The following is a 143180-nucleotide window of genomic DNA, read 5'->3' on the forward strand; positions in this document are numbered from 1 at the left end:
TGGTTTGAGGAGAGTCTACGGGAAGGGTTCATGGGGCAGGCTCATCTTCCCTAGGTGGACGCACTGAGGCAGGGCCCAACTATGGTTGGAGTAACAGGCAGTCCTGATACTGGTTTGGAAGAACTGGTTGGTGTGGTCTTCTTCCTTCAAGATCTCTCTTAAGGAGGTCGGAACTTTTTGGGAGGCGAGGCAGGACATCCCATTGCTTCATTGGGAAGCCCGCCCAGCCCTAGCAGTAAAGAGGACAGGACACAACCCTGGGGTACATGTTTATGTGAGTAATAAAATATTTACTATAACATAAATATAAAGGGAACTTCCCAGTCTACATTATTTTTTGCAATAAAGATACAAAGAGAATGCACCAAACATTGTTCCAAAAAATAATAAAAATAAAAATAATAAAATTTAAATTCAAACCATAACAGAAAGAAATGGAGAAAGGGGAAGCTCCAAACACATCCGGAAAATAAATAGAGATGGGTCAGAAATCAGGAAATCATATTAAAATATCTTTTTCGGATTAGTCGGGTGTACAAAATCCTTTAGATGGGGAGGGAGGACAACCCAGAAAACCAAAAATAAAAACCAAGCACAAAATGTTTCTTTTCCCCACCAGTGTGTACATATCTCACATATTTACATGGTTCCCACCTCACCCCAAACTTGGGGAAATTCTCTCCCGACCTCCCACAGTTTCCCACATCCCCGGGGAGGTGAGGGGGGTTCTAGAGAGGAGCAGGGGAAAGCTGCAGGGAATCAGACAGAAGGTTCTCAGGGAACGGCTTATTTCTAAAGCTGGTTAAAAAATATCTCCAACTTTTCCAAGTTTCGTTCATTACGGCCAGCAGGGCAGGGCCCCGTGGCACGGTGGTGAGCCTGCAACTGGGCAGAAGCCCTTTCCCATCGGGGTGTGAGTGGGAGCGCAGAACCCTCCTGTGAGGCCAGGAACCGGCTCGGATAAAACGAAACGAAAAATGAACACTCGAATTTTTTTTGTTAGTTTTTTTTGTTTTGTTTTCTTTTTTTTTTTTTTGTTTTGCTTTTTTGTTGGTGGGGGGAAGGCAGGGGAGGATAAAGGGAAAATAAATTAGGCTAGATTAAAGCTTTGGCTATTTCCTGCTTTTATACACAGACGCGGCTCTCGCGGCCTCCCCTCGGGGCCCCGATAAATACAGTATACAGCGATTTAAATTAAGGGCGCGGGCAGAGTTAGAAGGACCTCAGGAGCCGAGAGGCTCCACGAATAAATAAAAACTGTAAAAAAACCAAGCCCGGAGAAAGGGAAAGGGGGATGGGGCGCATCCTAATGGGAAAGAAGAGGCGCGGAGCGGATAAAGTGACAGCCCCCACCCTTGACCTGCAGGCTCGGGAGTCCGCGCGCTGGGGAGACGGGATGGGGAACTCTCCTCTCTTCGTCCTCTCCCCCGGGGAATCCCTAACCCCGCACCGCGTTACCTGTCGCTGAGGGAGACCGCTGCCGGGATCCGGCCCCGAACAGCTCGGGGGGCAGGGGCGGGGGTCGTCGTGGGGATAGGGGGAGGGAGCAGGCGGCGGGCAGGACGCCCAGGGTGAGTTGGCGCGTTCCGGATCTTCGCTTCTCTCCCAGGCCTCAGGCAACACAGCCCGTAGGGCGTCTTTGCCGCACGCCGGAGAAGATCGTCCGGGTGTTTGGTTTTGTTCGAAAGTTTCTGGGCTTTTTGTAAAATCCAAAGCAACCGAACAAAAAGAGTCCAGGCCGCGCGGGCGGACCGTGCGCCCGCGCCTCGCCGTGCGGCGGCGGGGGCCCAGCCCGCTGGGTCACTGCACCGAGCCGGGCAGTGTGTGGTGGTGATGGTGGTGGAGCGCGGCCGGCGGGGGCGGCGGGGGCGCAGAGGGCGGCGAGGCGCCGCCCCCGCCTGGCCCCAGCTCCCCCGGAGCATATACGTCGTCCATGGGTGGGTGGCCCGCGCCGGCCGCCGGGGTCATGCGCTTCTCCTTCTGCCGCCGGTTGCAGAACCAGACGCGCACCACCTCCTTCTCCAGTTGCAGGCTGTCGGCCAGGCCCGTGATCTCGTGCGCCGAGGGCTTTGGGCACTTGAGGAAGTGGCTCTCGAGCGCGCCTTTGACCCCCACCTCAATGGACGTGCGCTTCTTGCGCTTGCGGCCCTGCGCCGCAATCTTGTCCAGGTTGGTGGGGCTGCCGCTGGACGAGTCGGTCTCCTCCAGCCACTTGTTGAGCAGTGGCTTGAGCTTGCACATGTTCTTGAAGCTCAGCTGCAGAGCCTCGAAGCGGCAGATGGTGGTCTGCGAGAACACGTTACCATACAGCGTGCCCAGCGCCAGTCCCACGTCGGCTTGCGTGAAACCCAGCTTGATGCGCCGCTGTTTGAACTGCTTGGCGAACTGCTCCAGGTCATCCGAGCTGGGAGCATCCTCGTCCGAGTGCTCGCCCACCGACGAGCCGCCGCCGCCGGCGCCCGGGTGCAGGTGCGCCGCCGCCGCGTGCAGGCCGCCCGCGTGAGCATGTCCGTGTGCGTGTCCGTGGGCGCCCAGGTGCGGCGGTGGCGACGGCTCCAGCTGTGCCTCGTGGCCGTCCTCGTGCAGCGCGTGGTGCAGGCCCGGCCCCGCGCCGCCGCCGCCGGCCGCCAGCATCCCGGCCAGGCCGCCGCCGCCGCCCCCTGGGTAGGCCGCCTGCGCGTACAGCCCAAGAGGCTGGGGCTGGTGGCCCCCGCCGGCCCCAGGTGACGGTGACATAGCTGGGCCCAAGTGGTGCGCCGTGCTGCCCTGTGCCCAAGCCGCACCCGCGTGGGCCGCCCCCTGGTGCACCAGGCGCGCGTGGAAACCGCCGCCGCCGCCGCTGCCGTCGTCGGCTCGGCCGGTACCGCCGCCGCCTGCCTTGCCGTGTTCCAGGTGCGGGCCGCCGGCCCAGTCGCCGCCGCCTCCACCTCCCGTAGGGAGCCACTGGGGGTGCGCTAGGCCCACGGGGTGGCCCGCGCCCGCGCCCAGCCACTCGTGGTGCATCAGCTTCTGCACTTCGCGGTACGCGGCCCCTGCATGCAGCCTTTCGGCAGCCGCTGCTGCTGCCGCTGCCGCGGCGGCGTCCGGATGCATGAGCGGCCCCGTGCCCCCGGCTCCACCGCCTGGGCCCCGCGGCAGGTACTGCGCGGTGGTGGCCATGCCGCCCGCGCCCCGCACCCTGCGCCGCGCCGCCGCCGCCGCTCCGCTCCGTCTGCGGGCCCCACCGCCGAGCTCCGCCGGCTTAAAGCCCCGACCCGCTCGGTGCTCCGGAGCCCCACCCCACCCGCCGCCCATTGGCTGCCTGCGGAGCCGCCTCCCGCCCCCCGGGCCTGGCCCCCGCCCCCCGCGCCCGCCTGCCGCCCGGCCCGGCCGCCCGGAGCTCGCCATTGGGCCTCGCTATCGGGGTCCCGCGCGCCGGCCGTGCTGATTGGCCGCTGGGGCTTCATTCACGGCCCCCCTACCATCCGCATACACATTCACGCCCCGGGGGCGCGGCCGCCACGTGGGGAGTGGCGCGGGGGTGGCACTGGGACCGCACCCCCTCTAGTCCTGGCTGCGTGGGCCCAGCTTTCCCCCTGCGCTGGAGACTCCGAGCCCGGCCGGTCCCACCTTCCACGAGAGCTGCATTCCTTGCCGCATTCCACCGGGGCGATGGGGACTGCGGGCTCCGGGAGGCGCTCGGGCTCCGAGCAGCGACTCAGCCCCCCACTCTTCCCACTGCATTGCCGCGGCCGCCGGGCCAGGATTCCCGCGAGCGCCAGGCTGCGCGGGTTCCAGGCGCGGTACCGGCGCTGCTGCTCACTTCTCCCGCCTCGTCTCCCGCGGCTTCCAGCTCGCACCGAGCGGTCTTCTGTGCGCCTGTTGGCCCCATCTCGGTTTCCCCTTTTTTCCTTCTAGACCCCGCGTCACAACTGCGCAGACCGCTTCGGTCCTGAAAGCGCTTTGGGCGTGGGGCAGAGTTGGACCCTCTCTGGCTTCCCGCTTCGCGTGGACATCTCTTCCATCTCCCGGGAGCTGAGGCCAGGAGTACTGCGTGATCGGCTCCACGCTGGTATAGCGGGCAGGCACCGCTTCGATGCCGAGACGCCGGATCCTTAACCCGGCAGAGTTCCAGGATTCCGGAATGAGATGACCTCGAGGCGGAGACTGTGGCTCAGGGGATTGCACCACTAGTTGAGGTGATGGACACCGGACTGCAGTAGTCTGCTTGCTCCTTCTCCCAGCTCGAATGGATTATTGGCGTTGGTCATGGCAGGGGTCAGCCTGGGAGAAACTTCCTATAGCAGAGAATCTGATGAACTCAGGGAAGGGCACTTCAGGGTGTGCAGACCAGGAGCTGTCCAGCCTGGCGTGGAGCTCTGGGGCTGGCATTTCCCTGGGCTTGCCTGGGGTTATTGAAAAGGGAACTGAGACCTAAGTCCTTGTTGGAAATGCGGTCAGTGGAATTCGGCCACCGCCTCATTCTGCAGCTCTGGAGGGCTCCCTGAAGGATGCTAGTTGCAGTAGAGCTCTACTCTAAGCTTACCCTCTCACCCCACACCCAGCCCCATGCTGTATGGCCACAGCCGTGGCCTCCACCTCTCATGAAGATTTCGGTCCCAGGAAGTCTTCCATTCTTCCTGTTCTGTATTTGCTCTCGCCTCAGATGAATTCACAGATTCCAAAGCCGACAGGTTCCTGATCTCAGGACCGAGGTGGGGGTGAGGTGAGTCACTTCTGTGCAGGGAAGCCTCAGATTGGGAACAGAGGTGATGGGGGGTCAGGTGGCAGCTGCTGCAAGCATGGATCCAAAGGGGGCTGGGACAGAGTTGATAGTTACATTGGTTATCCTGGGCACAGACTGTGCTCATCTGGCCCCGAAATGTCCCAAGTATAGCTTTTGGCTAGCAGCCAAGGAAAGGGTGGGATCAGGGAGGGTCCTTGGCCATTGACCAGGGCCTGGGAAGGCTCTTTTGAGTCCATCCTAACTTCAGGAGCTTCTTTGGATCCCTGTGTCTCAACCCAGCCAGGGATGCTGGGCCTTCCTGGACTGTAGCCCAAGAAGAGGTCACCTTGAAGCAGCCTAGATCCTTCTTGTCCATTTGTCTCCTTGGACCTGTCCCAGACCTAGGAGGTCAGACCAAGGCTGAAAGTCCTGCAGTGAAGTCTTCTTTCATTACAGTCCTAACCAGGCCTGTGTCACGCTGAACCTTAGGCTTCCAGCCTGGTGTAGCCACTGTCTTCATGGGTAAGAGTAGTTCTGGTCCATTCTTTCTGGTCTTGAGTTTCCTTCTTGTAAACTGGGAATAACAGTACCACAAACAGCCCACCTGTCTTATTAAGATAAGCAGATAGAGGTAGACAATGAGAGTAAAAATCTTTCAGAAAGGGCTTTTACTGTGGTCATTCCTATTGTTGTTGGGTCCAGTGAATGGGCAAGTAACTCATATCTCTAAATCTCAGTTTTCTCATCTGTAGAGTGGGGTTATTGAGGTTTGGATCAATTGACCTCTCATGCCCTTCCAGTTTTTGATGGCCTCATATAAATATGTCTATTGGAGAATAGAAAATGTTCAGTGTTGTGTGATAGCTCAATTTTGGAGTTGCCTCTAAAACTTGCAGAATGATTACTAATGCTTTCCAAAGTGCTTTTACATTCATCCTTTTACCTGTACCTCTTAGCTCTATAACAGAATGCTGAGATTATTGTCCTCAGTGCATAGATTAGGGAAATGAGACTTTCCCAGGATTCAGAACATGTGTGTTCCCCCTCATTCTCCCTGTTGTGTGGCATGGGGGAGGGTTCATTTTGGCCATCAAGGCAAAGAGAGGCCATAGTTCTATCTCTGGCAGCTCTTGAGGGCAGACCAGCTCTGGTTGGTATACAGGGAGCTATATTAGTAGGTATGTGCTGGATAGAGGGATATCTGCAGTAACCAAAATCAAAACCAAACCAAAATAAGCCAGAGCAGTAACCAGACTCATGATTATCAACTTGTCCCCCAGAAATCCTATTTCCTCATAGAAGCCTGTGACATTTTGTGGGTTACTTTGCATCTTAGAGCCTTCATTTCTCCACCTTAAAATGGGCACATTAATGCCCATGTCTCAGGATTGCTCTCAGGTCCTGAGGGTGTAATAAAGCATGTAATTTAGGTGTCTTTGACATGTTAGACACTGGCCTGGGGTGAGTAGCACTGAGAAGCAGGAAAAGGTTATCCATTTGGGAAATTTATATTCTCTATAATGTTATGGGCTCTTCAGTCATAATTTTCTTGGGAGTTAAATTCCTCCCAGAAAGTCTTAGCATCCTTCTCACTCTTCTTGTTGGCACAATGGGTGACATGAATACTGGCAGATATCTGCACCGGAACAGCCCCTCTCTGCAGGAGCACTGCCTTCACAGATCCTGGGGAGACTCTCCTCAGCCACAGGTGTGTACACAGAGGTTGGATACCCATCTGACCCATGCAGACACAGGCCTGCCAACAACTGTACATTTACACACACACACACACACACACACACATTTGCATGCAAACACATGCAAATGTGTGCTCTCACACAGGGACAGACATACTGATTCACAATAGGAACACATGGGCTTGCATCATTAGGCTGAATATTCAGTTATACAAAGCAACACCTAATGACAAATATAGTCATATGTCTAAAAAGGGTAAACACAACTTTCATATAGGTTGAAAGAGGCCTAACTAGGCCTTCCTTCACTAACACTGAGCTACACGAGACCTGGAGGTCCATTGGGTCACAAGCGTGAGACACTCGACTGGAATAGCACATTATTTACACAAATAGGTACACTTTTGTATTCACACGTTAGTGCACAGATCTGGCCATGCACACTCTCCCATCTAGATGCACAGATATGAAGAGGTGCACCCCCGCACATCCTGGAGAAACACAGATTCGCACATCTGAACCCTGAAGAAACCAACAAATCTGCAAAAGGGATTAGAATGGAAGGGGCCGTGTTCACCCGAGTTTGCACCCCATGCACTTGGTAGCAATGCTGGTCCTGAGGAGACAGGGAAGCCCTTTCTTTTATTTTTTTCCCCACTTTCCTTCTTGTCTGTGGAAGGCAGTTCCCAGCCAGGCCTCTGCTGATCTCAGGCTCCTAGGCCCCACTTCCCAGCAGGGACTCCTCCTGCCCAACCCGCCCCCAGGCAGGAGCTCTGCAGCCTTCCCAGAGCCAGGCAGCTTCCTCCAGGCTCTGGAGTGTGACCGAGCGCCTGCTCATTTGACACAGGTCACCGAGCCTCCAGCAGATGGGGCCCTCACTGTGGGGGGTCTCTGAGCCTGAGAGTGGTGGGGGGTAGAGATGGGGGAAGCTCTGCAGGAAACAGCAACAGCTACACAAGCTTCAGCCGGGTGCACACTGTCTGCAAAGCCCAAGGTTACAGACACAGACCTCCTTCTGGGAGACACAGACCGCCCCTCTAGAATGCAAGCACAATCACAAGGCATCTACCTTTGGCACTCTGGAGGCCACGTGTGCACTGTAATATTTGTCCCAGACCGAGGTAGGCAGTCTCCACAATGGCACGGCAGGCACAGGTTTGGTGAGAAGAGGAAACAGCTGTATCTAGTTGCTTTCACCCTTGATCTGTGATCTCCTCTGTCCTCTAATATCTTTTCCATCAGTCTGTCAGTTGGTCAGGAGTCCAGGAAGTACAGAGAGCAGCTGTAGCCACGGACCCAGGGCCTTCACAGTGCTGGGGAAGCTAGGCTCTAGGACACTACCTGGAGGAGTTTTTTTTTTTTTTTTTTGGTACCGGGTATGGAATTCACACTTGCAAGGCAGGCGCTTATGCTGCTGAGCTAAATCCCCAGCCCCCTGGAGGAGTTTTTTGTAAGCAAGGAATGGTGGGGAGAGGTAAAGAGAGGAGACAGGGCTCATGGGCTGTAGGTGATTTGAGGATGTCCATCTGCGTGCATGATGGGCTTTGAGCTTTTGTCTGAGGCTGGCTGGACTCGGGCAGCGTTCACAGCCCACTTCCTTTCCCTCTGCTAGCCTTCTGCTCTAGATCCTACATTTTCAGAAGGCTTGGATTGGGAGACAAGGGTCCCTGGTTTCATCTGGGCTGTAATTGAGTGAAGCCCGTGGATAATCGTGGGCCAGTATTAGTCTCCTAATCTCTGTGACCCACAGCCTCTTCATCTCTAAACTGGACATGCTGGTCTGTATTGGGGTGCTTGAGAAGGCTGGACAAAATCTCTGCCCAGATGGAAGCTTGGGGAGAAAGTGTGATTTGGTTTTCTCTCTGGCTGGATGAGTAAGCAGAACCTGTCTGCCTCCCTGGCAGTTCTTGTTGAAGGGTGTCAGGAATGACCACACCCACTGGGGCTTGCGGCTGTGCTTGTTCTGGGCTGGAATGTGGTTTTGACTAGAAGAGTCTGGCAGGGTCTGGCTGCCACAGATTTCTCATCTTGGGAGTGGGAGCACGGAGGTCATCCTGTTCATCTTCTGCCTTGGTGCAGGTGGGTCTGGTAGACAGAGGTTAGTGCGGGTCACTCTCCAGAAGCTGTCCCTATATGGGCTGACCATTGTTTAAAGTTCTACCCTAGCTCTTTCCTCCAAACTCAGTTTCCCCGAATATCTGGTACCTCTTTTATCCTTCCTGTGTCCTCTAGAGCCCAGGACTGAGGACATTGATGGCATGGGGGAATTGCCACCTTTGGCAGGAAAAAGAAGCAGCCTCACCTATTTGACACCAGGTTTCCTGTCTCAGTCTTTGAAGGGGAGGGGAAATGGAAGGTGAAGTATTTCTTTGGGGTGAATTATTCTTTGCACCCGGTCTCCCCAGCCCCTGGTCTATGGGTGGAAGTGGGAGGTCCTCCCTTTGTATCAGTAGACTATACAAATTAGGAATGGTCAATTGCTCTTGAAATTTACTTTCATTTTTAGCAGAATGGAAACCTCTGAGCGCGTGTTAATGCCTACAATCCAGTTATACAGAACACGCCGTCTGCAGATCAGTAAATCATTAGTAGGGATTAATCACCCTGAAAGGCTGGGGCTGGGTTTTGGTTTCTTTCTTTCTTTTTTTAAAAACACACTTTTATCTGGATGGCTGTAAAATTCACCACAGACTGGGGTGGGAGGAGAGAGAGATAAGTCCTCATTGCCGTACCCTTGTTAAAAGAGTAAGGGGCCTTTTGGGGGTCTGGGGTTGACTGTGGCCCAGTTGAGAGTTGGAAGTAGGAGCAGCTTGGGTGGTGTGGAAGAGAGGGAGGCTGTTGCTTTTCGTTTGTGTGCATTACAGTGTTTACGACAATGTGTAGGTGGCTTGGTGTGCTTGTATGTATAGTGACTATTTATTAGTGTACTAGCAGGAATTTGTGTGTTTATATTTTAGATGCCCATAAGTGTTTCTGTGCTTGGTTTATATTAGTGTGTGCGCATGAGGATTTGTAATTATGTCAGGCAGTGCTTCTGTCCATGGGTTGGTTAGAAGGCTCTCCTGTTTGGGGGATGCTGTTTTATTTTGCATGAGAGAGCACCTCATCTTTTTCAGCCTCAGGCTGGCTCTTCTTAAGGGCAAGAAGGTAGACCTGGTGGGAAGTCCTAGCGAGCACAGGGGTGGAGGTGGGGGGGTGCAGTCGTGGGGGTGGGGGTGGCTCAAGGTTTGCTTATATATGCAGGAACTGTCAGGCTCTCACTGTTAACTTCTCTGGCTACCTTTTCCTACCTAAGCCCAGAAACACCTTTTGCCTAACTATTCTAGAAGTTCCTCTTTTGCATAGTTCCGGTACACACAGCTCTAGCTTCCTGATGGGAGATATGTGGCCAGGAAGGGGAGGTTCTTTTTCCTTTTGGGCCGCTGATGCTACTATGAGGACTCTTAGGGAAGGAAGCCTTTCCTCTAGCCGGGCTGACCCAAACTGACGAATGAGACCGTTTCCCCACTCTGTGTTAACTCAGGGCCAGCCTTTGGGTCCCCCCTCTCCCTAGCTTAATGCAGCCAGCTTTGGAATAGTAACAACCTTCAATTGGGCAGAGTGCATGAGTGTATGGGGATGGGGTTTTAGGACTTCCTTTTCCCCGCTAGTCCCAGAGTGTGGCATTTGAGCTGGGATTTAGTGGGCCTTGTCCTTAAATCAACCGACTCTTTCTCTAATGTCCCTCTGCCTGTACTTAGCACAAGTCACCTGGGCATCACCTGCCCACCATCCCACAGATGGCCTTGTACATGTGCTTCATTTGTGGCTACATCATACGTCCCTCTCTCTTCCTTGAAGCAGCTGCCTGGAGTCAGGGGAGGAACAGAAGACTGCAGTTTCTTGGCTTTCAAGAGTTGGGAGGGTTGTGGGGAGACTTGATTTGGCTCAGTGCTGGCCCTCTGTGACTTTCTCAGGGATAGCAAGTGGAAGTGGCAAAAGAAGATTTAGGAATTCTATTTTCCCAGGGACCTCTCAGAATCTTTGTATATCTCTGGTGGCAGACATCTGTTTGAGCTTAGGGTAGCATCTGCTTGGGCTGGAGACAACATCTGTTTGAAGCTGGGACACCTGGCCAAGCCCAGCATATTATTTGGCCCCCGGACAGTTTCTGTCTGGGCCCAGGGCACATGTTTGAGCCTGGCACAACATCTGTCTAGGCCTGGTGCAACAGCTTCCTGGCCTAGGGGCAATGTCTGCTTGAGCTCTGGACATGTGTCTGACTTGGGATATCTGCTGGGTCTGGAACAATACCTCTCTGAGCCTGGGGATGGACTTGTCATTACAGATAAAATCACCCTCAAGTCTCAACTTTGGCTTGTGGCTAAGAACTGAGTGTCTGCAGGACTTGTGCTCTTGCTTTCCTGTATGCCAGGGAAGGGCCCTTAGGTGGAGTTCCCCAGTTTACCTTTAACTGTAGGCCCGTGATCCTATTTGCTATGGAGACCTCAGAGAATGGCCAAAGCCTATGGCCTAGTGGCTCCAGGAAACCAAAGTTATAGGAAGTGATCGGTGACTATAAATGACTGGTCTGGGTGATTCTCTGTTCCTCCTGCCCTTCATCCAGATTGCCAACCCAGGTTGGACTGTTGCTGTAAAGATACAACTTCAGCATGTCCCTCAGCTCCTGAGAAGCCTTCTGTTGCTCCCCGGTGTGTACATCATCAAGTCCAAGGCCCCTGGTGATCTTGACTCTGCCTCCTTTTGAAGTGGGCAGCATCAGGCTGTGTTCCCCAAAGCACACCAGGCCCCTTCTCCTGCCTTTGTACACACAGTCCCCTCTGCTTGGGTGCTCTGTCTCTCCTGCTTCCCATCCTTCCATGCAAGCTCGAGGATCAGGGGTGCTGAGAGGATTCAGTGGCTAGACCAAGCCACAGCCTGTGACTCTGCTGCCATTGTCTCCGTTAGCATTGAGAGGCCCATGTGATTAACTCTTTGTGTGTCTGTCTTGCCTGTGGGAGTCAGGAATGAGCTTTGTTTCATTGCTGTCCTCTAGCATTCCTCACAGTTCTGGGTCTGCATTAGGCATCTATAAAGAGTGCCCATTGAATAACCATGTAGCTGTGCCCTGGGATCTTAATTCCTTCTTCTTTTTTTTTTAAAGGGGGCCAATGCAAAATCCTGTACATACTTGCTTTCAGTCCCAGAGAAGAGGCTGTATCTTATTCATACCTGAATGGTTGGCTGTAACCAAACTGGGCTGGGTAAAGGGCCCAGCAAGAACAACGGTCCATTTGGGCTCAGTTCTGCCCAACATGCTTTTTAAATTTTGATATCTGGGATCAAACTCACAACCTTGAGTTTGCCACGCAGGCACTTATGCCCCTGAGCTAAATCCTCAGCCCATTGTGTCTTGTTTTTGAGACAGGTTCTTACTATATAGTTTAGGCTGGCTTTGACCTTGTGGTGATCCTCCCACCTCAGCCTCCAGTGTGCTGAGGTCACAGATGCACACCACCATGCCCAACTGCCCCACATTCTTAATCCTCAACCATGATGAAGATGAATAGGATGGTAAGATCCCATACCTTTGCTGTGGACAAGAGCAAGGAAGAACAGTGAAGGTCAGGGGTCAACCAGGTAGCTTCTTTGTGGGCTGTGGGAACGGAAGACAATGTCCAGTAAAATGTCAGGACCTTTACCCGAAGATAGGGCAGAATAAAGGCCAGGCTTCAATGGGTCTGGAGTTGCTCAACCTGGAAGAGGGGGAAAAGCATACACTGTCATCAATATAAACACAGTGTCCAGCGTAAACTACTCTCACTGGTTGGGTCTGGCACCTGGCCAGAGTCAGACGAATACTGGTCCCCCGGAGAGGGGCCGATAGGAAGTGGCACAGAGCCTTGAGGAGGCAGCTGAGAAGTGTGTGGCCTACACCCACCTCTCGGCCTTACCCTTCCTAACTACTGTTTGCTATATCTTTACAGAATTTTCTTTCACAGACACACATTAGGAAGAGCTATGTACAGTGTTTATTATGTGCAGGTGCTGGGTTTACACGTTGTACCCACATGCAAACATCAGGTTAGGTTAAACTAATATACCAGCTTTACAGCTGACAAAATTAAGGGTCAGAGAGTTGAATAAATTAGACAAAATTACACAGGTTGTGATATGCATCCATCTCTATGGATGTATTAGGTGTAGATATAAAGACAGATACAACATTTTTGTTTTGTTTTGTTTTGTTTTTTTCAGGGCAGAGTCTCACTATGTAGTTCAGGCTGGTCTTGAACTTATTAAATAGCCCAGGCTGGCCCTGAACTCATAGTGGTTTTCCTGCCTCAGCCTCTGGAGTGCTGGGATCCCAAATGTATGTCACCGTGTGTGGCTAGAGATAAAACTTTTTTGATGGAAGATGTAAGCACAAAATATATGATATTTTTAAACTTGTCTTTTAAAATTAATAATGTGTTTTGGATGTCTATCCATCTGCTTTAAAAAATACATCTTGTCTGTCTGCCTCATCCTGTCAGTTGCGGTATGGTATAGCAGTCTGTCGTGTCCATGTACTGTAATTGATGTAGCGAGCCCATCACTAGTGGACACTTAGATTACAGCTTCTGTCTCGGAGTGTCTGTTGGGTTGGTCTGGGGCCCAGGGAGGGAATAAGCACTGGTTTAGGGAGCAGAGTTCAGACTAAGCCATGGATGTTTTAGCACTTGTCACAGAGTGAGCTTCCTGACCTAGGAGCAGTGTAAGTTAAAGGGAGAACAGCTGATTTTTAGTTTGGGATCATCCTCTCAGGAATGCACAGGAGAATTTTTGTATTGGACAGTGGTTTGGGGGAGGGTCAAAGGTAGATGTAAGGTTTAGTGAAAGGAGCACAGGTCTCACAGTCAGGAAGCTTGTGCTAAGCCCCTGCTGTAGTTCTTAGCTAACTTCCCAGAGCCTCAGTTTCTCCATCTGTGCAATGGAAATTGAGTACTACAATAGTTCAGATCATGGCCTTGGAGCTGGGCAGCCCTGATTTTGTGAATATACTTGGCTTCTTGCCAACTTTATGACCACAGGCCATTTGTTTAAGCTTGTCTAAGCTTTAGCCAGGAGTGCAAATACTTGGTTCTTGATCACCTAATATTTTTTTTTTTTTTTTTTTGTCTTTTTCATTTTTATATTTTTGATCACCTGTTTTGGGCCAGGCGTTGGGAGTATAACAATGAAAAAAACAGCCATGGCTCCTGGGGACATACTTTCTAGAGGAAAATCAGACAAATAAACACATTCACAAGCAAGAGTTATAGGGTGGTACAGTAGAGTTGCTGGTGGCTGAGAAAGGCCCCTCTAATGATGTGACCTTCCAGGGGAGACTTGCAGGACAGGAAGGGACAGTCATGCAGTGAGTGTTTCTGGCTGAGAAGTCAGCAGGGGTGTTAAAAGGTCCTGATACGCCCAAGGATTAGGAGGAAGCCGGTGTCGCTGAGTGGAGTCCTGAAAGAGAGAGGATGAGGATCCTTGAGGAGGTGAGATCAGATCTAGCAGCCCGTCACAGAATGTGGCCAGGAGCCTGATATCCTGATAAAGGTAAATTCCTTCTGAAGATTGTCCTGTGGATCACAGCAGATGCTGAGATAAGGTTTGAATGTAGGGTGTGGATAGGTGAGACAGGGAAGGGAGGAAGCCAGTAGAGGGAGCTTCTCTGAGCAAGTTGCTAGTGACCACTGAGGATCCCTGAGCACCGTGTGGAGCACACACTTGAAAGTTGTCCCACTGGATAGAGGAGTCATTTACATGAGCTGGGTCATTTATTTACCCATGTATTTTGGGGACGAGGGTTAGTGCTCCAGCACTTTGGACCTGCCTTGGGAGGGGAGAGCAGCCTCCTGGAGACCAGAGGAAGCCCTCAGGCCAAGCCTCAGCTGCAGGCAATTGTAAGTCAGGCTGAAGTGCACTGGAATGGTAGGGCCTGGAGGGATGGGGGTGCAACACCAGCCCTAACTGAAAACTTTCCGTATTAAAGATACCCAGGGGGCTGGGGATTTAGCTCAGCGGCATAAGCGCCTGCCTTGCAAGCAGACAGTCATGAGTTCTATCCCTGGTACCGATAAAAAGGAAAAAGACAAAAACACACACACACACACACACACACACACAACAAGATACCCAGTAAATGATGGCAATGAGTACTATTATTATTATCAATGTTAGTTATGCTAATGTTGTTGTTGTGAGAGTTCATTAAATCAGATGATAGTAACAATAATGCCTACAGATTGGATGCTTTACACCAGGACCATTCGGAGCCCTTTACATGCTAAGGGTGTAGTAGCTAGTATGTAAGAGAGTGCTTGGCATATAGTAGGTAATCAATAAATGGTGGTTGATGCTTCCAACTTGAAAGTGCTAGGGTCTCAGATGGTGAATCTGAGATTGTTCCATGGATTTCCAGGTGCCCAGGGCCCTTGTCCCAAACCTGAGCTACTGGCAGCCTCCCTGGTGCTGGAGATGCTGACTCAGCAGCAAGAGATGCAAATTTCTACCTGGTTTGCATACGATTTACACATATTTATTTATGAGTATCTTTGATGAATGGCAAAGTGGCTCTGTGATTTTACTGCCAGGCCAAGGGCCCTACAGAGGTCATGGCTGGTAGGGACATGGCTGAACGGTGGGCATGTGTTTGAGGTGTCCAGAGGGGTGACAGTGCCTGCTTGGGTAGGTGGTTGGTACACTGGACACTGGGCTTCTGGGGTGGGATTTGAGCAGCTGGTATGAGTGGGACTTTCTGGGTGCAGATGGCAGGGTCAGGACTAGAAGCACTGGGGTGAATGGCCTGTAGGTACCCACAGCCCTAGAAAAGCCAAGGTGACAGCCAGGCTTTCTAGGGAGTAGTTCCAACCCAGGGAACCAGGCCAGTCTCTGGGCTCCATGGTGGGGCATCGTGCTGAGAAGGGCTTCCAGTGTCAGGGAGGGCTTTTCCTAGGAGTGCCCTCCTGTGGCACTGCCCAGGATCAGAATACTCTGCTGAGATGCTCGGAGGAGGGGAGTGCTGTGTGCAGTCAGGGCCCGGGACTGGAACTGGGAAAATCTGCCAGTCAGGAGGAATTCTCTGTGTGCACTGGCAGTGCCCAACCCTGTGCCTGGCAGTGTGGGGAAGATTAGTCTCAGCGTGCAAGCTGGCAAGGGAGCTGGTGAGATAAGGAGGGAAGGGCAGGCCCAACCTTGATCAAGGACTGCTAGCCTGGCACAGTGTGATACTTAGATCCATTATCTGCTTAGATCCTCACAGGAGACCATGGAGATAGTGGCTGTCCTATCTCCTCACTGTAGAGGAGGAAGCAGAGACTCAGAGAGCCACAGGAGCTTGTCCAGGGTCACACAGCAGCCCAGATGGGCACCCAGCTCTATCTCCTTTAGGAGCTCAAGTGTATAGGCAGTGAGTTGTGTTTCAGCTAGAGGTTACATGAGGATAATACCCCTTCTTTTGGCTGTTTAGGTGAAATGAGCTCAACTGTGTGGAGAATTTAGCATAGTGGCTGGCACACAAGTGCTCAGCAAAAGCATTCTTTTTTGGTAATGGTGAGGCAAGGATTGTTAAATCCTGGTCCACTGAACTCAGGAGTTTGCACTGAGCTACGATTCTTTGCAAAGCTGGGTGGGATGATAGGAGGTTGTGGACAGGGCACGACCTCCTGCATGGGCTGAGTGAATCTTGTCATGCATGGACACTGTTGGCCATTAGCATCCTAGGGTAGGGCCACTTGCTAGATCAGAGCTGTTGTAGCTCAAGACCTATCTCTGGGTGGGAGGGAGACTCTGAGGTCCTGGGTAGGAAGGGAATCCTGAGGTTGTGTAACCAGGATTGTCTGAGTGTGTGTGTGTGTGTGTGTGTGTGTGTGTGTGTGTCTGTGTATGCATGTGTACACGTGTATATGTATATGTGTGTGTAGACTTCCTTTATGGAGAAGAAGAAATAACTTTGGGACAGGGAAGCCTAGCAGCAGGCAGTGGTTGTGAACCTAATTATTAGTTCAAGCTGCAGAGATCTGAATCAAGTGAGGTCGTGAACAATGTGAAGATGTATGGGAGAGTCACTCTTGGCAGAGGGAACAGCCAGTGCAAAGTCCCTGGAGTGGAAATGAGTTTAATATGTTTGTCTTCCACAGTAGCTATGGAGGCAATATCGATGCCTATCCTCTGGTGTTTGAACTAGAAAAAGCTAAGAGCAGGACTACTCACTCATTCAGTAGATATTTAGTGCTTACTCTGGGCCGGGCGCCATCTTCGTATTGGTAGCTAACACTTGGTTCAACTGTTTCTAAGTGCTTCCCATACATTACTTCATTTAGTCCCATGATGAGTTGAAGTCTGGGAGACAGTCTCCCTGATCCCTGCAGACTCTTCCCATCTGCCAGCTATGCTAGGCATGTGATTTCTGTCACCCAAAATGCCCAGAATCTTCACAAAGGGTCAGGTGGGATAGTTTCACTCCAGGGTTTTCTTGCTCTGGAAACCTGCAGAGGACTAGGGAGGGTGGGTGCCTCAGATTTGCCTCTCACTGGGGACCTCCATCCTTCCTGTGCCTCTCTGCAACTCTGCTCATGACCAGGGCCCTCCAGCCCTTCTACATAGCTCAAGTCTTGCCCTTTGGCTGTGCTCCAGGAGCCAGGTTCTTGGCAGGGAGAAAGAAGGCCTCATACCTGCTTTCTGATGAGATATCCTGACATACTCTCCTGGCTTCACTAACTGTGTTCAAGTCAGTGGAGTTGATATGTCCTGCACTCCGCTCACTGTCTTTCTGTAAGATTGACAGCTCACAGAGCTCTGGCCAGGGTGGGCTTCGCAATTCCTGCCTGCCCCAGTCTGGGTCTTTCCCCATCTCCTGGAGGAAAAGGGGCAGAGAATAGTGAACAGAAATTTGCTAACAATGCAGAGACCAAGGAAAGAGCCTAACACTTCCGTCTGTCTTTAGTAAATAAAAAAACCTGGCAAAGGGGGTTTTTGTGTGAGACGAAGGAAAAACAAAATGTTGCATGGTGGGCTATGCTAATGTGGAAATCATGACTCCATATGTCTTCCTATCCATCGATCTATCTATCCATCTGCCTGCCCACTCACCTACCCACCTACCCATCCATGTATCCTTCTCTCCCTCCTTCCCTCCACCTACTGACTGATGTCAAGAGCCACCACTAGCTCAGATACGCTTACTGAGTTAGTGTGTTGGAGAGATGGTCTGTGTTTATACTTTTGTGACCTCTCTGTATTTCTTCTCCCTACCTGGTTTGTAGGGAAAGTCTTTGGAGGGAAGCTCTCTGGAGCCAAGAGGAGGGGGTCTGTTTAGGCTGCGGTTGCAGCAGAGTCTGGAGGGCCAGGGTAGTGGAAAGTGTGTATGATGCTCCTACCCATGCAGGACAGCTCTGGAGGATGCTAGTGTCATCATCTGGTGATGCCCTGTGCTGCTCCACAGTTGGGATCTTGCTTCCAGGTAGTCTGCTGTGCTAGTCTGGGGTTACCGGCCTCCTGCCAGTGCCCAGCCTTGAAGCAATGAAGTTGTGTTCTGCAGAGCCTCTCTGTGGTATATAAATAGGCTGGGGTTCAGGCTGCGAACTGGAAATGGTTGGGGTTGCTGCTATCTTGGCAAAACAGTGGTGCTCAAGGTGTAGATGGGTGAACTTGGAAGCAAGCTGCTACTGTGGGCCAGACAGTTCAGGTCCGTCTCCTTGACCTTTCACCTTACCCCGCCTCCTGCCCAGACTGGACTTAATGTGGATGGCAGTTACAGGCAGCAAATAGAGCCTGGGCATGCGGCTGCCTGGTGGAGGTGGAGTTGCAGAGTGACCACAGGCAAGGATCTAAACTGAGATAGATACAGAGAGTACTAGTGACATTCTGCCCCCACCAGAGCAGCAGGAGTGTGGTGGCTGAGGATCTAGGACCAGACTGGCTGGTTACTTGCCAGCCCCTAGTTGGGTGAAGTGAGTTAACTTGTATCCATATACTTAGAACAGAAAGTAGCATAGTTGTGTTTTAGTCATGTGTCATAGTTGGTTTTCTGTTGCTGTAACAGAATCCCTGAGAATGGTAATTTACAAAGAAAAGAAGTTTATTTGTCTCATGAATCTAGGAGCTGAAAGTCTGAGGCCAGGACTTTTTGCCACATCATTACTTGGAAAGGCAGAAAGACAAGCAGAGTGAAAGAAAGAGGCAAAACACAAGGTGTTGGGTTTGCTTTATAACACCCCATTCTCACGAACTACCCTCGTCTCATGAGAACTTCATTAATCTTAGTAGCTTAATCACCTCTCAGTACTGTTGCTCTGGGAATAAAATTTTACTATGAGTTAGAGGGGATAAACCAGGTCCAAACAATAGGATCATAAAATTAATCCTCCAGGTTGGTGTGATTGTGTATCCCGTGCCTAGGGGAGACATGAATGCAGGGCCAAGCATTGTTTCCTTAGTTGAACCAGCAGCCTCCTGTTTCATGCTGTGTCCTTGTAACCTCATGCAGTGTCAGCCTTTGCTTTGCACACAAGACAGAGAGGGAGCATCAGCTGCACAGTGCTTCTGGGCTCAGGAAGATTCTGGCTCTGTTGTCCATTCCTAGACTGGGTTCAGGGCTCAGTTCTCAAACTCCCAGAGTAGACATCTTCCCCTGCCTCTTGTTGGGGTATTGGCCACAGGATGAGACATGTCTGGTAGTCCTGGTGTCATCTGCAGGCCTGGGCTTCTCAGGGTGGAGTCCTGAAAATCCTGTTGTTACTTGGAGGCTCCTGGAGATCCCCTAGTTCAATTTTCTCATTTTATAATGGAAAATTTGAGGCCCTGGAAAGGAAAAAATTTGTTCAAATTCAGAGTTATAGAACTAATACCCAACTACCATTTTTTGAGCACCTACCATATGGAAGAGATTCATGTCTATTCTTTTGTTTCTTTCTACCCTTTCCTCAGTAGTTTCTGATTTTCTGAAGAATCTGAGGTTCAGAGAGGTAAAGTGATTTATCCAGTGTCACACAGTAGGTGAGCTTGAGCTGAGATTCAGATCTGTCTGACACAAGATTTGGATCATTGTTTCCCAAATTTCAGGACCTAGAGCTCCTGCATGCCAGGTTGGCAGATTTTCTATATTGGTTGAAGCTTCTTCAGGGTGCAGTGACTCTGAGGAGGGAGATGTCAATCAGCAAGCTGGAGGTGTCTGTCTTTAGTGTTGCATGTGTATAAAACAAGTCGGAGAAACAGAGGGCTCTGCCCCTGCCCCGAGACCCAGCCAGGCAGGCACCCAGCAGCTGGGCTGTCTCTCCCAGGGACTGGAGCTGCCTCTCCGCCTCTGCCTGCCTGATCGGGGCAGAGCTCGACTTCATGTATTATTAATAGCTCTGCCAGCCTTCCTGTTTTCATGCTGATAACCTGCTGGGGAGGGTGGTGGGAGGGAGGGGGAAGGAGCAAGGTGGCAAACCCTGAGCTTCCAGGGCCCCTCCCCCTTGGTGGAGCAGCTCGGCTGGGGCTGGCGAAGTCCCAGTCTCTGAAGTTCCATCTGAGACTGAGGGAGAGACCAGGGCCCCCTAAAGGGAGTCCCAGAGATGAGGCTGGAATGTAGGATCTGGGGAGGGCCCCATTTAGGACACCAAGGGCTCAGAACACCTTGATCTTCCCTGGGACCTTTGCCCATATGCATGTGACCGTGGAGCTCAGGGCTGAGGATGTAGGGGTGTGTGTGTGTGTGTGTGTGTGTGTGAGAGAGAGAGAGAGAGAGAGAGAGAGAGAGAGAGAGAGAGAGAGTTTGGCTCCCAGATTCTCTGGATGAGAGCTCTGTGGTCCAGCCACACACAGACTTTGTGCAGTAAGTGAGTGGCCTCTCCCTGCTGTACTGTGTTGCTCATCTTTTTTCTTTAGAGCCCACTGTGGGGACTCAGTGAGGTCCTCTCAGGGGCTGGGATGGGGAGAGCTGTGGGCCTGCCAGTGCCCAGGACATATCAGTGATTTTTACAGTGGTAGTTTGAAATTTGCTACGGTGAGAGGATTTATACCTCCAACCCAGCAAATGCTGCAGATCAGGATGCCCCGCCTGGGTGCCGGTTGTCAGAGGTTTACTAGCTTGGCCCTGGGACCAGCAGGGAGGACTCTGTGCCCTCTTATCTTGATCAGTTTCTCTGCTTTTGGTCTCTGCACGGACTGCTCCCATGAATCTTTTTCTCTTCCCCCTTGCCCATTTTCAATAATGATAATAAAAGCAGTACTAAAAATGACTCACATTTATGGTACATTTGTTATGTTCTGGGTCTGTTCAAAGAGTTAGAAGGCTCATCTCATCTTCACCGTCAGCCAGCGAGTGGGCAGTACATAGTTTTCATTTGACTGAGGAGGTACCTGGGGCACAGAGAGGGTGAGGAACATATTAGATCACACAGCTGATGGTGGCTGGGAGTATACGTGGTCCCACACTCTGCAATGCCCACACCAGGCTCCCTACTTCTGCAAGGCACTTGCCAGTGCTTCCCGCTGTCCTGAGGGTCCTGGTCCGGTGGCTCCCTTGCAGACTTCCGGTCATCTCAGAGGGACATTGCTCTGGGTACATTGAGCCACTTGAGCCTGGGGGCTACTCAAGTACAGTGCTTATGTGCAAGCACAGGAGCAAGCCCTGGGGCATTCGCTGAATGAACCACTACCGGATCTCAACAGGAGCCTTTGGCAGGGGACCTGGCACCTGGCATCTTGCACAGACAGGGTCCGTGGTGCTTATTAATGACCTGGCTCAATTGTCGGTGCTTTTTTAGTTTTTATTTTTATTATTACCTTCCATGTGCCAGACCCTGTTCTTGGAGTTGAGAATTATAGAGGCAAACAAAATTATTAAAAATCTTTGTCCTCTTGGACAAAGCTTGTTCTAGTGGGGGAAGACATCTAATAAATGAGATCAAGAAGTAAAATATAAGGAATTTAATAGTATGTGCCAAAGAGAAAAAATAAAGTAGGAGAAGGGATAATTAGTGTCCAGGAGAGTTTGAAATTGTGATAGGTTGGTCTTTTGACTTCACTGAGAAGGTAATGGTTTAAGCAAACAAGAGAGTGAGTTGTAGTGTTTACTGGGTGAGGAACATTTTGTAATGCAAAGGTCCTGGGGCAGGAATTTGCTGGGCATATTTGAGAACTAACAAAGAGTTCAGTGTCCTTAGGATAGTGTGAACAAAGAGAAAATAGGTCAAGGAGTCATTGAAGTCAAGAGAAGCAGATAGGGAAGGAAGAAGCTAGTGGGAATGAGGAGAAAGAAGGCTTAGAGAGAGTCTAAGAGACAGCAGTTATTCCCTTACCCTAGGGAGGGAAGGCCACGGGAAGAGGGAGCAGGAGAGGTATATCACTCCTATCTCAAAAAGTTTCTGGTGTCTTGTAGACCCTGATACAGCACAAAATTGCCTCAGTTTCCTCTCTAGTCTCCTACCCACTGCTGCCTTATCCTGACCACAAGAAGGTGCTGCACTCAGGGTACTGCTGGTCTTAAATGATGCCTGGTTTGTCCCTGGGTGTGTGTGGCCTCTGCCTGCCACCCACACCTTGAAGAACACTGACTCCGTGGTCCAGTTGTTAGGGCTGACTGTGAACAGGCCACTCCCCTCCTGGTCCCTGGGTTCAGCTTTTGATGCAGCCTGGCCAAAATGATGCAAGAGAGAACCAGGACACAGAGCGGCTGGCAGTGGAAGAGGGAAGAGCCCAGCAGGGAGACTCTGAGCCCAGTGGGCCCAGAGGAACCGCAGAGGTCTCTGGCCTGGCAGGAGTGCAAGACTGCTGGGTGCAGGCAGAGCCAGGCAGGGGACGGCTGAATCAAGAGTATGCGGACTGGATTTATCTATCTAATGCCATACCCCAACCCAGAGCCCTAAGTGCTCAGTATCATAAATAAAACTCACCTAATAAATCTTCTCCTATAAATTTTCTTTGTAGAATTTCGTTACTTATCTCATTTCCAGTCATTAGATTTTTGTCCAGTTTGGAGTTATCCTGATGGCTGTGTAAATCATGCTTGCACTCTGGGGAGCATGAACTCCAGGGAGAAATCAGCCCAGGCAGCAAGAGGTGACAGCTCACCCTGAATGGTGGGACTCTGAGTAGTTGCTTGTGAGGTGTGAACTTCTTGTACTAAGCTAATTCTAATCCCTGATCCTGGAACAGGGAGGGGAACTCTCTTTAGCTGGACTCCCGGCATGTTTGGGAACTTTTACAAATCATTTCAAATCTTTACAAGCCGCACAAAGTAGGAATTCCTATTGCTACCTTAAACAATGGGATCAAGGCACAGAGAAGGGAAGTCACTTGCCTAAAGTTACACTGCTCATCTGGTTTATACCTGGCATAGCCTAGCATTGAGCTTAAGTTTATCTGACTCCAAATCTGCTGCCTTCTAATGTCCTGGTTATAGGAGCTGCAGAGAGCCTAGCACAGTCCACCCCTTCTGTGAAGCACTTCTTGATTCCTAGCTGGAGTTGACCCCTTGTCACCTGGCCCCTCTGGGCTAACTTTGAATCACTTGGGAGGCTTTCATCACACTCAGTAGCCTTCCATGATTCATCACCAGCTGTGTCTGTGTCTCCCTGTGGTTTTCATTCATAACCCTTATCATAATTGTAAACTGTGCTTGCTGTGTTGCAATTATTGGGTTTTTGTCTGTCTTCTCTTCTAAAACTAAGCAGGAGGATAGTGGCCACTTCTGCTTGGCTCACAGGATGTTACACAGTGTTCAGCACATAATATACAATTAATACATTTTTGTTGAGTAGATGGATGAGATAATGAATGAATGAGTGAGTGAATGAAGTAGTTGTCTCAGAGAGGAGAAGGAGGAGATGTCATATGCCAGCACCTCCACTCTGCAGGTCAGTTAGATCCTTGGAGCCCTGGAGAGGCAGGAGGGTCATGAAACCTCATGCTCAGGCTCTTGCTCAGTATTTAATGGAGCTTTCAACCCAATGTTGATGTAGTTTCAGACTCAACTCAGACTCCAACCTCAGCCTTGACCCCTAACTGATCTCTGACTCTGATCTAACCTACTCTTGACTCTAATCACAACCCTGAATCTATTCTACAGCTTTATCCATAAACCTATCATCACATCTAATTCAACTTCAGCCCTTGACCCAACTCAATATCCAACTGCAGCCTCAATGCCTAACCCGTCTCCCCACTCCCAAATCCAGCCCTCAGCCCTAACTGCAGCCCACCCCCAGCTCTCACGTCAGCTTCACCTCCAAGCTCGGTGCCTGCAGCCCAGTCCAACCCAGGCTTAATCTCAGTCTTAGTCCTGACTCACCCACCCATCCAACCCTCTGACCTAGGCCTTATACCAGCCCTCAGTCCAGCCTTATAACCACCCCTGCCGCAGTGCCAGCCTTAACCCTACCATTACCAGTCTGCACTGTGGAAAGTGTGCCTCCTTCCCTCCCCTGGGGCAGGAAGCAGGCATGGTGCCAGATGCTTGCTGTCCCATTAGCATATCATCCTTCCCCCACTTGCCTGCTAGTTTGGAGAGGGCATGAGCCCGCTGGCTCCCTGTGAAAGCATAGTAATCATTCCTGGTACTTGTGTCCTGGTTACACCTACAGACTACATCCCTGTCCATCAAACTGAAGAGCTCTTACTGTCCAAGAAGAGGCACATGACGTGTTGGGAGTGAGGTTCTGAAATGTGCTGGCTGGTTTGTGTCAAAGGGATTCTATAACCCAGCTCTTCTACTTGTGGTCCCTTAAGTCCCTAGTTCTCTCTGGCCTGTGGGAAGAAGAGAGGGACTCTTGGCTTTGTGTGTAGGGTATGTATCAGCAGCAAACTCCCTCCCTTCACCCCTCAGCACTCTTCCTCATTAAGCAGTTGGGTGTCAGCTGTTTTAATGCTTCCTATCCTGAGTCCATGAGGACTTGGAAGGAACGGGTATGGAGCACACTGAAGAGCATGCATGGGGCTGAGTAGTGTCTGGTGGGATCCTGCCTCCTCCTCCTCCAGTGGTCTTCTGTAACAAAAGGCCACCCTTACAGAGATACAGTGGAGCGAAGGAAGCAACAACCAGAGATGGTGAGGCCCTAGGGACCAGCAAGGATTGGGAGCCCTCGTCACCTCAAGGGCTGACAGGCAGTGGTATTATCGGAGTCCAGTAAGGGCTGGGGTTGTATAGGAGGGGTGCTAGTTGTAGTCATGGAGAAACACAGCATCTGCTAAAAATGTCACCCTGGAGGGCAGGCGTGGGAGGGAATCCTCAGCCTCCTTTCTCCCTCCTGCCAAGCTCTGCTAGTGTCTCTACTTCCTGGTCCTGACCACAGACACCCAGGGCCTGCAGGTCTCTGGGGTCAGTCTCCTGGGGCACAGGGCAGCACTGGGAAGGCAGGGGCTGCATCTAGGCCAAGGGATCCCATGGAGAATAAACAGCACAAAGAAAAAGATCGAGGGAGGAGTGGGCCATCAAAGGGAGACAGACAAAGAGATCAAGGGAGGTGGCCAGCGTGGGGGGCAGGCGTGAGAAAGGGCTCAGGCCATTTGTCTGAGCAGGTCTGCCCAACCCAAATCCGGCTCATCTCTCTCCTCAGATAAGCTGAGAAGTGAATGCTGCATGCTGGCAGAGTGTAAACACATGAGCAGTGGATTCTAAGCCTTCTTCTCCCAGCTCCTGGGAGAAGCAGGAGGGCCTGGGGGTGCCCTTCCCCTCTCCACCTGGTCCACTGCCTGGCTGCTCTCACCTACCGTGGCCTCTGTCATGGGCTTTATGAAAACAGAAGTACTCTGGCCCAGAGGGCTGAGGTCCAGTGGAGCATGATCAATGCTGAAGAGAGAGGCCAGTCAGTCCCTGAGACTTACATGGCTAGCTCATGCAGGATTTGGTGGCACCCTGCCATATGTCTGGGAGGCAGCTGGATGAGGAGCACTGTTCCCATTTTATTTAGAAGAGAAAACTGAGGCTCATTGGGAAGGCAGTGTTCCAAAGCTGTGTCATGAGTTAGTGGCAAAACTTTGAACTTGAGTGCAGAAGGAGCTCAAACTTAGACTTCACACAGAGCTCTACCCAGCCCTCAGATTAGGGCCACTTCTGGAATACCCTTGAGTTTCTTTTCCTCCAAAAGAAAGCTCACTACATTAATGAAATACTTACTGTTGTTGGGCACCATGCTGAGCACTTTATGTGAATTATCTCACTTAATGCCCTTAGCAGTTTTTGAAGTTTGGTGCTTTCATTATCTTCAGTGAAGAAGCTGGGCTCCGAGAGGTTAATAACCTTTTCAGTATCCACAGCTGGTCTGTGATGGAGCTAGGATTTAAACCCAGGCCTGTTATGCTTCATTGCCTGACAAGGACCAGGATTTGTAGTTTTTACCTCTCTCTCTCTCTTTCTATCTGGCATTTTCTCACTATGTAGTCTAGAGTGACTTTGAACTGACTATAAAGTGCAGGCTGACCTTCAATGCATAACCCTTCTGCCTCAGCATTCCAAAATTCTGGGATTATAGGCATGCACCACTACACCTAGTTTAGTTCTTTTGTCTTCTGAAACAAATGCCCCACGGATACCTAAATGGAAGGGAACACAGGTAGGCTTAATGGGCACAACTCCTGGTTCTTCTGCGTCCCTCGAAGTCCTAGACCCAGGGACAGCCTGTGGCACAGGAGGCTGGAGAGCATTCTTCCCTCACCATGCATGGCAGGCGAGAAGGAGAGAGCATGGCAGGCCCTGTGGGTCATGCAAGGAATAGAACGTTCTCAGTCTTGCACAAGACAATATATCTGTCCTCATTGTGTAATGAGGCCACAACCCATAAGATATGAGCATGCTACGTACTCCGAGAAAGATGTATCTGCATGCTAAGGGGGTTCTGGGTGTGTGAGAGCCCCTCCTAATCTCCTAGGGTTGTGCACAGTGCTAGAATGTGGAACACTGATGAAAGCCCCAGCTCAGAAATGTGGGGAGGAGAGATTGGCAAAGGGAGTCCAGGGGGTCTGCACTAGGGCTGCCCTCTGTCCTTCTGGGCAGCTGTTTCCCGGGTCCCCTTGTATATTACTAACTCTCCTTTCATATCCCCCACCCCCTAAGGTCCTAGGAGTGGGAGGGGGGAAGAATCTTAACTTTTCCATTTGTGAGTCAATATAAGATATGGAGCTGTGGGGCTGGGGGTTTAGCTCAGCAGCATAAGCGCCTGCCTTGCAAGCAGGCAGTTGTGAGTTCGATCCCTGGTACCCATAAAAACGAAAAAAAGACAAAAAAAAAAAAAAATGGAGCTGTGCCTAGGAGCCAGCCCTGGCACCTTCTTTGTGATTTGGAGCAAGTCTCTAACCCTCTCTGGACCTGTTTTTTCTGATGCAAAGGGAGGTCTCATTCTCAGCGACCTCTTCGTACTGATTTTCTCACTGGCTGTGCAGCTCCTAGTCTCACAGCATCTCTTCACCCTCCTTCCCCAACACCTCCAACTTCGGGGCAGAAGCTCTGCCCATGGTGCTGAAGTTCCCAAGGCCTCTGCAGGGGCCTGAGCCATGGAGGTGAGCAACTGGGCCGTGGTCGGATGTGTCAGGCTGGAGGAAAACTACCCAAATGGAACACTTGCTAAGCAGAAAGTTCTTTTGTGTTCATTTTACATACGTTGTCACCTTGATTGATCTCAGCGTCTCTCAAAGGAGGAGATAATCATGGGGAAACTGAGATTTAGGAACTGTGGATCCTTCGTCTTCAGGGAGCAAAAGGTTGCTTTCCAGAGTTTGGGTTTCAAGTATCCCTGATTCCTAGAGATGGTTCTGGGACAATTAAGGACAGCTGAGAAAACAGTAGCATGCAGAAATGGTTGATAAAACTGTGAGGGAACGTCTGTTGACATTGATTCTGAGCCTGCGGCCAGAGATGAATGATTGAAACACCAGGCTTGTTAAAGCGAGAGCACGTTTGATTTCTCTCCCCTGCACTGCATGCGATTTCGCTGGAGGGAAGTTAGCAATCAGCTAATTGACATTGAATTAACCATGAAACTCAGCCCGTGCCTTCTCTCTGAAGCGCTCTCCAGCAAGACTTTATCAAGGCTTTGAATTATTGATTATTACTTATAGCTCTGATGGGGTGATTTCCTTTTATTTGTTTTCACGTTGGGTGTCCTTCATAAGTGTCACCGAGGGTGGGAAGTATAGCTGCCTACAGAAAAGCTATGGAGAGATAGCCACGTCCAGGGAGGCCAAGACTGGACAGTCCATCCTGCTCCAGAGAAATGAATTGTATTTGCTAAACTGTAGAGGTTCTGCTCTTTGCTTTTGCTATTGTTACTGTAGCAAAGCTTAGCCTAATCTAACTAACAGGGTCAGGACATGTCCTGAAGGTCAGGACATTTTAGGTGCCTCCTGACAGCAGCAGGCTTAGAGCCTGGATATGGCTGTGCCACGTAGACTTGTTCATAAGGACAGATGTGACGTGTAGATTCATCTGTAAGGACTCTTACTCCTTGTCTGTTCCAACTTCTTCTGATACTGAATTCTGCCACATCCAGAGCACATGATCTTCTGCTTGCATATTCTTGTGGCAGGGAGCGTATGATCTCCTAAGACAGTCTTCTGAAGTGCTCAGATATCCCTTTTGTGGTTACTCATGTAACCTCCACTCATCTGTGGGCTCTAGCCCATGGGACCCTGATTTCTTCCCTTTGTTCTAGGATAACCCTGTAAAGATCTTCCAGTCCAGAAATCTTCAGCTCTTCCTCCTTTACATCACAAACCTCCTTTTCAACTTGATCTCTTTTCATGGGTGTGTGTCTAGGAGTGTCTAGGAGCCTCCGAAAACACAATACCAATGACTGAATACAGCACTTGCATATGTGACCTGAGACTGATAGGCTGAACAGAACCAGTTGTATATGAAACCTTGACTGGTACAGCTGACCTGGATGAATAGCTTCTTTCTATGGTGAAGATACTTCCCATTGTATTTGTATTGTCCCAGTATTTCCTATGTTCCTTCTGGGCTATGTGACAATCTGGCTGGTAGCCTGTGAACTGTAGTGATATATGGCCTTGTGGAATGAAACATTTAAAAGCCAGGTGCCCTAGTGACCTGATAGCTCTGTGTTCCAGTTCACAAGCAGCCTGGATCTTGAGTCACCACTGGAAAGGGAGTGATGGACCCCTTTGCTGTTGACTGCTGTTTTTGTTTAGTGGTTGTTGTCACTATGGCACAGCCTAGCTGAGCCTGCCTGACAGGCCCAGCATGCCGCACACTGTGTTGGGCCTGAAGTCTCTTTCATCACCCCCGCAGCTACTCATGTTAAGTCCTCCTCAGCAAGACCTTGCAGTGCTTGGAGCTTCCTCAGCTTGGTAACAATGTTTTATTCCTTTTGTCTCTGCCCTGGAGTACTCTGCTGCTCAGAGGACATTAACTTGTGCAGAAGGAAGGGAATCAGAAAAGAAACTTCTGGATGCATCCAATGGAGGCAGAAAACTTGCCCTAGGATATTTCTCTGGAATGAGGCAACAGTGACTCCTACCTTCAATACCGTTCCTGATAAGTTTCTGTCTAATAGAGATAATAGTCCCAGTCTCTCAGGAGTTGAGAATATAATAGTAAGTTTATTAAAAATGCCTGGCAGTTGTTTGTAAATTAATGTCAGATGTCACTTTTAGCATCACAAATGTCTGCACTGTCATAGTGAGCAGGATCAGGGAATATTGTGCCCCAAACCTTCAGGTGGGGAGCAGAAGTGGGCCCATTCAGGCAGGGCTTCAAGCCCTAGGCAGACATAGGAGGAGGATTTAGGAGACACAGAGTTAAATGGATCTCTCTAGTTCAGGATCTTGTTCTGTAACCTATAGCAGTGTCTCTCAGAGAATGCCCATGAACCCAGGCCTTCTTCCCTTTCCTGGTTGGATTTTCATGCACTGTGTATGTCTGGTTTGAGGTACAGCCTGTTATATCTGTCTGGTTGCTTTCTCCAGTACAGCTGTGCTCGGTTCTGGCAGAAACCTGGGCAAGGGGAGGGACAGTGGAGGCTCATGTCTCCGCTGGCAGGCAGTCAGTGTGCAGGGAGGGTTGTCACATTAGAAATGAACAGTACACATGGGCAGATACCATTTAAGCTTTTTAAAAAAGTTTGTATACCCTACAATGGCCACCCCAGATAAATGTCACTGTGCCTGTGTATACCATATTAGATGCCATAGTATCGAAGAGACAGCTTGCATTTGATTTCTAATTTAATGCTTATAATTCTATGAGATGAGGCTTCTTAGATTTTTTTTTGAGACAGGATTTTGCTGTGTAGCCCAGGCTGGCCTCAAACTTTGTAGTCATTCTCCTGCCTTGGTTTCCCCAATGCTGGGATTACAGGATGTGCACCACAATGCTGGCCTTTCTTATTCTCATTTGAGAGATGAGGGAGCTGATATCCAGGCAGCATTTGAGATGGAAACTTGCATCCAGGTTTGCTAATTGCAGAGCCTGCCTTCTTTTCAGTGCATCAGCTTCCTTGAAAGACATGCTCTGGTCTGGTCTTTCATTGCTCTCTGTCTTGGTAAATATACATTTTATTTTTCCTTTTCATAGTCACCTGGTACTATGTTATGTTACAAACCCAGTTTCCTCTCCTATAAGTTGTAAAAGTGAACAATAACATCATCTACGTCTTAGGACTTTGATGAACATTAATGGAGTTAATATCCGTAAGGCATTTAGCATGCTGCCTTGGGAAGAGTTAGTGTTATATAGCCAAAGGAGAGCTATGAGCAAAATACATGCATTGAGTCTCCTCCAAAATATGAGACCAGCAGGAAGGGCAGGATAAAGAGGACAATGTGTGTGGAGTGAAATGATCAAAGTATGTTATGTGCATGTAAGAATCTGCCAGAATTAAACCCATCATTCCATATAACCAATAAAAATAACATCCATCCTTCAATCCATCCACCCATCCACCCATTTGGTAATACCCAAGATATATTGAGTACTGTGTTTACCGTATTTTCAGCATGGTGCTGGTTGCTTTATGCAGTGCATCTTATTAGCATAGTAAGTCCCCGACTTACGAATATTTGAGGTGCCAGCTTTCATAGGTGTACTGTATAAGACTGTCAGAGAAGAACAATTCAACTTATGAATGTTCTCCCAGAACAGAACTTGTTTGTAGGTCGGGAACTTACTGTATTCAAAATGACCCTTGAGGCAGGTAGCAGAAGCTTCCTTTTCAGGTGGGAAATACTTCAGAGAAGTTATGGGAAGTTCTCAAATGAGGAGGTAGCAGGAGGTGTCTAAATGTAGGTCTTCATGGCTAACAGAAACTCGACACCAGAAGCCATGCTGTGTGTGGTCAGAGGCACAGGCTAATAATAATAATCAGAATACAATAGTAGGAAATTAACACTAATTAATAATTCTGCATCATTTCTATCCTTTTTTGTTTTACTTTTTAAAAATAAAAATATAATAACTTCCATATATTGAGTGGTTACTGTGTACCAGGCATACTCTCCTTTACCTACATCTGTATTTCAAGTTTCAAAACTGTCCTATATGAGGTAGGCCCTATAATAAGCTGTATATTTTACCATAAGACTGAAGACTGAAAAGGATTAGGTAATTTACTTGAGATCTTATAGCTAAAAAATCACAGTGTGGGGGCCTGAACCTGGATCTTGCATAGCACAGTGTGTATTCGCTGTGCCACAGAAACAGAGAGGACATATATGGTCTTTGAATGTTATGTGGTGCTGGATTAACAATTCTTTGTTTTTTGAGACAGGGTCTTGCTTTGTAGTTCAGGTGGCCTTGAATTCACTATGTAGCCTAGACTAGCCTTGAACTTGCAGTGATCCTCCTGACTCAGCTTCTCGAGTGTTGGGATTAGTGTAGTGTGCTACCGTGTTCAATTATTATTCTACAAAATTAACATTAAAAAACAAAAGGATTCAGGAAGTTTTAAGAGAAAGGGAAACTACAGATGTACCAGGCAAAGACTAATGCAAAAGTGGGTAAATTGCTGACCTTCCAATGCTCCAGATAATTGGAGCAGATTGATTCAGTCTTGGCCAGCCTGGCACATTTTGAGCTGGCCCTAACAAGTTTAGTTTGATTTGAATCAGTTTAAATCAGTTAGATCTGGTTACTGCTGGTTGGGACTAGCCTGAACCAGATTGACCCAGTTTAAAGCTTTGTGTATCCTTGGGTTGATTTGCCTTTCAGTCTTACAGTTTTGGGATTGGCAGGAATATTCCTTTTGGGCTCTCTGGTTGGATGAGTTTGGTTGTGACACTAGTGATGGAGGGAGCATTAAGCACATGATTCCCCTTTCGGGGTATAACCTTGGGGTCCTTGGGGATCTGTGGCTGGGCCGTCAGCTCACCTCAGGGGACCTCCTCCTCCGTTTCCTTTCTGACTGTGCAATTTCCCTGCTGTGTGCTCTTTTCCTTCTGTCCTGGAAGTAGGTTTTCTCTTCATTTTCTTCTTGAAGGGGTAAACATAGGGATCCAGATGGACAGAGCTGACCCTGCACAGCTGTCAGGGGTGGGCAGACTGATGTATGGAGGGAATCCCGTGCAATGGGGGACCAGTGCCTGTTGTTCATTTCATTTCCAGATCCTGAAACAGATGTGACTTGTACCACTGCACTGGTGATTCAGTTCAGCATTGAGGTGTGGGGTGGCAAGGATTGCAAGGTGGTGCATGTGCCTGTCAGTGGGGTGGCACGGTTCATTAATGTCCTGCAGAAACCACGTCCCCTTCAGGGAGTAATGAGGAACAGAGGGACGAGGACCAAGCGGGCATGGGCAACAGGGCCTCTGTATGGGGGCTGGGCCCTGTCCCTGGGGTTTGCTGCTGTATTCCCAGCTGGACTGGGTGTCAGAATATTGCTGTCAGCTGATCAGGTCAGGAGATGTCAGAAAGCCAGCGCTGATCAGGTCAGGAGATGTCAGAAAGCCAGCGCTGATCAGGTCAGGAGATGTCAGAAAGCCAGCACTGGTGTCTCAGGACTGGCCACCTCCTCTTCCTGGTAGTGCCATGTTTTAGGTTATGAGGATGTTGGAGGACAAGATCACCCTGTTGGGAATTTATATCCCTACAACTAACACATAGCACTTTCCAGGTCATGGGGAGACTGAGCAGCCGGCAGCCCATGCCCTTCTGCACACTGCTGGCTCCATTCTGCTGGGCGGGGAACAAGGAAGGGAGACATCCTTTCTCTTGAGTTTTCGAACCCTCCTCCCTGCGTTGAAGGCAGACTGCTCCCGAGGACCCTCTGGGGGTCAGGTTTAGTTCTCTGTCGCACAGTTTTCTTGCCCTGACACCTCTACATGCTGTGAAGCAGGCCAGACAATGCTCAGGGTACCCCAGAGGCTACTTCCTATCCTCTCTAGTGGGTCCTGCTCGAAGTCCTCTATGGGGAGCTTGGCTCACAAAGGAGCAGAGCAGTCAACCTGCAGGGGCAGGCAGGGGTGGATCTCAGTGGCCTGGTCTCCTTTGTCCTCAGGTCAAGAATTGACTTTTCTCCAGGGACTGATTGCCTGTGCTCAGGCAAATGGCTGACCAACAACTACTGATGGTTCCCCGGCTCTGTTCCAGGACTAATTGTGCCAGTGGGGTGACTATGCCCATGAGCAACTGTTCACAGAGATCTCTTGAGGACTGTCTGTGTTGGGGCCCATCTGTACCTTCCTGGGACTGTGCCCAAGCATGCGCCCACTGGACTGAGTCTACCCATGCCCGTGAAGTGATGATGCCCAGATAATATCTGTGCTTAGACTAACTGTCCTGCGGGACCAACTGCATCCAAGGACTAGCATTTTCCAGCTATCAATTATGTCCAAGGACAGATGTACCTGGCAAGCCAGCTGAGCCCAGAGACTGGCCCCCTGTAGGGCTGGATTGGGATTTAGGACAGATTATATTCAGAAATCCAAGACTCACAGTGCCCAGGAACCAGCTGTGTGCACAGGGATGGTGGTGATGTTGGTGGGGAGGCTGACGTGAGGGTGGAGATTCTTCTTCCTAGCCATGGAATTATGTGCCTGGTGTACAAGATCCCTGGCTGCGTGTCACCTTACCTGGTCTAAAGGCCTCCAACCGCAACTCTTTTTTCTAGAATAGGAGGAGGAGGATATCCTGGCCCTTAACACCAGTTCATTCAGACCCTTTGCCCATCTGGATCCTGGTGAATCAGTCAGAGGACAGCACGTAGAGCTGTTGAGTGTGTTATATCATTTTATCACAGTGCAGCCCCATGGGGCAGGAGTTCTCATTCCCTTTTCCAAGTGGCAAAAGTTGAGGTCCCCAGAAATGAAAATTCTTTTGTGGTCTTTCTGACTCCAGAACCCTTAGTCACGATGTCTATGTGGTTATGGGCCATATGGCTGGGGCTTTTCCTCATTTTCCAAGAAGAGGTGACTAAGACATTTAACTTATACTTGGCAAGTTCAACCTGTTCATGACAGTGACCCTGACTTCTCAGGGAGGAGGGCGCTTGGCAGGCTGGTAGGAAAGGGCTTCCTGTGGGCTGCATTCCTGATTGCTGTCCTGGAGGCAGGCAGGCCCGGGAGTGGAGGCCACCAGGCTCATCACAAGCCCTCTTTCATGGTGCTCAACAAGGCTCCTTCATAGCATGGTCTCGGCTGCGCAAACACACACATCTGGGCTGCTGGCTGGACTGGAGCAGCGGAACTCCCCCACAGCTGGCCGGCTGCTCCTAACCTTCTGGACAAAGGGAGCTTTGGCTGTGTGGGGGCTCCCAGGAACTTGGGCGCTGGAGGGTACAGCCTCTCCCCGGCCCTCCACGGAGAACAGCCCTCTTGCCTGCTACCCGCTGTTTTCATCAGGCCTGGAGCTCTGCCTCTGATAGCATTTCCTGCTGAGGGCTTGCCCGTCCCCTCTCCAGGGCCAGCGTGAGCCAGGATGGGTTGGGGGGCAGGGGGATGGACAGAACAAAGACTGCAGGCAGCAAGCAGGCCAAAGGAACATCTGAGCAGCCAGCCTGGTCTAGTCCCGTCCTCATCCTGCCTATAATTTCATGGAGGAGAAAGACACAAATCAAGCATAAGAAACAGTGGTAAATATCAGCAGACTCCTACACAGTGTTCTCTTCAGGTTCCAGGCTCTGTTCTTGATAACTTTACATATTTTAACTCATCTCATTTCATGATAACCCTACGATGGGGATACTGTTGTTCTCATTTTCCATCTGAGACTGTTGAGGGACAGACAGGTTAGGTGACTGGCTTCAGGAGCAGAGCCAGGATTTGGACTCAGGTAATACACATTTTTATCAATGGTGCACCTTCATAGTCACCATCAGGACAGTAACAGGATGCATTGGATGGGGTGTGGGGAGCTGCTGGGTGTGGGGAGGTGGGACTTGAGCTTTGGGTGGAGGCTGTCACAAAAATACAGGTGGGATCTGGTGGCCGTGTGACCTGGACCAGGGAGGGCAGTGGGACCAGCAGAGGTGTGTGCATTTGGGGAGATACAGGCATTGAATGGCAGAAACTGGTGACTGGATGGGTAAGGGGGCAAGGGTGAGCGTGGACCTAGGGGCCCTGCCCGTGCTTGGGGAATAGCCCGCTAGCTTTGCCACAGTCAGTCTCTTCCCGTGCCTCTCTGCCTCCCCAGGAGGAGGGCTGTCTGTGAGATGTGTTTAAGCCTTTTTCATTGCTGTGTCTTACCTTCCAGGAGCATCCCCAAGGGCTCAGGGGAGAGGTCAGTAGTGAGTGGAGGAGTCCCTGAACCAGGCACCTGTCCCAGATTGAAACACTGACTCTCCAATGTGGTGTGGACTTTGCACCTTAATATCTTCAGAGACCGTGCCTTGGGAAGTGATGCCTCCCTCCCAGGGCCTGTGGAAGCAATAGCAGTGACCCAGAACTGCAAAGGCAGAAGGCTGAGCGGGTGACTGGTGCTACTGTTTGGTAGCATCATTTGGCATGACAGGGGAGTGGTCCAGTTGGAAGGCTGGATGCTGGTCTCTGAGATGTGGTGTGATGCTGGACATGCTGACCTGCCGTTCCTACTTAGTATCTGATGTCCACCTGATCAGAAAGAATATCTCTGGTCATTCCAAGTTCATTCACTCATTCAACAAACATCTAATGGAAAGCTGACAGAGTGCCAGACCTTGACCTTGAGGCTGAGGTGAAACAAGCCTGGAGTTTTTCAAAGAGCCGGCGGGAGAAGCCTTTAGAGGTTTGCACCCTGGCAGAATGTGGTTTGATATGTGGCTTCCACAAAGAGAAAGGTTGGGAGTGCAGGAGGGACCTGATGCCGGGCCATTTCTGGTTCTCATTCCCGCCCAGCTCTGCCTAGAAGACCGCTGCTCCGTCTGCTTAGACCTGATCTGCCTCCACTTTCTCTCAGGGACTTCAGCTTGTGCCATGTTCCCCCAAATCGTCAAGAGTCCGGAGGCAGAGAACTGGCTTACTGGTCCCAGGAAGGCTGGTATGGAAGCCCACAGGCAGGGACCCATGTGCAGGGACAGTGGGCACGGGCATGGCTGCCCCTTTGCTTCCACCCCCACATAGGGCAGACCCCCTCCCCTGCATGGGGCCTTTGAATTTAAAAGTCTTAACTTTTTCTTTTAAATGGCAGCTCTGTGTACTGTACATGGTAATTAATACATTAGCATTTATGCAAAATACCATCACAGCCGGGCTGGTATGTCAGCTGCCTTCCTGAGCTGCAAAAATGTGAGCGCCCCGAGGTACCTCAGACAGGCCCCCGCCCCTAGCAGACAGCTCCATTTGACCTGTGTCATTCACTAGCGTGTCTCAGGGAACCTGTCTGCGTGCACGCATCTGTGTACATTGATCCGTGTGCATGCTGCTTCCTGGGAGGATGTGTGGCATTGCGTATATGTCCTTGGGTGTGTGCACAAGCACTGCATAGGTTTGTGTGTGCACACATGTGTAGTATATGAGGTGTCCTTGTATCTCTGTGTACCTGTGTTTTGGTCTGGGCATGAGGGCAGTTGTCTCTGGTTTTATATGTGTATATCTCTGATGTGTGTGTGTGTGTATCTCTGTGTGCCTATGTGTGTGTCTGTGCATTTATCACTGGGCATGTGGCTGTGAATGCATGTGTCTGTGTGTATCTGAGCACCCATGGGTATGTGTGCATACCCATCTGAGCATACCATGGGTATGTGTACATACATTTGTGAGCATGGCCATGTGTGTCCATGGTGAAACACTTATGTTGGAGGGGACATGAGCCATGTTTATGGGGACTGCTGTTTGTCAGTCTGTTGGTCAGTGTGACTGTGTATATTTGGATAGACCCATGCACATTCCTGCATGGTCTAAATTTGTATATTTGCGTGTGCACAAAATGGTTGCTAGAGTGGATATGAAGTACAGTTGTGGTGCAGGGGAAAGAACAGCTCGTTGGGAGCAGTGACATACATGTGTAAGTGTTGGCTCTACCTCTTGCTAGCTCTGTGACCTTCAGAAAAATCATTCCTCCTTTCTGAACTTGCTTCCTCATCTGTAAAATGGGATTGAGGAGACCTCCTCTGCTTATAGCAATGATCATGCATATTCACTGGACACTGAGCCCTGCAATAGAGGGGTGCACTGTGCCATGGGAGATGAGTGACAACCCTGGCCATGAGGGCGCTGGTCCTGGAGCATCATTTAGCCCTAAGTGGGAGATGGGGGTACAGCCACGGAGTGGCATCTAGGAGAATGATGAGGAGCTCCTCTACACTGGATGAAGATGCTGAGAATGAGAGCCACCGTGATGAGATGTTGACACGGCATTGTGACACTTGTGGGGCCATTCAGAGTAGCTGGAAACCAGGGAACCATTGGCAGGACTAGGGGGAACTGGACAGCATCACCCAGGAGTGCAAGGCCTACGGGCAGCGGGGAGCCACTGAGGGTCCTTACGGGAAACCTCCCTGCACATGTATAGGAGGAAGGACCAGAGAAAGAGGTGATGGCTGCAGGGGAGACATCTGTGCCTGGCTGGCCAGGGTGTGGTGGGTAGATTGAGGACTGAGCCTTGCAGCAGGAGTTGGGGTGGGACCAGAGTTTTCCTGAGATAAAATCTAGAGAACCAGAGATTGATTAGACACCAAAGCAGGGGGAAGGAGATGAGAGCTGGTGGTGATACCTAGTCTGTGGCTCCAGGGGTTGGATAGTTGGTAAGGATGTTCACTGAGACAGTAGACACAAAAAGAGGAGGGAAGGTGTTGCGTTTTAGACATTTGGAGTTCGTTTACATGCTGGGCACCGTGCATTTGAGAGACCAAAGTGAAGGAGACAGAAGGTGGAGGTAAAATCAGGTGCAAAGGCCCTGAGGCAGGAGAGACCGTGAAGTCTGTAAAGAGTGCTGAAAGGCTCAGGCAGGTGGGAGCATTGCAGAAGGGAGAGAGCAGAGGCCTTGCCACACAGGGCCTGTAGGTTGTTACAGGAGGTAAACAGAAAACACATCTGGGAAGATAGGAGGCAGCATGTTTCTCGGGACACCTTCTCTTCCTCTTCTTGCCCATGCTCCCAATTAAGGGATCGTGGATTCCTGATCTTTAAAATGGACCTGACGTCCCTGCCATCGCCACAGTGGTGAGGTGGCTGAATGTGAGGTCCTTGCAGTGTGGCCCCTGATCTTTGGGAACTTGCTGTCCAGCAAGCGAGCAGGCACAGAGACAGACCTTGCTGTGTACCACGTGCTGTGATGGGCCGTAGTACCAGGTAGTCCATGTTTGCTGAGTGAAGCTCTCAGGCTTGTAGGAGGGGTTTGACTAGCCTGGGGGTAGGGAGTATGGGAAGTCTCAAAAATGAGCCTGACTCCCAAGCCGGGTCCTAAAGGATAATTAGGAATCTGGGTGGGGACGGAGCCCTGCAGACGAGGACATGGGCGGAGGGGTGGCAGCCTGGAGGAAGGGCTGGGCTGGGAGCACTGAAGTTGTCCTGCGGCCGCAGGGCCAGTGTGCAGCTGTGAGGCGCGCAGGGCACATGGTGGTGGTGGGGTCAGATACCACAGAAGACTGTTCCCCTTGTAGGGGATGTGGAGTCACAGAAGGAGAAGTGCCTGATTAGTGGAGGACTGGATCCACGTAGAGGGAGGGCAGGGCCAGCCAGGGAGGCCGGATGGAGTCATTGAGGTTTAGTCTGGGGTAATGACCATGCTGTCACATCTGTGGGATTTATTTACACTTTTTTTTGGTCTGTTTTCTTTTTATCAGTACTGGGAATCAAACTCACGACCGCCTGCTTGTAAGACAGGTGCTTATGCCACTGAGCTAAATCCCCAGCCCCATCTGTGGGATTTATCACAAGGGATGGGACTTCAAACAAGAGTTTTTTTCTCCTTTTTAAAGATGTTTTTTAAAACCCAGAATTGTGGGGCTGGGGATTTAGCTCAGCGGCATAAACACCTGCCTTGCAAGCAGGTGGTCGTGAGTTCGATCCCCGGTACCGATAAAAATGAAAAAGACAAAAAAAAAAAAAACCCAGAATTGTGAGCACGCACACACCAGGCAGCAGGAACCCTGGCCTCCACCCACCCCCTGCCCTGCCATTGGCTCGTTCTGTGACCTTGAATTAGTTAATCACTTAACTTCTCAGGGCTTTAGGTGGCTCTTGGGTAAGGTGCAAAAGGAGGGGCACTGGGAAAGACTTTGTCTCACCTCCTGGGGTGTAGGGTCCCCTCAGGGCGCAGGAGAGATGCAGGGGTGGGGGGCAGCTGCCTTCCTTCTTTCTGCCAGGGGGGAGGGGAGAGAAGGAGGGGAAGGACAAGGACAAGGATGAGCTCATGTATTTTCATGCCGTGGCCTCTACACGCAGCCCCACAGTCCCAGCTCACAGAGCCTGGGAGGCCACTCTGGGGTGGGCTGACCCCTCCCACAAGCAGCCACTCTGCTATTGTTCAAGATGGAATTGGTCCCAGGAAGCTTGGAGCCTCCGAAAATCACTATGAATTTTGCAAAACAGCTCTGAGGCGATAAAGCATGTCAGAAGAATCAAATGTAGAGATCCCTATTTAGAAACCCCACTCTGGACAGACAGAGCCTGGAGGATGGATGGGGCAGCTCGCAGGCCCTAAGTGCCCCTCCTCTAGCCAGGGGTGGGTGCCTGCCGGCTCCTGGAGAGGAGACAAGTCCCTGGCCTCAGCTTCTCTCCAGTTCCACTGGTCTCCTTAGATTTGAGCCCCTCACAAAACATCCCCCTTCTTTTCCCAATGTACCTATACTTTTTTTTTTCCTTTTGAAAGAAGCAGCTTTATCATTTTGTAAAAAAAAAGGATACATATGCTCATTGCAAAAAAATCAGACAATATGGAAAAGTTCAAAGAAAAATGTAAAAACCACCTCAGATCTCACCAGCCAGAGATAACCACATAACATTTTGGTGAAGGTCCTTCCAGACTTCTCTCTGTGCATAAATATACACAAATAGATCCACGTATGCAGTTCCACCCTGAGTGAGATCAGACGACACATGCTGTTTTGTCACCTGTTTTTTTCCCCCCACTCAGCAATATGTCATGGACATTCCTCATGTCAATTCATATACATCCACCTCAGAGCTTTAATGCCTGCATTGTGTGGATGGACATACAGGTCTGTGGTTATGCCTCCCTGGGTTCCCCCAGCCCCCAGTCAACTAAGCGTTTTTTTTTTTTTTCCTAGCGGTTTTGCTCTCATAAACATCCCTGCAATGGATATCTATATGCTTTTCATTTATTCATTCATCCTACAGATATTTATTGCGTTCTGTGTACCAGATCAGTGCTCGGTGTCAGGTATAGAAATGGTGCCTAAAGCGGACACCGACAGTCCTTGCCCTAGGAAGTTTGTGTTTGAGTGGGGAGGTGGGGTGTAGCAGGAAAGACAACAACAACAAAAATCTTTTCCCCTGATCTGTACAAGTTTTAAGCAGTTACACAAGAAATTGTCAATTAGCGGTTGATTATAGCAAAAGTAAAGTACACTTAGTATAGAAGCAAAAGTTCTGGCCACAAGAGAATCAAACAAGGGGTCACCTAGGTTCGGGGAGGCTTCTCAGAGGCCTTGACACTTAGATGGAAAGGTACTATCAGCAGGGGGCTGGGGGTGGAACTCGGTGGTAGCGCGCTTGTCCAGTGTGTGCAAGGCCCTGAGATTGGTTCTCAGCACTGGGGAGAAACAGGGAAAAGAAGAGAAAGATTAGTGGGCAAAAGGCAGGGAGCAGTATTTCTGATGGACACGTATGGGAAAGTCCTACAGATGGAATGTTGGATCACAGGCAAGCAGGGGTTACCTTTTGTCACATACTCTGAATTGTTCTTCGTGGAAGTTCCACGGATTTATAATCCCATAAAGGGTGCTCTGTGTGAGCGTTGCAGAGATTCAGTAAGAGCTTGCACGGAGGGTTAAGCATAGTGTTCATGCATAGGAAGTGAGCTGGTTGGGGCGATGTCATTATTATTATAATTATCTTTGCCAATCTAATCAGTGAAAAATGATATCTCATCTTTGTTTTTAACCAACGTGTCTTTTTTTTCCGACTCTGCAGGAAATTGAGCCTTTGGGGGGGCGGGAAATGAACCATCCTTCTTTCTTAAGCCACCTTTGTCAGACGCCTTCCTGTGCCCCTTGGGGAGGCAGGATGTGCCCAGGGTCCCTGGCCTGCCACAGGATCCCTGGCCTGCACAGCGGAGTCCCATGTGGCTCTGGTTTCCAAAGGCAGGCACCAACAGCAGTGACAGCGAGGGAGTGGGAGGGGGCTTGGGACCCTGTGGGGAGGGCCAGGCAGGGGGTGGGGGGCTCGGGAGGCAGAATCCACATGCCATTAGGAGTGCTTAGAGATCCCAGGTGCTCCTGGATGATATTAATGCAGCTATATGAATATTAATGGCATGTCCATTAATATTAATGACAATAATAAACAAGTGTGAGGATTATTTTTAAAGAGGACTGCTTCTCCAGCTGTTGCCTCCCTTCATTAAGACTTCGGAGGTCCCAGACTTCCTGTCTTCAGACCTCTGATGGAACACTGCGGCGTCCTCTCGACCTCTGCCCGGGCAGGGGCTGAGCTCAGGGGACGACGTTTCCACCACTTTGCATGAGGCGAATGAGTGCAGGATACCCCAAGTTTCCATCTGTCCCAGGGGCCGTGGGCCACATGCACTGAGGGAGGGGGGAGGAGGGAAGGAATGAATCGGCTTGTGTGTGGGCAGCCAGCTGCAGTGGCCCCACTTGTGACCCTCTCGGGCACAAGCCTCGTGATTTGTCCCCTGAGGAGCGTGGGCAGAGGGTGTACAGGGGCCAGTCTCTCGCAAAGGTGGCTAGAGGAATTACCCTGCTAAAGTGGTCATGAATTATAGAAAGGAAGGGGGGGAGGAAGGCCCGGAATATCGTATGTGTAAATAAACCGAGTGGCGGCCAGACATAAAAGCCAGCCACCAGGCTCTCATGCCCACAGCGCCCCTTCGCTGGCAGACCCGCCTCCTGCCAAGTACCACAGCGAGTCACTTACAACCTCCTTCTTCAAAGGATTTGTTAATAAGTCAGTGACGGAACATCTAAAGGGGAAAAATATTTCTCTTTATAGTTGGAGATAATTGTCCCAGGAAAAAAAAAAAACAACAAACCTTTAATTACAACTCACATGGAGAAAGCTTGATTTGTGGGCAGAGCCCAAATGCTGAGGAGCTGGATGTAAAATATTTGTAATATTTAGGGAACCTAGAGTTTTACATAAAAGTAAACAGCATTGCCTGAAGGCACAATTTCCAGCAACACAATAAAATGTGCAGTGAATTTATGGCGGCCATCCATTAGCTCTTACCAAGGCAACGTCGCCCCTATCTGTCGTCCATCATTATAATAGAGGGTTAATGCACCGAATTTACATAAAAAAGTCATATTGTCTGCATGAATTATTTACACTCGAAGCTGTTTTTACAGCTTGGTTTCAAGCTGGATTCTGGGAGAGATTCTGCCAGTAAATTACTCTGTGGAGACCTGGTTCTATAACTGTGCGCGGAGCCGGCAATGAAAAGAAAGGGAAATGGGCAGGCCCTGGCGGGTCGTTGGTGCTGACGCCTCTCCGGTGGGGGCTGCAGGCAGTGGTGGCGGCTTGGAGAGGCTGGTGGACCCTGCTGCAGACGGGACTCTGCCGCGGGGCCTGGGACCTCATCGTTATTGCCCATTGCCCATGTGCTCAAGGCCGGCCAGGGCTCTTGAAACCATAGCGATCTCATGCCAGAGGTGGCTGAGGGCTTCTGGTGGTCGAAGCATATAGTCTTTTAGGGATCAGGGTCCTGGAAAGGGGGGAGATGCCTCTGTGTCTGTTGGAGCAGAGGCTCAGTTCAGCAATGTGAGTGAGACCCATCACCCCCATTGCGCTGATGGGAAGACTGAGACCTGGAGAGGCACCTATTCAAGAGACAGGAAGTTCATTTATCCCAGGTGGGACAGTTCTGACTTGGGGGAGAGTAGGACTGGCATGGGCACCTCTCCTGTCTGCTTTTCTTCTGTTTTCTAAGACTTTTGGTTAATCAAAGACACCATTAGTGGTTGGGCTGGGTTGGGCTATTTGTGGCACTGGGTTGCTCTGATTTCCTTCCTTTGGGGTGTGGAGTACTGGGAGGACTGCTCATGTTTCCAGTGAGGTCGCATTTTGAGGAGCTGGTTATGCAATGGAAGGACCTGTGTTTTTAATCCCGTGTCAGCTACATACCCTCGGGTAACCTTTGGGGGTTCAATGTCCTCATCTGCGGAAAGGGATTTCTCTCCCTTCCCTCTCTCCCTCCCGACTCCCTCCCTTTTTCTTCCTTGTTTTACTGGGAACTGAACCTAGCTAGGATCTTTACGCTGAGCTACATCCCCAATCCTTTTCTTAACTTTTTATTTTGAGACAGGGTCTTGGTAGTTTGCTACGTTGCCTGGGGGGTGGACATGAATCTGTGACCCTCCTGCCTCAGCCTCCCAGAGCACTGGGATCAAGCTGTGTTTGTGAAATGGGATTTCTGATCTCAACCCTCCCAGCCTGCTTAAAAGGAATGGTAAGAGGCTCAACTGGGATCAAATGCTCTGTGAGGCTTGTGGGTGTTAAGGGCAAGGCCTCAGGTGACAGCAGTCTGAGGAGGGAAGCGTGGAGGTGGGGGTGGATAGAGGGAGTTACAAAGAGCATAAGATGGATAGATGGAGAGGTGAGGCCAGACAGTCTGACACAGGAAAGAAGAGAATCATAGGAGCAGAGAGACAGGGAGAGACAAAGAGGAAGACAGAGACAGAGAGGTGACCCCTGGGGAGAAAGGGGTCAGGGAAGCTCAGCTTGCTGAAGCGTGGGCTTTCTCAGCGTCCTCTAAATGCTTTCCTAAACGTGGGGAGGTTGGACGGGGCAGCGCCTGCCCTGAGGCTTGTGCCACTTTTTGCCTGGATCCTCCCCCTTCTCCTGCACCTGGCTTTTCTCTAGTCCGGGGCTCCCGCCTCTTGTCCGTTCGCTGTTCCGCACCAGGAGAAGGCCAGAGGTGGGTGCAGGCACCCTCCCTTCCCCTCCCCCAGCACCTGGGATGGGCACATGGCTGTCATCACCGTGGCTGCACTCGGTCTCCCGCTCCTGGAGCAGCCACGGCCATCTCAGGGGCCTGGAGACAACAAACGGCTCCCTGCTGATGGGCCGCTCACCGCTGCCTGCCTGCCGGCCTGTTCCGCTGCACACGGGCAGATAATCCTGTAAGGCAAGGGAACCCCTCCTGTCTGTGGTGGTGTGATTTAAACCTGAACTTTGCTTTGTTTTCTTTCATCCCCCCAGAGAAGCAAGATTTAGATTATAAATTTCTCTGTCTTCCTGGGAGCCTGTGTGCGCACATGCACACAGCACATGTGCACAGACACATGCTTGCACATGCACACAAAGGTGCTCACATGTTGCCAACTCCCTGTGCATGCACACCCAGACATGCCCTCCCTTTTCCAGACTACAGTGCACCTGTCAGCCACACAGGATGCATTTGTACACACACACACAACTCACGGCCACCGGTTAGGGTAGGTTAGATGTGTTGGTGGCTGGAAGCTTTTGGTGTGGGGTAGGAGATGAACTGCCTTGGGACACTACCATTTCAAGAAACCCTCCAGACTCTGTCACATGGAGGAGGGAGTGAGGTGTGTGTTCCTGTGTGTATGAGTGTGTCTCTCTGTGTTCCCGTGTGCACATGGGTGTGTTTCTGTGACCACCTTTGTTGAACATGGAGGTTGACAAGAGTATAGCACAGCCCAGGGACTGGAATTATGCCCACGGTGTCACTGTCACACTGTTGAGCTTGGGCAATCTGCTGTCTCTCTCTGGGCTTCAGCTTCTGCCGGCCCTTGAAGGTCTTGCGCCTTCTGACTTGCTAGTCTGGGTAGCCTTGAGGGTGTGTTTCTCCAAGGTGTACTACACTGGGCTTAAGAGTGTGTGTGCACAAGTGTGTGTGCATGTGTTTGATATGTGTTGGTGTGTTTGGGCTGAGTATATTTGTGCGTGTGTTTATGTGTATGTGTGAGTGTACTCTTAAGGGTGTGCTTTTCACAGCAGAGGATGCCGCGTGCCCATGATAGCACCCCGAGTCCATGTGTATGACAGTGTGTCTGGAAGTTGACCTGTGGCTCTGTGTTTGCTCAGTGGAAGAACTTGCAAGGGTGAGACCGAGCGGTACCCTGCACAGCCCCTGCTGTGGTTTGAATGTCTCTACAGAAACTCTTGTTGAAACTTAATCTCCATTGCGCAGCCTGAAGGGGACAGAAACAGAGACACTTTTGAAGGTCATCAAGGTGAGACGGGGCCATCATGGTGGCCTAATCTTATGAGGCACTGTGCTCATAACGAGCTCGCATGCTCAGCCTTTGTTGTTGTGTGATGCCCTGTGCTACTTAGGGACTCCGCTGAGACCCTGCCAGCAAGAAGACCTCACCAGATGTGGTTGCCTGATCTTGTACCCCTCAGCTTTGAGAATTGTAAGCCAGATAAGCTTGTTTTTTTGTGTATTTTCCATGTCCTGTCTTCTAGCACAATACAGAGCTCCTCAGCCTTCATCTGTGGCATTGGTCAGCACTGGATGCATGAGACATTTACTCCTAGATGCTCAGAGGCAGACTCAATGAGGGTAGGGATATTAGCCATTTTGTTCGTGTTTGTGTTCCCACTATTGGAACAGTCTCTGGCAGAGTGGCATCGTACATAATCAATAAATATCTGCCGATTGAGTGAGTGGCTCTACCTCCCTCTGCAAGTATCCCTCTTCACGAGGGCTTCACCACTCTCCTTGGACCTGCACCTGCTCTTCAAGTCCCCTTGTTTTGTTCAGCCTTTTCTGTGTTACTGGCCTGTTCCTGAGTGCCTTGCTGGTGTTTACTTTTTATTGACCAGTTGAAGTTTTGTCTTGGTATCGATTTAGGATAAAAGTCCTCAGAGAGGTGGTTTTTCCGTGGAGTACCGGGATTTTGTGTGAAGGTCAGGGGCAGCGTTTTGATGGTGCGGGTGACGGAGATGGGGAGAGAGATGGCCCTGCTCCAAGGCTCTGTCCCCCGATTCAGAGGGCCAGCTCTGCAGTCGTGGGTTCAGGTTCTGGCGTCCTGCCTGAATTTCCCATACGTCCATGTGTGGCTTCTCGGAAATCACTAGGAATCTTTGTTCCACTGTCCATCCCTGTGGTGGCCACAGACCTGGGCCCCAGCTCAGATGGCTTCTTGGTCTCACTTTTTGCTTTCCCCTCAGACAGGTCTGTGTCCCAAGCTTAAGGAATCCCCTCAATCCCACAGCTCAGCTGTCACCAGATGAAGAGACCGGGGAAGGCCAGGGCTCAGTGCTGGAGGGCAGCCATGTGAGAAAGCTGCCCTCAGCCTGAGGACAGGCGGCCATGTAGCTGGAAATGGGCCCTGGGGGAGGGGAACACCTGGCCACGGGATCCTGGCCCCTGGGGTTTCAGGAGGTTGTGGTCAGTTAGAGGCACTGGAGTTTGGTGGCACGTGCCTGAAGTCTGATGAAGGGTTAGGATCCCCAGGCTGGTCTTGTGCTTGGCTATGGGGGAGTCAAGGGCACGGCATGAAGGAACTTAGGACTGCAGGGTGAAGATGGGCTTTGGGGGTCAGGGTGAAGGGCCAGTGGTCCTGTCTGCAGGGAGTGATGATGTCTGTATCAAAGCCATCTGAGGATGGTGGCACAGAGCCAGGGGCAGGTGGGAGTGAGGCGTGGTCGGTCTGTGGATCACAGTGCAGGACCCAGGCACAGTGATCAGATTCAGACAGAGCTGAGCTGTAGTTTCACCTTAACCAGCCCTGTGACCTTGGGAGAAATTTAACCTGACTCTTATAGACAAAATGGAAATGGATCAAGCTGTCACTATTACGAGTGTTTTTATTTAATTTTTTTTTTTTTTTTTATGAGTAACCAGGGATCGAACTCACAACCACACGCTTGCAAGGCAGGTGCTTATGCCGCTGAGCTAAATCCCCAGGTGTTTATTAAAAAAAAAAAAAAGCTGCCCAGCTCTAAGAAAGGGAGACCTTCTCCACAGGAATGAAAAGATCCAGGGTTTTGCTAATCTCAAATTAGTGTGAGGGTCTGGTAGTGATGGTGAAGTTCGTGATATGTAGAAAAGATGGTAGCTATCCCTGGGGCTAACATGGGTTCACCAAGACCAGGCGAGTTCTTCAAGTTCGGGGCAGCTTAATGTCTGCTAGGGGGAGGGGGGTGAAGAAAATGACGTGTGTAGGATTGGAAGAAGATCATTACTAAGCACCATGTGTGTGCCAGGAACTCCACACGCACCATCTCACATAATCCTTACAAGCTTGTGTCCATTTTATGGATGGGAAAGTCTCTGGGACTATAAGTGACCTGCCCAAGACCATGGAGCTGGGATTTCAACCTGGATGTGTCTGACCCTTTCTGCTGTGTCACACCATAGCTCTGATGACATTAGTCTCTTGTGACCCTCGAGGACATGTGGGGCCACTGGGAGGGCACAGAGATGGCTGCCATCTGGCTAAATGATAGTCATGAGTCCCTCCTGTAGGAAGCCTTTAGAGACTCCCACAGCCTCTGCCTTCCATCCTGTTCCCATCAGTCTATGTTCCCACTGGCCTGTGACAGGAGGAAGTGGCAGGAGCTCAGAGGGACAGAGAAAGCTCAGGGAGCAGAATGAAAGTCCAGAAAGATCTCAGCAGACTGGAGGCCAAAGTGAATTAACATGAAGAAATATCACAGCAGCAAGTGCTGAGGCCTAACCATGAGAGCACAGTGGAGGGAAGAGCAGCTCATGACAGAGGGCTGAGGAGCTCACGTGCCAGCCAGTTGAACCAGTAAACTGCATTAAAAGAAGTGGCGTATCTGGGACAAGGGAGGGGACCGTCCTCCTGCTTCAGCCTACTCTCAGTCCTGGAGCTGTTTCAGTTGTAGATATTTGAAGGTCAGATGCTACTTTCTGTTTTTCTAGTGCTTTTCTCATTCCTTGTGGGGGGGAGTTTGACCTTATGATTTTATCCAGAGTGGGCCCACAAAGCGACACCTTTAAAGGTAACAGAAAACAAAAATGCAGATTTTCTGAGCTTTTGTTTGAGTGTCAGGTCTTGGCTTTCACCTTTATGCCAAACTAGCATCAGCAAGGGAGAGGGCTGCGCCAGTCTGGGATGTTCTGGCGCTGGGAGGGGTCTTGGTCCCCGTCCACCCCCTTCCCAGCTGGCTCCTTTGCTTCTTGGAGGCTGCATCCTCGAGGCCAGTGCTGCCAGGGCCGCAGGGCTGGCTGTGTTCTGCAGGAGGCTGGGTGGGAGCAGGGAGCCTCGAATTGCTCACACTGGGCTGCATCTCTGCTTGAGCTGGGTGTCACCTGCCAAGCTGAATTGGGTACAGGAAGCGCCTGGCTGGGAGACACACTGTTTAACTTGGAGGTTCTGCTCTACTCTGAAATGCACTTCTTCTGGCAGCTGCAGTGAAGTGAAGCTGTTGAGCTTCCCTCTCTTATGCCAGACTCACAGCCACTTTTTCCTGAGAAAGAAACAGGCCTCCAGACAGTTTTACTCATTAAAGACTTCTTTTCCTCCTAAATCTGTTTTTGTGATTTTTTTTTTTTTTCACGAACGGAAAAGTAAAACGGATGATATTGAGATAAACAAGGCATTTGTGATAGGAAGGTTAAAGCAGATTGTTGGGGGTGGGGAGGGGGGCTGGAAACGCCCCACGCTTCTGCACACAGGCTGCTCATAGCCTGTTGGGGATGGGAGTGGAAGTGTGCGTGCGTCTGCCCAACTCCTAGCCCAGGGGAGCCTGCTCCTTCCAGTGTGTTGGGGTTCACTGGGAAAGGTAGTGGGGAAGGGAACTATGGTTGAAGAGCCTACTAAGTGCTATGCTTGTAATCTGCACAAGTCCTTGTAACAACCCTGGGTGGTCAGACCTATTTTACAGATTTGGCAAGTTGAGGCTCAGATGGGTTAAGGTTCACGAGCCAGGGTGCATTGAATGTCCATCTGTCTAACCTCTGATACCATGCTTTTTTGGCTATACTTTGTTTCCCAGAGCAGTGTTTTAAGCCAGAAGATCCTAAAGGAGGAAGAAGAGAAGAGGAGGAAGATGAAGAGACACTGGCTGGTCCTGAGGAGTGGACATCTTGCCTGGTGAGACTGAATGAGACACTGATCACATGAGTGGAGTTGCTGGGTTCTCACAACTGTGGGTGGTGTGGGGAGTGTGTGTGTATGTGTGTGTGTGTGTGTGTGTGTGTGTGTGTGTGTGCGCATGTATGTGTGGGTAGAAGGTGTGAATGGGTTTGGCTGATAACCAAGACAGGCTTCCTGGAGGTGCAGAGCCCAGACAGTCCAGAGGAGCTGAGTGCATGGCTTTGCAGCAGCAGGAACCAAGGCAGTGAGTGGAGGTAGCCACAGTGGGCAGTGGTGCTTGGGGACAGCGTCGGTGTGGGCATGAGAGGACCTGGATGGAGAGCATGACCCAAGAAAGAGCCCTGGGAGGCGGCTGTGTGGTTCTTGTTCTGGCTCTGCCATTGACTGCTGTGTGATCCTAGACAAATCCCTTTCCCTTTTGGGGCCTCTGAGTTTTCAACTGGACCACAGGAGCCCTACGGATCCTTGCAGGGTCCATGAAGGAAGGTGACTGTAGAATTCAGAGGGTTGATTGTCAAGACCTGGTATTAGCATCATGAAGCTTAGAACCGACAGGGCCCCCAGGAATCATCTACCTAAGCTCTTATTTACATTTTAACGATAAAAGGGAGCCACTGAGGCAAAGGGAAGGGAGATGGGAGGGGGCAAAGAGGGCATCCCAAAGAGGGGGCAAAGAGGCCAGAGGCCTCATGTGACGAAAGGCACGGGTGGAGGCAAGAGACAGGTGTGTAGGGAGCATCAGGGAGTTTTGTCTCCCTCCTCTGGGTAATGGGCACCCCTGGGGGGTGTGACTGGTATGTCAAAGGGGCCATTTTGAGAGGAGGTGGTGGCAGCTTTGTGGATGATGGAGTGGACTGGAGCTGGGAGTGGGTGCAGGCCCAGGACTCACACTGGCAGGGCTGGTTAGGAGGCCCTGCGTGGTGGGCGGAGCCGGGGCTTGAGACCACACCTGCTCCTGAGGGGTAGGATGTGGGTTGGATAGGGCGCATCACCAGATTGGAGGGAAGAGTGGGACTCTCGGGTGCTGGCAGGCCACACAGGAGGGGAGAGCTGTTTGTTGGGCTGACGATTGGTTCCATTTTAGATCTGGTGGCTTTGAGGTGTCCATGGGACACATGTTATGCACTCTTGCGCCTGTTTATGTGCCAAGGATGGCCAGATGCCTCCTTCCTGTAGCTGTCAGTGTAGGGGCATCATGCAGGGCTCAGCCTCCTTCAGAGAATAGAGATCTGCAGTTCTGGCTCCTGCACCTTTTATGCTTCAGGAAACAAAGAGCATAGAGAGAATGTGTGTTGACTTTAAGTAAGACATGGATTCTAGTCCCGGTGCCTTTTTGCATGGTGTTATGAGTGTGTGTGATACTAGATACTAGAGACCCGACCACTGAGCTACACCCCTAGGTCCTTTTTATTTTGAGATAAGGTCTTGCTAAGTTACCTGGGCTAGCCTTGAGCTTTTGTTCAGTTATTAAGTGGGTTTAAGCAAACCTCTGTTATACGCAGTGGTGTCCTGGAGTGGATTCCAGAGGCCCATAGAATTGAGTAAGGACACTTCTTTTCAACTCCCTGTTCACCAGCATCACTGTCACAGCTTGAAAGGCACCATCATGAGAATATTCACACCACAGCAGTTGGCAAATAGTACAAATCATTTTTGTTTTGTTTTTTGTGGTACTGGGGATAGAACCGAGGGCCTTTGAGCTGAGCTATAGCCCTCTTTTAAAATTTTATTTTATTTTAACTTTGACACAGGGTCTTGCTAAGTTCTAAGTTGCCTAGTCTGGGCTTGAGCTTGTGCTCCTCCTGCCTCAGCCTCCCAGAGTGTTGGAATTACAGGTGTGTACCGCCACAGCTGGCTCAGAGCATTTTGTTCTTCCCAAGAGCCGCTTCCCAAATTACAGTGAATACTTACTGCTTGCAGAGTTATGAGGAGGACGGGCTGCAGAGCTCCCAGGCCCCACATGCTTGGCTGCAGAGCACCCAGGCCGCACAGCTACACACATGCTTGGCTTACAGCAGTTTCTTAGTAAGTACAGCTGCCTTCTCTTTTGACCTTTGCTTTGTAGGAGAAATCTATTGCTTCATTTGCTCAGAACAGCGGCCTTTCTTCAGCCGGCGGCAGCTCTTTTCTCTCAGGCTCTGTGGTCCCAGTGGAAGCCGCCATCTTCCTCCCTTGGCCTCCACAGAGAGGTGAGTTGAAAGGATGAGGACTTTGGAGTCTTGTGAGTCTAAGTCTGAATCTTGGCTCTGCCTCATACTAGCTGCCTGATGACCTTGGGCAAATTATTTAATGACTCTGAGCCTCAATGAAATCCCCCGTAACTGGGGAGGGACATGTCCCCCTCATTAAGTTGTTGTGAGACTGGATGAGGTCATGGGGCTGAGGCCTGGCACTGAGGCCGCAGTTTCAGTGAAAGCTGGGCCAGTGCAGCCTCTTTCCCCTCGAGCGTCCCCTGGGCACTTGGGCCAGCCTGATGGCAGGTGGTGGAGTGGGGATGAGGCTGCAGACTGTGCGAGAGGGGCCCTGGTGCAACACGTGGGTCAGGCCGGGCTGTGGCTGGGGTGCAGTGTATTTTGAGGGCAGTGGAGGGGAACCCCGTGTCAGGTCGGCTTGCTCTGCCAGCCCCCCACCTGCAGCTCCACAGATGAGCTCCTGCGTGAGCCACCTCCTGGGTTTCTGGGGCGGCAGCCAGGCCACCCTGATTTACCACCCAGCCCCAAGCAGATTAAATCACCCAGAGTCATTTGAATTTTACCCAGCCTTGTCACACAAATCTTAAAAACTGCTGTCTGGCTCGAAAACTTTCTCTTCACTTTTTGGAGGAAGATGAAGTGCTTTAGAAATTGAGGCAAAGTGGGAAAAAAGAGGGCTTTCTGGGGATTTCTGCATCTTCAGGACAGGCCAGAGTTAGAGAGACAGAGAGAGAGAGAGAGAGAGAGAGAGACAGACAGACAGACAGACAGACAGACAGAGAGAGAGAGACAGAGAAAGAGAGAGAGAGAGATTGCTGAATTGCTGAAGAGGCCTCTGGGCAATGTCAGCTTTGGACATTGGACACAGTCTGTTAACATCTCTGAGTCTCACAGGATTGTGGTGAGAGTCAAAATGGGTAGGTGTGCAAACTGTTTGGTAGACTCCAGTTCTGAGATTACTAATTGGGGAGGTGGGACAAATGGCTACAGTACTGTCGCAGTTCATGGACTTGATTTTTTTCACAATTCTGGTCACAAACCGACTTGGATGAGAACTGAATTAAAATCTATGGTTAGGTTCAAAGTGGGCCTTCTGGAGAAATTTGATTTGGTCATCATCTAGTTTGGTTTGCAACCAGAATTGTGGAGAGAAAGGAGTTCATGAACTGAGGTCCCACTGTATGGTGATGAATCATAGATGGCAGAGATCTGAGGGATCTCTGGGCCTTAAAAGGGGGCATCACTGGAGCTCTACAGCTGAGAGGCCGAGTGAGCCTGTCCTTCCCACAGTGTGTGTCCACAGTGTGTGTGTGGATGGGGAAAAACCCTGTACCGACTTTGGCACATTGGTTGTTTCTGACCAACTAGGAATTGGTTCAAGTTGGCCCAATCATGTAGAAGCTCAGAACTGTTGATAGATGCCAGAGGAAATATATTCAATCTCTGTCTGAATTTGAGAGAGAAAAATGTGACTCTAATTTCTGGCAGACCACTGGTGTGCCTAGGAGCACTGGTCTGAGAATGTAGCCTGTGTAGAGAGGTAGGAAGAGCCTAGAAAAATCACAGAAAAATGGAGTCCTTGTCCTGATCAAACTGTCCCTGAAAGCCTGTTGCATCTGCAGTGTTCAGTAAACAAGCTGTTAAATCTGCTTCATTAAGCCCGTTGGATTTCATTTCTGTATTGTTTGCAACATGAAAGTTGACACAAGGAACTGAGGGTTGGAGTACAGTAGTAGAGCACTTGCCTAGTAGTGTGGACAAGGGCCTGGGTTCAATCCCCAGGAACACACACTCACACACACATACACACATGTGTTGGGCGCAGGCGCTCAACATACCATACCCCACCCGGGACTAAGGACCACGCCAGCTTTCGCAATGCGCTACATCCCTCTCCAAATTAGCCACCCCGTGCTCACTCCGTATTCACCCCGTGCCGACTCTGTGGCAACCCCTGATTGGCCACAGCTGGGTATATTGGCCAGAGCCCGAGTTCCCATCCCAACCCTGCCTCCTCGTGGCAGCCTGTGATTGGTCACGGCTGAATATATAAGCCAGAGCCCGCGTCAATAAAGCGGCAGTTACCTGTTATCCACAAGAGCGTCCTCTGTCTCATTGGGGGCTGCGCCGGTCACACACGGGCATGCTGACACAGAATGATGGAGGGATCCAAGTGTGAGATAGGAGTCTGCTTGGTATTAGGTAGCTGCCAGCAGGAGAACACCTGGGTTGGAGGAAAGAGTTGGTGTGTGTGTGTGTTGGGATGGTGGTAGAAGGGGACCACAGAAGTAAGTCCGGAAGGAAGTTTGGGGCTGAATGACGAAAGGTCTCAGATGTGCGTTTAATAACTTGGATTTGATTCTCTAGGCAGTGGGGAGCAACTGAAGATTTGTGAGCAGAGTCATGTTGAGGGGAGTTAGAGATGTGATCTCAGTGATATTTTGGGAAGACCAGCCTAAGAATGGAGTATATAAGCCAGTTGTGTTGGTGCACACTTAGAATGCCAGAACTTTGAGAGACTGAGACGGACAATTGCACGTTTGAGCCCTGCCTCAGTAACTTAGCAATTTAGTAAGAGCCAGTCTCAAAATAAGAACAATAGGGCTGGGGATGCAGTTCAATGAGAAGGCCCCGAGTTCAGTTTTCAGTGCCCCCTCCTCCAAAGTGGGATATGTATCGGTTGGATTAGACGGAGAAGTCGGGAGCTGAGACTCGAAAAGTATCCAACTGGGTGTAGTGTGCACACCTATAATCCTAGCAGTTGGAATGCTGAGACACGATTTCCACAAGTTCGTGGCCAACGTGGGCCACATGGTGAGTTCAAAGAAGGCCTGAACTACATAGCAAGACCCTGCCTCAAAAACAAACAAACAAACAAAAACAACCACAAAACCCAAAACAACAACAGCAAAAAACACATACTGATAACTGCATGTTGTTCAGGTATTTTCTCACTTAAACCCTAAAACAACCTCAAGCCCCCCCCCCCCTGTATGTATGTATGTATATATATGGTTTAAATTGACTTTCAAAGATCTTGAGTAACAGAATGTGGACTTCAGCTCAGGTCAGCTGACTCATACCCTTAGTCTTCATGTTTACCAAAATACAAGAGACCAAGGTAGACTAGACAGAGAGGAGACCGTGGGATAAGGGTCATTTGGGTACCAAAGTGCTTGCTGTGTGCCTATTGAAGTCAGAAAGTGGATGAGGGGTGCTATCTCTGTCTCGCTGTCTCTCTCTGTGTCTCTGTCTCTCTCCTTGTGTGTGCTGGGGATTGAACCCATGGCCTTATGCACGTTAAGCATATGTTCTACCACTGAGCTACACAGTCATCTCTATTAATATTTTTAAAAACACTTTCCCTAGAGTGCTAGACATTATAATCAGATGAGAAGATTAAGTAGAAAATATAAGTAGTGGGGAGAGGAGTAAATAATCACAGATTGCAGATGAGCGATTACCTGGAAATCCTGAGATAATTTCTTGAAAAACGATTGGGGGAAAAACAGTTTAGTTTAAAAAAAAAAAAAAAGCCAGTAACAAAACAATATACATAGGCCATAGCTTTTCTATTTATAAAAATGAAGGTAAAATAAAAGGTCTCATTCACAGTGACAAGAAGAAAACAAAAACATAAAATACTTGGAATTAAACTTTAAAAGGAGTGTGTAGCATTACGTAAAGAAACCCAGGAAACTCTTGAGGATCTAAAAGATTTGAGCAAATATGAGCCATGCCTGGTTGCTGGGTGGAAATATTCAGTACCGTACAGGTGCTGTTTCTCCTTAAATGAACTCACAAAACTAAGATAATTTAATCAAAATCCCAACCAGAAAATTATTTTTGAATTTAACAAAACAACTATAAAATTAATCTGGAAGGATAAAAATGAGAGTAATCAGGAAATTCCAGAAAAGAAAAATGACCAGTACTTACTCTATCAGATATTAAAATGTTTAGCGGGGGGTGCATTACAGATGACAGAATCCCAGAGGGGTGGGATACTGAAGCAGAAGGGCCACAAGTTCCAGCCTGCCTTGGACAGTTTAACAGGTGAGATCTTGTTTCAAAATATTAAAGAAGAAAAGGCTGGGAATGTAGTTCAGGAAAAGAGTCTGGATTCAATCTTGTTTTTTTGAGACAGTCTCACTATGCAGTTCAGGCTGCTCTTGAACTCATTTCCTGGGTGCTAGGGTTACAGGTGTGCATCCCCTTGCATGTCTGGAGTCAGCCTTCAGCATGACACATACACATTTAAAAAAAGTTTCATAGGGACAGTAATTAAAATTATGTGTAATAATAAATGAATCAGACAGAATAGTGAGTCCAGAAATGGATCTAAATACTTAAGGGGATTTTTGTATAGTGAATGGCATTTCAGTTGAGTTGGGGAACATGGGCTACTTTCTAAATGCTACCTGAGCTGGGGGAGTGGGCCAGTCATCATCACAGAAGCTCTTTTTCCTTCTTACTCCAGTAGGCTTAAGTGCCGAGGACCAAGGTGATATATATGAGTGACTATTTTGATCATCGTGAGGTGGGGAAGGGTCTTCTAAGTATGTCATGATATCCAGAAATCATAAAAGAAAATAGTTAATGAATCTGACAGTATGAAAATTAAAAATGTAAAAAAAACCAAAAATGTACTTAAAGAACAAAAAGGCAGGAAGAAGACGTGTGACAGGTACATTTAGCCTTATCTCTAAGGTACAAGAGATGCTTACAATCATTAAGAAAAAAGATAAACCCTTCCTTAGAAACATGGGCAAAGGATATGAACAGGAAATTCACAAAAACTATACAGGACTGAAAAAACCAAAAAGATACTTATTTATCCTCAGTAATAATCTCAGTAATGCCAATAAAAATAAATGTAATTTGGGCTGGGGATTTAGGTCAGCAGGCACAGAGCCTGCCTGGCAAGCACAAGGTCCTGAGTTCAATTCCCAGTACAAAAAATAAAAAAAAGTGTCATTTATCTTCAGTTCGTGTGGTCAAATAGTAAGGCCGACAGATTCTGGGGCAGGGGAGGGTGTGAGCATCGAGAGGGGAGCAGCCCTGCCGGGATAATCACTGTGTGTGTTCCAAGGATGACGCGGCAGAATTAGAAACATTATACCTTTTATCGCAGCGATCTTGTTTGCTAGTTTTTATACTAAAGAGATAATTGCAAAAACGAGCAAAGAGATATACAGGATGTTTATCATGACATTGTTTATGAGAGTAACATCTCGACAACAACCAAAATGATCATCAATAAAATAAGTATGATACATATATACAATGGAATACTATTGAGTAATTACAATAATTTTGCAGAGCTCTATTTATTGACATAGAAATGTGTCTATGACATATTGTTGAGTGAGAAAAGCAGGTGTCAGTGAGAACAGTATGTATAATACAGCTCCTCATCTATAAAATTATATACATGGATCTCCATGTGTATATATGCATAGAGATATGTCTGCAAGGCTGTTCACCAAAATGCTAGGAGTGGTTATATCTGGGTAGTAGGATTTTTACTTTCTTTTTCTTACTTTTAGGTATCAGTTTGATTTTTGTTTTTATAATGAGGATATATCGTGTTTGTCATTCAGAATAAACAATAAAGCTATTTTCATTTTGGAATGAAGATAAATATTAAACAGGAGGAATCAGGACGTGGTGATTTAATGGTTGTGGATAAGGAGTCAAGAGGCAGCCGAGACTGTGATCCACGGTGCCTGAAGGGTTGTGTATCACCGCAAATCTGAAGCAGCAGCTGATGGAGAGGGAAGAGGGGACACTGTGTGCTTGGCGCTTTGGTTTGGGGCAGTGGCCGGCAGGCAGGCAGCGTCTGAGGAGGGCGGGCCGTGGATGATATTTAGGAGTGAAGTGGTGTCTCAACAAGAACAGGGAGGGCTGGAAACAGAGTCCTGGACCATAGCCAGGGTGATGAACAGGGGAATTGAAGAGGCTGCGTGCTCAGGAGTGTGAGGGACTCTGGGGGCACAGAGAGCCTCAGAGTCCATGAGAGTGGGGCAGATTTCCAGAGAAAGGTCAACCATATCAAATGATGCAAAGGCATGGAGACTGAGGACAGAGTCCAGGACTTGACAAATAGAAGTCTGTTGGTGACTTTGGAGAGAGCAGTTTCGGTGGAGGAGGCTGTGCACTGCCGCGTGCAGGGGTATGGGGTCTGTGGTGGGAGAAGAGAAGGTCCAGCAGGGGATGCAGGCTTGAAGGACACGGTCAGCCTTGGTCAGAGAAGGCAGCACCTGTGCCACTCCACTCACTTACCAACTGTTGGGTATCGCGAATCATTCTGCTGAGCCCTTATGAGGTCTGAAAGTCTTTCTCCCACCAGCTGGCCCAGGAGCCTCTACCAGAGGATGGGAGTTGGCCAGTGCGAAGAACTTGGTTTCCTTGCCTGGACTTGAATTCATACTTGAGGGATGAGAAGAAGGACTCTACAGAGGGGTGACCGGAGAGCAGAGAGACAGACCTGGTGGGGTCAGGTCTTCTATCCATGAGGACGTACACGATAGACGCAGGCCACAGAGAGGGTCAGCCAGGAGGCCAGGACGCCTAATGCTAGAACAAATTTTTGCTGTGGGTCCTGCTGTGAAAAAGTTCGATTTTGTGGGAACGGCCACTCAGTACTTGCATTGCTCAGGGACTCACAGTGGTCCAGTACCTGCTATGGACATAGCAGATGCCCCTTTGTTAGGAGCGATGGGTACGAGGGATCCAACTGTGGGTTCCCCCTGCAGGACCTGTGAGCAGAAAAAGAAGCTGAGGGTCAGTTATGGTTTTCTGGGGAGACTCTGAAGGAAAACAGTGTGACTCAGCTTCTGTGCCTGTGACAGTGTTTTGACCCCAACAGTAGGAGCCCCGGAGCATGGATTGAGGAGGTGAAGATTTTCTGGGCATTAGTTGGTCCACATGGCCAGAGTGTGTATGAAGTGTTGGAGGGATCCAGACACACAGGCAGAGCTCAGATCAGAGGAGAGGCTCGGGCATCACACTCTAGAAGAGATGCTCCAAGGAACGAGAAACGAGACATTTGCTTTTAACCCACTGAAGCGGTGTTCCCTAAAATGTGCTCCTTTAAGCCTTAGTTTCTCAAGGTTGTGAGGCAGAAAAGGGCTCTATGGCAAATATGCCCATGGGATGTGGCACCCTGCTCAGTGCTTGTGAAGGCTCTGAGAAGTCTTATGATGAAGAAATTGGATCAACATTCAATTTTCCCAAACTTATTTGATCACAGAAACTTTCTCTTTTTTCTTCTTCTTTTTTTTGAAACAAAGTCTCTCTATGCAGTTCAGGCTGGCCTTGAGCTTGCTTTGTAGCCCAGGATGACCTCGAACTTGCAACAATCCTCCTGCCTCAGCCTCCTGAGTACTGGGATTACAGACGTGAGCCACCATACTCGGCTCACAGAAACTTCTTTCCAGTCTATCACCAACTTACTTGCTGCAGGACTCATGCTGTCCTGTGTGTTCCCAGAGTCAGCGTGTATGCCAGCATGGGTGCATGAGCACAGAGGCAGATCCCAAGTCAGCTCAAGGAAGAAGCTTGCAATCACTGTGGACATTTTAACCGTGGAAGAGGAGCAGTCAGGGATGCCAGCCCCCGAGGCCTCCGGCAGAATGTGGACCATCAAGGGTCCTGCCTGGGGAGCCTGGCTGTAGGTGAGTGTCCTTCTTGACTTCTGGGGTTCTCTCGGTGTGCAGAAGTGATGCTTCGGCCTGGGAGACTGTGGCCTCCTCTCTATTCCTGTGTGCTCTGCCCAAGAGTACTCAGAGGCTGGGAATGAGCAGTGCGTGAAGGTAAGATGTGAACACATAAATATCCTCATTATATCACAAATACACACTCCAACTTTACATCACAGGAGCAGCAGCTGGAGCCGCCCACAATCCTAATTGCTTTTCTGTACTGAGCGAATGTCCTCTCTGCAGCCTGTGTCTCCCATTCATTGAGGTAATTACTGGAGGAACCAGCTGTGTCAAACTGGCGGCAGGCAGCACATCTGTGCCATCACCTGATGGGAGCCACCGCAGGATGGATGTCCCATGGAGCCAGCACCTCTTTGCTGTGGCCTGTGGCCTCTCAGCTCTGCTTTCCATCTCTGTGGCTCCAAACTGAGCTGCAGGAACGGGACAGGGTGTTGCTCCTCATAGGGACCTGACAGGCACCATTCAGAGGGGCAAGCAGGACCCAGGCCAGGCACAGGCAAGGGGTGGGGATGGTTGGAGAAATGACTTCGTTTAATACATAGCTCAAGATGCCTTCTCTGAATCTTACATTGAGCAACATTGCACACTCTGGGGACCAGGGACTTTTCAGGACCAGAGAGACAGAGGACAGAGGTACTTCTCTGTGCATGACTCAGAGAAGGAAGTTACCTTCAGTTAAGATGTTTTCTTCTGTAAAATGAGAACTTCCAGGTCCCAAAGTGCCACCAACTTGTCCCCTTGCTTCTTGGTCTCTACCACTGAGGACTCATGAAGATCCATTTGAGATTTTTTTAAGGTACCTCCTACCCCTGGGGGTTTCAGCTGGGAGAGGCAATGCACACTGCTGGCACCTGGGCCCTTGGTGGTGGCCCAGGTAGGTGCCCTGGGAGAGGTGGGCAGGAGTCTCTTTTCTGAGGTGCTGGAGTGGGTGGTGGGTTGTGGCCCGGGCACTCTGCCCACCAGGCTTCCTGTAGGTGGCAAGTGAAACTTTTCTTCCTGGTTCTTTCCCAGCAGCTAGCTCCATTCCCCCAGCCCCAAGTGGCGGCTCCTTGGGCCGGAAACAATGTGCTTTCTCCACGCCTTGGAGTGGAAGTCAGCAGTTTGGCACCGTCTGGCTGGCAGCCTCTACCGGCTTCCTTTGGCACTTTATTGGCAAAGGCGGTGACATTTCTTTCAGTTGGGTGGGTGGAGCTGTTATGCAAACTCCCGCTCTCCTCATTCGCCAGATGAATATTCATGACTCAGGCAATCTGTACCAGCCAGACTTTCCTGAGGGCGGCAGCTTTTCTTCTCTTCCTTTCTTTCTTTTTCTTTCTCCTTCTCTCCTTCCTAGCTCATTGGAAAGCCGAAGTGCAGCTATATTTAATTTACAAATACAGAGCTATTCAGCTTGCCTTTTGAGATGCAGGCTTTGGGGGAGAGGTGCGGGGAAAGGGGGTAGCAGCTGAAGCCTTGGGTCCTGACCTTGTGTCTCCAGGCGCAGTTCCCAGGACCTGAGCCCTGGTGTCATGTGTCTGGGGCTCCCTTTGAGTTGGACACCACAGTGCCCCAGTGCCTGAAGTTGCCGCTGCTTGTGCCCCGCTAGTCCCCCTGGCCTCTGAGGTGTCCATGGAAATTCTGATGCAATGATGTGTGGGCCAGGCTCCACCAAAACATCACTGCTTCCCTCCCAGCTCTTCTACTGACCACCTAGACCCTTCTCCAGGTTCAAGGTCAAAGCCCAGAAAACAGTAGGATATTTGTTAGGCACTGGCTTCCTTGGGAAGGACCCAATCCGGATTAGGATCCCATTCTTTCCTAGCAAGTACAGCTGCCTAGCTTCCTTTGTCTGTTCCCCAGAAAGACACCAGAAACTCTGGCAGAGGGGTCAGAATTCCCAGAATTTGCCAGAAAATGTGGTCTTAGCAAGGATGTGCTCGTGTGAGTATGTCTTGTGTGTAAATATTTACACACAGTTTAAGTGAGTCTGTGTGCCTACATCTATGTTCAAGTGTTTGAGTGTGTGTCTGTATGTGTAAGGGCGTGAATGTGTATGTCGAGGAAAGTCTGGGAATGTTTGCATGTGCGAATGTGCCTCTCCAGTTAGAGTTGCGTGTGTACCTCTGTGGGTCTGGAGGTGTTGCGTGTGTAAGGGCGCTTCGGGGAGAACCGAGATATTTGTGCATGGGTGTGTGTGTAAATGGATTGTAGGTGTGTGTCAAAGTGAGATTGTGGGAGAGAGGCAGAGAAAGAGAGAGAGAGAGAGAGAGAGAGAGAGAGAGAGACAGGGACAGACAGAAGAAGGGGGAGGGCTAAGGTATGCTCCCCCCAACTCCCTCCCCAATCTTTTCCCTTTCCCCTTGCGAATGGTACAGATTCTATCCAAGGACACGAACAGAAGGTTTCCCAGCACAGAGCGTCCTGAGATTGCTTTATATTCCCCCCTCCTTGTTTCAAGTAATCCAAATAGCAGCGTTAGACTCGCCCATTCTTACTGCCCACCGCTCAGCCTGGAGCGGGAGAGGGAGCTGTCTCATCTGACCCCCTCTGAGAGCACCTTGTAGCCCTGAGCCAAGGAGCTGTCTTCCAAATCTCATTCCGTGGCGGCCCAGGCTTCAGTGGCAAGAGCCAGCTGCCTCCCCGCCTGCCAGCAACTGCCAGGCTCTTCCAGAACCCACATCCAGGCCCGGCCTCATTTACAAATATGCAAATTTGCCTCTTTTCTGGTATGCAAATGGAGACATGACAAATAGCTAATTAGGGTCAAAAGAAGCACTTTGAACCAATTAGTTGTAGGGTCGATTTCCTTCTGCTAGGAGGAGACTGAGTCTTGTTGCTCCCCTCCTTGACTCCTCTGGACACTGGTACCCTTTGGTCTGTCCTGTCGGGTGGGGGCTTAGTTTCAAAGAGCCCTGAGATGGGAGTTGATGTTTGGGTCTCCGTCCCACCTCTGATTCTTAACTGTGTGGCTTTAGACTCCTTATTTGTGTGAGCCTCAGTCTTTTTCTCCTTGACATGGAGTGGTGAAGGTGACTGTTTTGTCCTGATTGATTGTCCACTCTCTCTCCCTTCTCTTGGAGAAGCTTGGATGGAAACAGCCTTTGAAAACTGTATTAAAATTTTTGCTAGTCACCTCAGTTGTACAGCTCTGGTAAAATACGAATAGTTGAGTGAAGAGTTGTGTTGAGTAGGGTTCTGAGGCCAAGTATAGATTCACCAGAAGTGACTGCTGGATTAGCAATGTCTGCAGCAGACAGGTGTCTGGACCCTGGCGGGTCATGGGCTGCATAGTTGTCTACTGTAGAAAATATGGATGGAGCAAGTTCCTGGTTCTAGTGCTGTCTGCTCTCTTGAATCAGTGACTTACCCTTCCTGAGCTCAGCTTCTTGGTATAAAATGGAGAATGAAACACGTCTTAGAGTTACTGCAAAGTGTCAACACAGGAAGGTTAGGCAAAATCTCTTTGTGATCTGCAAGGGGATGTGTCTGTTTAATTGACATGTCAGTGGGAAAGGCATGTTGGCCCATTTTAGAGGAGATGAGCCTGAGCCTTGGAGAGGGTGGGTACCTTGCAGCAGAAGCTGGCAGCTTTATCAGGCAAGTCTGCACCATGGCTAGGGCCTTTCCTCCTTGCCATTACAAGATCCTGGCTCCCTCTTGCCACCCCTGTGCTGATGCCCCGAGCAGGCTGCAACAAGCCCTGCTGGCCTGGCTCCACTTCTGGGTGTGAAATTTGGCTGAGTTGGCACCTAGGAGAATGGGGCAATTGGCATCCTGGAGCCTGGGGCCTGGGCTAGGGCCAGTGGGCAGAAGAAGAGCTGGTGGGCGGGCCTGAGTTTCAGGGAATTAACCAAAGCCAGAAGTTGGCAGGAGTGGAGCAGAAGAGGATCTGGCTTGAGGACTGTCTGCTCAGGGATGCTGAGAGCTGGGCTGGACCTTCAAACAGAGCCCAGTGGCCTGATGTCTGCCTGGCTGCTGCCAGTACCTGAGCATATCAGCCATGTCCCCGAGCATGTCTTTGTGTGTGTGCATGTGTGTCTGAATGCCTGTGTTGGTATAAAGAGGTGTATGTGCATATCTAGGTGCAGGTTGTATCTGTGTGCCAGTGTTGGCCTGCAGTGTACACATGTGTCTGTCAGTGCCTGCACATTTCCACCTGAATCTGTGTGTGTTCCATCACTGTGCACCTCCTCCAGGGTGTGTGAGTGTGTCCTTAGTAGTGAGCCTCTGACACTTCTATCAGTGTCTGTGGATATGACTCAGGTCTTCTGTGGCATCCATCCATGTCACTGTGCCTCTGTGTCAGCTTTCATGTTCTTTCCAGCACCCTGTACCTCGCTGTCACAAGCACATTATCTGTAAGTGTGCCCATGTACTTGTGTCAGTGAGTGTCTCTGTGGTGGTGCTCACATGTTGGTGTGCTTCTGAGTGCATATCTGTACCCTTGAGCGTGTTAGGACCTACCTCAGGATGCAGGCACGGCTGTGGACACATGAGCAGAAATAGACCCTTGTGCATCTGCAACAGTTCTAGGTTGTCACTCTGTCCTTGCCTCGAGGCTGATGCTCCTTGGCTCTGCTGCAAGGGACTTAGGGCTTTGAATTTTTCAGGATGCTGCCCCTGACATACCAGGGCACGTTGCTCCCAGAGAAGGACCTGTTTGCTTCTTGGGACTTATTTATCCCTTCCTCGCTCTTTCCTGATCACATCTCCTATCCTTTTTCTGTTCTTTTCATTCCCTGTCTTTTCTCTTGCCGGGGCTGCTGTGGAGGTGACAGATGAAGCCTTAAACATTCCCCTAGAGAGGCTCCTATCTCATCCCCACGTGGCCTCTGTTCCAGCCACACGGGCTCCTGGGTCATTTAAATTAAAGTGGTTGCCTTCCCACTGCTTGTGAATAATTACCCTCGGGGAGGTTCAGGCTGGGAACTCAAGGTTTCTCCTCCTTCTCTTGGCAGGCATCGCTGTTGCCCTCTCGCAGCAAGGATGGAAGGTGGCCCCACCCTTTGCTGGAACACCTGCGGCTAGGCTTCCTGCACCTCTGCTCCAAGGACTCCTCTGCTTGGCTCGTCTAACCAGAGTGCCTTCTGCTACTGCTAGACCTTCTGGGATTTCACTTAAGGTGTTCTTCCTCCTATCTACATCCCCGGCTGGGCAGCCTCACCCTGGACATGGATCTGCTCCTGTGCTGACTGTGAGTGTCTCTATCCTAAGCTGCTGAGAGATCCTCTGGGGCAGGGACTGGGTCAGATTGAACCCTACATACCCTGGCCCACAGCACAGCTGGGAATGTAAATGCTGAAGGGTGATTCTGGTACAAAACAAGGTGCCCCAGGATGGATCCTGCAGTTACCAGAGACCTCCCCTTCCTTCCTTTCTCTTTGTGGTCTTCTCCCTTGGCTGAAGATTTTGGATGGACCTTCAGTAAAAGTTGTAAAGTATATAAATAAAAGAAAAAATGCCCGACACTAATAACTATCATTTAAACTTTAAGGAGAAAGCATGTTAAGATGACATATTGGAGTAGTTCCAAATTAGCATGAAATTCTCAGATTTTTGACTTTGCTCTCTTACCTTGGGTCTGTGATTGGATCTTCTCCTCACTGGAATTCTGACCAGGCTGGGAATGAAGCAGAGCATGGAGAACTTGGACTTCATGCTTAAATAAGTCTGGCTTCCATGTATAGCCTCCGTGACCTTTTGGAACCTCAATTTTATAATCTGTGCAATGGGAGAGAAGGCTTCACTTCACTGTGTGGTGCCCAAAGCCAGAAGCAATGGCTGGCACCTGTCCTTCCACCTTAAGACTAAACCCAGAATCCAACCATTTCTCTCAATCTCTGTTGCCGTAGCAGCAGAGCCATCATTTCCCCCATCTCCCAGGGGTCTCTCCTCTCTACTACAGTCACAGAGATTGTAACATGGAAGTCACATCATATCACTTTGTTTGCTCCAGTGATTTAGCTCATCTAGAGTAAAAGCCAAGGTCATCACAATGGCCTCAAGACCCCACATGACTAAGCCTCACTGGTTATTGTCTGCTGTTCTCCTACATGTCCCTAATCTCCAGCTGCGCTATTCTTCTGGAGTCCCCAAAAGTGTCAGACACATCCTGCCTCAGGGCCTTTGTACATGCCATGTCCTTTGCTGGAATGCTCTTCCCCTAGGCATTATCATAGCCATGATCACTTTCTTTGGGTCTCGAAGGTCACCGTCTTCATGAAGTGCATTCTGCTCTTTTTGATTTATCCATGGAATTTATCACAATCTTCCATACCATCCTTTTCTTATTATATTCTAGGTTGCTCTTCTGAAGAACGTGAAAGCTCTTTGAGAGCAGGGATTTTGCCTTTGTTTGTACCATTTGCTATAATGCCTGGCAAATAATAAGTACTCAATATATTTCTTGTTAAATGAATGAATTGCTCATGTTTGGGCAGTAGCAGAGCCCAGAAGTGGCTGTCTACCAACTTGGGCAATCAAAGGTTATTCTTCTGCAACCCTGAAAGGGCATCATGCCAGAATTACTTCATGAGCCAGGCAGCAGGGTCCTTGGGAGGATCCGCCCTGTGGTCTTTCTGCTCGGGGCAGCCAGCTTAGGTGGAAGCACTGAGGCACCAATTCGACATGCCCTGGGAGTCAACAGTGTGACCTCTCGGGCCAACCAGGGGTCAGGGCTGATGCTTGCTGGCAGCCTCTCTCTTGCCCCATGGCTCCACGTGCGTTGAAAGCCAATGTGGTCTTTTGGAAATTTCCATGCAGCCAGGGTTCTCCATGGGAGTGAGGGAGTGAGGCCCTCGGATAAACTCAGACCAGGGAAGATGGTTGGCCTTATCACTGGGAGGGTAAGAAGGGCTTGCTGCTAGAAGGGCACGGAATGGGCTCTGTGGACTTGGGAAGCAGCGTGGCAGAGCGAAGCTTATAGGAAATACTTGGGGTGCTGAGACATGGCAGACAGCGGGTCCACTGGCATGCGTCTGTGCCACCTAATGAGACTGTTCTGAAGCTGGGATTGCGTCTGGTCTGCCTTCTTTAGGAATGAACCCTGCCCTCTGAGGGTGCCATCAATGTCTGGGATCAGGGCTAGGGGTCTCAGGCAAAAAAAATATGGTGGAATAGGTCAGGCTTCTGAGCAGATCTTGGAGCGGCTGAGGTGAAGGGTTGGTGAACGGGAGAGTGGTTTCCCCAGCTCTACTTTATACCATTTTTTCCAAAGTGGGCATGTGGGATGCCTTAGAGCTGGGGACACACCAAACCTGAATGATCTCCCCAAATCTGACCCCACTCATGGATAAACATCGATTTGTCTGAATAGTAGAAGAAGAATTCTAACATTAAAAAAAAATAACATGGGCTTCTTTAGCTGTCTGGAGAAACCCACAGATTCTCCTCCCATAGCATTTTAAATGCGTAACATAAGACATAATAGAGTTACAAAGGAAACTCATTCTATTGAAATATGGTTCTAACTGTGAACCTCAGGTTAAAATGGGCAGTTACATTCTTTTTGAGGGCAAATACTGCACTCTGAAAACAAAGCACAGGTGCTGGGTCCAACTTCCATATGCTTGGAGAGTGGGGAGGCATTTTTGCACACTTTGTGGGGGCCATTCTGAAGTAGAGGAGCAGTCATGTCCCAGGCAGAGGTCCAGACTTTTGGGGGAGGCCAAGGGGTGAGAGCTGCCTGGGCTGCCAGGGAGAGAAGTGAGCTCCCCATCTCTGCAGCTGGTGAGCCAGAGGCCCATTCATCAGGGATTTTGGGGTCATGCTGGGGTGGGTGATTTGTGCCCAGGTGGAAGAAGATTTGGGTTGATCGCCTGAGCTCCTTTTAGGGGTGGGTCTAGATGTCTTTTGCTTTCTAGAGCTATATAGGAAATTCACACTAATGTCACCTCATTTCTCCCTCAGAGCCCGTAGCTGCTCTTGGTTGTTTGAAGACAGTGAGTTTCAGGCTGGGGAAACACCTTGATATTCTGAGTCTGCTCCCCAAAACCATTCACAAAGGGAGGTGGGTTATATACCATTCCACCCAGCACACTCCCTCCCCCTCCTCATTGGTCTGTAGTCTCAACTCAGCCTCAGACAGGGTCGTTTTTTTCTTCTGTGACATTATGGCCCTCTCCTAATGCCATCAGCATTGCCTAAGACAGTCTTCAAAGTTGTCTGGTCCTGTCCCCGGCGTGGGAGAGTAGATGGGTTAACTGAGGCCCAGAGAAGGCAAGGACTCTGTGCAAGTCACGTGACCTCGAGTGGCTGAGCTGGTTCTGGAACCCTGGCACCTGCCACCTCTTGCTGCTGAGCCTCCGGGCCCTGGTAGGAAGGGATGGCAGCAGGAAGGCAGCCCTGGTCCCCCTTGACAAACACATCATGCTTCCCACCTAAACCACCTCTGCGGGTGGGGAGCCCGGGACTGGTCTATTAGCTTTCTCCTGCTGTCCGCCGAGGGTGCATTTGTCTGTTTTGCATTTTTTCCAGGCTGTAGTTAGACAACTCTTGGTCCTGGGGGGAGCGCTGCAAAGAGAAAATGTCAGGGCGACACGCCGCCAAGATAACATTAGCGAAATATCAAGTCCTTTATGATGTCAGGAGGGATTCCTTCCCGCTGCCGAAGCTGCCTAATGACATCATAAAATAGGCTGGCGGCGGCTGTGGTCCCCCTGAGTCATCAATCAGGCCTGTCTGTGGAGAGCCCCAGTACTCAGGGAGGGGGGTGCAGGATTTTAAACTAAAAAGAAGCTACAATATAGCAGCACCATGATGCCTGAGGGGCTGAAGACACCTAAGCCCTCAGAAAGGGTCTGTTCCCTGGCCTACCTGTTTGCAAGGTGGCAGGCCTGATCCCCTTACAGAGATCTTGGGACACTAATGGCTCCCGAGGAGGACAGCACCCAGCCTAGCGACCTGCAGAGGTGCTGAGCCCAAGAAGGGCCCTAAGCCTAGCCTTCCTGCTTATTGAGGGCTGGCTGATCTGTCTTTCTGGGAACACTGAGATGTTGGCAGAGACAGACAGCACTTCTGGGGCATAGGTGTCATCATGGGAGGGGGTCTTTGACTCCTTTGTAGCATGCATACCAGTGACCTGTCCGTGGGTTTGTTTGCCTGTGTGCCTACCACATGCTTGCAGATTTGCTTTCAGTTATGTGTGTCTGAGTCTGCCTGTGTGTCTCCTTGTGTGTTCACCTGCTTGTGCTTGTGCCTGGCAAAGTGTCTGGAATGCGGGCAGGAGATGTGGAAGGGGGTCAGGAAGACTTGAGGAGGGAAGGAGATCCCAGAGGGTGAGCAGGTCCATGGGTATGTGTGCATGTGCCAAGCACACCCTCTCATCACCCTCGGCTGAGAGCGTTGATGTGTTAGAATTGCCTAGGGAGATTGTAAAACTTACCCATGCCCCAGCCTCACCTCAGATCAATGAATTCAGACCTCTGGAGCCAGGGCCCAGGCACTGATATTTGTAAAGGCTCCCTGGATGATTCTGAAGGGCAGCCAGGTGGAGAGCCAGGGGGGTACTGAGCAAGTGTGGTCTTAGGATGAGCAGGATTGGCCCCCATGGGTGGCTTCTATGAAGTGCTCTGTGCAGAGTGTCAGGTCTCGTACCGTACCTCCTGAGTCCCAACCTGCGTGTGCATCCCCAGCCTGTACTTAAATTGGATCCTAGGTGAGTTGCATATCTGGTAAAGTTGGAGAAGAGTGGAGCCAGGCTTCTCAGCTAGAGCACGCAACACAGAGTATTCAGCAAACCCTTAGAGATCCTACTGTGGACTCACTCAGGAGGCCTGGGCAGGAACCTGAGAACATGCTTCTGTAAGGAGTGAGTTTCATGGTCCTGATGCTGCTGCTGCTGACCTGGGGACCACCTGGGAGAGCTGCCTGTGGAGCTGCTGTGTATAGAAGGAGGGGGTGTGTGTGCTGGGGTATGAAGGCAGGGGAAAATCATGTTCCTCCCCAAGAGCCAGGTCTGCCACTATTTTAAGGCCTCAGTTTCCTTGGGGGCAGACCAGGAGTGGGGAGAGTAAGAGAACAGGAAGCATACAGGTCTTCTGAGGGCTGCTGGCATTTGTGGATCCACTGTGATCCCTTTAGAGCCCACTACCCTTCTCTTAAGAGAAAGGATCCAAGACTGGACCTTCTGTGCTACCTGAGAATGTCAAGCTAAAGCCTCAGGCTTTGCCAGGATCTGGATTTATCAAAGGCAGCTATATATTCAGTTTATATACCACAGTCTTATTTGTGATGGTCATCCTTTCATGCTCCAAAGTTTGCATGTATTGTGTGGTGCCCTTATGGACAGTTATTATCGGATGATTAAGATTTGGTTGAGATGGAATTGGGGAGCTGACAGGATAGGGTAGGGGTGATTAAGGTGTTCCCAATGGGAAGCCCTCTGGGATCTGGCCCTTGAGGAGGCTCCCTCCCTCTTGCCTGGCTTCTGGAGGGTCCCTCCCAAGATGCCCAGGCTTCAGCCTGGTGGAGGTAGTGTGCTGAGGAGCAGGCAACCAGCCCTGTCTGTCTCTGTCCATCTAATGGCGGTGGGGGGCAAGAAATGGGGCGGAGGTGGTGGTGAGGCAGCAGACAGGCAGGCCGAGGCTCAGCCACAGCCCCCGTCTTGCCCGGGGCCAGGCTCTGGTATCGGCACCCCTTTGCCTGCATCTCTCCGCCTGCGGAACCTGAGGGCTGCAGGGGAGATAGCGATCAGCCGGAATACCAGAGGTGTGAGGCAGGCATGACCTCACCCAGGGTGTGCCTGCTCTCCAAACCCTGCCAGGCCACCCTCCCTGCCTGCGCCCAGGCACCCCCAGGCCGGCTTAGACAACAAGCTTCAGCCGGCCATGGCAGCGGCGTCCTGATGCGCTGACCAGGTCCCAGCCAGACACAGGCAGGGATCTGCATACCCCTCTGGAAGCAGCCTCCAGTGAACCTGGGATCTCAAGGGACCCTGGCCATGAGACATTTTAGGGGAGCAGCAGGGAGGTAGTTCAAGGTGGTGTGATGGCTGAAGAAGACAATTTGGGGCTGAAATTGTGTGCTAAGCCTGTGGTCTAGAAAGAAAGGAGGTGGTTACTTTTATATGGCCACGGGAACTTGGAGGCTTGTCTCAGCTTCGGACAGGAGGTGAAAATGAGGAAGAAGTAGGCCCAGCAGTGTGGGCCAGCGCAGGACGCCTACTGTGTGTCTGGCAGTGTGCTAGCAAGCGCTTCTTTAGAAATCACAGCCAGAAAAGCCGGAGGAGATTGTGGGAAGTATTTACCAAGTTAAATGCATAGAACACCTCTTGGTAACTTCATTTTCTGGTTGATTCCAGAGATTCATACTGTGGTAAGATGGGCTGTCAAAGTCAAGTGTTGATCATGGAATTGAGGGCAACAGAGCATTCTTGGGTGGAGAAGATGGTCCTGGATATTCATGGGCAAGTTCTCTAGGACAGAATACCCCTGGACTCTGCTGAGTGGGATGAGCAGAAAGGGAGCCATGCAGCAACAGAGGGAGCTGGTTTTAAGCCTCCTGCTTAGGGGTCACTCCAGTCCCTGCTCTGTCCTATCCTTGCTTGTCTGTTCCCTTCACCTCTGCAAATACACACAGGCTCTCCCCCTACACCCCACCTCTCCCCCATTCTATTTGCCCTACTGTCTGTCTTACCCATGCTTACCCCCTCCCCCACCACACTCAGAGCTGGGCAAGGGGGCCTCATGAGAGCTTTGCACAAAGAGCACTCTGAAGACCTCTGCCTAACAAATGTGTGGATCCATCTGTGAGCCACCAGCCTTCTCTCTCCGTGCTTCTTGTTAGGAGATGGGGCCAGAGAGCATCGAGCCAGAACCAAAGGCCACAAGTCCATTCTCCATGTTCCTGGTGGCCTCTTTCCTGGCCTTTTGGTTCTGAGTTGCTGTGCAAAGGCCTCTTCTGCCTCGCGTTCATCCAGGATGCCTGGCTGTATCTGTGTGTCATTCTCTGCATCATGCTCCAGTCAGTGCATGTTCCTGGGGCTTTCCATGTGCCTGCCTTCTGCTGAGCTTCGGGGCCCAGAGATGGAAGAAAGACTTACTTTCAGCAGAACACCCAGGGCGCATCGAGACTCCTGGGCTGGCTGCCACTCTGTTCTGGGCTCATACCTCCTGGACTTTCCCCCACCTGTTCGTGCCCACATCCTCCTCCTTGTTCACACTTCTCTTTGTCATGTGACAGCTGCCCCCCACTCCTTGTGGTCTCTTCCACCCCCCTCCCCACTTTCCTCCTTCCCACTGGCTTTGGATGGATGCCAATGCCTGGTCACATCCTCTTGGTTCTGGGGCAGCGTGAGGAGTGGGGTCAGAGTCTCAGACCTCTCGAGGGTACTTGCTTTTTAGTGTCCTGCTTTGGTGCTGGAAGAAGCAGAGTCAGATGGAACCCATGTGGTGGGTGGGTGGAGGTTGTCCCTGCTGGGTTTCTGGGTGAAGAACCTGGTTTCTTGATGGCCTGAAGCATGAAGAGGGGTGGGGGTGGGGAGCAGATGCTTGAAAAAAGAGAGAGGGGAGAGAGGAAAAGATGGGAGAAGGAAGGAGGGAGAAAGGCGGAGGGAGCTGTGGTGATAAAAACAAGCGTTAAGCCTTGCAGACTGAATAAAGGAATACAGCAGGCTTCCTTATCCTTGGCTTCTCTTTCTGCAGTTTCAGTTACCTGAGGTCAACCATGGCCTGAAAGTACTAAATGGAAAATTTAAAAAATAAACAGTTCACGAGTTTTTAATCGCAGGCCCATCTAAGTAGTGTGATGAAATCTCACACTGTGTACTCTGCCTCTCCTGGGTGAGATATCACCTGTCTGTCCAGTGTATCCACACTGTAGATGCTATCTGCCCATCAGTGACTATGTAGTGTATGCAAGACTCGGTATTAGCTGCAGTCAAGCCCCCACTAGGAGTTTTGGAATGTGTCCTCTGTGGCCAAGGGGGCATTGCCATAAGGACAGACTGGCTAATAAAGATTCTGACCCTATCACCAAGCACTCCTGAGAAACCATAGCTTTCTCTTAAGGATGCACTTGGTTCTATCTCAGAGCATGCTGAGACACCACACGCGTAGCTCAGAACTGCAGTGGATCTCAGGTGGGGCCCAGGTTGTGTCCTGGACTCTCTAGGCGGCCTCTGTTCCCCATCCCTGCTGTGAAGGGATGGAGGAGAATTTGACTGGGTGGTGATGTTCCTTTCGGGGTGTTTCAGCCTGGGGATTTGTTTGTCTTCTCCTCCACGGGCTCCTGACCCACAGTGTTCTTAACATCCCTCAGCTCAAGCTTTAAAGGGTGGGAAATCAGCTTTGTGGAAGACTTTGCAAACTCCCAGAAATCTCTGACTTCACTTGTGTGTGTGGGGCCTTCAGGCTTTTCTTAATTTGGGACCCAGTTCTCCCCTTCTTTGTGGCCCTGATCCCGTAAGCCCCCTCCTCTTGTCTCTGTGGGAGACCCTAGGGGATAGGAGTAAGGGTCCAGATAAAGGGTCTGACTTTCTCCACTGAACCACCGAGGAGCACCTGGGCAGGTTTAGGTCCGATCCAGCCTGCTCTGCAGGTAACCCTGGGCCCCTCCTTTGCCTTTGCCTGGGGGACTCCACCCCAGCTCTGGTCAAGGCTGAGGAGCCCTGATAACAGCCGTGAGCAATCTCAGGAATTCACCAAGGGATGGTGGCAGGAGCAGCGAGTCCCTTTTTGTCCCTGCAGTGCGTACCCGCCCCAGGACGGAGGGGCCTTGGCAGCCTCCAGCCTGGTTATCTGATTTGGGGGCTGATGGGGTTTCTAATGGAAAACAATATGGTAATTTCAGAATGTTCCTGATTAGATGAAAATGATATTGCATCAAAGTTACTTCCTTAATTTATTCAGAAAATAACAAGAGAGAATTCTCTCCTAAGATCCTTAATTAAACCAGAGCTTCCACCTCGCGGGCAAAGCAGGCTCTGAGCTCCAGGTGTGAGGAACAAAGGCTGAGTCTCCTGGGGGCTGCCTTTGGGTCACAGAGCCCAGGTAGGTTTTACCTGGATAAGCTGCCTCTCTGCCTACTGGGACCATTGGTCGCAGAATGGCACGGAATGGGGCTCCTTCCACACAGGGACTGGATGGGCAGCCAGTCTTCTCTACCTTCCTTCCATGGGTGACCCAAACCCACAGAGACAGCCAGTAGAGGCAGAAAATTGGCAGCCTGGGTCATCTTTAAGGCGTGGAACTCTGGAGGGATCAGGGAAGATGCTGATTGATCCACTTAGGGTCTGGGGTGGTACAGGCAAATTGGCACTGCCAAAGAGGCTCAACTGAAGACTTTGGGAGCAGGAGAGAGGGTTGAGAGAAACAGCCAGTTGAGAGAGAGGATGGTGAGGCATCTGGATGTTTGCAACAGGGGAAGGAAGCTGTGATTACTTTGGGACCCAAAAAGGAAAAAGAAAGGAGCACATTGGGGAGCCATTAGACAGAGCTGTGGCCAGGAATGTCACAGCACTAGAATGGTGGGAGTCAAAGGAGTCTTTTGGGGCCTTGCATCTCCTGCTGGCATTGCACACTGGAGCATGGATGAAAGCCAGCAGGCAGGGTGGCCTGGGTGACACGTTTCCCAGAGGCGAGGCTCCTGGGGCCAGAGCAGGGCAGACAATGCATCTAGGATCAGAGCCGGTGGAAATGGCCAGCACAGCTCTCAGGTGACAGAGACCTCTCATCTGTCTCACACTTCAGTGTTTCTCTAGTACTTCCTGGTTCATTTTCCTTGTCATTCCCCACAGCACTCCGAGGACTGCTTTGTGGAGGAAACAGGCTCAGAGGGGTTGAATGATGTCCTTGAAATCACACAGTGGGGAGATGATAGATTTGAACTTGGTTTTGCCTTACTCCAAAGTGTCCCCTTTGCCACGTGAATTGCCATGTGGATGATGAAAGTGCTGGTCTGAGCTGGCTGTGACTGAGGGTTCCTGGTGTGATCTGGCCCCCTCTGGAAGCTCCAGTGAGGCAGGGAAGGAAGCCTGCCTGCCCTTCCTGAATGAAGATGTATCTGCTGTGCATAAAAATGACTGACCGTAGTGAACTGTCCAGAAATTGAACATGTCTGATTCTAGTGGGGCCTCCTACCCGCTGGGTCTGCTGCAGAGGTGTAGCTGAGATTAGCTGGGACAAGAGCTCAAAAAGAGGGCATCATTCCACGGCGGGAATCATCTTACAAGGAACTCTTCCTCCCAGGACCACTCTGTTTGTCCACATGCATGCTGGTGATGCTGCCCCAGCCCTGTACCTGCCAAGCAGGGTGTGGGGCAGGGACTGCTTGGGGTGCAAAGAAACTTGGGCGGATTCTTGGAGGCGCTCTTGGCCTTGAACTTGGATGTGGCAAAGGTTAGAGTTACACCTAGGCCCTAAAACTGAAGCTAAAGAGGACCATAAAATACAAGAAAAATTCTGTGGTGGGAATGCTGGTGTAGAAACCTGGGTGACTGTGTGTGCTGACTTGAGCACCTGAATACATGAAACTGCCAAAGAAATGCACTTGGATAGGCTGTAAAAGGTGATGATGATGATGATGATGATGATGGTGCTACTGCTGCTGCTAGTGAGGATGATGATGATGATAGAAACATCTGGCACTCATGAGAGGCTGAGGCAGGAGGAGTGCAAGTTCGAGCCCAGCCTGGGCAACTCAGTGGTTAAAGAGACACTGTCTCAAAATAAAAAATAAAAATGGGGCTAGGGATATAGCTCAATGCAAAGGTCCTGAGTTCAATCTCCATTACCACAAAAAATCAAATCAAATCAAAGCAAAAACTACGGCTAACATTTTTATAATACTACATGCCAAGCCTATGCCAAGCTCTGTGTCTATATATTAACTGATTCTCGAAACAAATTTAGGAGATAGGTGCTATTATTATCCCAGGTACTTAAGGAGAAACTGAGGCATAGTGCAGCTCAGTGACAAGCCCAAATACTAGAGCTAGAATTTGGGGCCGGGCCCAATCTTAACCACCAAGAAGTACTTCCTGTAGGCCTGGGGCCCAGGCCCTGGCTTCTAACTCATGCTGGGGCTTCTGGACCACAACTTTGCTGCCCCCATCTGTCTCTTGCTCTTTGTCTAGCAACTTTTTTGGGAAGGATTTGAAGTTGATTCCCCAAACCCTGAGTGTCAGGTCCTACCTGGAGCCAGAACAAGGATGTGTGAAAGAGGCTTAGGTTGGGGGTTATCTTGGTGGTGTGTGGGGTAAGGCAGAGCAATGGACAGGGTTAGCGTGTGAAGGGACTTTGCAGGCCAGGCTAAATGCTAGCATAGTTGGTGAGAGCCATAGAGAATGGTTTTATGCAGGAGATTTGTGGAATCATCCTGGAATGCTCTCTCTGGGTGCTTGTGGATTGGAGGGGGAAGCAGAGGCAGGAAGGCCAGCAAGCAGAGAGACTCAACAGATCCTAAGAAAAAGTGGTACAACTGGCCTGGAGCTAACTGATGATGAAAAGAGGGGTGTTGGTGAAGAGACAGAAGCCTCAGTGTTGGGTGATAGACTAGGCGTGATGGGCTGGGAGAAGGAACCACTGAGAATGGTTTCTAGGTTTCTGGGTAACTGGGTAGATGGGAGTCATGGAAGGAGGGTAGCTCTTCCCACATGCATGGGTCCCTGAGGAGTGCAGGGAAACCTGAGGCCCTGATTGGCCTTAGAGTCTTTCCTGATGGAGTCTGAGGCTGGGGAGGCAGGAGGCAGGAGGTAGGAGATGTGGTGATAGACAAGCGAGCACCAGGGTAGTACTGATTTCCCTTTGAGCACTGTTCACTTTCCTTAGGCTTCCTCATTTCTAAAAGACTCAGCTAGGGATTTGCAGGAGAGATGGAGCCCGACACCTTTCATTCTTCGCACTCAATTACAGACAGTATCTTTGCTACAGTGGTTAGAGCTCTTGTTCTGCAGTGAGCTGGGGCTCAAATTCCAACAGTGCCACTTCATAGCTGTGTGTTCTGGAGCAAATCACCCTAGTTCTCTGAACCTTAGTTTTTTCACCTGTAATTAAGGTTGCATAAAGCATGTTCTTCGTAGGCTTATTGGAAAGATCAGTTGCCACCTGGCAACTCTGGTTAGGACTCTGGATCCGTGCGGGGTGGCAGAGTTTTCCTTCCTCTCCTCTCTCCATAGTTGTAGAGCAGAGCCATTGTTTTGGGCCCAGAGGTTCAGTTCAGTCAAGAAGGGAGAGGTCTTTCTGGCTGGAAAGGGGTGCCTAGCACCCTGCCCCATTCCCAGGTGCCCAGGTCCCCTCTTACCCCTGCAGTCTGGGAACAAAGTGGCAGGGCCCCATCACCACTGTCTGTCTAGACAGGGACATCACCAGAGAGGCCAGACCTACATATGGATTCTCGGTCTTGACCCAGGGGGCTGCAACTAGTGCTCACCTTGGTGCCTCCCCACCCCCCAGTTCCAAGTGACCCTGTGCTGCAGGCCACTTGTGACCCCGAGGCACAGTGGATCCTGAACTCTTCAGGTCCTGGGGAGGTTCTGGGGCCAGGGGGTGGCCCAGTGTTGCTGCAGTTCCCCTGGCTGGCCCTGGCCGTCTCAGCCCTCCCAGGAAGGCTGCAGAGCGCAGCAAGGGAAGCCTGCTCTTCCCTTCTCCCTCAGGCTCTGCGGTCAGAGCCCAGGGTCCTGACCCCAGGGCTGAGCTCCTTCCTACCCCAGCCCCAACTCAGAGTTTGCTGGCAGCAGCCTGGATGACTTTGGTGTAGTTTCTGTGGTTTAATAAGCTACAAAAACGACATTATTTTAAGCCAATCTGGATATAGCACAAAAACTCTCACCCCGTCTGTTCTGTGAAACTCAGATACCCTGACGAGAACACAGCTCACAACCAACTAATACAATATTCCACTGGGCGCGCTGTCAGCGGGCCCCACGCGGGCGCCGGCTCCCCGAGGACGGCCCAGCCGCGGCACTGCAGGCCCAGGAGCGGGGAGCAGGGAGGCGGCTGCGGTGGCGGCGCGGGCCGGGGTGGGCGCCCGCGGGGGGCCGCCTGTCCGCGCGGCGCAGAGACCGGGCTGGCCGCGAGAGCTCGGGGCTCCCCGCCCCCTGCACGGGGACGCGGGAGGAGAGGGAGGAGAGGCGCGTTCTGGCCCGCTGACAGCGGCTCTACTCCCACAACTCGCATATGTCGGATTCCGAAGCAGGGAAGTGTGTCCAACACACCCAATGCAAAGACAGGTTGTTGAATATTTTTTCTCTCATCACTAAAAAGGATTCCCTGCTGGGTGCAATCAAGATCCATAAACTCGCGGCTCGAGTCGGTGTGAAAGCAGCGCTCAGCCCAGACTCCCTCGCTGGCGCTAAATGTAGGCTCCGGGCGGGCGGGCGGAGATGCGCAGACATCCGCTAGCAGTCTGGCCTTGCGACCGGCAGTTCCCGGCACATTAGGCAGTGCGCTTATTTTTGGGCTACGCTTCGGTGGATTAACTTTTCACTGTAAAGTTTCCGAGCGCAGGCATCATCCCTGGGGCGCAGCCCTCCACCCCCGCCTTTCAAAGGGCACCTATCTTTACAGAGCAGAGGCAAGGGGAGCTGGCTGGCAGGGTGCTCAGCCACCCCAAGGTCATGGAGGGAGGGAGGGCAGCACCTTACTGGACCCTGGCAGCCAGGAGAGATGTCCAGTTTGCTGATCCAGCATGCTCCAAGGTGTACCAGATGCCCAGTGCCTCTTCTCTCCGTAGGCGAGGCACTGAGTTGGGTGATTTTGAATATCTTGCACTCATCCTCTGGGGGCTGGTTCTGGGTTGCAGGCTCCCTACCTTTGCTGGGGGTGGCAGGCTCCGGACCAGTCCTTCACTTCCTAAATTGAGCTTCTGACGCCCTGTTAACCTGGGCGCAGGAGACCAGAAGGCACCTTGGGAAGTTGGAATGCTGCTGTTCATAGAGAAGCAGGGAGCCTTCATGTTCTTCTGAGATGTCCCCCCCAACTTCTCAGGTAGGGAGACTGAGGCAGAAAGGGAGTGGCAGAGGTTTGGTGGAGCCTTTGGAGAGCCCTGGATTGGTGAGGAGAGTAGAGAGAAAACCAGAGAGTAGAGATATCAGAATCTGGGCTCCTGGCTGATGCCTGGGGAGGGAAGAGGTCAGGGTTTTTGCAAGCGCCCAGTGCTCCCCTCTTTCCTGCCCCCTCTGCACATTCAGTGGCCATCACTGGGTGCTTTCACAGCCAGCGATTTAAAATTCCCATGAATTATTAAGAAGCAATTAAAAATGTTACCTCCAAAAAGACCCTTTTTCTCCCAACATACCATTTTCTGGGAGGCATGCGGTATGTCATCTACAATCAAAGCAAGCTTCAGCAGAGTGGGCAGAGTGAGGGCATGGTACCAGTGTGCTGAGGTTCTGCAGGGTGTGGGGTCTATTATTTACTCACTCATTTATCCAAGGCGGATGGCTGGTTCTGATGGGAGCTGTGGGAGGCACCGAGTGCCTGCATGGGGAGAGACAGCAGACACATACCATCCATCCATTTATTCATTTATTTGTACCGCCCATGTGCCAGGCACTGTGTCTGGGTGCTGAGCCTAAGCATGTGTCCTTTGAGCATAAAGCAGAGTGAGAAAAAAGACTAGGAAGGGAGAAGGGACTCCAGAAGAGGCCTATGGTGGCAGTGGTGGCAGCGTCCTGGTCCAGCTTTAAATCGGTGCTGAGTGCAGGCTGGGAGGACTGTCCCTTCCTAGGCCGTGTCCTTTGGGCTTTCCATCCACTGGCAGAGCAATTGGCTGCAAACTTAGACCAAAGCAGAAACAAATGACAAGAAAGAGGAAATGTTGAAGCAGTTTGGGGGAGTCCAGAAAGAAAAAAAGGCCTTTTTCTTCACTCATAAATCATAAATCACTCTCCCAAACCCCTCCCCCCGGGAGATCAGCACATTGCAAAGACAGGTTGTTGAATATTTTCTCCCTCATCACGAAGAAGGCCTCCCTGCTGGGTGTAATCAAGAACCATAAACTCTCCTTGCAAGGAGTCGGTGTAAATCGAGCCCCACTCTACTCGCCTCGATTCAGACACTCAGACACGTTCTGGCCCGCTGTCAACAAGGGCTGCTCTCCCAGATGCGTTTGAAGGGGCCAAAGCAGCGAGGAGCTGGGGCTGGAAAGTCTCCACCACCAGCTTGGTAATGACCTGGCCTGGAATTCAGGGCACCTCTCATGAAAGGTCAGGAAGGAGAGAAATCGATGCCTGCAGACAAGGAGCCAGGGCATTGACAAGCGGCACAGGCATGTGCTGTGGCCCTCACCCCATGTCCTCGTATCCCCAGGGAGAGGAGGTAAGAATCAGGACAACCTCTTAGACCTGGTGGTTAATTCTAATGGGCTGCCTGGCAGGTAGAGCATCTTCTTCCTGGTTTTCGGAATTGTCCTTTTCAAGGTGGAAGAGGGCAGGGACCTGGTGTTGCCCCAGAAGGCTGGACTGAGGTAGGAAAGGGGGGACATTTGAATGAGAGAGAGAGGAAAGAGAGAAGTACAGAGAAGCCAGGCTACTTACTGCTCCCCACTAAGGGTGTCATGTCACTCTTTGTCTGGAAACCCATCAGCAGAACTCAAACAGTCCAGAGGCAAAGTTGGGGAGGACTCTATCCTACCTCGCCTCTGATGTGACCCTTTTCAATGTCACTGCCTAGAAGCCTGGTTCAAATCATCCTTCCTCTCTGACTCAAGAACAGCCCCCAATATTTCATTCAAAATTTACTTCACTTCTGCCAACCAGCAAACTCCTGGACACCCAAGCAATTTCCAAATGTACCTTGCATTTTCTTATCTCTGGGCTTTTGTGTGTACCACAACCCCTTCTTTTCTGACTCTTTCTAGTGATCTCCTAATTGTCTTTCAAGGCCAGGTGGAAAGGTTGCCTCCTCTAAGAGGAGCTAATCCATTTATACTCCCTGGCAAACTGCGCAATTCAAGCCTTAACATCCTGTATTGGGTTGTTCATGCCCAGTTCTCCTCTCCTTTCTGGGCAGGTGATTTACTTCCATGGTGGAGACTGAGCCTGATTCAGTCTGTGCATCCAGGGCCCAGTACTTAGTTTGTTGAGATGAACAAAATCAGAAATTTCATCACCACGTTTCAATACCATCTCTGTCTGTACCTGGCTCCCTGAGTGCCTGACTGGGAGAGTGACTTTGTTTCCCAGGTATCAGTCAATGGTGGGTATGTCTTCCTATTTACATCTCATCCTCTCCACCAAATAAGCACTCCTTGAGGGTAGGCTGAGTGCTGTTTCCTCTCTGAAACTCCAAATGCCAAGTGGGCACTGGTAAAGATTAATAGGACTGAGTTTGAACTTTGTTTGGGTACAGCCAGAGAACCACAGGACTCTCTCTGCAAAGTGGTGCTTGTGGCTTTCCCCATAAGGGGTTCACATGTTCTGACTTCATGGGGTTGGAAGGATCTCTTCATTGAAGTTTGGAGAGGACACGGCTCTAGGTCCTGCACACTTGTCCTCAGAGCTGGCCCCTGGCTCAGGGTGCACAGATCCATACTAGCTAGTGGTGGGCCCTTTTCTGAGCTGTCAAATATTGTAGATCTCAGATCTCCGGAGACAGAGGGCAGCGCGGTTCGGCTGCTGCCTCCTCGCCTCTCCTGGGAGGCCAGGAGCAGGAACACAGGTAGAGAGAGTGCTTCCTCTCAGGCAGGGAGGCTGCTGTCCTCCCGCCTTTGCAGGGGCCACAGAGATATTGCCCACTAGCTTCAAGGCTCTCATAACTCTTTCAAGACAATCACTTTATTTATACGAGTTTGTTTAAAAAAACCCACAGACGATCCACCCAGGGACCTCTCCGACCGCCTTGGCTTGATTCGCTCCTATCCTCTGAGTCCATAACTCTTAGTCTTTTGATTCTCCCAGTCCACAAACTATAAAAATCTTATTTCTATAAGGTCTTTTATGGTTACCAAGATAGTCAATAGTGTCATTTTCATTCATATCATTCTGCAGGGAAGTTAGAGGAAACGAACCAGACAGAGGAGAGCTATAAATAAGGTTCAGCTACACAGGGCCCCAAGCGGATCCCACTGCGTTCTTTTAAAACTACTCATGCACAGAATACACACATACACACACACACCCCACATACACAAATGCACACAAATATGCCCAAGTGTGCCCATGCATGCCTGCAGACAGGTATACACAAGCCCTCCTCTGCACACAAGATGTTTGCACACACACAGACACACAGACACACACACACACACACACACACACACACACACACACACTTACATAATTTAGTAGTATTGATAAAAAAGCTCCTTCTGGAATTTGCATGTCTTTGAAGGGCTGAGACCAGGCAGTGGCACTTGCTGAGGCAAGATGGGGGGAGTGAAGTAGGCCAGCCCAGAGGACGCATTCCAAAGCCATGAAATGTGGGGTTGGGCACCCAGCCACCCATGAGCTCATGGTAGGCAGCTCCAAAATTCCCGCCAACACAGGAGTCGGAGGTCTTGGACCAAGTGGTAAAGGCAACTCCATGGCCAGTGCTAGGAATACCCAGACAGCTCTCCTGTGTCCTCTGATGGGCTGCTGGTGTTATCTGAGAGCCAAACCCCTTGCTCCTGGAGGTGAGTGTGCCAGCTTCATGGGTCTGGTTTGTGCCTAACTGCCACCTGCCTGAGGTCATCCACAGTCGCTGATGGCTTTGGCCTCAGCACAGGAGCCTGGAGCAGAAAGCAGGAATTCTTGAGCACTATGGTCCATGTGGTGAGGCATAGAGGGAGCCCCCAAGTCTGCATGAAGGGGAAGAGGGGGTATCCCTACTGTCAAGCAAAGATGGAAGGGGCAGGCCTGTGGGGATAACTGTGGAACTTCCCTGGGTGACTTCATCCTGCCTTGGGGAGACGTGGGGCAGAGCAGACAGGCAGGGGAAGTACAGGGGATTGTGTGGCTGGGGAGAGGGAATCTGGGTCATTGACTAGAATGGAAAAGAAGAAAGTGTCTGGGTTCTGGCTCGAACTCTACACCCTCCCGTCTCTGTGTCCCCATGAATCATAAAGAGGAAAAGATGTTAGGCCCCTCCTAGTTTTGGAACTACAGGTAGACTAGCTACACATCAGGGCCTCAGGGCAAATGTGACCTCTTGGTTTTCCCATCTGTAAAGTGGGAGCAATGAGGTTTGACTGTTGGCAACATTGCAAGATGCTGTTGTGGGGGACCGGGCAGAAGTCCAGGAGAAGGGAGGAACTTATTTGGAAATTGGTGGCTTGGAACTTATAACGGATGCAACCTCTCAGGGTGCCAGGACCCTGAGAAGGCCACCCCTCCCCAGCTTTCTCCTCCCTCTTCACTAATTAGCATGCTTTCTCACCGCCAACACCGAGGTGCTGAGATGCAGCCCAGGGCTGAGCTCAAGGCCTCGGAATTCCTCTAACCCACCCCCTCCTTCAAGGGAACTATTAATTGTAATTTAAGTCTCCCGAGTTAAAAGTACTGTGCAGATTTAAGGATTCTTTCATCCCAATTACGCATCGTTTCTGGCAGCACTTTAGTGCTGGGCTTTTATCTGTTGTTCTGGGGAATCACTTATCGGCCAGAGCAGCACACTCCACACAGATTTCTCCCTGATTGTGTTTAATGGCAAATGGAGAGTTAACTCTCCTCCCTCCCCGAGCTGTGTAGGCACTTTCCCCAGCAGCCAGAAAGAAACCCAGGGGAGCAGAAGGGCGTGGCGGGGGTAGTGGCAGGGACCTCTGTGTCCTGGAACCCTTCGGGTAGGACTTCAAGGGTATGGCTCAGGTGACTAGAGGGACATCTTGCCCTCAGCCCCTAGGTGACCCAGAGGCTTGGTTACAAATGCTGATGGCAGCTATTTGCTTATTCTACATATTCTGTCACTATGAGGGCTGGCTGTGTGTCAGGCCAGGGCACCACTTCCTCACAGGTACAGGACTGCAGGACCTGCATGACCACATGCATACGCACACATTTGCATGTTCTTACGATCAGGACAACATGCACAGGAACATCTCTAGTTGTACAGACTCCCCACTCTGATCTCCAGATACACTCTTATCTGTGACACAAATAGGCACACCACTGGACCGCTTCTCATCCTCATGCACAGCTTTCCCTGTCTGTGCCTCACAGAATTACGAGGTCATAGGAACTTGGAGTAGGTCTTGGACTAGCAGGTGATGGGGTTATAATGTAAATCAGGGTCCTGTGTCATAAGACCCCCAGTATCACCCACTTCCACTGTGCACCTGTGCCACATCTGTTATACCCAGTTAGATATACCTTGTCACAGAGCTGGACCGGCTATGCAGTCCTATGGATGTTATTCTCTAAATCTCCAACTTAACATGTCCAAAGCAAAGCTCGTCACCTTCCCTAACCTGCTTCACCTATAGTCTTTCCCTCTCTCAGCTCTGAGCCTGAAAACCTTTGGATTCATCGTCAACTCTCCTTTTACATCCACTTCCTACACTCAAGTCTGTCTGCAAATCGCGTGGCTGTACACTAAACATGCGTCCTGAATCTGATCGCTTCTCACTACTCCAGTGACATCACTCTAGTCAACACCACCAAGATCCCTGCCTGGCTTATGGCAATGGCATCCAGACAGGTTTCCCTGCTTCTGTCCTTTCCCTCTCCATGGCAGCCAGGGGAAGCTCAAAGTTCAAAGATAGATCGTGTCCTTTGCTCCCTGCAGACAAAATGTTGAGGACCTCGCGGTGGCCTGCAAGTTCTTACGTGCTTTGTTCCCCTTTACCTCACCTCAATCCTGACTTCTTTTTAATTCCACTCTACCCTCTTTGTCTTCCTTTTGCTTAAAATGCATTTCTAGTTGTCACTTGGATACCTCCCTCACCTCCCCCTTCTAGTCTTTGCTGAAATATGATTTCTTAATGAGAACACGTTAAATATCCTATTTGACTTTACAGCCCGCTCCTCTTTAGACCCTCCCTTCCCAATCCAACACTCTTACACTGCTGATCTCTTTTGCTTTTTTTCCCCACAGAAAATGTACACTTTCTGTCACAGGTTGGGTGCATTGGGAAACAGATTCTGACACAGACTTTTTCTGGCAGAAAGGTCATCGGGGAAGGTTCTCTCAGATCAGGACCTATGGGGAATGGAGCAAGCAGTCAGTACTGGGCAGAGGGAAGCGTTGAAATGTGATGTAGTTGTAATATACACCTCGGCTGGCCCCAGGGCAACCAGGAGCTAGACTGACTTTCAGAGTTGCTGTGCATTATGGTAAGTGGACTGAGGTGTTAGGAACTCTCTCTATGGGCTAGACACCGAATATGGGGTGCTCCTAGGGGAGGGGAATGACTTCCGGTGGAGTAGCTGCCCTCCCTGAGCAACTTTGGAGAGGGGTGAGCTGAATGCCACGGGCCATCAGTACTTCCAGCAGTCAGGGGAAGGTTTGGAAGTGAGAACTGAGTGCCATTCTACAGCCTTCACTGTGCCTTTTACCAGGCAGAAATGAGCAAATGTCAATATGTTGCATCTCTTCTGCTAGGCAGAGAGACTCATGATGGGAGTCTCTGTGGATAAACCTCCCTGATGTTTCTCTAGTGTTTGGACCTGTTGAGTGAATGAGTAAACTTGCCCGTTTCTTTATGTCTTGCTTGTGTCTGTCATCAGCCTTAATGGGACTCTCAATCTCGGTTTTGCTCCTGATCAGATGTACAAGCATGAGAAAGTTGTTTAATTCTGAACTTCTGCTTCTTTAACTGTGAAATGGGGTAGCAGAGATATCCACCTTACAAGGCTTGAGGAGGATTAACTGAGCTAACTTCGTGAAGTATTTTGCAGGTGCCTGAAAAAAAAGCTGATCCTTAATAAATACTGTTGGTGTTGCTGTCGGATTCTCCTTGCTATGGGCTGCTTCTAGGATTCTGATCAGAACTGAAGACAAACTAACATTCTAGCTAGGGTACTTTGGCTTTCCAGATGTACAGGGAGAGATGGCATACAGAAGTCTGACCTGCAGGGGTCAGTTTTTGACTAATGAGACTACAGATCTGCTCACAAGCCTGTTGCTATACTTCTCTCCTGGGGAAATCTCAGTGTGTTCCTGTGTATGTATGTGTGTCTATGTACATGTTTGTATGGAGGAAATGGAAACTATACTCTGTATGTTCCTAAAGAATAACTTGCCCCATACACTAGGTCTATATAAGAAGTCAACCATTGTGGGACCTAGAGAGGTCAAGAAAGTCACCTTCCCTTCTGTTTATTCTTTCCCTCTTTTTCCTTTTGATGAACTTTTCCCCCAGTCTCCAGCAACTTCTTTGTGGTCAAATCCAGTGGATGGATGCATACCTGAGTTTGGCAAAAATACTGGCCATCACTCTCTTATCTTGAGTTTCCTAATATTGGTTGTAGTAGATGCTGTGGTTTTTGTCTCCTGGTTTCCCCTCAGAGGGACTCATTGGAATATTCAATTCTCATAGCCAGGGAAAGCATTGGGGGCTCACGTTATCCAGCAGTGTCTCCCCATGAATTGCCTTTGGCCCAGTGGATCTTCCTCGCTCAAGGTTTCACTTCCTGAAAGTGACTATGATCGATTACTCTTGCCTTATTTTGGGACACCTCTAAAGGGGCCAAACCTGCTTTAGAACCTTTCACAGAATTAAGATCTCTGTTGCAAATGCATCAGGGTTCAACTTCTCCTATGCAGTCCAGTTTCCTTTTCTTTTTTCCGAATGTTCTGGAGATCACTCTTCAGTAAGTCCTCTGCATGCAAATCTCCATCTTTGATCTATTTCTAGGGAACCTGACCCACTACTACAGTTGGTGCTAGGAGTGGTTCCTAGGAAACAGACTCTAAAATGGGATTTCGGAGCTGGATCATCCACAGGCCTCTTGGTAATGAGAGCTGTCACCGGGGGTGTGGGTGGAGGTACTAATGGCCCCTGACTTGCTCTAGCAGTGCAACTGTTAAAACTTTTACCGGTGGTGAAGTAGAATAGGATACCAGTGAAAAGGAACATATCGGTGAGAGTTAGCTCTCAAACGTTTAGAGACTTAGAGGAAGTAGTAATTATAAAGACAATAGAATTAAATGATTATTGCGGGGAGGGGGCATCAGTAAGAAAGAAGCAATCAAAGGCCAGAGGTTATTAATCACCAATTTAAGGTGAATCCTGAAAGCCAGAGGGCTTCCTCGTCATTAGTAAAGGGACCTTTTTCCTATAGCTGGAGGGCAGGAAAAAAATCCTGAGATTTGGCCGAGTAATGAATATAAGAATAGCAGATTTTTCAAAGAAAATTAAATTCTCAGTGTTGCAAGCCAGCTATGCTTTGATTGGTCAGGGCGTGACTGGGGCCCTTGACACTTGGGACAGGGTCATTTAGATCAATTACTTTGAATACCTTGAAACCCTAGGCCACCCTGACCCTCAGAGACAGCAGAGTGTCTTTTGCCCTCCTGCCAAAGGCTAGAACTTCCCTGAACATAGAGATGCTGCAAAGACTTCTGCGTCAAAATATGCCGGGCAGTGTGTGCCCACCCACCTGCAGCACACCGTTTCCCCCCCACTCTGCTCCCAACCGTGAGGTCAGTAACTTGGGTAAACTGCAGCATAATCTGGCTGCCAAGGGAAGAAGTCACTGTGGGACTCAGCCGGGAGTGAACTTTATTTCTTGCAGCATTGACAGGCTCTCTGCCTCTAGCCTTACCTTGCAGGTCCATCTCGCACATTGCTGTCAGAGGAATCTTTTAAAACAGATATCTTACCAGTCTCTGCCTTGCTTAGAACACTTCAGCATCTCACTGTTGCCTCAGGATAAAATCCACATTTCTGTGCTGGGTGTTGCTTCATCTCTTGCCTGCTTTTCTGTGTGTTCTTTTCCTGTTTGCCTTTGCTTTTGCTTTCCTGTTTCCTTTGCCTGGAAACTCTCTTTTCTTCGCTTTGCCAGAGTCTTCTCTGTCTCAGTTGAGGTGTCATGGGCTCACCTCCTGTGAGGACACTGTGTTCTCTTGCCTGGTCCCCTCCTCAAGGCACTTCTATCCCTGGTTACTGAGCATGGCTGCTGCTGGGGGCTCACAGCTGCATCTTCCATGGGGACTGTCTGCATCTGCTGGCACTGCCTTCCCTGAAGTGGTGCCCCATCTTGGGACCTGTCCCCAGCCAATAATGGCCACGGAGAAGGTTTCAGGGCTGGCCTCCTTGTTTCAGTGTGGCACAACCCCAGGCTTCCTTCTCAGCTTCAGAGCCTCTCACAGGACTGTCCTAGGCCACAGTTGCAAGCACACTGCTGGTCTCATCTTCGCTTTCTCACTTCTTCTTTAAAATTGTTTTTGATTAACTTGTAATAATTGTACATGTTTATGGGGTATTGTGTAATATTTCAACACGAGTATATAATGTGTACCAATTCAACCAGGGTAATTAGCATTTCCATCACCTTTGCATTTCTTTATGCTTGAGCTTCTCTCTTCTGGTTCTTTGTAAAATATATGTTATCATGAACTATAGTCCTCTTACTGTGCGATAGAACACTAGAACTTGTTCCTTCTGTCTAACTGTGTTTTATTACTGGTGTCTGGTAACAAATCATGATCTTACAACTAGCTTAATTTTGTTTTTAGCTTCCTCTCGTATTTATATAACTCTCTCCATAACACCTCTACTGTCCCAATATAAGTTCATGCAACTCTATTTCAAAGTCTGTTTCCAAAAAATCCAAGCTAAGGACTACTCATACCCTGCCCTGGCTCTGGGGAACTCAAGACCTTTCAGTTGAGCTACATCCTCAGGTCTTATTAACTTGTTTTTGTTTTGCTTTGTTTTGAGATAGTGTCTTGCTATATCAATAACTTTCCCAGGTTGGGCTGGAACTTGTGCCATTCCAGCTTCAGGCTTCAGAGTGAAGGGATTACAGGTGTGTGCCACTATACCTGGCTTACATATTTTAAAGGGTTCTCAGATCTTCCTTCCTTGGGACTATCCATACACATCTGAGAGTGCATGTTTTTCAGTTATCTGTTGCTATATAACAAACCATTATCATGCTTGGTGACTTTAATGATTGATTTTCTTTGCATTTTACAGGCTGGTTGGCCTCCACTGGACAGTTCTGCACCATCTGGTAGAGTTTAGGTCAGTTGCGGCTGCACTCGACTGGGAGCTACCTACAGCTGCAACACACCCAAGATGGCTGCTCACTCTCCACAGCTTCTGCCTACCTGGCCTCTAACCATTCAGTCACCTGGCATTGGCCACAGGCTTCCTTATGCCACAGGCGCCAAGAAGAGAGAGGTGGAACTGGCCATTCTTTTTAAAGCTTGGACTTCACTTCTGCCACATCCTGCTGGTCAAAGCAAGTCATAGGCCTAATGGCTGATTCAAGGGAAGGAGAACTAGGCTGCCCCTGTGTCTAGGGGCAAGGGGGAAAGGTTGATGACCACTGAACACTGTCTCCCACAGCATGTGGCAGTCATTTATTCAGGGAGTTTCTGAAGGGCAAGGATTCAGCTCTATCCACTATCCCCAGCCCCAACTGTCAGGGATTTCAGAATACAATGTGGGATCCAGCCCAATACTCCTCATATGGGAATGTTGACCTGGAGAGGGTAGAGAGGTGGTGGAGTGTGTTAGCTGCTTCTGTTGGGACTCTTCAATTTCAGGATAGTGCATCCATACGCTGTCTGGGAGTCCTTTTCTGGGCATAAGTTATGCCCCCTGGGGCATGATGGGCATATTTCATTCAGCCACATGGTTACACAGAGCCCTGGATCCAAACACAGACTTAATAATTAAAGCTTGCTGCTTCTCTCTCTTGTCATTGTACATTTAGAGCATGTGGAAGTCATTAGTGGTGTTTGTCAAATATTTCTGGCTGTGCACCTGCTGAACACATGGCAGGATTGCACTTCTTGGCCCTCTTGTGGTTGGGTGAAGCCTTGTGATGAATTCTGGCCAATGAGTTGTGAATGGAACTGACTTGTGCCTTGTATGGGCATTTAATGGCTCCGTGAAGCCTCCAGAGCTCTTTTTTCCTCTGCTTTGGTGCTGGCAGTGTTAGAGATGGTATCTGCTCCATTAAACCAATGAAGAGACAAAGAGTGGAGCCTCATTCGACCCATGATGTGGAAATGACAAGTGAGAAACAATCTTTTTGTTGTTTTGTTTTAAGCCACTAAAACTAAGGAGTGGTTTGTTATGATAGATTGACTTCATCTTTCCTGTCTGATACAAGGGTCTTGTGGCTTAACCCAGAGGGAGTTCATCTTGGTATGTGGTGGGGGTGGAGCAGGGAGGAAAGAGCTCATCTTTGGAGAAAAATAAGAGGTTGGAGTAGGTGTTGGGCTGGGGATTCTACACATAGGCCACCTAATATAAGCAACTAGTATATGAATGTGTGCTTCAAAGAGTTACAAGAGCTTAGTATTGAAAATGGAAATACTAAATAGTCAGGAAAGTGGGAATATTAAAAAAATATTCCTGCCCTGGCCTGCCATGTGTATATTACCTCCCTGTGTCAGTCCCCTCATTCACTGTTGGGGATTTGAGTAGTTGTCTTAAAGGCAAGTGATTTGAATGCCCAGACATTTGCATATGGGCTTCCCTTCTGTTGCTTTCTTTATTCTAGCTCAGTGGCTCTCTAACTTTAGTGTGCCTAAAAATTTCTGTTCATGGCTGTATAAACAAACCGATGTATACTGTACTTTATGAGTGATTTCAGTGTTCTTCCAGGGTACTTTTGACTACGTGCAATTCTTTCTTATGTACATACTTTCAATCTAACCCCTGTATGTGATGAGAGTCCATTGTTCCAAACCCAAAGAACCTTGCAATTTTTATGAGATGCTGAGCGCACAAGATGTCAGCAGCAGCTGCTCTTAGCCTGCTATCCACCTATCACCCAAGCCCTTTTGGTTTTATACCCACAGTATAAATCTTCAGCATCTTTTTCCTGGATTCCCACGAAGGGCTCCAAACTCATCTTTTTTGCTTCTATTCCTGTTTCCTCAAATCCGTTGTCCACTTTACAGCCAAAGTGAGTTCTTCCAAGCACCAATTTGGTCATGTTGCTTCTCCAGTGTAAATCTCCTCAACTTGGCTCCTCCAGATTGCTCTTACTGGGGAGACCAGCATCTGTGATGTGTCCCTAGGACCTCAGGGCTCTGGTTTGCCTGTGTCTCTGGTCCCATATCTGGCAGATTCTCCTTTGGCCTCTGTGGTCTGTGCTGGCCTTTTGCTTCCACCAACATGTTCAAGTCCCTGTCCCCCTAACTCAGAGCCTTGGCACCTGTTGTACCATCTGCTGGGAATGTTCTCCCCCCTCCCTTCTCTTTTTGCCTGGTTAACTCCTACTCATGCTTCAGATGTCAGTTCAAATGTTACATCTTCAGAGAAGCATTTAAGCCAGCTTATTCTTTATTTGCTCTCATAGAATGTGTTGCTTTCCTTCAGAATATTTATGCCAGTTTGTAATTATACACTAATTTGTTTGATTATCTGATGAACACTTGTTTCTTCCACTAGAATGTAAGCCCTAGGAGAGCAGGGGCCGTGACTTCCCTGTCACTCTTGTATTCGCAGCACACACAGTGTGTATTTGCTGCATGAATGATGGGATGGTACGGGTAGTGGTTCAGTGGCGGTAGTGACAGTGGCGGCGGCAGCTGATAACAGCAATGGCGTATCTGTTTCTTTCTGTTTGGAGCTATTGTCTGTTCTAATTTTTACCTTGAGCTTCTGTGGCCTGAGAGATAAAAATTATCTCCAGATACAAAAACAAAACCTGGAAAGTAGAAAAGATTCAGGGTCAGATAGGGTTGAATCGGATCCAGAGCTTGTTCTGCAGGTTCTAGATGTAGAGTTCTTGCTCAGAGCCCATAACACTTCCTAGCCTGTACTCTGACAAACAGGAACTGTCCCTCATGCGCTCCAGTGTGAATAATGTGTGGGGTAAAAGAACCATCTCTTACCTCTTCTCTTTGGTTTCCTTTTCAACTCTTTCTTCTAGTTCAAAAAATTTTTTTTTGTTAAATATAAGGTGAACATAGATTAGGCCTTAAAAAATCTTGATGAGAGAACAAGAAGAAACTGAGCTGAACACTGCCTTGCTCAACCTGTAGGGTTAGTGACACAAGAAAGTGTTATTAAGCTGGAAGAATTTAGACTGAGGGAAGTGTGCTAATATAAGATTATTTTTTTCTTGGGCTTTGGGGTCTGATCATACCTCTATGAGTAATGAAGTCAGATTTCTTAGAAAGGAGTGACATTCCCACCAATTTCGTAGTCCTGGGGAAAGATTCATCCAGGATCAGTAAATGAGGAGGTCTGAGGTAGGATTTAGCCTTAGGGGAACTTTCCTTCCTTTTCCTGGCAATGTGGATCAATTTGTTCTGGATTCTAATACTTGGAAGTAATAGAGCAGTATGTTAGTTAAGGTTAGGGCAGCTGTTTTCACAGAAGAGCCTTTAACATTTCAATATATTAGCAGAATGAATGTTGGTTTCTCGTGTTCAAAAGAAAGGTCTTGTTAAGTAATGGTTTTCTTCCAAGGGCAACTAGGGAACTTGACTGCTTTGGTTTTGTGGTTCTACCATAGTTAATCTTAAGGTCAGTATAGTGATTAGAAAACTAACTTGGGTCAGGCCTCAGTATAGCTTAAGCCAGGAGATTCAGATCCTGCTCCAGGAAGAATTAGTTTATCATCAGAAGAGCTGCATGGGTTACCAATATGCAGCAGTAGGAACCAAGAGGTACATATAAGAGGGGGATGCTGAAGACTTGGTCTTCTGAAGGGTTGCAGGTGGAAACATAAGCCTGGACCAGGGGCTTATTGTATAGGGATAATTTCTTGGCAAGGACACATGAAGCCAGTGCTAATATACTTGCTCCTGGAATAGCTTCATGGAGACTGGGGCTGCAGTAAATTAGAGGGTGGTGCCAGAATCACCTTGGTAGAGTATTAAGGGAGGAGTCAGAGGGTTTAGAGATGTGGAGACTATGACACCAGCTCACTGTGTTTTCTAGAAGTTTCCAGAGGACATTGCCTTCAGTAGAGCAGCAGAGAGTCACTAGTCTGGGTTATACAGCATTACCAAGGAGCTCAGCAGTGGGTATCTTTTATAGCCAAGGATTACTGGTAAACAATGCTGCCAGAGAACTAGATTTCTTGATGAAAGTGGCAATGATGGGTTTTTGTAATAGCAGTGGCCAGGAACAGGCAGATAACTGACAGAAAATTTGTAGACTTATTATTACATAAATCAGTAAAGCCAAGTGTCACTTAGGATCCTTGTTCTAAAAGTTGTGTTGATAGTTAAGGAGTGAGACATATAGGCAGCCAATGAGAGAAAAATCAAGGTTTATGGCAGCTTCCATAACAGAAAATAATGGTTCTTTGTCCATTTTGCAGTTCTGAGTCACCTTTAACCTAGAGTCCATTTACTGAAGAGGAGGCCAAGTCCCTTTGAGGAAGGACTTGACATTTCTCCAACCTTTTCCCAAAGAGATCTATAGCTATTTATCAAGCAACTGTGTATTTAGGAAGGAGGGAACTATAAGAACTTTGGGAACTTCTGCATATAGGGTCTGGAGTGGGAAATCAAATGTCACAGTCATCTCCATATTAGAATTGGGGCCTATTGGAGCAGGTGAGGAGGGAGTCCTGGTTTAATTCTGTTTTGTGGTGGGTCCAAGGGATTCCCCACACTGATTCTTCTTATTTTTTCTTCCCTAGATTCTGAGTATATAGTTAGAATAGATATTAGTAGTTGCCAAAACCTTCACATTTATTTCCTTGACTATTGTAATAAGCCCAAATGGATGCCTTTCAAAGTGCTATCTTCTTGGACGAGATATTCAGTCCAAAGCCATGCCATATCTTAGGTGACTTTGTGGAAATTAGGGCCAGCACCAAAACTGAAGGATTTTGAGGTTGTTTTCTCCCATCCAACTCCCATGTAATTCATTGGTTGGGTTCCTGAAAAATCTAGATTCTTCTAAGATAGTTAGAGTAAACTATCAAAACAAGGGCTAGTCCCAATTGTAGCTACAGTGCTGGATGTGTTATCTTTCCTAGAATAGATCAACACAGCCTCCAGCATTTGATATGCAACATTTGATCTTTTCAATTCACATCAGGAAAAGGGATTAGAAGCAGTTTGTATTCACATGGGAAAGATAGCAATATATAGTCGCCATCTTGCCCCACGGCTATGTTGATTTTCTTGCTCTCTGTCACAATATACAGGAGTCTAAAGGCTCTTTGGTTGTCTTGCCAATCTGAAAACATCAGACTGGTTCAGTATTTTAAGGAAATCATTTTCTTTGCACCCAATGAATAGGACTTGGCAAATACTTGAATACATGTCTCTCTTACTGAGAGACATGCTAAGGAAGAGATGGCCGTAAACTCGGCAAAGATTCAGGTTCCATTCATTGCTTTTGGAGATCTTGATCCTTGACTCTCTTATAGACATAGTACTTGGTGGATCTTTTTGGGGTGTTGAGACAGTGGGCAGTGTGCTAATGAATTTACCGTGCAGCCTAGAAGGTTGCCCATGTTGAATGGGTTCTAGATCAGGAGACAGTAGCTGTGTCTCTGAGCTGCAGTGTAACCTGTCTGACTTCTAGGGCCACCTGACCTGGTAAATACAGTAGCATTAGAATATCTATGGTAGAATCTGAAAAGCTGAATTAGGAGACGCACAGGGAAAATACTGGGAGTTATGGAGCAAGACTGTGTCTTGTACGGCAAAGAACTAATCAGTGCTGGACAGGCAGACCCTGAAGTGTTCCTGGGCCTTCACATTCTGTAACATTGGTCATGGACTGTCGAGTCCATGGACTGTATGGCCAAGGTTGCCCAGTGTGAGCTAAGTGTTATCGTCTCTGAGTCATAAGCCTGGTGAGATGCATTAGCAATCAACTGTATTGTGAGAATTGTACGTTGGAGTCAGATCTAAACAAGTTCAGATTTTCAAGTAAGTACATGCACAGGTGGCTTAGCTGCCCATGTTATCTATTTTGTTTGAGCCAACACCCTCCTCTCAGGTCATATCTAGTCCCTTGTCAGAAGATTCCCATGGACAGCTAGTGGAGGAGCAAATATCTCACATTAGTTCACAGATGGACCAGTTCAATGTATTAGTTACAGAGGATAAGTACTTAGAGGGAATCTTTCACTAGATAGAAGCTTAAGTTGTGTAGTTTTATCATCAGCTTTTATGAAGGAAGAAGTGATCTGAGATGAGTTTCTACACAGGCTGTTGGGCAGTCGTGATTTGGCTAATTGGTCAGGGCTCTGGAAAAAGTTAGATTGATTGGTTAGAGACAGGGAGTCTGGAGATAAGGGGTGTGGCTGACCCTAAGGAGTGGACACAAAATTTATATATATATATATATATATTCCAATGCTTATCAAAGAGCATCCAATATATGATACATTAAACAAAGAAGGGAAAGGAATGGATAGGATTTGTCATGGGATGTCACCTAGCATTGCTTCTCAGGCATCCTATGCATGCAAAATTGGCTACATAAAGAATAACATGGTGGTAGCAGTAGAAAGTTTTGCATAGGTCCAACATGAGCTCCTTGTCACCAAGGTTGATCAAGTTAATGCAGCCACAAAATGTATGACCCGTTACAGGAGAGACCAATACTGAACACTCAAGTATGTTTCTGAGCATTGTGAAGAATGACTTGTCCTTGGTAGCAACTGCCCCTGGAAATAGCATTGTGTTGTAATAGCTAGAATTTATGAATAGGGGAACCAAGGAGTGAAAGAGGGGCCCTCTCATAATCACTTCTAGGGCCCAGTTTGGGGAACTTAAGCTTTCTGTCCAGAATCTTAAGGGTCTGTAAAATTAGAGGTGCTAGTCCCAAGGGCTGGGGAGCTTCCATCTGGGGAAATAGTAAGAATTCCACTGAATCATAAAGATTCCCACCTTGTGGTTTTGCATTCCTGGAGTTAGAAGACCAGCATAGAAAAAGAACTTGTTGTCCTGCATGTAGATATAATGAGGAACATGGGTAGTACTTTTTTACCCTCCATGTGAATTTTTCTTACTTACTACTTTCGTTCTCCTTAAAGACTAGCTCCTACATCCAAGTTCATCCTTAGTGTTGAATTTTGAGAGAACACATTAAAACAGTACAATTTTGATTTTTTTCATAAGTGCAATGGAACCTATTGAAGAGTTTTAGCAAGGGTGCTACACGATCAGCAAAGGACCCTGGTAGCTGTGTGAAGAGTATATTGAAAGAGCCAGAGTGGACTTAAAGAGTCTATTATAATAGTCTTGATAAAAGATAATAGGAGTTGGACTTATATGTTGGTGACAGTAGAGATGAAGAGAGAAACAGATGTAATAGAGGTTTTTAGAGAACACAATCAGTAAGATGAGTTCCCTTTATCCATCTCAGATCAATTTGTTGAGAATTGTTTTATTGTATACACAAGCATTTGAATTATGATGCTTATTATTTAATGGATTTTCAAACTGGTGTTGGGTTTCTCACTTTTTCTAGAGCCTGGATTTCTGATGGCCCTTTATGAGGCATCCTAGTCTGAATTTCTAGCACAGACCCAGTGAATGTATACTGGGATTCATCTGTGCTTTCATTGTCCTATTTAAGGTCTATTGATGTCTCTAAGAGAAGTCCTGCTTAGAGTTCTTGCTGGCAGCTGTCTTCTGGGAGGAATGAACTATATATGAATCAAAGACTTATCTTGAATATTGATGCAACATAATGTTTAAGAAGCCAGCAGTGGGACATTTCTAGCTTGACCTAACAGAGAGAGACTGTTCAGTAGAGCAAAGGCTGAGTTTCAGGTATGTCAGTGTTGATTGTAGTGGTACCTCTGTGAAACTCTTGGACTCTAACACTGATTTTTTTTTTTTGATTCCAGGGATCAAACTCATAACCTCACATTTGCCAAACAGGCACTTATGCCACTGAGTTAAAACCCCGGGCCCCTAACACTGATTATTTGATTATCACTGTGATAAGCAGAGGTTAAGATGGATTTGTGGGAATGGGATGGCATTTTTTAAGATTCCTAGAATTTCTTGGTATGAGAAGGACAAGGAAATAGGGTAGAAGATAGTGCTTTAAAACTTGATTTCATTTTATCAGTGAGCTTTGGGCTCCAAATGATCAGAATCCTGTGACTATATTTGTACTTAGGGCCTGGTTAGTTCTAAAGCATTTGAATTTTGATGCTTATTATTTCATGGATCTCCAAGTTGATGTTGGGTTTCTCTCTTTCTCTAGAGCTTGGATTTCTGATGACCCTGAAAAAGGACTTAGTGATTGATTCCCTGGACTTTAGTTGGGCCATGGGTGCTATGGACTTGGGTGCTAGGTAAGATAGAGCTTAATGTAATGGGATGGTGAGATATTGAATGCAGTATTGGATACACTGAAGAACCTACAGGGAGTAATTTCAGTAGGCTATTGAATATCTTTGTATTTATAGTGTCTAAAATAATGTCTGTCATTCTAGAAACTCAGTATATATTTGTTTCACTATATTAATTAAATTTTTCTCCCAAATTTCTCCAGCAACATTCAACCTCCATGATAGCTTACGAGAACTGTTGCTATTTTGTGTTTGGGATAATTTAGTCTCTAGGGGAAAGGCTAAATTAGCTAAAGTTTAAGATCTTAGTTACTGATGAAGCATGTCTTTGGAGAGTCTCCAAAAAGCATGCAACTCATTGAAGCTTCCTTTGATATTCAAGGCCCCAAGGACTCAGAGGTGAGAGAAGAAGACCTACAGCATGCTGGGGTTCAGTTTTTCTGAGTAATGCAGTGACTGGGGGATGAGTATGGAGTCGGGGAACTAAGTGTCTCCTTCCAGATCAGGACCCTACTGTAGTCTTTCTGGTAGCAAAGGTTCTAAGTATTGTCTTTGGAGTTGGATAAGTTGGGTTTAAAGTTTTACTTCACCATTTTCTAGATTTGTGATTTTGGGCAAGTTATTTTTCTCCAAGCTGATTATCCAAGCTTACTTTCCATATCTGTAAAGTAGAGATATTTATGTCATCTACTTCAGTGTGTTGTTGTGAGAACTAAATGTAATAAAGCATGAAACATGCCTAGTTTAATGCTTGGCATGCAGAGAGTAGTCAATAAATGCTTTTTAATAATAATAATTCAATCAATAATATTGATGATTATTTTTATCTTTCCAACAACCTCATGAACTCCTTATACTCCCTCTACCCTAAGGTATCATGGCTATTATTCTCAATTCTCAATTTAAAGATTGGAAAAAGGAATTTGAAGAGATGGAAATAACTTTACCTAGCCAAGAATATGGTGGAAAAGAGCCAACTAGTTCAATCTTCTGACCCCAGAACTTATATTTTCTATGGTGCATCTCATAGAAAGCTAGTTATACTTGAGAAGGATCTTCTAGTATTGGCAAGAGTAATGCACTAAAGTTCTAAGAGGGAGGACATCCCTGCCAAATCAGCCATATGTGTGTGTGTGTGTGTGTGTGTGTGTGTGTGTGTGTTGCAAGTTAAGGGCAAAATGAGAAAATATTACCCCTAAATCTCTAAGCACTGAACAATCTCCGACACAACTCACAGAAGACGTACTTTTGTCCTGTTATTTCAACAGCAGTCTGAGGCTGTCTTAGTTACTTTTTACTCATTGCTGAGATAAAATTCAGATGTCCAAAGTTAGGGAAGGAAAGGTTTATTTCTTACAGTTCTTGGAGGTTTCAGTCCATACTCAGTTGACTCCAAGGCAGTTGGCTGCAAGGCGGGGCAGCCTTTCAGGGTGGCTGCAAACAGTAAAGCAGGAAGTGGCAAGAGAGAGACACACCTTCTTCCTGCCATTACATCATATCCTGGCTCCACCCCTAGGCAGGTGTGGCACTAGCCAATGAACCAATCACAAAACATGAGGCCTTGGGAGGGGGCCAAAGGAATATATAATCGACCAGAGGCCATTTTATCAATATCCATCTTTTGAAAAATTTTAACCAACAAAGATGAACTCAAATGAAAGAAAAAAATTCCTATTCCATGGGTTTGCCACTCTCCAACCTGATTCAACTGAATTGCTCGAGACTTGGAAGAAATCTGAGATCAGAATATTTAGATTTTTCTTTGGGTTTGGTCTACTTATGCTTGAATAATCCACTTTCTCTTCTGGCCTCAGTTTCCCTCAGCGCAAGATGGAGACTGCTCCAGCCTGACACTCTATAACTCAAAGTAGCACCCACATCTCCTACCTCTGGGGGAAAGAGGGAGGGATTGTGGGGGCAGTGACATCAATCTTCTTCCCAAGATGACTCCTCTGAGCTCTATATTTCTTGCCTATAGTGACCAGGGAATTTTCCCCTATTGATTGCTTTCTGTGATTGAGCTTAACAAATAGAGCTTCTCTCAAATGATTCTTCCAACTAAACTGATAGAAAGCTAACCTTGTTATATTTATTGACAGAACATTGAAATAAATATTATAGGTCTAGAGGGAATGTTTCAGCCCATTGATTTTTTAAAGGAAATAATAAATGGAGCCCATTCCCTTTGGCATATTATGCTGGGAATAATCTGAAAAAATGCTTAGCTTGTTCAACACAGAGCTTAGAAACCCTACTTCCACTCCCAGTGGAACAGGGGCCTTTTGCATAAATCTGCTCTGGCCCAGACAATCAATTTTCAATTTTAATTATTTTCAAAACTCGTTTATTATTTGCTCGTCTGGGAGTTGGAGCTTTCCTTTTTAGTGAGTTTGCAGCCAGAGTGGTCAGACCGCTGGTCTAGATTAGGATGTATAGGATTTCTTCCTTTTGTGTACCAGAGAAGAAAATTTACCATCCCCTCTTTTCAGAGAGTTGGGGTCTTCAAACTCTGGACTGTGGGCCAAGTCCAGTCAGTCACTTATTTTTATAAATAAAGTTTTATTGGAACACAGGCTGTTGTTTACATGTCAGTGATTACTTTCTGCACAATGGCAGAGGCGAGCAGTTGAAACAGGAACAACATGACCACCAAAGTCTATTGTCTGTTCCTTTGTGAAAAAAGTTTGTTTTTCTCTGCTCTTGAATTCTCTTTCTCTTGTCCTTCTAAATGATTTTGGCATGCTTCCTCCACACATGTGGGACTCTCCATGGACTGAAAGGCTCCCCCAATAATATTAACCAAAATGATACAGAGCCCTTCTGGCACCTGGCACTATCCCAGAGATTATTTATCTGTCTATCTATCTCTTCATACTATGAGGTGGTGTGATTATTAGTACTGTTTTAAAAATTAGGAAATTGAGACACAGAAAAGTTAAATAATTCACCTAAGATTACAAGTAGAAAATAGCAGAACGGGGGTAGAAATCCAGCAAACTGACGTCAGAGATCATGTCAGTCATGGAGGGTTCTCAAAGGATATCTGGGTCATTGTCCCCAAAATACCAATAGGGAAACTGAGGCTCAAATAGCAGGGACACAGGTGGTGGTAAAGCTGGAAGTAGAATCTGCATAACAGTTCCAGCCTGTGTTTTGCTTTTGCTATTATTACATTGTTCTGCTCAGCTTTCTTTACCAAGGCCAGGCAGGAGGAACAAAGATCGTTAAAATAGAGCCTTGTATCATCCCTTTCTCCATCTCCCCACTGAGATTTTGAGGACTAGATTATCCATGACATCACTCATTACACCTCTTTCACAACCATTTTTCTTTTAGTTTTCCAAGCTGGTTGGAGGAATTCAGTACTTCTTGGGTCTCCTTTTCATTTATACCATCAATGTAGCTGAGTACCTAGAATATATGGCATTTAGTTATTTAAGTGGTAGCAGCCCTTTGGGAAACAACCTAAGTCATGTTACAGACCAACATACAGTTAAAGGTTTGGCCTGTATACTGCCAGTCTTTGCCAATTAAAAAAAAAATCATCCTTTAACTCTTTGTTCTCCCTAGCTATCATAGAATCCTGGACCTTCTGTTCATAGTCCATACTGAATGAGTTTTTTCTCTACCAGTGTGCAGGTGTCTTCCCTTCTCAGTCCCCAACCCACTCTAATCTGATATCTGTCCAGAGTCCACCATCAAGTTTGCCCCAGTGGTACCCCATCACAAGGGTAGTGCTCTTCAGTCTGCATATTCAGGATCACGCTTGCCTTTGAAGCTCCTGATCATCCCCTTCTCCTTGAGAGACGTGTTCCCTGGCAGCTCTCTCCCTGGGGTGCTATCCCTCAAGATACATCCTTTTGTGGTTCTGTTTCATGCAGTTAAATTGTGAGATTACATCCTAAGCTCTTCTCTCATCAGTCACATCTCCAGACCCTTCTTTCCCCAAATCTCAACCAGCATCCTACGTCTCCCTCCCAGACCGCACAGTATGTGGACGATTGGAGATTACACGGAAGTCCCTCTAGTAATTCAAAGTCACTTCCAACACTGAACTCAACATTGCCCCTCCCCATAAATGACACTGTGGATATATCCTCACTTACCAAAGCTTTTCAAAGTGTCTGCTACCTCAAATCCTGCACGTCTGCAGGAGGGAGATGGAGGCTGCTGGTTGAGATTTGGGGGAGGTGTCTGGACATGTGCCTAGGATGGGAGGAGGGCCTAGGTTGTAATTATTGTCACAGCCCTATTGTTCCTCACTCTTAAATACCTCTCATATTTATTCTTTCCATTTCACTCTTGATGTAACTGCCTCAGTATGTGCCCTTATGATCTTTCACTTGTATAATTAATTAGTAATCAATTTAACAACTATTTCATATCTCTGTGGACCTCTCACTGGGGAAAATAATACTGAGTAAGACAGACACTGGCTCATCTTTCATAGACTCAAGATTCTTTATAGGGAGGAGACCCTCAGCAATGAGACAGCATGTACTTAGATAAGATAATTTAAGACAGTGTTAGTCCTGTGAAGAAACTAAAATTGAATGATGTGAGCAAAAGTGACCGGAGGTGAACTCCTCTGAGTAGGTGGCATTTGATCTGAGACATGAATGATAAGAAGGAGCAGTTGTACAGAGATATGTGAAAGATGTTCCAAGCAGAGGGAATAATAATGTGAAGAGATAGGAATAAGCTTGGTTGGGTTCAAGGAATAGGAAAGGGCTATTTGTTAGGTGGGTTCAAGGGGTAGAGAAAGGTTGGTATGTAGTGTATGTGGAAAATCAGGAGACAGCATTTGAAGAGGTAGGTGAAGATCACAGCATTCTGGATCTTGTAGGCCATGGTAGAACTTTAGGTTTTATTATAAGGGTAATGAGAAAGCTTTGGAAGGGGTTTAAGTGGGGTGGGACATAAGAGGTCAAGTGTGAAGGCCAGGAGACAGCAGGCTATGGCAGTTATGTGGCTCAGATGAGGGCAGTAGAGGTGAACAGGAAAAGGTAAGGAGGGGCTGGATTTACATTAGGGGTAGGGCCATCAGGCTTGCTGATGGATTGAGCAGGTCTGGGTGAGCATAAAGACAGGAGAAGTAAGGAGATCTCCTTTGGACCTTATTTCTTTTCCTTCTTCATAGGAAAGAGAGGCCCTTGGATAGGAACTCCAGCTCCTTCCTGTTCTCCTGCTCTGACAGTCTGTCTCAGAGAGAGGCTGAAGGCCCAGCTCCTCTTGCCTGGAAGAAGCCTGGCTTGGAGTTGAGCCACTTGCATGGGTCCATCAGGAATAGGCCATCTGGGAGAGATTGGGTTATTCTCTTACTCCAATTGCCCTTTGCTCTTAAAGACAAAGCCTTCATCCCTGCGGCCACATGTCAGCCAGGCAGAAGATGCTCTTCTGGGGCCTGCAAGGCTAAGAAGTCACACAGTGCTCTCTAGGCTGGACCCCTCCCCAGCTGGCTGAGCCCCAGATGCCTCCACAAAGTAGCAAGAGCAGTGGGCTTGGAATCTGTGCATGAGTCTCAGACAAACTACTTTTAAGCTGTGTGATGTTAGGTAACTCATTTCACCTCTCTTGGCTTCCCTTTCTTCATTGTAAATGGGACAAATTAATTTTATCTCACTGACTGCAATTCACATCACAATGTGAAAGGGCAGGAGGGGCTGGCCTTGACTCCTGAATCCTTTTTGGGATCTTGAGTCTTTCATGCCAAAATTCCTTTCTTTTGCTTTTAGAAAAGATGAGTATGTGTCTCTGGAGGTGGAAGGAGGAAAGAACTTTACTTCTGTGGAAGAAGATAAACCCGCCATGGGGGAAGGTGGGGGTGGAGTGAGGATGAGGGCTCTCCAGCATCCTGTATGTATGACCGCAATCCTACAGAACCATTAGGCTCACCATGAGAATACTATCCCTGCGTCTCTCAGTCCAGCCATTTTTGCACCTTGGTGATCAACATTGGTGAGGAGATACAGGGGCAGAAATGTGCTTAGGAGTCAGGCGGGTAATCAGTAAGGTAGGCTTGTGGGGACTGTGGCTCCACGAATATTTATGTTCCATCAGAAGGGAGTGGGCACGGGGACGCGGCCACTGCTCTGGTCCAGCCATTATTGACCTGTTAAAAGAGAACCATGATATTGCTAGGCCTTCTGAGTGTTCAAGAGAAGTTGGAGATCTGGAGTTTTTATGTGCCATCTCTTAAAATTTGCATGGTAGCTATTAAATTCAGTTAAAACAAAAATGCCAGCAAAGCTGTGGGATGCATTTGGCCTACGGGCGGCCAGTTTCTGATGCCTGCTATAGAGTCACAAAGGGGCTTAAGGAATAGTTAGGAGCTAACAGTAGCCAGGTGCACTGCCCAAATGCTCCTGCCCAAGTTAGCCTCCAAATGGCCCCAGAAAGCTTGTGGCACATGTTCAAGATTCCGTGTTTCTGGAGACAGTGACAGACTGATCAAGTCTAAGTCACATCTTTGCCTACTGTCCCCAGACAGATGGGGAATCTGACCCTCTTTACATGCGTGGCTGATGAAGAGTGGTAAACAGTGGGCATGGGAATTGATGACTATTTCTAGTAAGTGCTCACTAAAGGGAAAGGCACACCAAACCCTCCAGACCAAGGAGTTGTGTGATGGGCCAGTGCAGGAACCTGAGGGGACTCCAAGCTCTGTGGGAGTGACATGTGATTGGGTTAGGGTTAGGGTTGCATATGGTGCCTTGTTCCTGTCTCTGGTTTCATTCTTCCTCCTCAAATAGAAGAATAGAAAGGTTAATTTCCTAACCACTTTCCCCTTTTAGTTACACTTATATAAAGAATAAAGAAATCTGAAAATTAACTTAATTAGTACTGAAAACTATATAGCAAGAAGAGATTATACTTTATTTCATATAAGAGAATTAATCTAGATGCAGAGCATTTTGGTTATTTTAATCCTATTAATATTATATTATATTCAAAATGCAAGCCTACATACACAGAGAAGTGACTGGGAAGGACGTACCCCTGAGATGTTCCTTAATGGCCCATGTATTAAAGGTTTGGTTCCTCATTTGGTGCTGTTGGGAGGCAGCTGAAATTTTAAGAGATGGGACCTAATAGGAAGTCTACAGATGAGGGCATTTATGGGATGGGGATAATGGGACCCAGTTCCTTTTTCTTCTCTTTCACTTTCAGGCATGAATTGAGGGATTTTTACTGATATACTGCTTCATTACAGTCCTAAACGCAACAGGATCAACTTATCATGGGCTGGCTCCTCCAAAACTTGAGCCAAAATATACCTTATTTGTTATAATAAAGGCAAGGTGACTAACAGTGGTTATCTCTAGGTAGTAGGATTCTCTGTTTTATTTTCTTCTCGTTGTTTATTTCACCTTTTCATAGATTCTACAGTTATAAACATCAGTTATTTTAAGCAAATGTTATCTTAGAAAAATAAACCTGGTGGGTACAGTAGTCATAACTACCTTTTGGTACCAGTCATGACAAACTGCTCACCCTACACTGAGTTATATGTAACACTGGTCCTGAGCAGAATCAAGAATGTGCCTGAGAAATGGGTCGATGGACATCCACATTGTCTCCAAAGGAGCTTCCCCTTCCGCTGCCTTTACCAGGAACAGCCATCTGCTTGACAGGTGCTCTTGGTGGGTAGGACACGGAGTGCCATCAATCTGAAGCCTGTGTCATTGCCCTCACAATGATTTTGCCCATGAGATATAGGACACTTTTACTATAATATTTACTCAGTTTTATGGCCTTAAATATAACACTAACTCCTAATAATCAATATTGATTTAACTATAATACCTTATTTATAGACACAGTCCTCTGGTTTGCATATGGACTCAAACTCTAATGCAACTGAAATAAGTTGCTTGCTCCCTTGGCCCTGAGCCAGCAACATCAGCCCCTGATGAATGGCTCCCAGGTCATTATGGAGTTTGGGGTTTCTAATGCTCATTTCTCCCCAGCCCCTCAATAGAACTGCCTTTGCTAGCCAGAAAACCACAGAGCCATCCTGGGACTAAGGGTGCCTATTTGTTCCACACAATATAATTGTCAGTCTTAGGGAGATAAATGTTTTAATGGTTGCACTGAGGGCACTGACACCCAGTTCTGGGTAGAAATGTGAACAGAAATAGGACCTCGAGGGAAAAGAAATAGCCCAAATTGGGAGGCTAAGGAAAAGCTTGGGAAAAGAGGGGCTTGCCCCCAACTCATCCCAAGTGGGCCTGTGGATTACTAGAGATGTTCTTATTGTTATTAGAACTGGTATCCAAAAGGTGACCTGGCTACTATTATTCTGTGTGACAGAGGTCCATGAAGAATGGCCAACTCTTTTTTTTTTTTTTTGGCCAAGTTCCTGTGGCTTCCAGTGACTGGGATGTGATGTCTACAGCTTGGAACGCCCCCTCTTCTTGAGATCTCTAAGAATCCCCATTATATTTGGTGAGTGTGGTGGAGATTTCTGTTTTTCCTCCTGAAGAACCCCACTAGATACACACTCATAACCTTCATCCACACTTATGGAACTAGTTCCAGATTCCGCCGATGAAGTTTGCAGATGGTCTAGGCACATCAAAGCTGCCTTCTTTCCAGCTGTGTGACCTTAGGATGATGATTCAACAACCCTAGGCCTTAATTTCTTTGTCTTCATGATGAGAATAACTCCACCTTTGTTATTATGCTGAGTTGTCTGGTACACAGGAAGTATTAAACAAGTGGTAGCTAATATTGTTACACAATTTTGGGAGACATTTCTCAGGTAGTTGTGCAACCTTTACCCTGACAAGGAATTCAAGAAGGTCTCTTTGCCTGAGTCCAGGGAAGATGCAAAGAGGAAAGGTAGTTTCTCCTATGCTGGTGGAAGCAGCCTGAGACCTGCTATTCTGCTGGATGCTGAACCACCCTCATTGTGTTCCACATTTCAGATACCAGGGATGGATAGGACCCTTTTGCAGGATGGTGCCTGGGAGCGGGGTCAGCAAAGGGACCATGAAACTGGGTGGAGGGACCTCAGTCTGGAAAAAGTCATGCAGGGAGCCCTTTTATTCTGAGACTGAATGTTGCCATGGGCAGAGAAGAGTGGTTGCTTTGGGCCCAGAGAAGCCGGATGGGGACTCCATAGGAGGCCATCAGAACAGTGTAGACATAGGGGCTCACAGCCATACAGACCTTGGGTAGCCAGGCTCTGTCATCATGGCCCTCTGTTCCCAATTCACATCAGTGGCTTTCAACTCTGGCCCATCACCAGAACATGCACAGATGTCTAACAATACCAGTCACCCAAATCTTGCCACAAACCACTGCTGATTCAGTCCATCATGACACAGCACAGAATACTGATACCCTTTTCCCCAACACCCTCTTTTCTTTAAATTCTTTCAGTAGGTTTTGCTTTCTTAAAACCAAATGCCCCACAGACTAGAAATTCCTGGATCTCCTTGGCCCAGATGTGAAGGCCCTGGTCCCTTCTACATGGTGGCACCATGTCACCTGGGGCTGTCTTGGGTCTTGACTCTGACTTCAGGTCCTTTGTAGCCTTGGCCATTCCAGCCCACCGGGGCAAAGACAAAGCTTTTTATTATCTTTGTGGCAAAGACAAAGCTTTTTATTATCTTTGTGAGGAGTTGCTTTGGAGGCTTAGATTCTTAGCACCAGGGAATTTTTACATACCTTCTCCCTGCCCCCTGCAGGGCCACCAAGAAGCTCACAGGGTGTGTGTTGCCTCTGTCCACTTATAGACTGGGTGGCCAGAGCAGCCCAGGGGGAGCAAACCACTTGCTAAGAGTCTAGACTCTCTGGATGGTGCTTCTGATACCCAGGAGCTTTTGGGAGGTGCTGACAGCTGTTGGTGGGGGTGGGGGGGCAGATAGAGAGAGAGAAGGAAATACATTTTTAAAGATAACCTGGAGGCAAATATAATATTTATACTTATTTATCCTCCGAGCTCACTCGCAAGGCCCCAGACATGTCTAATGAGCAGGAATTGCAAAATGGCCATGAGTCCTACTTGTTCACCTTCGCGGAGTCTCGGAGCAGTCACATGGACCCAGAGTTTTCAACTGTGTGACTGCTGCAGGCAAAACGGCTGTAAGGAGCACCAGGACGTGCAGCGAGCGCCCGACTCCCAGAGGCACTGAGTCACAAAACTGCCAACCCAGGAAAACGAGATGCCCCCCTCCACCCCGCTCTCCACAGATCCTGGAGCATCCACACGCACACACGTGTGCCAATACAGGCATGTACACACATGCACACAGAGACGCTCGTGTGCCCTCACAGCCTCTCTTACGGGCCTGCAGGCGTGCTTCTGTCCCAACTCATGCATACTCCCAGACAGCTGTAACGTACATAGGGCTTGTCAAGACAGGACGCTTCTCCCTGGCTAATGTCTTGCTCTAGATTGGAGATCTTTACCTTCTCTGCTCCTTCTGGATCCCAGGGATCATAAACAGGTGAAAGGGCTTCCTATGTATAAAGACCACAACAGGATTGATTAACACCAGCACAATCTGCTTTGGAATGAGAATGGCATACAAGTTATTATAGGGTTAATCCTTGTCCCTATACAAATATCTTAGTGTGCATATAGTGGAAAAATGTACGGTTGTATATTGATGTATAAAATACACAAATGCTGCACCGTTGGATCTGTGATTGGCTTCTAGATCTTATTCTTGGGGATGGCTAAGGCCCTAACCAATGGGACTGTCTGTGTCCTATTCCTGGACTCCCCACACTGGTTGGGTCTGCGGTTGTAAACTCCCAAAGCCACTGGAATTGCTTTTGTTTGTAGCACTAATTACAGCTGTCATTTGATTCCTCTCTATGGAGCTGGGCTCTTTAGTAGCTGTAAGTTGTAGAAGGTTGGGGATAGCTCTCTGCTCAGCCTTGTATTTTGTGTCCAGCACATAGCAGGTGCTCAGTAAATAGTTGAATGATGGCACAGTCCTTTTATTCCACTGTGTCTTCTTTCTATGTCCCAGGACAATCAAATATCACACCCTAGCTCCAGAAGGGTAATTTTTTTTAATATCAACAATAGTGAGTTCTCAAGCTTGGTCTGAAAAGTGCAAATTTCACATACAATGCCCAGGCCAAGGGTGTTTCTAAATGAAATGACTTATTTCCTTTGTGTTGCTGGCAGCCTACTTGGCTAGGAAACAATATCTCTGCTTACATGGGGATCCAGACTAGGGACAAATCTTTTTCTCAGGGTTACACTTCAGCTGGCCTGCAGTGTGAGGGTGGAGGGGAATGGTTTGGGGAGTCATAATCAATCTGGATGTTCACAGGACGATGCCATTTCTAGATGTAGTCTTGCCTGGAAAATACTCTGCTGGGAGGAGGGGGGCGTGTGTCCTCAGAGCTGTGGTCCACAGCTTTCACACATGACCAGTGCACTGGGCCAAGTCTGGCCACTTTCTGTTCTAAGTCAAGAAGGGAGATGGGCAGGAGAGTCTGGACTGATCAGGGCTAGAACAACAAGAAGTTCTGGGCCACTTGTTACGCTAATTTCTGTCAAACCACTTCCTTTGGCTTCTTGGTGGCCAAGAATGGGTGTGTTTGTCCCCTCACCTCCAAAGGCAGAAAAGGGAAAGCAGTTTCCTGGATGCTACAGACAGGATTTGACCAGGAGATCTACTGGATAGCAGCTGTTTAAGAGAAGGGTTTCTGGCTTGCAGCTCCAAGACACGCACTACTCTTTTGGGGGCAGAACCCTTATAACTGGCTATAAATCTGTGTATCAGGTGCCTCCTTGCTTCACCTAATGAGATGAATGTCCAGTTGAATGTCCAGCTGAATGTCATGGATGAGTGGACATCCTTGGCTCAGGTACAGATCACAATCCTCAGGTCCAACTATCACGGTGCCCCTCAGTCTCTCCTTTCAGTTTAAGTGGGATGTATAAATAAAGCGACAACAATCCATAAGGCATCCCAAATGCTTCTTCCCTCCTTGGGTACTCCATGGGCTCTGGGAATCTGCAGTAGGGGCTAGGGTGTGTCGTTCTGAGCCTTCCTCACGGTACAAGTACTTGTTCCTCAGCTTATTTGGTGCTGACCCATTCTTGGCTAATGACACCTGCCTAGCTCGCACCACCTCCCTGGTGTCAATCTACATCCAAAGACCAGTTTTGTAAGGGGACAAAAGCTCTGCTTAGTGGCCTCAGTTCAAGTCTTCACTGAAGTCCCATCCCAGCCCCAGAGCTCACCAGGGGACTGATGAGCTGAGGTCTGTGTTAGGACAGGATCACAGTGCACATCCTTCCTTTCCAATCCTGCTTCCTTCACCTGCTACAGATGCTGGGTCCCTTACAAACTTCAGCTACCCAGATCTTCATCTCAGAGATTCCTTGGGAATCTTGCTTCCTCCAGCCACCTTGGTCCTGATCAGTATCTACTGCTTAGATTATGTTGGTGGTTTCATGCAAGACATCTGTTTTATATTGACAGAGTTGGTCATAATTATAGCTAATGCTGGCTAATCATGATTCAGGGACCAGGCGTGTACATCCTCGGGTGACGTCTGCTTAGATATCACTGGATTTTAAATCCAATCACTGACCTCTGCTGACCTCAAAGCTCTGGACAGCAGGCAGATTGTGTCAGGGTGTATTGAGTAGTGTGCTTATAGTCACAGAGATCTGTTTGCATCTCTGCATGTGCTCAGCAGAGTCACTTGCCTGCACCTGGAATGGTCAGGCTAGAGAGGGAGAACCTTTGTCTCTCCAATCTAGAGGTGACAATGGCTTCCTGCTCCTTTCTGGTTATGTTACCTGGGTGCACTTCATGTTTGCTATTACCTATGTAATCAATTTCCTGCGTTAAATGCTCTCTGTTATAAATTTTAATGTGGTTTCTGCTTTCCTGGTTAGATTCTGATTCATACAAAATTTTTGTTGTTCCAGTTGAACAATTTGGGAAAAGTAGGGAGAGGTCTGTTAACCACTGTCCCCACAAGTGGTCCCATGGCTGAATCATTCCTCAGAACTGCCAATCAATCACCCCAAAACAACACTCCTTTTCTCCCCTGTTCTAGTCACCGAAGGGCTCTTTCTTCGTGTGTTTGCCATTGCCAGGGATTTGGGGTAGCTTCATGCCTGAATATATTAAATTTTACTTTGGGGTGTGTGTGTGTGTGTGTGTGTGTGTGTGTGTGTGTGTGTGGTGTGTGTGAATGCAGGTAGTAAGGTGCTGCAACAGCTAGATTTGTTCCATGAGCAAAAGGATAGCTCTGTATCAAGACTTCCTAAAGGTGTTTTACCACCATATAGCTGGAGATGTGAAGTGCTCTCTCTCTCTCTCTCTCTCTCTCTATATATATATATATATATATATATATATATATATATGCATATATATACACACACATATATATGCAAATTGTTTTAAGAAACACTGGGCTAAATGGGACTAAAAGGCTCCTTTACTCCAGGATTTCTAGAGCCCTGTTGGTGCTACCATCCTTTGTGAATCTCCAAGTGAGGACTGTAGTCTAGAGAGGTTCCTAAGCTCTGTTAACCTCAGAAGTGCCAAAAGGCATATCCTTTTATACTCCTAGGGAGTACATCCAGTGAGACCTACTTTGGGTTTTAAATGGTCCATCTGTTCATGTGCTGCGTTTTCGGAGGAAAGACATTGTCCTCTGCATGGCCAGGAGTGACCACCAATTGGGTGTAGGTCCTAGTCCACTGTGCTTCAAGAGGGTCAGGCCTACTGATTTTCACTTCTTCTGTGCCTCAGGAATCCAGGTGGCATGGAAGCCCTAGGGTCTCTGGCACAGGTTAAAACCCAGGACAATCCTTGTTCCTGCAAAGCCTACCCAGGTTCTGCCTGCTTTCTTTGAGGGGTCTGAGCCACTCATCAGTTCTGTCTTTTGGAGGATCCTTCCCTAATGTGTCCCCTAAGTTGTCAGCTCTGCTGGGCCTGGCCCAGTCCACATGACCCCAAAATTCCTGTGACCCGAGCTTCAAACACACCCTAGCACAGACAGCTGTTCTCTCTTTATCCAACTGAGACAAGGAAGTGGGGAGGAGTTGCTACATGAGCATCGGAAATGGAACCAATATCAACTGTTGCACAGGGACCTAAAACTCACACTGGGAAAAACAAAAGTGTTTTTGTCCCCAGTGGCTAGTGCCCATATGGTTGCTGCCTGATCAGGAGGCAGTGAATGTCACAGAATGCTTCTTGCTCCAGCCTCTTCAGGGACAGGGCCCTCGTTGATATCTAGAAAGCTGACCTTTCCAAGAGGGGGTTGGGGGTGATGGGGCTACAGCTGGGCCCCCGACCCCTTGCCCTCCTCAGCTTGGAGCCAAAGCCGGAAGCACCACTTCCAGTGGTGACCCAGTTCTTGTCCTTGGATGGCCTGGCTGCACTGGCTGGACAGGGCTTCTGTAGCTGACTGAGTTTGCTTCCACCATTCTGGATCCTGTGTTTTCTTCCTCCAACCTAGAATCCATTTTTAATTTTGGAAGTTTTTAGATTCACAGACAAGTTGAAAGGATAGTCTGTCAACTCTGTGTTTCAAGTCTGCATTTTAAAATCTTTTTTTTCCAATTTACCACCTCTTTCTTTGGTGTAGAATTTGAAGCAGAACTATAGATATCATATTCTCATGCTTCTCTTAAGAATAAAAACTTTGTTTTTCACATCTACAATGCTGCTACTGCATGGAAAAATTATTATCAACTTCATAACATCAGTTAATTTCCAGCTCATATCCACTTTTAGCAATTGTCCTAAGTTCATTTATGTGTTATTAAATTGTTTTATTTTTGAATTTTACAGTACAGGGGATTGAATCTAGGCCTCATGCATGCTGGTCAAGCACTCTATCGCCAAGCCGCACCCCAACTCTTTTAAAAAACTTTTTATTTTGAGATCTTAAGTTATTTAGGCTGGCCTTGAACTTGCAAACTTCCTGTTTCAGCCTCCTGCGTAGCTGGGATTACAAGTGTATATACCACACCTGGCCTACATGTATATATTTTGTAAAAATATTGAACTACAATACAATCAAGTTATATGTTTCTATGTTTTGCCTTTGATCTCTTAAAATCTATAATAGTCTTAACTATTTCTATCATATTAACTCTTCTTTTTTTTTCAGTGCTGAGGAATGAACTTGGGCCTTTGAATGAAGCACATCCTCATCACCCTTCAAAGTTTTTAACTTTTGGATTTTGAGACAGTCTTGCTAAATTGCCCAGGATGGGCTGAACTTTTGATCCTCCTGCCTCAGCCTCCCAGAGTACTAGGATTACAGGTGTGCTACATCATTCCCATCTATCACATTAACTTTTGAAGATCTTGGTCAGGGATGGAGATTTAGCTCAGTGGCACAGGCACCTGCTTGGCAAGCACTAGGTTGTAAGTTCAATCCCTGGTACCAAAAAACCCCCAAACAAACAAGAAAACACTAGGTCAACTTTCTTGTAGAAGCTTCTAGATGCTAAATTAATCTGCTTGTTTCCTCCTGATGCCATTTAACTTGTTCCACCATCCATTTTTTGTGTATACTGGAAGCTAGTGCTGGATGTTTAATTAGATTCAAATTAGACACCACTCTCAGAGGAACCCGTCCTATGTTTTGTGCACTTTATGTTGCTGTGCATCATGTATCTTACTTTCTTTGAACTTTTCCTAACACTGAACTTAGAAACATGATATAAGGTTTGAGGACTGCCTGCCAGTACTTTGCAGAGAGTCTTAAGTAACTGTTGGGAAGCCCGCGTGCTTTTCATCCCTGCTGTGGTGTCCACTTCACACAGGGATGTCCTGACAAGTTAGCATCTTACCTGAGGTTTCAAAGTCAGATGAGAGGCTGAGCTAGGTTTACACCCAACTTCTTACTCTCAGTCCAGGGTCCTTTCTGTCCAACCACATTGCTTGCTTCTTGGTCCACTAGGTACAGGATTCTGCTCATCACTGGGTAAAATAGTCTGGTGCCTAGATGCAATGGTGCTGGGCCTGCCCAGCGGGGTCAGGGCCTAAGTAGGCCCCAAGCAATGACTCAGAGGGACTGGGTAGTGGGATGAGTCTGCATGGAAGATGCTTCTACTAAATATCTGTCTCTTCCAGCACCCCCATGACATTGCCAGGGCCAAGCAGGGCCAGGGTAGGTGAGTGGGCACCTTTACCTCTCCCGAGAATTCAATGGCAGATGAAACAGAAGTTAGTAGTGACGCTAAAGGGGCCCCCTAATTCTGAGGAGCACGACACAATCTAGTGTTAAGCAGCACGCGTTATGGGCAGAGGCTTTCCTCAGGGCCACACAGCCTTTGGAGACAGAGCTGGGAAGGGGATGCAGGTTAAGGGTCCAGTGTTCTTTGTACACTCGACACTCTTTTGGCTCCATTGCTGTTTCTTTCTCAGAGTGGAGAAGGGGCTGGAATGAACTGCTAACTGGTAGGCTGGGCTGTGAACTGATGGAGGAGGAGGTGGGCAGAGAGAATGACAGACATGGGAACTCTGGCTCTTTTAGGTGAGGCACCGGAAGGCACCGGAGGTAACAATAACTTTCTTGCAGGTATCTGGCTGCCAGTTTCACCACTTTTACCCTATCTTCCACTTGAGGCCAGAATAATTATATGAAACACCTTGGCCAGGCCACACCTCTTTAAATCCTTGCATCAGCTAGCTCTTGCTGCCTAACAAGTGATTCCAAAATGGAATGGCTTAAAACCACTATGATTTAAACTAGCTTATGAGTTTATTGGTCAGCTGGGTTGATTCTGCTGATCTGTCTTGGGCCCTCTTGTGGATCTACTGGCCAGTTGATGAGTGGGCAATGCAGATGGGCTCACCAATGTGTCTGGTCGTTGGAAGGTTGTTGGTAATTTGGATTGGGCTCTACTAGGACACCACATTTCTTTTTCCATGTGGCTCCCCCAAAGCTTGTTCCTATGATAGTTTTTGGAGGTCCAAGAACAGTAGAGGTCAAATCCAATAGGTACATAGTTTCCAGAACCTGCATCATGTTTGCTAACATCCCACTTACCACAGTGTCACTTGGCCACGCTCAGATGTACTGAGGAAAGTAGGCTGGAGAAAAATTCCACCTCTTTATGCAAAGGGGAAATGTGTCTCCATATTTTGCCGTCCACTGTTCTATCCAGGACTCCCCAGTGCCCTCAGGATAACCCCACATTTTCCAGTTTGCTCTTCATGCCCTCCATAATCTGTCCCCACACCACCTCCCCATGAAGTAGCTTATATAGAAGCTGCACTGCAGTTGTCCCAGAGTCTCACCATTTGCAGAGCACTTTTCCTCCATCAATCCTTGGCATGGCTGTGTCCTTTCTCTGGGTTGTCCCCACCCTGCACCCTGCGGCTATTCACTCCTCAAGGTCCGGCTCCATACTGCCTTGCAGAAGCCTTTCTTGGCTTTGTCTCCATCAGCACTCAGCCTCCCTGATGGTCCCCAAGCCTGTTGCTGGCACCTCTGTTGCAGAACTCCTTCCTGTGGACTGTGGTACACACCCAGCGCCCAGCTGGTACAGAAGGACTCTGGAGTCAGGCTGTCCAGGGTTTGTAGTCACGTACTGCGTGATTTTGTGTATGGCACTTCACCTGTAAGCTTCCCTTTCCTCATTTCTAAGAAAAGGAGCCATAATAATGGTTCTGACTTCATAAGACTGTCTTACAAACCTAATGATGTTCCTGCAACTTGCCCATCAGGGTGAATGTGAGCTTCCAAAAGATGGTGAGCACTTTAGGGGCAGAGACAGTGCTGGCTGGGTCTCCTACCCAGGCTCTGTATGTGCCTCGGGCAGAAGAGGTGAGAGATCCTCAATATCGTTTTTTGCGAACTAACTTCTTCAAATAACAATAGGTCTCTATAGATGTGGCACATAAGAGCTTGCCTGGGGTTTGGCAATTCCTCAGCACCCTCAGTGTGGGGCAGGACTTGGCTGGGCCCACAGCCATCGATAAAGTGGATGCTAATAATATCATTATATGCTGAATAATTAACTGTCATTTAAATATTCATATGTTGTTGGGGGCAAGGCCTTTTATCAGCATCTGGGGATGCGTCGCAGAAGAAGGAGATGGATGTCAGCAAGGCTGACTTTTCCAATGAAGGGTGATCTGGGGTCCAGGGAGAGCTGTTGGAGTGGCCACTAGACAGTCAGCTAATATATAACTGCAATATCCCCAAGTGATGAACTACAACTTCATAAATGCTTGATGCATATGAGCAAGCTGAAAACAATATTGGAAGCATTAATTTCATTTGACTAACGCTTATCTATATTTTATTCTGTTCCATCTTTAAAGAAATCCCCCTCTTTCATGGGGAGGGAGATGAGGCCCAGGCCTGCAGATGGGCTAGGAAAGCTGAGCTTGGAGCTTCTTACCTGTTCTGCTTCTTGAGCAGCCAGCCAGTGCTATTCAGGGCATGCGTGGTGATCAGGGAGTCGAGACTGGATCTTTGGGAGGAGAACTCAGGCAGACCTGTGGGGTTAGGGGAGATGACATGAACATCCAAGTCCTGGCCACATGACTCAGATCTGCTGGGTTCCTCGCTCCTTTCTATTAGAATTGAGCCAAGAGGAAAGGCCCTTATGACCCTGTAGGGAGAGGTCTGGCAGATAGGGACTGTTAAAAAGTGACTGTCCCATGGTGAGGAAGTGGGGAGGAGAAAGAGAGGGGGAGGAGAAGGCAGAGAAGGGAGAAAGGAAGTAAGAAGAGAAGGTTGAGAGGTTGGAGGAGGGTGGAGAACAGAAGGAAGAAAGGCAAGGAGAGTCTTCGGGGACTGTTTGCATGATGAGTTCTTGGGGAGACAGCCAGCTTGCCATGGTGATTACGAGCAAGGATTCTGCAATAGGACAGTCCTGGGCCTAGGTTCGAGCAGTGTCTCCAACTAATTGTGTGATCTTAGGTAGGGAACTCACCATTTCCAATCCCTAGTTTCTATTTGCAAAATGAGTAAAACAATAGCACTTAATTAATGTATTCGTTGTTCATTTCTGTACAAATTCTAACAAATTACCACAGAATTGTAGTTTTAAACAATAGATATTTCTCTCAGTTTTTATGGGTTGGAGGTTTCAGCATGGCTTAGCTGGATCTTCATCTGGGGGTCTCACAGAGCTACAATCAAGGCATCAGCTAAGATGTTTTTATCTGGAGCACCGTGTAGGGAGGAATCTTCTTTTCAGTGCAGTCACTGGGTGACTTCACCTAATGGGCTGTGGTAAGATCAAGAGTCCTGGTTCTTGCTGCTGGTCTGCAGCAAGTCTGAGAATCACCTCAGTTACCAGTCCAGGGACTTCTCCAGCATGGTCATTTACTTCACCTGAGCTGTAAGGAAAGTTTAGACTTTGGCCTGCGCACAGCATGTATAATCATGAGAGTGATGTCCCATCAACTTTGCCAAACTCTGTTAGTTAGGAGCAAGTCCAGGATGCTGCCACATGCATGAGAGGAGACCATAGAGTGTATGCACATTAGGAGGCTGGGATGACGGAGTTACGCTCAGGTCTGTCTGCAGCACCGGACAAGATGGCCAGTTGTCTCTCAGCACTAGACACTGCCCAAGTACTTTTCAGAAACTATTATTTGATGCTCAGAACAAGTATGGGATGTGCTATCATTGTCACCGCTGCACTGATAAAGAAGAGCTTGAGGAAGAGCCAGGCCGTTTGTGGCACATAGAGCCCGGGCTGGGACTCAGCTACCAATGTGATCTGGTACTCAGGGCTGTGTGTGGAGGTAAACCACAGAAGGTGGTACCTGGTGCAGGCCTGGTAAATATTACTATAAGCTAACAGCTTCCTTTGGCAGGCTCTGCCTGCACCCTGTATTCTGTGGATGTCACATTCACATGCTGGGGTGATCAAGCCCAAGTCCCAGAGCTCTGGAGGGCCAAGTGAGGTCTGTGAGGGGAACGACCTGGTGTGTTTGTTTCCTTTACCTGAAACAGTCCTTGCCCAAATCTGTGGCTCTCTCAGGCCCTAGCTTAAATGTCCCTTGTCCCCTATTGCTGCTATAACAAATTGCCACACTTAGTGGCTTCAAACAACACAAATTTATTATCACACAGCCCCAAGGGTTAGAAATCTGAGATAGGGACCACTGGGTTGAAATCAAGGTATCAATGGGTTTCTTTTTCCTTCTACAAGGTCAAAAGGGAGGCTCTGTTTCCTAGTTTTTCTTGTCTTTTAGGGACTGCTGAATTATTCAGCTCAGGCCCCTCCTTCTATCTTCAGAGTTAGCAATCACCAGTGGGGTTTGTCTCCTATGGTATCACTCTGATATTGTTTCTTTTGCTGGCTTCTGGTTCTACTTTCAGGGTTCCGTGATTTTACTGGGCCTGCCCAGACAATCCAGGATAATCTTCCTACTCTGAAAACTTAGCTCTAGACTTTTGTTTTTGAGATAGGGTCTCACTATGTAGTTTAGGCTACCTTTGAACACACCATACCCACTGAGAGCACTCAGTGATCCTCCTGCCTCAGCCTCCCATGCTGGGATTACAGGCATGAACCATTATGCCCAGCGAATCTTCCTCCTCTAAAGGCAGCTAATTAGGAACCTTAACTCCAGGTGGAACCTTAATTCCCCGTGGGCCATATAATCTAATGTATTTCTGTGTCTGGGATTAGCATCTGTTAGGACTGTTTCAGGACAGCAGAGAGACAGGCATGAGCCGGTCTGAGGTGTGACCCCAGATTGCCTGATCAAGCATCTTTGGGGCCAGTTTTTGCCTGTCATTCTTCTACAGGGGCGTGGTTTGGTGTTATGTTAGGGTCCAATGATATACTTTACTTCCAGGGGTCTCAAACTCACATTAGATGCCAGGGGTGACTGCAGTGGTGTCATATAGTAAGGAGCAGCAGCACTCAGAAAGGAAAGAAAAAGTCTGCTGCAGATACACAGTCTTCAAAGCTCTGTGCTGCCTGCAGACTGACAGTTTGCTTCTGGTGTTCCCGTCACACTGAGCACCCTGTGATTTAAAGCCAGGGCAGCAGAGAGACAGGCATGAGCCGGTCAGAGGTGTGACCCCAGATGGCCTGATCAAGCACGAGTCTCGCTCCTCAGGGCTGAAGCAGCCTGAGCTGGGGATGTGTCCACTGCCCCTTAGCCTGCTGCCTTGTGCAGAGCACAATATACACGTCATCCGTGGCTCTGTCCCAGTGCCTCATCCGGTATGTGTGACATAAAGAACAATGCGGACTAAGTGTCCATTGGATGTGTAATGGAATGAAATCCAGCACTCTCTCACTCCGTCCCTACCCTGCTCTGGGATTTGTGACCTCCTTCATAAGACAGCTTCTCCCGACACGCGCCAGCCATGGGGATGCTGGAAGTGTGCATGTGTGTGCCTGTGCATCCATCACAGGCTTCAGTGACCTGGAACCCAAGGTCTGTGAGGCTTTGCAGGAAGTCCCCAGGGCCTGGGACTGAAAGGCCAGGGCCAGGGGCTGACGGACTGGGGTTCCAGCTGGCCTTTGCCACTGCTCCGCCTGTTTTTTTCACGCTTCCCCACCCCCACCTGCATTCGAGATTCCCCGGAGGTCGGGCCTGGTGTAATTACAGGGTATCTGCTGCTTCCCTATAAATCTAATAGACTTTTTGGCCTTGTCAGATTAAAACTTACCTATCAACCCGCCGCAGTCCTCTAGATCTCCCTAAATCTGTACTTGGGAAAGAATTTATGGCCAGGAATTGCATTTTGCAAAATGATTAAAGTTGCCAAACAGCCATAAAAAGTTGCAGGAGGAGATATGGTTTTTTTGAAAGTCTGCTTAATTTATAAGGGGTGGAAGGTTTATTGTCATTTAGAGTCCACAGCGAGGCAGCGATGGAGCGTTTGGCGGCAGCTGTGCACAGCTGCTCTAGCTTTATGCCTTTTATATGTTTTTAAATTGCCCTGTTTGAATCCGGCCTTCTGCGGCAGCCGTAAGGGCCCAGGTTTGCGGGAAAGAGGTTGCTCCCCATGTCCTCTGATACTGGCTCCTGCCCTACCCCAGGCTCGCCTTCCAGAAGATTTTCTGTCTGATCTCGCCCCAGGCTGACCACTCCACCCTGCCCCTGTTGGCCCCCTGAAGCAATACCCAGCACTCATGTCTACAAAGCTTTTAAGTTTATAGGCGATTTCACATGTAATATCTTAGTACTTGTCAGCCTGGATTATATGATTAAATGAGATAGAACATGCAAAGCTCTGAACACAAGCCTGCTACCTAGTGAGCTAACAAATAGAATTAGGACTCCATTTATTGACCACTTACGAGGTGCCAGAACCTCTGCTCAGAGCTTCCACATGCATTTATTCATAGAATTTTGGCTGCCACCCTATGAGGTAGCTGTTGATTGTATCTGTGTTTTGGGAAGTTTAAAGAACTGAAACCCAAGGTCAGGCAGCGAAGGCTTGATGAATATTAGCTATTAATATTTTTAGGGCAGGAGCCTTTCCTGCTTTTCTTCTGGGTTGGCACACACCAGGCACAGCAGGCACAGCTTAATGCAAACATGCATGCTTATGTGAGCTGTAATTGCCTCCTGATGCCCTCCACTGCCCATAAGTACCAGGATCAAACTTGATCAGCTGAAGTCTAACCTAGTACAGAGCCTAGAGCTAGAGACGTCATAGATTTGTATATATTTGAAAAATGACTGAATAAATTTGATTCTCACAACAATCTTCTTAGGATGCTTTTAGGATTCTATCTTGCAGAGGAGGAAGTGGAAGCTGAAAGGTATTATGACACCTACTCAAGTCACAGAGGTAACAGCTGATGCAGGATTTTGGATTGTAAATTCAGCACCCCCATCCCCATGATTCACCTGACATTGCATTTGGAGTAGCTTCAAAGTTTTTCTTCTTCATTTATTATTGTATCTAATATTTATTTAATAACAGATATAGATTTCCCAAATAATTCTTACAACATATTTGTAAGATAAGTGTCATTTCCTCCATCTTATAGATGTGAAAACTGAGATTCAAAGAGTTTGCACAAGTGGCCGAGCTGCAACTTAAGGCCAGGTGTGTGTTATTTCGAGGGAAACAATTAGAATAAAGATTGTTCTAATGAGGGATGATCTCCAGACCCAGGCAGGCAAAGGCTGGGAGAATTAGAAAAAGTCAGGGAAGTCTCCCTAGAGAGACATTTCTAGAATGGCCTTTGAAGGATGCTTAGGGATCAATGGATAGGAAGTCAGGTTCTGAGTAAGCAATGGCAAGGCTGGTTGGAGGGTGTGAACATGTTAGCCTGGTCAGAGGTGGTCTGGGATTCTCTCGGGCCTCACACTGGACCTCCGTCTCCTGGGGGTGCAGAGATGCTTAAGGTGGGGAGGCCTGAAGGGCTGTGGACTTGGCTATCCCCCAAGTCTCCGCCAGTTGTGCCCACATTCCATCCTCTTTTTCCTATGGGCCAGAGGCCACTGGCCTCCTGCAAGCATCTGGGAGTGGAGAGCAGCTTGCTGCAGATGAACTGGTCTCACCTGGCTTTAATCCAGTGTTTTCAGGATTAATCCATCACCCCTCCGCCCTCTGCCATATTGCAGGATGTTTTCTCCTGTCCTCTCTGTGGCCTGGACATGACCGGTGAAGCCTCCTCCACTGCTTTCCCTGCTTCTCAAATGTTCTAAGACTTGGGAGAAGGCCCGTGAATTTTCCAGGCTCTCCATTTACTCCACAGAGCTTTCTGAGCACCTGGAGTGTTCTGGGTACTGTTACAGAGCTGGGAGCACAGCAGTGGACACAGCAGGCCAGGCTGTTGTCCTCATATAGGTTACCGTGACCAAATGGATACAGCTGGTGATTCTAGAGAGTGATGCGTGCCCTGATGCCAGTGATGCAAGGTGGCCTGATGGGAAATGACAGGAGGGAGCAACTGCTTTGAGTTGCATGTGAGGTGATTTGCTTCAAAGAGGGGACTTTTGAGTAAAGATTCAAATAAGAAGAAGCCAACTGAAAGAAGATCTGGAGGAAGAACTCACACTCCCGGGGACCAAGAAGTGCAGAGGCCCTGAATTTGGCATGAACTTTGCTAACGCAAGGAATAGAAAGCGGCTGGGGCATAAAGCACAAATGGGAAAATGGTGGGTGCTCAGGGGAGGGGATGAGTGGGGACCACATCAGACAGGGACTTGCAATCATCAATCATGGTCAGCATTTTGATTCCTCCCTAAGTGCCATCGAAGCTATTGGGGTTTACATCAGGGAAGAGAACTGTGGTCTGACTTGTATTTTTAAAGGAACAGGTCAAGAGTTCTGACAGCCCCATCCTACCCACCACTCAACTCTTCTCCTTCTGTGCGGCACCCCATTGTACCCCCAGGCCTTTGCACCTCAAATCCCTTTGCCAGGAATGCCTTTCCCTTGTCTTTGTAGAACATTCCTGCTCACTGTTCAGAACCCTCTGGTGGATCTTTCTTCCTCTCTCACAGACAGGATCAATTTAGGTTCTCACTGCTCCTGCCCAGTTCTCACAGAGTGAGCAGACACATGGTACCTATTTCTGGCCTCTCTCAGCATCGGACCCACAGTTCCTCCTGTGTCAGGATCTGGGCCTGCCCCAGCCTGGCCTGGGGTGGGTGTCTAACAAATGCTTTCTAAATTGATACGAATTCTTTGAGCACCTAAGTCACTGACAGAAGCACTAGGTTAGCAAGCACCCTTTGTTTAAATAAATAATACGATTAGAAGCACAGTAACACACTCTTCACCGTAACATTTAAATTAAATCCATGCTCACTAGGACTCTTGACATCTGGAGTTTCTCAGTGTTTTCTGAAAGCAATAGCCTGTGAGAGTCAAAATTTGAATAGTTATCTCTCAAGGGCTGTTCACGTGTAACTTTGAGACCGTGAGTGTTATTAAAAAAGGATGGATTTGTTAGAATACTTCTTAAAAATGCTTGTGTTGGAAAGAATACCTGGGTTAGGATACTTCTTGTAAATACTCATCTTTGTTTGCTTATAATTATAAATGTGAGTTTATCTCAGGGTGCTTCATAAACTGCCTGAATTTTTTTCTAATTGACTGTTATAAAACTGGATCTTTTTATTAAGATAAGAATGCATTTAAAAGTTGTTTTGTTTATATGAGACTTACACAAATAGAAATCACAGAGCTTTGAAATAACAGTGTCTGATTCTCTCATTTGAGCTCTAACTGGGCCGTGCTTTACTTGGCTGCCGGGGTCAGACGTGCTTGGGGTGGCCGCAGGGTGGGCTGTTTTCTCTACTGACTGTAAGCTCAGTGAGGCAAAGACATGGGAGTGAGGCATCTTATGAGGGCAGATGCTCCTTGATAGAAGAATGGGTGAATTTTGGCACACACAGGACAGAACTCCCCTCACCCACCCCAAATGCCCCTCATGCCACTGTGAGCAGGCCTGGCTATAGTTTGTGGGGCATCTAGCTCACATCCAGCCCTCCCTAGGCTCTGTGCTATGATTTGTCTTACCAGGCAGCTCTATGAGCATGGCCCAGATTGGAGTATGGCCACAAAGTCTGGCAGTCTCCAGCAAGCCCTGAAAACTATGTCTCAAGATCTGCCTGCTTGATCATGGGGTTGGCTGGTACTGAGATGTGGGGAAACAACTGGGTAACTGAGTTTTCACACAACTGTTTAACAAAAATGCTAAGATTTTTGAAGAAGTGTTTAGTTTTTTAAGCCTCAGTTTTCTTGTCTATAAAATGGGTATCATAATACAGTTCCCCAAAGCCGGTGAGGCACAGATCCTTGTCAAGGACTCCTCACTGCTTCAGGTCACTTTGGTCTCTGAGAGCAGAGTGAAGATCAAGAAGAAAGACATTGTCTTAACTCCAGTTAAAAAAATCCACAACCAGTTTGCTGAGACATCTCAGAGCCCCTTGGTTTCAAGACCACACCAGGTTCTGCAGTTCCTAACCTCCAGGGCAGAGGCCAACGTGCATACTTGGTTTGAACAAGGCTGTCATTTAACTGGTCCCTTGCTTCCCCTCTCCATGTTAAGGCCATCCTGGCAGGTGTCTTTGCTTGATGGGGTGTCACATGGTGACCTGTGCCTCTCAAAGGCAGCACTGGATTTCATCCCTGAGTGCCTCTCTGTAGTACTCATTCATTGCACAAATAGTTTCTAAAAGCTGACCGTAGGCAATGCCAGGTAGTCCTGAGGATACAGCAGCAAAGACAGACAAGTTCCTGTCCTCACAGGGCCGGAGGAGGCTGGAAGTTTTGGGTGAGACACACAGGAGTTTGTGAGTCTGAGAGTCTGGCCGTGCTGTCTGCAGACTCACTGTTCCCTCCTGACAGCCGATACATCTTCAAGCCTGCCTGCAATACATGCCTTTTGAGTTTCTGGAAGGATCAGTGAAAGCAGAGAATCACAGGAGCCAGCACATCCTGGGTGCTCCCACATTGGAAATCCACTTCTCTCTAGATGCAGAGCTTTTGTGTCTCCTTCCTGTGTCTCCCTCTCTGCTCTGATTTCTAGGCAGAGCAGGAATCAAGAGATACTTTTCACACCCAGGGCTGAGGGCGAGGAACTTTCCTGGGCTCAGGAACAGCTTGCCGGGGTAGTGGGATGGGAGGAAGAGAGGAAGTGATGGGGCTGCCCAGGGCCTCAGTCCTCCCTGTCAGTGCTGAAGAAGAGGAGGCAGGGGCCAGTCTGAGGTCTGCTTGAGAAAGAACACGAGGAGAAACACACAATTAGATGAGAGGGACGGAGGCTGAAGGAGCTGGGCCGCACAGAGTAAGACACGGCAAGACATTGACATTCACTTTGCAAAGTCCCACCAAAGTGCTGTGGCATCTTGCCGTGGAGTGCGGTCAAGGGGCTGTTCGGCAACCAGCAAGACCCCAGCTTGGACACCACCCTCCACCAAGTGGAGCATTGGCATTGTTGTCCATCATAAAAATCAATGGTTCTTTTGCTAAGTGGTCAATATTTATTTGGCTTTAGCATTGTTTAATTCAATGCATCAATTAAAGATAGTGTCATGTCTGCTCTGGTCTGCAGCCTGGGCTTCTGTGTGTCGTTACCTCATCTGTTTGAGATCACTCACGTCCTTACGTCTCTGCTCCTTTGTCCCCTTGCATAACTCAAGGACAGGAGTAATTGACGTGAAACTTTTAAAAATTAATTTCGCTGCATATGCCACTGAGGGAGAGTGCAAGTCCTCCCAGCCATTTATAACGTCACGGTGATTGGTCCTGACAAAACAATACCTTAAAAACTCACCAAAGTAAATTATGGCCCGAGCAAATGGCTGCTCCGCGGCAGGGCCGGAGGCTTGGAGGGGAGCCAGGCAAAAACAAAGTAATGTGCTTTTGATATTAATAACAGAGATGATATTGATCTGCGCGCTGGTGTCACTTTTCCACTCTGGCGAGGAGATTGCTCCCGGCATTTAGTCCACTGAAAGCCACTTTCCATGCAGGCCATTTAATTTTGTGAGTCTTTAATTATGTGAAATGGAGTCTAGTTAAAGGGCCAGGTCCCAGTTTTGCCAGGCGGAGATGTGGGCTATGATTCAGGAAGCTGTCAGAAATGAATATAACTCAATTCTTAGATCTGCAAATGCAGTTGTCTTTCTAAATGTTTATTTCATCCCTGCACTTCTCTGGCCCCGTGCCACTGTGCATCAGGACAGACACAGACTTTGATTACAGGACCACATTTTTCAAAGGACCTGAAGTTAATGTGCCTGTTTTCTGCATAATAAAAGTCATAACTCACCCGGGCCGCCAACGCCTCTCCCCCAAAGGCTGCAGGAGGGCTGGGCCAGGGCTGCTTGGCCCAGCCTGGGGAACCTGTCAGTGCTGTTGTGCCCGGCCTCAGCTTGGATGTCTGTCTCCTTGTGGGGCTGTGGCAGACTGTGCCAGTGACCACAAGTCAGACCACAGGAGTGTCCATGAGGCAGATTACCTATCAGCTCATTCATAGACAGATGGGGAGAAACCCACATACCAGACCACAGCAATGTCCACAGCTCCTGACTCAGGCAGGTTTCTGGAAGCATTTTCACCACAGGTAGAGCCTGGGGTTATCTGTGATAGCACAGTGATCCCTGGAAGAGGAAGTAGATGGAGACAGAAAGGAAGGAACAATGGAAAATGTGAGCTCCTGAGCAGGTGGGAGAAAATGGGCCCCAAACTCGAGGTAACTGGGAGGAAATACCCCTCTTCTGATGCACTCTGAGGGCTCCCCTTTCTCTGTGAAGTGCAGGTGAGGCCATCTGATGGGAATCAGAGGGGAGGTTTAATACACTAGAGAAGTCTGGGGGAATTGGGAATGTTCCTAATAGTCACATGGAGAACAGAAGAGGAAGAAGAGCAGATGGGGAAACTGGAGAATCACAGGAAGCTGGTGGTCATGAACTTGGAGGTCTGTGTGCAGCCGCAGGAGCACAGATCTTTGGGTTCATCCAAGACTGAGGTGCGGAAATAGGTGGGGAATAGAGAGGAGGGTTTGACAGGAGTGTTAGTAACGTGCTATGCCAGATAAAAGGAGATGTGGACAAGAGGGCTGGTGGACCAGGGAAAGGAACAAGGTCAGTGGGGTTCTTGGGAAGTGAAGGCAGGACCTGGAGGGAAGCTCGTGGAGGGGAGAAGCGATGGACAGTAGGATGTGGGAGTCACTGATGCAGGTAGCAAAGAACAGCTCAGGGCAATGGTAAGACTCAAAATGAGACAGGAAGTAGACGACGGGGAAGTGGGAAAGAAGATCGTTGTTCTGGGTGTTGTGTGGGTGATTCCTGTGGACGCTGAATTCACCCAGGATAAAAGATAAGCCAGGTGCCAAGTTTGCAGTGACTGGGAGGGTGGGGTTAATGAGGATAGTAGCAGCTATAGGTCCCTCAGCAGTGAAGCCAGGGACGGGACCAGAGCTGAATGACATGGCCTCCAAGGCGCGTGGGTTTTAGACAACAGAAGAGCAGTGGCCAAGGACAAGCACAAAGAGCCAGATGGACCACAGCTCTGAGTCCTGGGGCCGACAGAGCACACAGCAGGCTCTGAAGGGGCTGTAGGGGATGTGGTACCCTCAGGGGAGAGACAGCCTGGTTTCAGTTAAGGCAGGAGGTAGACGGGACCCTTAGGAAGCTTCTTGGGACTATAAGCTCTAGGTGGAGCTTGGGGTTGGGCTGGAGATACTGTGGGGGAGCGACGGACATGGAAGGGTAGCAGTGAGAGATTATTGGTAGTAGTCCTGGACCCACACGACTCTGAGTGTTGACACAGGGTCATGGCCGCGGGAAGCCTAGCATCAGTGGTTTCTGAAGGTGATTGGCTCCAGGCTCCAGTGCCAGGGCACTTGGCTCACTCTGCTTGGACATGGCTGCCACTCTGGCCTTTTGAGTCACTCAGCCAATCTGCAGAAACTGAGTGGATGGTTCCCTCTAGATGAATATGACAACTCTGGTCCTCCAAAGTCCCTCTGTTCTGCTGGGTCCCATTTGTGTATTTGACCCTTGATGATTTAAGAGCAGAGAGGTTCAGGCAAATCACCTACTTTGGATCTCAGTTTTCTCATCAGTGAAATGAATGCTATAACAGCACCTGTGCCATAAATTGCCATGAGGATGAACTCACACGGTGAAAATAAAGTGTTTATCACAGAACCTGATGCACAGTGAGGCCTTGTGTTAGTCAGCTTCCATTGCTCTGACCAAGTACACATCAAGAAAATCAAGTAGAGGAGGAAAGATTTACTTTGGCTCACGGTTTCAGAGGATTTGGACTGTGGTCAACTGGGTTCATTGAGCTAGGTCTGTGTGAGGCGGAACATCATGGCAGAAGGGGGTGGTGGAACAAAGCTACTCTCTCATGGCAACTGGGAAGCAGAAGGAGAAGGGAAGAGCCAGAAGGAAAGGAGCCAGGGACCAGATATAGCCTGCAAAGACACAAACCCAGTGACCCACTTCCTCCAACTGGGCCCCGCCTCGTAACAGCTCATTCAGCTATGAACTCATTCAGCTATGAACTCATCCATGGGTTAATCTACTGATGAGGTCAATGCCCTCCTGATTCAATCACCTCTCCAGGTCTCACCTCAACATTGGCGATTCAACCCTCAATGTGTGAGTCTTTAAGGACATTTTATATTTAAAACATAACAGATCTCAACAATAGACCACACCTTGTTTGGCCACTGGCTGTCTGACCCAGGTCTCTGGCTGGGCATGACATCCTCTTTAGACACGTCCTGGGATGGGGGTGCCTCTAGATGTGAACTTTTCTTCCCTGGTTTCCATCATTGCTCTTCTCTTTCTGGTCCTGTCTGAACTATGTCCTTGAGGTCCTTGCAAGTCTCTTGTGGCCACTCATCCCTGCAGTGCATCTCTCCCTTTTCCCATAGGTCTGTATTAGCTTCTGCATGGATTCACAAGCACCTGTCTCCACGTGTTGAACACAAGCTGGGGACAGCATGTTTGGGGGCGATGAGTGGTGTTTCTTGGAGACCCTGGAGACCCTAGCTGCTCACAGAATTCTCCAGCATCAGATAAGACCAAACCAGTACTAAAAGGCTTAGTCAAAAGCCTGGCCAACCTGACAGGTCTCCTAGAGGGCAGCTCACCATCTAGTGGGTGCCAAGAGGGTGCTGTGGGTACAGCTTCATCGTGGTGGTGCTGGATCAGCAGCCCTTTGAACACCCATACTCCATGGAGAACAGAGCCCATATTGGTCTTGTTCACAGGATGTCCCAGGGTAGAGACCCCACAACTATTTATTAAGTATATATGATCCTGTCACCTAGAATGGAAAAGAAAGGAACTGAGCGGGGAATAAAAAATAATACAAATACTAGCAAATACTTCACCAGTGTTTACTATGTGCTAAATGTTACTGTAAGTGTTTAACATAAATTGATCACTGGAATCTTCACCATTGCCCCTAGAGTGAGGTATTAGTATCATTCCCATTTTACAGATGAGGAACTGACACCAGCAGGCTGGATAAATTGCCAAGGGCAACGCTGTTAATAAGTGGCAGAGCTGGGATTTAAACCCCAATATCAGACTTCAGTGCCAAGGTGCTAATCATGATATGTGCCTCCTGTCTCTTCCTGAATGCAGTTATCTTTGACAGAAGCCCATGTCCAACAGTTTCAGGTAAAAGAGAGGTATTAGCTCAGTGTCTAGGAGATTCCAGGTGGAGGCTGGATGCAGGAATCTTGGGGGTTCACGTGGTGTTCATGGGACTGCCATTCCTACGTTCTCTCCCTCTCTCTGTTCTGCTTCCATGTGTGAGTCAGCTTGTGCCCATACCTCTGAGGCTATGGAGGACAGGTCCCAGGATTAGCCACTGCACCAAACCTAAGTGCTACGGAGAAGATCAGTTTGATATAAGAAGCGGGTGGATAGCCAGAAAAAAGGGGTCCTAAGATGCTGAACAAACTGCTCAACAGAGTTATGCTTAAAACTTTCCTCTACTAAACTTCACACTATTGAATTTATTGAACACATACTCCAACCTAGAAGCTAAGGCTTATTAAACCCATTTACAAGTAAGGAACCCGAGGCCCAGAGTAACAATGACACTGCTGGCATTCAAACCCTGAATAAGAGCTTCTTGACTTGAAAGCCATGTGCTGCCTCGAGCTGCCCAGCCACAGGCTCTGGGGGAGCATATGGACCATGGCTCATTTGGGTTCCCCAAGTGATCAGGGCAGTTCTGTGGTCAGAGGACAACAGTCAACAAGACCCTGCGGGGAGACAGGCTGGGGATCACTAGGTCCAAGGTCAAGCCTGGAAGGACTCACTGGTTAGATGATGCCCAGACCCTACAGCTGGTGATGCCCAGTTCTCTGCCCTCTGCCAGCCCTACCCAGCTCCAGTACTGTGAGTCTGGGAACTGGGCATCTCCCTGGGCAGGGAGCGAGCAGTGCCTGAGGCAGGAGGCAGGCAGGCTCGGCGCGGTCTCTGCCCATCTGGGAAGTGCTTGGTGCTGGCTGGAACTGAGCAGTGGACGGTGTTTGGGCTGAGCAGTGCGAGCCCAGCTCGGAGGCTGCGAGGCAGAGCCGCGAACACCAACAGTCTGGAGGCAGGCTCCGAGGGAGACGGCTCTCGGCCCGTTCGCTGAGCTCGGTTCCCACGACAGCTCAGCAGACAGATGGACCTGGGAATCCTTGCCGCCTGGCCAGGAGGGTGTACACGTGAAAGGGATTGCAGGCGCCCCAGTGGGGGAGGCATGGGCTGGAGGAGGTTCCTTGAGACGCCAGGGTAGTGAGCCAAAGGATGGATGCCATGGCCTGGGCTGAACTGTTAGACAAGGCAGTTGGGTGAGCATGGCAACTTGCTTACAGTGGTCCCTGGACCTTGGTCAAGTACAGCTGACCTTGACTCCAGGTTTTGCCTTGATCCAGCCTCAGTCTGAATTCTGAACTGAAACCTAGACCCTGACCCTCATCTGAACCTGGATTCCAGCCTCTGGCTGAGCCCTGATCACACCAACTGCCATCTGGCCAAATCTATTTGCTTATGTCCTTCTCCAAAAGTAGCCCAGAGCCAAGTGCCTAACTAGAATGCTCCCCAGGATGGTAGGAGTTCAGGCAGATCCAGGAGCACAAGGCAGCAACGATCAAGACTGGCAGGGTCCAGGGGCAACATAGTGGACTAGGAAAGAGGAGACTTTCTTTCCCAAATGGAGCCAGGGCTGCCCCATGCCCCTGGGTCCACAACCCAGGATAGAGGATGGACCCTAGGTGAGAGGACTTTTGGGTCAGGGGTGGCAGGATGCACTTGGGAAAGAAGCAAGTAAGCTGTCCAGGGAGGAGTCCTTGAAGTTTTGACCAAACCGGAAGAACTGGGCCCCAGAGAGGAACCTTCCTCTCAGGACAGAGTGCCCTGGGGCTCAGCAATACATAGTTACAGGGAGGCAAGAGCCCAGAGGAGGTGAAGGCAGTTCACTGTGGAGCAAACCAGGGAGGATTTCAGGGAGGGGCTCATAGGACAGTCAAAGTTGCTTAGTGTTGGAGGCACACTGCGTTCTTAGCAGTCTGGAGTTAGTTTTCATAATGATGCAGTCAGACATTTAGCCAAGGGTTACAACTTTGGGGGAGTTCTACACTGCCCTAGACCAAAGGTTGGAGAACTTCTTTTGCAAAGGGTCAGACTGTAAATATTTTAGTCTTTGAGGACCATCTGATGACTGTTGCAACTATTCAGTTCTGGAATGCTTATCTCAGGGTCTGCTTCCAGGTTCTCCCGAGCTAAGACAGATATCTCCAGTTACACACAAAGAGATCAAAGTCCTGGAGGTTAACTGGTTTGCTCAAGGTCCTGCAAGAGAAGGCAGAATTACCTTCTTGAACAGCTGTGTTGTATCCACAGCCACCCAACTTCTGACCCCCTGGGGAAGATGTGTGTGACTGTGCAGGTTGAACAATCTCAAGATGGATCCCAGAACTCACAGAGCACTTAGCTTGCTCATTCACTGTAGGTACACTGGACACTGAGCACCTGCCCTGCCCTGCAGCCTGAATTTTGGACAGCAAGTGACAGTTCAGCCAGGTCAGAGTGAGATCAATGTCTCTAAGGGCAAATCTTGTCATATCATCCCTTGGATCTTCTCTGGGGGATCTATGGGCCATGAATAATCACTCTTTTTTAGATGGGTAAACTGAGGCTCAGAGAGAGGAGAGGCTTGTTCCAGACCATGCCACTCATGCTTGGCAGAACTGAGTCTTATTCTGGTGCCAGGTGAGCACCTGGGGAGGCAGAGGAGCTCATGCTCCTACTGGTAGTGGAGAGGAGGGGACCGTGGAAGGGTTTGTGGCTCTTGTGGACACCTCACCTCCCTCTCTTCCCGGCCACAAGCCATCGCTTATACATTTGCTACTGCATCTGATCCTGGCTTCTTGAAGAAAATCTCCTTAGGCATTATCTGCTCTAACTCCCATTTTGCAGATGGGACAATCAAGACTCAGAGAAAGGAGGGATGTTCCTATAGGATCCCCAATGAGTCATATCAGGCAGTAGCAGCAGAGAAATCCCAGAGAAGCTGAGGGTCCTGGAGTTGCTCCCCGGAAAGCCCTGCTCAAAACTCTGAGTCCCTGAGCCAGATCTGGGGAGGACATGTGACTCTGAGCCAGACTTTCCTCTCCTCTCTGGGTGCTGGCACTGTCGGAAAACTCCTCCGCTGGTCTGCTCTCGGCAGAGCACAGATTATCGCTCTTGTGCTAATTATTTTTATAATTAAAAGATGATAAATTATTAAACAAAGTCTGAAAAATGTGCCAAGATCTGCTCCGAGGCTGGCCCTGAGAAGTTGCCCCCTTGGCGTCCACGTTAATTAATAAATGAAGCTCTCCATGGAGAGGCACCACAGCTGGCACATCTGGCAACCAGGCAGGAGCTGGTGGAGGGCAGATGCTGGGCAGGCAGGAGGATGGGGACTCCCGGGGAGCGAGCGCCTAGCCTAGCTTTGGTAACCAAGGCCCCTCCCTCCCTGTTCCCAGCCCAGGGTGCGGTAAAGGCCTTGTGGCACTAGCCTGACAGCTGGCCCCTGGAAAAGACCTAGCATTTCAAATGGAGAAGCCACAGTTAACCCTTCTCTAAATCCCAAGTATTAAAAGAGAGGCAAGAGGCCAGGATTTGAATCTCTGCCGGTCATTTCCTCTTTGGAAAACTTTAGAAGGTCATTTAAACCTCAGTTTCCTCATCTGTAAAATGGGAGGCAACACCATTTATCACACAAGACTGTTGACAGTGTTTGATCAAATGAAGTCTGTAAAGAGAACCCAGCTCTCTGTAGATGGTCCACTGATGTTGGTTAGGCTGGCTGGTTAGGCTGGCTGGAATTTTGAATTTTGTTGCTGTGCAGCAGGGTCTTGGTGGAAAAGGTTCACCTTTCTGAGTCTGTGAAAAGGAAATAAAAGTCTCTGAATGTTAGAATCCAAGAAAAAAAATGATATGCAAAGACTCTAATAGAGTACGTACTTGATCAGTGGGAGTTATTTCATCACAGTCGTTTATTACAGCACCAACGCGCTGAAGTTCCAACAAACAATTTTCTTCTGACCCCAAGGGCTGCCTCATCTGCCTCATTTGCTGGATCTCCCGCCTTCCTATCTGACTTGTCTCAGGGCCCAGGCTAAGCCCGTGGTGCCTCTCTCTGCCTGCTCTCTCCCTTGTGACCTTACTCCCTGTATGCTTCAGCGCTGGTTGTCTGAAGTCTGTGCTCCACGTAGCAGCCAGCGTGGCTCCCTTTAAATACAAGTCAGACCATTTACTTGGCCGCTTGTCATCCCCCAGCACCTCCCTGGGTCCCGGCCTTTGCCATGGCCACAAGGCCCTGTGCAGGCTGCTGAGCCCACCGCGGCGGGGGAGCCCTCCTCCCACCTCTCTCTGCCAGGCACACCTGCCTTGCTGCATCCTTGCACACACTGGGCACCTGCCCATCTCAGGGCCTTTTGTCTGGTTGGACACTCTTGTCACTACCCCATCTCCCTCAGACCTCTGCTTAGATGTCACTTTCTCAGGGTGACAAGGTGAAGCTCAAGGGATTACTATGACTATTCTATTAAAGTACACTTCCTACCCGCTGTTTATTGTGCCCCATCTTCCCTCCACAGTACTTACCCTTTGCCAGACTTGACTCTTGTTTCTTACGTTTACTGTGTGTCCTCTCCCTGTAGCATGCAAAGTTGTGAGGGCACAGATTATCACGGGTCACCTTGACTGCGGGGTTCCTGGAGCACCAGCACTGGGCCAGGGGGGAGGAGGCAGAGACTGGGCATACAGAGACAAATCTGTCAGCCGCAGTATCTGCCTCTGGGGACCTTGGACCTGCAAGACTGGTGGCTGGCAGAAAAACAAGTGGGCTTTTCAATTTTAAAATGAGATCTTTCAGGTGGCAGGGGAGGTTTGGTGGAGGAGAGGGTGACAGAGTCACATTTTGAAATGGTCAGTTTCCAGGAAAACAATTGGGGGGAAATTTGGGCAGAGGAGCCAGCATATCCAAAGGCTTGGCAGCTCACGGAAGCATGCATGCTCTGAGAATGGCAGTGGTCACTGGCAACCTGCGAGTTGGACATGGGAGACATAAGCTGGGCAGGAGGCAGGTGTCCGGGTTGGAAGGACTAGTGATGAGGTGGGGAGACAGGTCATCTCAGATCTCCTGATTCTGTGTGGGTTTGTAAACCCTCAGCACAACCCGATGGACCCTTCCCCACACTTGTGACTTCCCCACGGGGACAAAGTAGTTTCACTGTGAGAAACACAAAGTCAGCAAAATAGCAACCGTATTTCGGTCAGGCCAGGATGCACACCTCTGTTCTACACTGCTAACACTGCCAATGAATGTATGCTGTGCCATGAAGACCTTTGGAGAAATGTGCATTTTACAATTACTGCTTTGTGATAACGGGCACCGGAGTTGATCCCATGTGCTGGACACGGATTGACAGTATGCTCTTGCAGATTTTTTGCACCAATCTATGAGTCCCTGGGAGACAATCCATGATCTCCCCATTTTACAGGTGTGACAACCAGTGTACAGAGAGATTAATAACTTGCTGGCCACCAGTGAGGGTGCTCAGGTGGAAACCCAGGTGGTCTCTGAAGCTTTGCCTTCCAACGTGAAATGGAGTGTGAAATGTGGACGCCATGTGGAGGGACAGGAAATCGGCCATGTAAAGCGGGAAGCAATGGTTTGATTTATTCGGTCGTGGGAGTTTTCCCTGCTGCATTCCAGGAATCTGTACCCCTCATTCTCTGCATTGTTTGCCTGTGCAGGCCAACTTGTCTTCTTGACCAGGGCTAAGTCCCCCATCATGACAGCCCTCTCTTTTTGGTTGGTGGACAACCATACACCTGTAGGCCACAGACTCCTTGTGACCACGTGAGCTTTTTGGGAACCTTCTAGATTTCCCAAATGGACCTGACTCATAGTCTCCTCTTGGTGGAAAGGGTCCCCAAATCACCTCTGATAGCCTTTATTTCCAATGCTCTGCCAAAGGCTGAAACCAATGGGTTAACTTGCTTTCCCTATTAAATATTTACATAAACACGCTTGGGAAGGTGTGTGTAAGTTATCAATAATGCAAGGCCAGCCTAGGCTCAGTGAGAGCTAAGAGACCCAAATTGTATCATCATAATCCATTATTCACATATAATGCGTCTATTCTCCTCCATTAGCGCAGGCAGGAAATGCCCCTGAGTGCCGGGCAGGGCTTTGGAAAGCACAGTAAATGGCGGATAGACACATGGTGGGAGGCGGCAGCTGTAGTTAAACAAGTTAAATTAGCGCCCAGCCTCACTCGCTGCCCACATCCAGAGAGTGGTATGGGCCTGGCGAGGAGGGGTTACAGGATGTGGGGAGCTGGCTATCAATCCAGACAGCCCGTACAGCCCTGTCTGGAAGCCCAGAGGAGCCCACCGACTGGTTATGTGGGAGACGCGTGTTGTAGAGCAGGCTTCCGTTCCTGCAGACCTGGCGGGGCTCTCAGCTGTACCCTGGATGGTGACCTGGGGCAAGAGGGAGGAGGGCAGCTGCCATACAAGCTGTCCCCAGTTGGAGCCCTAGGTTCCATCTGTAAAACAGGAAGAGAGGCACCACTTTATAGGTGTTGCGTGAAGAAGATGACAGGGGGACTGCCAGCACAGGGCACTTGGGATTCCTTAGGGACGGAAAGGCCATTCTCCTTCCTCCCAGGCAGTTTCAGAGCTGGGGATAAAATGTTAGTGCGGGCCCCAGATGGCTGTGGTGCAAAGGCAAAGATAGAGGTAGCCTTCTGTTGTCCCTGTTTAGCAGTGCTGGGGCTGCAGGAGGCTGCTCCTCTTTGTTCCCTACCTGAGACCCCCTCCTGAGGTCACTCTCCTGGTTCAGCAGTTGCAGCTGACCATCCTCTTCTATCTATCCCCTTTCTTCCATCACCACCATGTTCCTCTGGGAGCCAAGTCCACACACTGCTTAGGTGACCCAGCTCCGGCTTCCCATAGATTGCAAGGCAGCCTTTGGTATGAAGAGCGCTAGACTCGGGGGTCAGGAGGTGTGGGTTCCAGCCTCCCACGCTGTGGACTGCCTGCCTCTGGGCCTGCCTCAGTCTTGCTGCCAGAGAGTAAGGGATTAACCAACTGAGATTCTCAGTAGGACTCACTTGGCGAATGGAAGTGCAAATCATGTCTGAGGACCCTTCCTCGGAGTCTGGGGACACAGAAGCATGATGAAATGCTAAATGAAGTATTCAGGTTCAGATCATTGCCATGTTTTGTCTCCACAACTGCAGAGGGACTTTTTGTCCCTTAGCACAGAAGCTCTGTTGGGGCACAGCGCCCGTGGACCCTGGCATCAGGTGGCCTGGGATGTGTGTCTGATTCACCTTTCACAGAGGAACCAAATTCAACCATAACATGAACATTAGCAGTCCCAGCTCCCCTTTCATGGACTGGATTTCAGTGCCCAAGAGCGTGTCTGTGACTGCTGTTCAGTGCAGGCCACAAAATAGAATTCTAATTTGGAAAGAGGCAGGAAACAGGAAGGTAGGTTTCTTTTCTTCCTTCCTTCCTTCCTTCCTTCCTTCCTTCCTTCCTTCCTTCCTTCCTTCCTTCCTTCCTTCCTCTCTCTCTCTCTCTCTCTCTCTCTCTCTCTCTCTCTCTCTCTCTCTCTCTCTCTCTTTCCTTTTTGGTACCAGGGATCGAACTCATGCTCAGCACACAGGTGCTTATAACTCTGAGCTAACCCTGCATAGTTTCATACTTTTAAAGACTGATTTCCCAGATCCGTCTAGCTCTTTGCCAAAAGTCGCTTCCTCCAAGAGGCTTTCTCTGACCTATCTAAAGGCATCTCCACCACCCTCTAACTCCGCACCCACTGTGATTTTTCTTCCTGCAACCTAGCACAACTTGATTCTTACACATTCGCCAGAGTACCTGCTTATTGTGTGCCACTTTGCTCAGGATGTCGGCTCCGTGGGGGCAGAGATCTTGTCTGCCTTCCCAGGGCCTGGTTTTGTGTGGAGAACCTAGCGGAAACCGATGCATAGTTATTGACTGAGTGTTTTTAGATTCTAAGCCAATGCACATATACTGAGCACTTACTGTAGACCAGCTGCTGTGCTGTGCTTTTGTAGACATTCCTCATTGAATCAGCCCAATAATGACATCTACTCATGTAAAATAAGGCCAGTAGATATTACCATGCAACTGCAATTATATGGCCCTCACATCCCCTCCCTTGCCTCATTTGGTCAGGAGCAACCAGTGACCTAGAGGGATAAGGTTTGAAGCAGTCCACGTCCTGAAGTCATTTCTCAGACTTTCCCTCGGCAGCTCATCAGTCCTTAAGCTCGATAGTAGTTAGGCAAATATGTTCCAGGATGTACACAAGGAAGACTTTCCAGTACCTAGAAGGGAAGTCAGTTTAAATTGAGCTGTATGCATCTTTTACCCGATGTGCCCGTTTTGGATTCTAATTCTCATATACGGTGTGAGAGTGCTATAGGAGCTGGATGGAGTTCATTAAATTACTAACTCTATTTAGAGACTCAGCTGCCTTACCTGTATATGAAGATCTGAGTAGCTACCTTACAGAGCACACAAAAGCTGTATATGATCTCTTTATGACAGGCAACACATGAGTTTGAAGCCTGCTTTCAGACCAGGGAGCGAGGGACAAAAACCCATGACTCATTTGTTAAATGGGGGTACTAATAGATAGCCATTTATTTGAGCTGGACTCTGCATTGTGCTGTGAAGGAGAGCTGGGCACAGAGTTGGTAACCCCAAGTGTAGGCGGCTTGCATCCCTGGAGCATGTGAATGTCCTTGGCCATGGAAGAATTCCTGTAGTCATCGTCTGTGGTCTGCAGATCAGAGAAAAACTTAGAAGAAAGTCATAGTGGATCAAATTTGAGAAAAAGGTGCTGTAACAGAACTTTACCTACACAAATCTCTAAATGTCTTCCAGTCTTACCTACTTTATCTGTATCATACACTGGACCTAATCAGGTAACATTTATGTGATTATTTGCTCATTTAACCGAAAGCTATTTGATCGCTATTATGAACTATGCATTGTTCAGGGCAGCTGAGAAAACAAGTCAGCCACTGTCCCAACCCATAAAGCTATCATGATAAAAAATAGTATTAGTAATAACATGAATAATGGCTTTTCTGAAGTATACTGTTATGTGCCAACTCTGGGCTATGGACTTCACCTACAGTATCTTACTTATCAGGGTAATGTTAGTCTGTTCCTCTAACAAAGGAAGTACCTAAAACTCAGAGAGGTTCTGTGACTTCTCCAAAATCACAGACCTGACAAATGCAACCAAAAACTTGAATCTAGACCTATCTGGCTCCACAGATTCACTGTGACCTTTTCTTTCAGAAGCAGTTTGGAGAAAGGAGAGTCTCTGGGGAGTACGGGGGACCTTCTGGAAGCAAGGAAGGGAACTGATGAGGACAGCGGGACAGTTAGTCTTGAAGTCCCCTGCTCAGTGCCACAGTGTGCAGAGACTGTCCTGCCACACTCCACAGGAGCCCATCAGGGTGAACAGTAATAAGTCCCAGCTCAGCATGTGGGCGGCAGTCACTGCAAGGAAGGGCCAGCCCAGGGCTTGCTTGGGCAATGGCCAAGCCAGTGGTGTGACATCTTTACTGTCTGATTAACAGAGTCCTCGGGACAGCAGGCATCTGAGACAGCTCAGAGGTTATGGGCCTGGGGACTGGGAGAAATAAATAGCCTTCAACATCCCTGGGCTGGGGAGGGGAAAGATGGGGGCCAAGACAACACATCTGCCCTGCAGTCTGCTGAGAGGTGGATGAGGGGAATAGGCTGGACTGGGTGTCCCTAGAGTCTTCTGGGAACAATGCTGATACACAGGGGAGGAGTGACACATGTCTTCTTCAGCCACTGGTCTGGGAAACCAGATCTGAGATAGTCCAGTGACAGAGCAATGATCTCATGGGGCCTAGGATGCCAGGAGCAGGAGGACAGGATCCTCAGGCTGTCCAGTCAAATCTGTAATTAGGTTCCTGTATCAGTGACAGTGAGTGATCTGAGGGCTTCACGCTGGGGCTGAGCTTTTGCGATGCCAGGCTGTGCCTGTGTCTGCTCTGGGCCTGGAGTCAGCAGGGTGGGCAGCTGGAGAGAGAAGATAGACAGGAAGAACAGGAAGCAAGGACAAAGCAGAGCTTGAAAGGATGACTTGCCACCCACAAGGAAATGAGCAAAAGGGACCCTGCTGGGACATGTGTCTGTCCCATCTGGGACCTGGTCTGTCTCTGCCACCTCTGATATGGGTGATCTGCAGAAGAGCTAGCCACTTTGTCACAAAGCTACACCATGGGCCCTGAATTTGGAGAAACTGAAAGGCAAGATCCAGTGGAATTGCCATCTGCCAGCTGCTGACCCAAGTCCACAGGGTGACTGCAGCTGGGTTACCCCCACATGAGTGGTGGCCTTGCCTGACCCCACCCACACAAGGCTGCTGTCCCACTTCTCACATGTGGATCCAGTGCACAATCGTCTTGGGGCCACTCCTGTCCCAGAACCACACAAGGAAGGAAATTCTGGAAAACAGAGCTTGGCTTTGGTGAGTTAACACAGCTCAAAGCCTGCGTGTTTACCGTGTGACTTAGCCAAGCCCTTGATCCTCTCTGGGTTTTACTTTCTTCATTCATAGGACAAAGGATGGACTGACTCCTCGATGGGTGGACTCCTCTTTTAATGTTAAAAAACCACCACCACCACCACCACCACCACCAATACCCACAAAAGCAAACAAGCAGAAGAAGAAGTGAAAAGATATGACTTCCTCTCCCCTTTGTGTATGAATAGACATGAAGTCTCTTGGAAATAAACCTGTGGATGCCAGATGGGAAGCATGTGGCCCAAGTCACTTCTCAGATCCCTTCCCCTGTGCCGGAGGGAAGAAGGCTAAGCTCCCAGGAAGTTCTCTGTCTCGGTTGATGGTGGTTGATCAAGCCAGGTGCCAAGCTCTCTGAGCCTCAGTGTCTCCATATGTGTAACAGATATAAAGGGACAATTCACTTTTATCTTCTAGGGGACTGTCGCATGGATGCTCAGGGTGTGCTAGACAATGAATCAAGATTAAGCTTCACTGAAATCGTTGCACATGTGAGGATGGGTGGATGGTTAGTCTGGGTCTCCTCCTCCAGGGAGCTGTCCAGACTGTGGAGACAGAAGGCAGTTAATGGTGTGGAAACCACTTAAACCCAAGGTTGTGGGCTTGTGGAGCTTATGGGGCTGGGAAACCTTGTAGAGGGAATATGTGAATTTGGCTGTGAGGAATGGGTGTAGCTGTGATTAGCCGGGGTGGAAACATCTCAGGAGGAGAACAGGACAAGAGGGTGCAGCATGTGCTTGGGGACTGGCAGTGCTGGTGGTGTAGTGGCCAGTGGTGTGTAGGGCAGGAGGGGAGGAGGATGGTGAAGAAGCAGGAGAAGAGTAACTTGTAGTCTTGGAGGCATCTAATGATACTCATCCCAGCACTGCTGAAATAGCAACTGATGTGAGAATCCAGGGTGACAGCAGGGGAGTACCCCAAATTGGAGTTCCAGGTGGAAGTCCCCCCAAGTATTCCCATCAATTCTCGAGGGACTGCACCACCCTTTTCTCAGTCTATGATGCAACTGGCCCCCTAACCCACTGGGGATCCTGCAGCATCAGCCTAAGTTTTTGATTCCATTCTTCCAGGCTGGACCGCTGTGATTTCTTCTGTGAAGGGAAGATCTGGCTTTGGGCTCTTGGGTGGAGTGGAATTTAATCAACAGTTCATAGGAAGGTCTTGGGACATTTAGTGGCTCTGTGATAGGGCTACTTATTCTGCAGAGCTCAACAAACATTACAAATGAAGGATTTCCCTTTTCTCTGTAGTTGGTTCTTCAGTTTCTACCTGCGTAGCATAAAGTATGCTTTGTAAGTGAAGATCAGACATCTGGATCTTAAAAACCTGTCAGCTAAAACCCACATGGGGTATGTTCTGCCTGGCTGGCTTTCTTTCATAGGAACTTATGTTTCCTGCCGTATTCCTGTAGCATTCCTCCCTTTCCATAAACTTCCCACACATTCCCATCTCTCCCAGACCCTTGGGGACACTCCAAATTGCATACACGATTTTTGGCTTTACTCTGTCTTTCCAGATCCTGCCTTGGGGAGGGACCCTCACATTTCCCCCCTGGGCTCACTAAGTTACTTGCCTTTCTCTGTATGGAGGCAGTGGCAGGTGGGGTTACTTTGAAAAGACTTCATTTTCTTACGGCTAAGCAAATTCAGCTAACTTGGATTCAAAAGGTGGTTCTGCAGGTATTAAAAGCGATAGATAACTGGGATGCTTGAAACAATATGGAAAATGCATACGGGTCACACGCTGAGATCTTGCGCTCTCACTGCTGAGAATCAATTCTGCAGAAACATTTGCCCAGATGTATGTATATGCATGTGTGACTGCACGGGGGCATTGTTTGTGATAGACATAGAAAATATTCTAATTGCCTGGCAATGGAGGGATAAGGAAAATAAGCAGTGGGAGGTGTATAATTGATAAAAAAGACAGAAGTGGCCCAAATATACTGACACGGATACGTGTTCACAAGGTTGTCAGTTGAAAAAGTTGCAAATAGGATGCTTTTTTGCAAAAGAAGTTTAAAAGTGTGTGTGTGTCTATACACACATTTATCTACATGGAAAAAATATTTGGAAGGACAGATCTTAAGCTGTTTACAGTAGCAGTGTTAAGAGGATGGGCGTCTATGTGGAAAGAGGGGAAATACTCCCTGTATTTCTAAGTCATTTGCATTTTTTATCATAAGCAATATCATTTATTTATAGTTTTTAAAATGGAAGATTTTTTGCAAAGAGAAAATGCTCAGAACACAAGGCCACATATAAATGACAGGATGTAAAACTATTTATGTTCGGTGGTTCCAACTATGCAGAAATCCGTGTCTGTGTGAATGGGAGTGTGGTGAGAGGGAGCTTCCTCTAAGAAGCTCAGCTCAGCCGGGGTCCAGAGAGAGTTCTTTTTCTTTCTCCAGAAGGCTGGGGAGGTCTGTGATCTGGGACATCTCAAATTCCTCCCAGCACCTTCCTCCATTCCACCTCAGCCCATGTTCCCATCACTTACAAGTGGCAGTGGGTATCAACTATTCAATTATTTTCAAATAGTTGAGCCTGGGTCTGGATTGCATAAATCACATTGATGCCAATTTCCAGCGAAGTCCTTTCATATTTTATGATTCGCTCCCCACCTTTCCCCCCTGCTTCCTTGTGCTCCTGTTAATGAACCAGGAGATTGTGAATACTGCTCTCTGGACGTCCCTACTGCTAAACCCCAAATGGAAATGCTGGGCTGAAAGCATTGCAGTTCGGAGGGTTTTTTTTTCTCCCTCCTCACCATCCTGGGGAAATTGATATGCAGGCAGGATTATGCTTTGTTTAAAGCTCAGCCCTGGCTTCTGAAAGAATACATTATCCAAATCGGTGCATGTGGTTGAAATTCTGCAAAACTCACTTGTGTCACACGTGGCTTGCCAATGAGATGTCCAGCCGGGTCTCAGGCAGCATAAACATCCTGGATCAGAGAGTATAACTGTGCAAAACCCTCCACAGTGGAGTATTCCTGGAGTCAATGATTTATTCTGCTGGTGGGACGAGGTAGGCCCACCGGGTACCTCTGCCACCACAATGGCCACCAGTGTGCCACCAACTCCCAGAGAGCACAGATGCTATTCCATCTTTTTTTCAAACTCTTTTAAAATTAGCATCGATTTCACAGGACTGGTTGGAGATGAACACAGAGGCCAGAGGTGTTTTTCTTTTCTCTTTTCATCTGTGAAATGGCTGCAAAAGTACCAAGTCCAGCTGGAACCTGGAGTTCTGCAATTGCGAAGGAGCTGGACCTACATGGGTTTCTGCCTCTCCGCCGGTCTTGAATCTCTCCACTGAGGAGGGCACACGAGAATGACTCATTGGCGACAATTTGGGAACCAGTGCAGTCCCACTTGCTCTTTAAATGTTAGAGTTTTAATGATTTAGGAACCAAAAGAATAACTAAGGAGCCCAGCAGTCATTATCTCAAATAATGAGACTTTTTAATGCAAAATCAATGTTTGTTATAATGAAAATAGATTCCTCAGCTCCTGCAGGGCCAAATGTACAAATCTTTTGTGCTGTTAAATAAAATGTGACGGCTCATTTTCAGGAGGATGGTGAGCATTTTTATTCAAGAGTAAAAATAAAATGTCAGAACTTATTTACTTTTATTAAGTGCTCATTCTCAATCAGATACTCTAATCAATATCTAATTGGAGGTGAGGAAACGGAAAATAATTTTTACGCCAGCTTGGGAAGAAGGAAGGAAGGCAGGGAGAAGGGAAGAAAGTACATTTTGGGTTATACCAACAGCAAATATTTATCAAGCATATGCACATTGCCACAACCGGGCTACGGTATGTGTTCTATGCTGTATCATCTCCTGAGATCAGCACTTCCGTGAGTCCTGTTTACAGGCCACAAAACTGAGGCTTGGAGAAGACTGTGGTCCAGTTTTCTTGTAATTAGTGATAGGGCCAGGATTGAAAACTGGGTCCGTTTGACCCTTCCATCTTAGCCCTTAATTATGTATATAGTCAGAGAAAAATGTCTTTTTATGTTATTGTTTAATTTTAATAAGTCATCTTTGAGAGGTTAGTCTTACCAGTGACAAAAGTTTTACTCTTACGAACAAAGAAACTGTAAACTAAAAATGGTTTTGGAGGGTAAAACTTTTTTCTCAGATATATTACATTCTTCTCTATCTTGGGAAACAGCGCAGACAGTCTCCAATTTATGATGGTTTGATTTATTTTTTTACTTTACAATGGTGTGAAAGTAATACACATTCAGCAGAAATCATACTTTGAATTTTGAATTTTAATCTTGAGCTAGCAGCATGCAGTATCGCACTCTGTCACAGGCAGTGGTAACACTCCCAGCTGGCCAGGGATCCCAGCTCCTGGTCAGCGAGGGGATCACCAGATAAATAACCGATCTTCTATAGTGTACGGTGCTGTAAATCTATGATATTCAGTAGATTAAGTATATTAAATGTGTTTTTCACATAGGATGTATTTGACTTTTCATGGCCTTAATGGGGGTGAATCCCATTGTTAAATTGGGAGCATGGGTACGTAGCAAATAATTTAATTTTTTATTTTATAATTCAGAACTGTTTCTTAGATTTAACTCTCAATGTAAGAAATCTAGCAAAAAAGATAAAACACTAGAAATGAGTTAATACCTAAATTTAATGTCTTGTTATTAAGTGCTCTACCGGTACAAAAGATTGGCTCTTGCACTGTTCTGTGTGTTGAAGTTATGGGAGGTCAATTACATCAGTTTAAAGAAGAACCTTTTAAGCATCAAACTGGAAAATGGCTGGACTGCCTTGAGGGGAACAGAAGGCTCATCTCTGGAGGTACTCAATCAAAACCAGTTGTGGGACTGGTGTAGATGAAAAGGAATTGAACCAGGTATCTTCTAGATCAGTTAGCAAGCTTTTTCTATAAAAGGTGAGAAAATACATATTTTAGTCTCTGTAGGTCCTATGGTCTCCATCTCAGCTACTCGACTCTACTGTTGTAGAACAGAAGCACCCACAGATAGTATAATAAACAAGTGACTGTGGCTGTGTTTCAATAAAACTTTATGAAAACAGGTGAAGGGCCAAATTTAGTCTACGGGTTTTGGCTTGCTAACCTTTGTTGTAGGTTCTTCCAATTGGAAACCTTATGATTCTCTTCTGATCTCTTGTGTTATTTGACTGAACCCTGGCTTTGGGGTCTGCTACAATCCATAATAGAGCGAATTCTTGCATACTTCTTACTATGTGCTAGGTGCCTATCTAAATTTTTTGTAAATATTATCTTCACAGCAAGCTTGTAATATAGCACACTAGTCAAGTTTTCTTCAGAGAAAGAGAAACAATAATAGATAGATAAGGCAAAGATAGATGTATGGATATGTAAGAAATTTCTTGTGGGAACTGGCTCACACTATGGAGACCAAGAAGTCGTGAGGCCAGCCATTTGCAAGCTGGAAAATCAGAAAGTCAGGAATGTAACTCAGTCCAATTCCAAGGGCATGAGAACTGGGGTGGGGAAAAGAGGCATGTAAAAGCTGCT

General features: G+C 48.6%; 1 protein-coding gene and 1 long non-coding RNA gene across 4 annotated transcripts; one reads left to right on the forward strand and one right to left on the reverse strand.

Moving 5' to 3' along the window:
* Positions 1-252: 252 nt before the first annotated feature.
* Pou3f1 (POU class 3 homeobox 1) lies at positions 253-3235 on the reverse strand. Its single transcript, XM_063236114.1, has one exon. The coding sequence runs from the start codon at positions 3157-3159 to the stop codon at positions 1801-1803; it is 1359 nt and encodes a 452-aa protein (XP_063092184.1). The 5' UTR covers positions 3160-3235; the 3' UTR covers positions 253-1800.
* Positions 3236-3356: 121 nt separating this feature from the next.
* Positions 3357-96899, forward strand: LOC106025373 (uncharacterized). 3 transcript variants are annotated; one of them, XR_010043102.1, is made up of 6 exons: positions 3357-4705; positions 48835-48932; positions 51001-51124; positions 58423-58806; positions 63792-64027; positions 87829-96899. It is a non-coding gene; the product is annotated as an uncharacterized LOC106025373 (long non-coding RNA). The 3 variants fall into 3 exon arrangements; XR_001198977.3 differs by having other exon boundaries at positions 58622-58806; XR_010043103.1 differs by having other exon boundaries at positions 3357-4026; positions 48837-48932.
* Positions 96900-143180: the final 46281 nt, after the last annotated feature.

The sequence above is a fragment of the Cavia porcellus genome, unplaced genomic scaffold (assembly GCF_034190915.1).
Source record: "Cavia porcellus strain 051 isolate PalLab524CR breed Dunkin Hartley unplaced genomic scaffold, mCavPor4.1 scaffold_25, whole genome shotgun sequence".
Classification (NCBI taxonomy): domain Eukaryota; kingdom Metazoa; phylum Chordata; class Mammalia; order Rodentia; family Caviidae; genus Cavia; species Cavia porcellus.

Bases quoted from the DNA above. Each gene is read 5' to 3' on its own strand.
- Pou3f1 (XM_063236114.1), bottom strand. From the start codon at position 3,159: ATGGCCACCACCGCGCAGTACCTGCCGCGGGGCCCAGGCGGTGGAGCC.